Source organism: Notamacropus eugenii, chromosome 3, assembly GCF_028372415.1.
Source record: "Notamacropus eugenii isolate mMacEug1 chromosome 3, mMacEug1.pri_v2, whole genome shotgun sequence".
In the NCBI taxonomy this organism is placed as follows: domain Eukaryota; kingdom Metazoa; phylum Chordata; class Mammalia; order Diprotodontia; family Macropodidae; genus Notamacropus; species Notamacropus eugenii.
Genome location: NC_092874.1, coordinates 200,284,658 through 200,404,164, shown reverse-complemented (window position 1 = coordinate 200,404,164; position 119,507 = coordinate 200,284,658). Strand labels below are relative to the sequence as shown.

The window sequence follows — 119,507 nt, the reverse complement described above, 5'->3', positions numbered from 1 at the left end:
CATGATTTGAACTCAGGTCTTCCTGACTCCAAGTCTAATACACTGTCCACTATTTCATCTAGTGTAGGAAATTGTAGGCCATGTGGGGAGGATCTTAGGAAATACAAGAGTGTCCTCCTAGGATGCAGTGAAAGCAGTTCTTAGAGGAAGTTTTGTATCTCTGAATGGTTACATGAATAAAATAGAGAAAGAAGAGATCAATGAATTGGGTATGCAACCGAAAAAGCTAGGAAAAGAACAAATGGAAAATCCCCAATTAAATACCAAATTAGAAATATTGAAAACCAAGGGAGAGATTAATAAAATTGAACTTAAGAAAACTATTGAACTAATAAATAAAACTGAGCTGGTTTTAAGAAAAAAACCAATAAACTCAATAAACCTTTGATTAATTTGATTTAAAAAAGAAAGAAGAAAACAGTGAAGAGGAAATTAAAACAACAATTAGGAATTATTTTGCCCAATTGTATGCCAATAAATTTGACAATCTTAGTGAAATGGATGAATATTTAAAAAATATAAATTGCCCAGATTGACAGAAGAGGAAGTAAAATACTTAAAATAACCTCATCTCAGAAAAAGAAATTGAACAAGCCATCAATGAACTCCCTAGGAAAAAGTCTCCAAGATCATACGGATTTACAAGGAAATTCTATCAAGCATTTAAAGAATAATTAATTCTAATATAGACTTTTGGGGAAATTGGTGAAGAAGGAGTCTTACGGAATTCTTTTTATGATACAAATATGGTACTAATACCTAAACCGGCAAGAGCCAAAACAGAGAAAGAAAATTATAAACCGATTTCCCTAGGGAATATAAATGTAAAAATTTAAATAAAATATTAGCAAAAATATTATAGCAACTTATCACGAGAATAATACACTTTCATCAGGTAGGATTTATACTAGGAATGCCGGGCTGGTTCAATGTTAGGAAAACTATTGGCATAATTGATCATTTCAACAACAAAACTAACAGAAACCATATAATTATCTCAATAGATGCAGAAAAAGCTTTTGACAAAATACAACACTCATTCCTATTGAAAACACTGGAGAGTATAAGAATAAATGGAGCCTTCCTTTAAATGACAAGTAGTATCTACCTAAAACCACCAGCAAGTGTTATATGTAATGGGGATAAGCTAGATATATTTCCAATAAGATTGAGGGTGAAACAAGGATGCCCATTATCATCAGCTATTCAATATTGTATTAGAAATGTTAGCTTTAGCAATAAGAGAAGAAGGAATTAGAATAGGTAAAGAAGAAACTAAGTTATCACTCTTTGCAGATGATATGATAATATACTTAGAGAATCCTAGAGAATCAAGTAAAAAACTACTTGAAATAATAAATAACTTTAGCAAAGTTGCAGGATATAAAATAAACCCATATAAATCATCTACATTTCTATATATTACTAACAAAGCCCACAGCAAGAGATAGAAAGAGAAATTCCATTTAAAGTTACTGTAGACATTATAAAATATTTGGGATTTTACTGACCAAAACAAACCCAGAATACTGTATGAACACAATTACAAAATGCTTTTCACGCAATTAAATTCAGATCTAAGTAACTGGAAAAATATCAGTTGCTCATGAGGCTGAGCTAATGTAATGAAAATGACAATTCTATCTAAATTAATTTACTTATTCAGTGCCATACCAAACAAACCACCAAAAATTATTTTACAGAGCTAGAAAAAAACATCAAAATTCATCTGAAAGAACAAAAGGTCCAGAATATCAAGGGAATTAATGAAAAGAAATGCTAGGGAAAGGGACCTAGCCATATCAGATCTTAAATTGTATTAGGAAGTAGCAAACATCAAAACTACTTGGTACTGGCTAAGAAATAGAGGGGTAGATCAGTGGAATAGATTAGGTATACAAGACATGGTAGCCAATAATTATAGCAATCTACTATTTGATAAACCTAAAGACCCCAGCTTCTGGGATAAGAACTCATTGTTTGACAAAAACTGTTCAGAAAATTGGAAAATAGTATGGCAGAAACTGGGAATAGACCAATGCCTGACACCGTAAACCAGAAAAAGTTCCAAATGGGTACATGATCTAGGTATAAAGATTGATACTAAAAATAAATCAGGGGAGCAAAGAATAGTTTATCTGTCATATTTATAGAGAATGGAGGAATTCATGATCAAACTAGAGATAGAGAACATTATGAAATGCAAAAAGGATATTTTTGATTACATTAAATTGAAAAGTTTTTACAAGCAAAACCAAATGCAACCAAGATTAGGAGGGAAGCAGAAAACTGAGAAAGAATTTTTACAATTAGTTCTTAAGGCCTCAATTCTAAAATATTTAGAGAACTGAGTCAAATGTACAAGAATACAAGTCATTCCCCCATTGGTAAATGGTCAAAGGATATGAACAGGCAGTTTTCAGAGGAAGAAATTAAAGCTATCTATAATCATATAGAAAAATTTTCTAAATTACTATTAATTGGAGAGATGTAAATCAAAACAATTCAGGTACCACATCACACCTCTCAGACTGGCTAACATGACAAAACAGGAAGACAATAAGTGTTGAAAAGATGTGGGAGAGTTGGGACACTAATTCATTGTAGGTAGAACTGAGCTGTTTGGAACTATGTCCAAAGCACTATAAAAATGTGCATACCCTTTGACCCAGCATCGCTTCTAGTCATAAAAATGGGAAAAGATCTCATATGTACAAAAATATTTATAGCAGCTCTTTTTGTGGTGGCCAAGAACTGAAAATCAGTTGGGAAATGGCTGAGCAAGTACTTGTATATGAACGTAATGGAAAGCTATTGTGCTATAAGAAGTGATGAGCAGACAGACTTTGGAACAACCTAGAAAGACTTATATTGGAATAACTTGGTCCTTGGTGATTTGATTTATTCCATTTAATATCTTATCATTTGAAAGCAGTACAAACACTGTTGGAGTAAATTTGTTAGTATCTAGATCGTGTACAATGCACGAAGATTGATTGATTGTCCTGGAGTTCTAGTTATATATTTAGGTTACAAAAGATTATATTGCGTTCTTTCCACAAGATCTTTAGCATTTCCTTTAACATCAAGTGTGGCTTTCAAGTTGAAATTGTGTGTATGTGTGTTTGTTTGTGTGTATGTGTATCCTTATATAACTGTATTGGATTTAAATATCTCATCTCCTTTTAATAAAGTTTTGTAGCATTCCTTTGAAATACTCACCCAGTCAATCAGCCAATAAATCAGTAAAAATTTACCAAATACTAACTATGTGCCAGATAGCCCTCAGACCTTTTGAAATCCAAAAGGTTACTGCCAGTCATGGACATATTCATCACAGCATGTTCGTTCATACAAGATTATGAAAGAATAAGCACACACACATAGATAGAGTGGGGCAAATTAGAGGTAGGGTAGTGGGTCATCCCTTTTGTATTGTCATGAGTAAGAATTTAACAAAAGGGTAAACTGAGGCAGCAAGCTAACATTTATCAGCAGGGGCATGCTACCAGTCAATAAATGAATCCATGGCTTGTCTTTATTAATGCCAAAGACCCTGGACAAGAGGACATTTTCCCTTCTACAGGGTTTGAGGGAGCACAGAATAAAAAAAAGAGCAGGGTAATGACATCATGGAATTAAAGACAACATGATTGGTTATAGCGCTGAGACACATGGAGCAATATGATTGGTTGGAAGTTTAGTAATGGGGACTAACAATGACTCCTCACCTCCTCTCTAAGAAACACTCTTTGAGTCCAGGTGAGAAATAGTAACCCAGCTATTTTGGACAGCAAACTGGACATCCTTAAAGAACACCTTGGTGGCATAAAAATATCAAGGCCAAACTTCCTTTCTGCTCACACACACTCTCCAACATCAGTTAAATTCCTTGAGGTAAGAAACTTGGATTTCTAAACTTAACCCATTACATACAGCGAAGTCCAGAGACAAAGAATAATGACTTAATCAGTTACAGAACAAAAACAGTTATAGGACAAAATCAATTACTTGTAAATAGGATAAAAAGTGATGCACGTTCAATTTTAATTTTCTCAGTATATTCACTGAGTTCTGACTAAGCAAGCAATTAGGAAAGCTTCCTCAGGATTGCCAGAAATGGCGGTTTGATCATTCTCAAGGTGGGGCTACGGTATTATAGGAGGGAAATCGCCTGTTATAAAATTATTGTGAAAACTGGTCTGCTAGTGTTTTTTAGCTCTCACATTAAATTACCCTGATATAATTATGACTGATCTAATGTACAAGAATACATGTCATTCCCCAATTGATAAATGGTCAAAGAATATGAACAGGCAGTTTTCAGAGGAAGAAATTAAAGCTATCTATAGTTATATGAAAAAATGCTCTAAATCACTATTGATTAGAGAGACACAAATCCAAACAACTCTGAGATACCACATCACATCTATCAGACTGGCTAACATGACAGAATAGGAAGATGATAAATGCTGGAAAAGATGTGGGAGAATTGAAACACTAATTCATTGTTGGTGGGACTGTGAGCTGATCCAGCCATTCTGGAGAACAATTTGGAACTATGCCCAAAGGGCTACAAAAATGTGCATATCCTTTGATCCAGAAATACCACTTCTAGAACTGTATCCCCAAGAGATCATAAAAATGGGAAGGGGTCTCACATGTACAAAAATATTTATAGCAGCTCTCTTTGTGGTGGTCAAAAACTGGAAATCAATTGGGAAGTGGCTGGAAAGTACTGGTATATGAACGTAATAGAAAACTATTGTGCTATCAATTAGGGAATGACTGAATAAATTGTCGTATATGGGTATAATGGAATACAATTATGCTATAAGAAATGATGAACAGGAAGACTTCAGAAAGGTCTGGAAAGACTTATATGAACTGATGCTGAGTGAAAGGAGCAGAACCAGGAGAACTTTGTACACAACAACAAACACAGTGTGCAAGAGTTTTTTCTGGTAGGCTTAGTTCTTCATTGCAATGCAAGGACGTAAAAAATTTCCAGTGGTCCCTTAAGGCAAAATGCTTTCCACGTCCGGAGAAAGAACTATGGAATTCAATTGCAGGATGTAGCAGATCATTTTCTTTTGTATTACGTTTTGGTTTGGTTTATGATTTCTCCCATTCATTTTAATTCTCCTATTCAACATGACTAAGGTGAAGATGCATTTAATGGGAATGTATATGTAGAACCTATATAAAAATTGTATGCCATTTCAGAGAGGGAGGGGGAAGGGAGGGAAGAAGGAGCGGAGGGAGGAGAAAAAGTCTAAGTTATATGGAAGTGATTATAGAACACTGAAAACAAATAAAATAATAAAAAATTTTTAAAAATGAAAAAAAAATTATGACTGATCTGTTTTTCTCCACCAACACATGTTCAAAGTAGGATAAAAGGAAGTCTCCTTTCTCCAAAATGAATACTCATTATGAAGCAATCAGATGGAAAAAAAATGACTTTTGTCATTTTGTACATTGATCCCCATGACTGATTGCATGGGACACAATTTGATCTCACCCTAGAATACAGTGATCTCAATAACAAAGCATGAAGAAATGTCTGTTCCAGAAAAACAATGAGCCAGCATCATGAAAAAAAACCCAAAGTACAAGCAAACTGGGCTTTCCACATTTCTCCCAGGCTCTTATGAAATAGGAGTTTTATGATCTTAGGGGCTGAACATTGTTAATGGGAAAATCTCTCTCTCTCTGTCCCTTGATCTGTCCCTGCATTTCTGTTTGGCTGCTGTCTTTGTCGATCTCTGTTTCTGTCTCTGTCTCTCTTGATTTCTCTGTTTCGGTCTCTACTCAGTTACGTAAAGGAGAATTATAATAATCATATTTTCTGAACCTGTCAGAACCTGACCTGACAAAGGACATACATTTTGCAAAGCCTCATTAAAATAATACCTTCCTTCTTTGAAATGAGGGGTCATATGGTTGTTGTAAGTTTTATGTTTTCTGTGGTAGATAAGACAAGTTCATTTAGTTCTAGTATTTTACCTCTAGGGGTGGGGGATTTAGTTCTCTGAGAAAGAACTTAAATCTCCACAACTGAATATTCTTATAATTCTTCCAATTTTGGGAATATGATACAAAGGTAGGAAAAGAAAAATGAAAGAAAAAAGGTGCTGTTGGATGAGGGAACTTCTCAGAGTTCCCTGCAGAGACAGGGAACTTCTGACTTGTCTTATAGATCCGTAAACTGAGCCAGATGTGAAAGTAAATATTAAAAATTAAGGGAATCAATTTGCAGATGATGCCAGTTCTAGGAGGGTAGGGAACACGCCTTTCTAATCTAATCAATACACATGTAGTTATCACATTTCAAGTGTGTATTTTGAATTATGTACTCAGGCTGAATAGAAAAAAAAGTAAACACAGTAGGATTTGTTTTTGAATATGATTTTGAATGTGTGTGGACCCATAAAATACCTTGAATCTGAGTTAACTTTTCTTGGGCTCAGTATGAGAGTGCAGATGCCCCAGATGCTGCATTGTCATACACAGATTAGTTTAGCTTAGTTGCAATTTCCCAAAAGCAATTCAGCTTGTTTCCCCTTCCTTTGCAACTCTGTGCCCTGTTTGTTGTCAATCTGTATTGTCTGCTTCAGATATAAACAATGTTGGGCAGAATCTCTGTAAAGTTTCCATCTGGATCCATATTGAATTGGTCAATAGACATTAGTCTTTTGACTCATCCTGTGTAGATGAACAGAATCATTCCTTTCCACCATCACCCTCAAAGAAATAAGTTGTTTTACTTGTGTTTAATACACAGATGGACACTGGTCCCTTCATTCTGTCTTTACATCAGATGGTGGGGCAGCTAGGTGGTGCAGTGGATAGAGCACCAGTGCAGAAGTCAGGAGTACCTGAGTTCAAATCTCACCTCAGACACTTGACACTCATTAGCTGTATGACCTTGGGCAAGTCATTTAGTCCCAACTGCCTTATCCTGGGTCATCTCCAGTCATCCTGGTTACTGAATTCAGCTGGCTCTGGAGAAGTGAGGCTGGTGACCTGCATGGCCCTCACTCACTCAAAACCAAGTCAAGTGCAAGTCATGTCATTTTTCTGATGGCATGGTCTTCTTTGGCAATGAAGGATGAACACACAGTCATAACTATGCTAGGTGCTGGGAGTAGATACAAAAGAGACTTGTATTCATCTTTTATTTTCAAAGAAGACCATGACATCAGAGAAATGATGACTTGTACTTGACTTTGTTTTGAGTGAGGGAGGGCTATGTAAAGTCACCAGCCTCACTTTCTCCTACTGAGCCTAATCCTTGGATGCTGGGGTGGGGGGCACAGTACAACATACTCATAGAAGGATAAATACGGGGTATTAAAAAACCATAGTGATTGGGGAAATGAATTGATAGCTAGATGGCTCAATGAATACAATGCTGGGCCTAGAGTCAGGAAGATCTAAAATCAAATCCAGCCTCATACACTGACTAGCTGTGTGACCCTGGACAAGTTACTTAATCTCTGCTTGCCTTAATCCACTAGAGAAGAAAATGATAAACCACTCCAGTGTCTTTGCCAAGAAAGTTCCATGGACAGTATGGTCCATGGGTTCATGAAGAGTCAGACACATTGTAACAACACACCCTGGAAAAGTGACCCTTGAACTGAGCTTTATAAAGAGATAAAGTTTCCAAGAGGTGAAGGTTAAGACCAGGGCAGGGGAGGTGGGGTGTGGACCATCCCATGCAAGAAGAACAGCCTGGGTAAAGATACACCTGCGAGATATATGGGAATGTATAATAATGTATAATTAGCCTGTATATTGACATATTTTCTTAGTTTAGAGCCTAAAGATTTTCCCCAACTTTTTGATATGAAACAGAAAATTCTGGCTTAAGTATCAGCAAAAATCCTCACTTGTTCCCTCAGAGACTTGGTTATTCATGTCACTCCAATGGAAGATTCTGAGCCTCTGCTGCCAAGTTCTTTAGAACAATGAATAGCATGGCACAAGTAAGATAGAGTAGCATTTTGCTTCTCTGGAAATGGTCCCTCTTCAGAGAATCACCAGGTTGGAGGGGCTTACATTCCATGTGGGTGGACCTTTTAATCCCTTAGGTGAACAGGAATCTGTGTTAAAGGAGACAGGGCCAATTAAGTCCCATGGAAAACTTTGTTGACTTTTAGGGAAAACTAATCTTTACTGAGAGAAAATAGGGCAATCCAAGTTCACATGGAGAAAGATGAAAATACCGTTCTTGCTCTCAAACAATTCATGTTCAAATCATGGAGACAACATTTAAATAACTAGATATATCCAAGCTATATACAGAGCAAATGGAAAGTAATCTATGAAAAAAAGGCAATTAGGTGGTACAGTAGATAGAGTGCTGGATCTGAAGTCAAGACTCATCTTCCTAAGTTCAAATCCAGTCTCAGACACTCATTAGCTCAATGTCCTTAGGTATGTCACTTAACCCTGTTTGCCTCAGTTTCCTCATCTGTAAAATGAGCCAGAGAAGGAAACAGGGTAAACTGCTCCAGTATCTTTTTCAAGAAAACCCCTAAAGAGGTCCCAAAGGGTCAGACTCCACTGAAAACATGATTACGCAACAACAACAGTCTCTGAAGGGAGACACTAACAGTAGATGAAAGCTTTAGGGGACAGAAATTGAGCTTGATTTTAGACATGTTGAGTTTATGATGTCTCTATGATGTCCAAATATCCAATAGGGAATTGGAGATTCAGCACTAAAGCTCAATGGAGTGACTGGGACTAGACAGATAGATCTAGCAGTCTTCTTCAAAGAAGTGATAGTTAAATCTGTGGGAGCTAATGAGATTTCCAAGAAATAGCACATAGAGGGAGAAAAGAAGGTCCAAGACAGAAGCTTGAGGAATACCCACAGTTAGTGTACATCATCTAAATGATGAACCAGCAAAGAACTAGAATATAGGGGAGTACTCATTGCTTGGGGAATGACTGAACAAATTGTGGTATAGGAGCATAATGGAATATTATTTTTCCAAAAGAAATAATGAAAGAGGCTATTTCAGGGAATCCTAAGTAATATGAATAGATGTACAATTAAGTGATTACAACTAATAGAATAATTTGTACAAGGACAAGAACATTGTAAACAAACCAAAAAGAACAACAACAACCAAACCTCTCAAAGACTCTGATCAATGCAATGAGAAATCATGTCTCTAGAGGTTTTGTGATGAAGCATGTTACCCAGAACAGAGAGGTGAAGGACTCAAGGTTCGGAAAAAGACTGAAATTTTGAACAAGACCGCATTTTGCTTGCCTATGTTTGTTATGAATAGTTTAAAAATTTTTTTTGCTCTTTTTAATAGAGGGAGTGTTAGGGTAGGCCAGAAGAGAGGAAGAATGAGCAATAATGATGCCAAAAAAAAGAGGGTCATTGAAACATTCTTAAAAATATACAGATGAGAAAAAAAGGAGTTAAAAAAGAAGCACAGATAAGTACATGGTTTTGAAAGTAACATGTTAAATTTATTATATATATACACATACATATATGTGTGTGTGTATAGTATGTGGCATGAAATGGAGAGTCATACTTTCATATATAATCCTTTTATGTTCAGTTATGTAAAATAATACTAATAACAATTAACATTATACAATGACTACTATGTGCTAGGCACTGTGCTAAATACATTACAAATTTGATCTCATTTGACCCTAATAAAATCCCTGGGAGGCAGTTGCTATTTTGTAGATAAGGAAACAGAACAAAACAGAGGCTAAATGACTTACTCAAGATCAAATAGCTAGCAAGAATTTGAGACAAGATTTGAATTCAGGTCTTTCTGACTCCAGGCCCTCTGGAGTACTCTGTCTAATGAAACACCTAGCTGCCTATATACTAAAATGTTCTTGGGGGATGGGGTACAGAGAGCTGACCTTAAGTTCAGATTTTTAAAAATTTAGAAGGACTGAAGCAAAAAAGAAAGAAGAGATGTATGAAGTGTTTCACTTGAAAATGGGGACTTGAAGCAGGTCATACAAGTTTGATTTATCTTATTTCATAGATAAGTAATTAAGGCTCAGAGAGGTTAATTGATGACTGCTCCATGGTCACACAGTCAGTATCAGAGCCAGAACTCAAAACTGTCTTAAAAAAATACAAAGATTTACAAGTAAATGTTCTAAACTTAAAACAAATATGAAAATTTAAGTTTGAGGCTGGTGTTTGTGAAGAGAGAGCAACAATTAATTCTGCTTATTAAGGATGCCTTGCAGAACTGTCTGCCAGTTATGTACTCAAGATGTAAAATTCATTGATCCTGACCTAGCAGTGTCTGGGAAATAGTTTATTAAAACAAAAACAAACTGAACTCTCTCTCTCCTCCAACATATTCTCAAAGTAAAATAAAAGGAAGCCTCCCTCCCTTCCCCAAGGTGAAATCTCATAACCAAACCATCAGTTTAATAGGAGTTTTTACCCCTGTGTGTGTGTGTATATGTGTGTGTGATGGACCCCTTGGGCAAGTTGGGGAAGCCTGTGTAGTACTTCTCAAAATAATGTTTTTAAATGCTGAAGATAAAACTCATCATACAATTTTTAAATTATATAAAATGCAGTTATAAAATATTAAAAAAATAAGCTCAAAGATCTCAGTTCAAGAATTCCTCCTGCTCCAGTCACACAGATTTTCACAGTGTATAATGCACCATTTGCTCTCCCACTGAGAACATGTTATCCCACAATGAGCACAAAGTGCACAGTGTTCTCAGTGACAAAAACATTAAGCAGTTGCTTTTTTTTCAAGAAAGCAATGAACCAGCAAGGGCCATGAGGAATGCAAACAAGTCAGACCTTCAGTATCCTTCCCCATCCTATCCAGTCTTTACCCATAAAATTATTTCTGGAATCTACTGAAATCTATATTCTTTCCACTAAGGGTATCCAGAGCTAATGAACAACATCTTTATTCCCCACTCCCCCAAATGAGCATTCATCCCAGATCTTGGCCCCCAAGGAGAAAGATGGCAGAGAATGGAAAGTGATTAAAATTCTTGTTGACTTCTGTAACTGTCCTAGTTTACAAATTAATAACCTGGGTTGCTTGTAGAAGCAAATACTTATCACTGTGTGTGTGTGTGTGTGTGTGTGTATGTGTGTGTAGTTTTCCACCAGAATATGCCAGATACAGAATTCTACCTAAATTGCTTGGACTGTGATTCTAGAAAGTTCTGTGAAATCTCAGTCTGCATAAGCATGCCATTCCTCAAGGGCAGCGAAATTGACTTTTAAATTGACTGTGGAAAGTCCTGGGCAACCAATAAACCAGTTTTCTGCTTGGAAATAATAAGACATTGCCTTGAGGTAGTTCAGAACAAAACAAAGCAAGAAAGCAGGAGATGATTCATTTTTACTTTGGTTGTTCAACTTTTTAGGTGTTCTCCAGACTTCTGCCAAGCTTCATTCAGGGTAAGGCAAGAGAAACTTCTGCACCTTGTACTTGTACTCAGATGTTCATGAATGCAAGAAAAGGAAAAGGGAAAGTGAGAATAGCAGCCTGAGTAGATCAGGAACATTTTTTTTTTTTTGTGGTGGGGTGGGAGAAAAAGGACACAATAATTGTGCTAGACCAGAGAATTTTGAATACAAGGTAATAAAATTGGTCCTGTAGGCAATAATATGGAGCCTTCAACATAACGAATAAGAGGTTTTGTGACTAACCCTTAGTATGGGAATATTAAGTGTGAGGCATGAAGAGGTATGGGGTCAAGTAGGCCAGACTTGTGATTGGCCCCTGGGTATATTTATAACAAATTGAGGATTCTCTCTATTAGATACTACTTCTCTTCCACAATTGTGCAGTGAAATGGTAAAGATTAAGAGCATGTCAAAGAGGAACAATTTTTAATAATCTTCTGCAAGTTTATCCTTTAGCTGGTCATCCTCTATTTATCCCCATTGACTCCAGGTAGGAGAGATTCCAAGGAATGGGGCACATGTTCCTGTCATCTCCCTGGGAGAATCAGCAAGGGGAGTTCTTTTTTTAGATCCTTTGCTTTCTCTGTCCCTTCTCCACTACCTACACCACCACTATGTCCACAATACCCACACCTGACATTCCCCGATAGAGATACACTGATATATGTATGCCTTCATTAGAAGGGTTAAAAAAACTTCAATTAATCAATCGTGAAGCCATTCCCTTGGGTACAAATTAATTTATTTCCCAAAGGCCTGAAAGTTTTAATTGACTGACTTATAAACATTTACAAGTCTGTCCCAGCATATTCTAAAAGCTTAGCACTACCCATAGGAAAAGCTGAACTGTATCAGACAACTCTTTGAACAGGAAACACTTGTCTCTTCAGGGCATCATTGTGCTGTACCTGATAAGTCAAGATCATTGTGGAAACTTCCCTGGGGATGATCCTCATCTCTTCCTGAACTCTCCCCAAAGGACCATAGAAGTGTACCAGTAGGAGCAAATGGGCAGAAGATGTTGCTAAGAATAAGGTTCCCAAGGACTTTTTCCAAAAGGCTAATTCTGGTCTTGGTCATCCAAGTTGTTCTGGTAATTTTTATCAAGGGAATCCTCCACAAAGTAAAGGTAAAGAGATATCATGGAGAGCAGGATGCCTTGTCTCTTTCCTTACAGGATCATACAACAAATTGGTCTTTCAGGGAGATGAGTGGGGAGATGACTGCTTATGATCTAGGTAAGATTACATATGGACTCCTTGGAATCATAATCTGTGGGGAAAGGCTTCAGAGACCAAACCTTGGAATTGATATGGGGAACTTCCCATATGCACATAAAGATGTACATTTATGCTTCAGTTGTACAATAAAAATCATTATTCAAATGTCCCCAGATCTGAAGAAGTCAGGATCTTAGCTAATTGGTGACCATGAACCTATCTAAAGTCTGTCAGTCTATATCACATATACACAACAAATCTGCACATGATGAAATGCAAGAGGATGGACAAAAAAAGTGTTAAAATGGTCAGGAGAGGGTATTGGAGGTTTCATTCAAGTGACTTAAAAATGGCAGTTGAGATTAGGAGATTAACTCAAATTTAGTGCAGCAGACAGCAGGAAAAAAAATGCCCATTAAAAATAAAATGTGCAGTGAATGCTTAGGTCACTATTAGTAGTTCTGACAATTACTAGACCATGAGCTCCATATGGGCAGAGTGGTCCCTTATTTACTTTTTGTATCTTCTCCATCACTTAGCATAGCATTCAACACATCATGGGGGCTTATTCAATTTTTACTGAGGTTGTTTAAGAAAAAATGAGGAAAATGGGAGATGGTGACATATAGATGAGAGGCAATGTGTTCCAAAGTATAAAGAGTTGGCCTTGCAGTAAGGAAGACCTGGGTTCAAGTCCACATTTTGTGGCCCTGAACAAGGTACTCAACTTCCTAGTTCCCTAGGAAACTCCTTAAAAATTTAAATTATACATGTATTTCTTCCCTCGCACCATTCCTTGTACCAGTAAAATGTCAGGTCTAGCTCAAACATATGAAAATGAAGTGGAATATCCGTCCATTCCACAGTAGTAGAGAGGAGGAAAACCCTGAGGGTAGAAGAGTAGTAGTTGGTAGAATTGGTATGACCATGGTGGGGCTGGTGTGGGAGACAACAGGAGAGCGGCAGCATCAACAAAAACAAAAGCAAAGCAAAACATTAAGAGATAAAACAAAACAAAAAGTGGAGCAGGAGTCAATGGCTTTTCTTATAGATAAGGTTATCTTTTGATAGAATGTAAACTCCTTTAGGGTAGACACTTGTATTCTTGTCTTTGTATGCCCAGAATGTAGTATAGTGACTAAAATGCAGTGAGTGCTTGATGAATGCTTATTGATTGACTATAAAAACATAGGATTTCAGGGTTGGAGGGACCTTAGATTTAGTCTAATGTATGATTTTTAATTCTGCTTGTGCTCTTCCCAGATGGTCTGTCTCTTGTTGACTCTCCAGACTTGCTTTGTGTCCTGGGGCTGTCATCTAACTCTGGGAGTAGACAGCATAGATAACGTACAGAATGTGACCAATTGGGTCAGTTTCTCTAGTGCTCTTGTGGAGTCCATTTCCAAGTAGGTCTAATAGATAGTAATGGTCCCTGAAAAGGCTCTACACAAATGTTTTCCCTAATAGCCTGGCCTAATGCCAAAAATTTCCAACATTAGACATTTATTTCTTTGGGTTAAACTATGCTATCACCAGAATTTCTCCTTAAAATTCAAACATCCAGGGGTATGAAAACATACTGAGTCTTCCACTGGCATCAATAACTTAGTGTGAATTTGATAAACTGGTCAGAACCAGTCAGGTAGTACACAAGTCCTGAAATTACGGGACAAGTAATGTTTAATGGAGGCAGTGGGAATAGTTTCCCTAGAGCATGGATACTGTGCAGCAGGTATCTCTGAGGGTCCAGCTAGCCCACTCTGCTACAGTATTTTATATTCTCTGAGACCAATCCCAGAAGTAAGAGAATCTTCGAGAAATTGGGTTGGATAGACAGAGGTGTACAGATGATTGGAATTTGCCTGAAGTATTCTCTTTGTATTTCCTTACATTTAGATAATTTCACAAGACACTCCATGACACAACAGGAGAAGAAGCAAGCAGAAGCTATCATCAGGCAACCAATAATACTGCAGGATGGAGGGAATCACTTCGAGTCGTTGGAACCCAAGGCTGGAAAGAAGGCACGCCTCAAGGTCCTGAGCGAACTCTACCCAGACTCAGAGCTTTTCCGTCACTGGGGTGAAGGCCTGTCAGAGTCTGAGCAAACCGAGGCTCAGAGCCTCTTCATGAAGTTTGGTTATAATGTTTACCTGAGTGACCAGTTGCCTCTCAATCGCTCTTTCAAAGATGGTCGCAATCCCAGGTGAAGTTGGATTAGCATAAGTCTATTTATCCTGAAAGACCTTCCATTTAAGATTGTGGGATTTTGAGAATGCAGACCTAGGGGAAGATGGAGAGGGAGAAAATGGTATAAAGAATGAAGTGAGGGAAGTCAAGGCTGGAAGGAAGGCATTATAATAGCATAATGAAATCTAGAAAGAGAAGTAGTATTTTCCTCTCTATTTTACATGTGGGGAAACTAAGTCTTGGAAGGATTAAATGACCATAAAAATACAGAGCAAGTTTGCACTGGATAGAGAATTCATAGACCTCTAGTATTATTAGAATTGAAATGGACCTTAGATGTTATCTATTCCAACTCCTTTATTTTACACATGAGGAAATAGAGATAACATTAAGTGAATTTCCTAAAGTAACATAGTACCCTGATAACCTGACAGCCAACTCAAATTTCTCAAATTCTTTTTCCAGGTCCCCTTTGACCTATGACTAAATTTGAAGAATGCTCTTTTCTTTCCTCCCCTTCCTTTACCTTCAGAATCCCTCTGTCCTGTCCACATTTTTCTCCTAAAAATAATTACTGGTAATTCTTTTATGTGCCCAGTTCTATAAGACATAATGGAAAATACAAAAGATCTTACAAAGTGCAGAAACAAAATGAAATAATTGCATAAAACTATAAACTGAGTGATTTACAATTTGTTTGAAAAGTTGTTTTCATTAACTTTAATGAAATAACAAAACATTTTATTTCCTTCCGTATTCTCATTTTTGTGTGTCTCTTTTCAGATATTTTATTATTTTTTCAAAAATTTTTTTTACATAATTGTAAATTGTTCTAATATACTCTCTACCTGGGCATGATTTCCTGTCCTCCTTTATTTCTAAGTATTCTTCATAGGGGCATCGAGGTGGCACAAAGGCTAGGGTGCTGGACCTGTAATCTGGAAGACCATAGTTCAAATTTGGCCTCAGACATTTACTAGCTTTGTAAATTCAAGCAAGTCACTTAGCCTCTCTTTGCATCAGTTTCCTCATCTGTAAAATAGAGATAATAATAGCACCTCCCTCCCAGGGTTATTGTGAAGAATCAAACATGATAATAATACACACACACACACACACACATCGTAGTTATTGGTGTTCCCTTGGTCACTTTTTATATTTTTAATTGTGTCCAAGACTTTTTATTCTTTTTGTTATTATCCCTACCTTCTGAAACTGCATAAACGTACATACACATGTGTAAGCCTACCTATATACATACATATACATTGCCTATAGACATGTCTATTCCTTTGAGTCAGAAAGACATGGACACAAGTCCTGCTTCTGAAATGCATTGATTGTGTGACCCTAACATGACAGATAGATAGATCAATAGATAGATAAAGAGTTCTGAATATAAATGTTGTGAAGTAAATAAATTTGTATAGGGATTTTCCTCAGAGGTAATTTCCTGTAACTGTGAAAGTAGATATTTGAAATACACACACACACACACACACACACACACACACACACACACACACACACACATGCACACACACCCATGCCAGAGCATAAGTTCAGAATACAATGAGCTTTCTCGTATTATATATAATTGAGACTATTTGATCTTTATTAATTCCCTGCCTTTTACTAGATAGTGATTGTTTCTCTTTTACCCAGGAACCCTGAGGGTCTTCTTCTCCCAGTATGATTTTTTTTTTTATTACAGGAGCCATCCCTTGAGCAACTACTTAAAGAAGCCTATTCATTGAATGGGTGTATCTCACTCAAAGTGAGAATGCTATAAGACCTTAGCCAAAAGGGCCAGGGTCTCACATTGCATCCTGGGCCATCTTCAGTCATCCTGATGAATATCAGGTCACTGGATCCAGATGGCTCAGGAGAAGAAGGTGAGGTTGGTGACCTTGCACAGCCCTCCCTCACTCAAATCAAGTCAACTGCAAGTCATATCATTATCTTGATGTCATGGTCCTCTTTGAGAAGTTTATTATTCTGTTTTCCTTTAGTTTTTAAAATAGTTTTGAAAAATATGTGCATGTCATTGAGTGGTCATAGTATATGAAAAAGGAACAAGACAGAAAATTATTCTAAATTTTACTGTCATCTGTGAGAATTGGAGAATGGTAGAGCCACTGATCAAAACACGGATATTGTGAATGGTAGCTGGTGTGTAGGCTGAAGAAAAGGAATTTATTTGGGGATAGATATGATGAATTTGAGAAGGTAGAATGACATTCAAATGGAAATGTTCACTGAAGGCCAAACCAAAGGATGCTGATATTGATTCCAGCAGGAGTTTAGTCATATTGGAAGTTGTCTTGGTTGTCCTTGGGACAACTTCTAGAATATGTTCTTCTAAAGAACTAGGGCTACAATAGGCACTGATCTGTCTGGGGTGATTAAGGCATTCTAGACAGAGAGATATGCTAAGTGACTTTGGGGTATATGTCCTAAACCATGCAATAATAATGCACTGATCATCATTATTGATAACTTGTTCTCATAAAGATGCCTTGAAAAGATGTATCCCCACCAACTTCCAACTGTCAGTGTCATCCTAACAATTATGAATGAAGCCATGTCAGTTATACAACGGGCCATCAACAGCATCATCCATCGGACACCTGCCCATCTGCTGAAGGAACTCATCCTGGTAGATGACTTTAGTTCAAATGGTAAGTTGAATACCAGGAAGGGATTTTGTTTCTGTTTTGGAAGTTATACAAGTCTTACAGAGGGATTTACTAATTTTTTTGTCTAAACCAGTTTGATTTGCATAGAGAGACTAAAGAGGGTATAGAAAAGAGCCAGATATAGGACAAAGAGGAGAACGTGATTTATGAGGAAAGAGTCAAAGAACAAAGGAAATGCGAGAGAATATAAATTGATAAGAATCTGCTGACAATTTTCAAGGATTCTGACTCAGGATAATCTGCCCAGTTGTCTAGCTCCACCGGGGACAAAGCAAGCTCTCCCTTTAGGCTGGGGATAAGGATTTTTTGACAGGGAGAGATGTTAAACACTGGAGTGTATGTGTGTGGGAGGCTGTCCAATCTGAGATTACCTAATCCCATTCCCAACCTGTTCCTCTAATATTGTAAATATGTTTTTATCTTTGGCATGAGAATGTTGAGAATAGGGAATGATGAATTGTTGCTGAAGGACATAATCTGACACAGAAGCTCCTGCTTGACCCATCAGTCTCTGTGACTAGGGATCAGTGCTCCTTGCAGAAGACAAGGTACTCCAAATTTCTTTAGTGGACCCCTGCAAAACCATAGGGCAATTCAAATGGAGGTCCATATCCCCCCAAAATAGGGTGAATAGGTTAGCTTTAAAAGAAATCAAACAAATTCAGATGAACCTCAAACACAAAAGGGGATTGAACAGTTGCAGTTGAGGTAAATTGGAATCAAACTCTAAGGTCCCAGTTAAGCCCTTCAGATATCATATGCACTCCTGGGGAACCCCCTGGAAGCTCTGACTCTGGTTTAAGTGGAGGCCAGATTTATCCTAGAGCGACATGACTGGAAAGAAAGAAATCAGGCCATCTCTCTCTCTGTCTCTGTCTCTGTGTCTCTATCTGTGTATGTGTGTGTGTGTGTGTGTGTGTGTTTTATTTTTCCTCACAACAGAGGAAATTTCTAAAACAAAGCTTAGGTATGGCACATTTCTAGAGTATTCCCTAAAAGGGATTAAAAGATTTCCTTCTAGAAAGTAATGTACAAAGTCAATAACAGGAATAAGACAGTTATTTTCATTCTTCCACCGCAAATACAATATTCACAATCCAAGAACTCCTAAGCATACCTTAATATTTAAAAGCTAAAATAATAACCTAGCATATGTATTATAATCTCCTGGGAGATACAGAAAACTTTGGAGACAGCTGGACAGATGTTTCACATTCATATCATATCTATACTTTCTGAGCTATTTATAACTCCAGATCTTCTGGTTAGCCAGAAATAGCTCTTTAGTTCCTTCAAGTTCTGCATGATCCTATTACAGTGTCATTTTTCCCCTGAAAACAGCGGTGTAATTGTCAGAAACATCTCCTGTTAGTCAGATGTCACCAGTGCAGGAACCCAGAGACTCTTGAACTCACATAACCATTTTTCAGGATGACTGTTCGGTGACTTATACTCAAAGAGAAGAACAGAAGAGCAAGCCAAGGACTTGATGTTCAGTTGCAGGCTCACCTGGGCAAGATGTTCTTGTTTCCATGATTGTTGGGGGTGGGAAGGGTAGATAATCTTTCCCCCTATCTTTAGAAGCCCAAGGAGGGGTTGGAAAAGTCCCAAGTAATACTTTCAAAAAGAAGAGTCCTTCCCCTTCTCTTTCCCTTGATCCTTTTATAGACTAGTAAGAAGGCTACCTTCCTTTCTCAGTGACCAATAATCTTTTTTTCTTTTTTAAATATTCAGAATAATATTTTATTTTTCCAAATTACATGTGAAAACAATTTTTAACATTCATTTTTAAAAAATTTTGAGTATCAGATTCTTTCCCTTCCTCCATTTTCCCCTCCCTGAAACAGTAAGCAATTTGATATAGGTCATGCATGTGCAATCATACAAGACATACTTCCATATTAGTCAAATTGTGAGAGAAAACACAGATCAAAAAAGAATCCACAAAAAATAAAGTGAAAGATATCATGCTTTGATCTGCATTCATATTCCATCAATTCTTTCTCTGAAGGTAGATAGCAGTTCGCATCATGTGTCCTTTGGACTTTTCTAGGATCATTAATATTGCTGAGAGTAGCCAAGTCACTCGCAGTTGATCATCATACAATATTGCTGTTGCTGTGTACAATGTTCCCTGGTTCTGCTCACTTCACTTTGTATCAGTTTATGTAAGTCTTTCCAGGTTCTTCTGAAACTATCCTGCTCATCATTTCTTAATAGCACAACAGTATTCAATTATAATCATACACCACAACTTGTTCATCCATTCCCCAATTGTTACACATCCCTTCAATTTCCAATTCTTTGACAGTGGCTAGTAATCTTCAATATAAACACTATGTTATGTGACACGCAAGGTTCATGGACTTGCTTTTATGAATAAACTCATTTTGTCCTTACAATTTCCCACATTTATTTTCTTGATAAAACATTGCTCCTTTAAACAACTCAGAGGACTTTATTACATTAATTTTTTTCCACTTCTTAAAATGGTTTTGAAAAATTAGAGCTTATCATTTTGTTTTATGTGTACATCTAACTACATGAAATAGGCTATTGTTATTTTGATTAGAATTCCTTTAAATCTATGAATTAATATGTAAAGTAGTGACAATTTTATTAGGGGTCATGATAGTTTAGTTCCAAATATCTCAGGGTTTTGTAGGGCAGTTATACTTCTCAGGTGGGTCGAATGGTTTCTTACCACTGAAGTGACAGTCAGAGAAGAATCAGTTAGTTTAAAAACAAGAAATTTCCAGCCTCAAAGCTTCCATGTATAATAAATTCAGAAATGGGTAAATTTAAGTAAGGGGATACAGGTAGGGCCAATGAACATGACTAGAGGACAAAAGGTTCTTAGAGAAAAACTAGGCTAGAAAAAAGCAAAAGGGTTTTTTTGAGAATATAATATGTATGTTGAAGGTTGATGTGCCAACAACAAATAAAGGTGATGCCTGGTAAATTTTCTTTGAGAAGTGGGCCTGAAATTGAGGGGAAAGGTTAAGGATAGTGAAGGTACAGATCTGGGAGTCATCCAAAGAGATGCTAGTTGAAGCTATGCTAAATAAATTATATTATCAAGGGAGGACCCATAGAGATGAAAAGGAAGAAGGATAAAATCAGAAAACTGAGTGATTCTTACAAGGAGAAGAGGTGCTAGAGAAAGAGAAAGTGAAAGTCTGGCCAGAGAGGTAGAAGGATAATCATGTGTGTGCAGCATTATCAAAGCAAAGAGAGGAGATAGCATTAAGTGACTATTGTCAGTGGTGTCACATGTTGCAAAGAGATCAAAGTAAATGAGTAAAGACCTTTGGATTTGACAATTAGTAGATTATTGAATTCAACAGAATAGTAGGAATGAGAACCACATAGCAAAGGGTTAAGGAGTGAGTAGGTGATGAGTGAAATAAGACCATGGGAACAGACTGATCTATGAAGCATAGGAGAATAGAAAATGGAATAGTAGCTCCAAGGCACAAGGTTTAGAAAAGGTGGCAGAACAATAAAGTGAATGTGTAGATGGAGAATTAGAAGTGTGCGAGCTCCCATTCCCAGCCATTGGAGTAGGGCAATATAGAAGAAGAAATAGCCATAGTTGGAGAGATTCTCCAAGGCTGGGTGTTATCAGAGAAAAGGTAGATTTCCATTAGTTTGTAAAAATGTTTTATTAATCATTTTTAAAATAATTCAGTTAATGCCCAATATTCATTCCTACAACTCTCATAATAAAGAGGTACAGTTAAGCAATACCAATGTACATATTGGCATTTTATGAGGTGTTCTTCATTTCCTATCTCTAATTCACCTTAGTTCTCTGGAATCAAGACTGGTTATTGTGTGGTAAGAATTAATTTCATTTGGGGAATGTGGAATATGGTTAAAGGGAGTAAATCAAGGTTGAAATTGAACTATTTATGTAAGTATGAGAATTATAGAGAACACAGTAGAAGGCGGACTCTGTTTGGTAAAAGTGGATTTGGGAAATGCTAGGACTGAGCTAGAAAGAGATGAAGCAGTTGTCAAAAGAGAGAGTTTTGTGCCCAAATTGGTAATTAAGAATAACAGAGATTAGGGGAAAAGAAAATTCAGAAATAGGAAACTATGTTGACAACAGATGTGAAGGGGTGCCAAATATACAGAAACAGCAAATGAAGATGAGATGGCTGTGAAGATGGAAAAAAGAAGAGAAGGAAAAATGATATGATGATCATGTTTCTACAGCCTAGGCTCTCCCTCAAATTGAATTACCTTGACTTGCTAGCCTGGACCCCCTACTCAACTGATTGTACAATGCATAGTGTTTGTTTTGGTGCCTCTTCTCTACACTGGGCTCTCTCTGAGTCTTAACATATTTGGACAAAAGAAATTTACCTGTAATACAAATTATGTATACCGTTACACCAAAAATTATTTCCTGAAACTTTGAGAATCTGTAATTGATATAGGTATTTCCTCAACCAATGCAATACAAAACAAAAAATGGTCTTCAAGAGCTGCTGTGATTGAAAAATCTCTATGCTGATGTTTCTCAAAATCTCTTCATTCAACCCAATTTTTTTCTGATGACCTCCAGTTTTAAATCTCCAGTTGCCTATTTGACTTCTCAAACTGAATGTCCTGTAGACATCTTAAATGCAACATGCTTGAAACTGAATTCATTGTTTTTCCTCCCAAACACCCTGCCCCTTCCAAACTTCTTTATTATTGTCAAGGATACCACAACCCTCCCAGCTGCACAGGTTTGAAATCTAGATGTCAACCTCAACTCCTCACTCTTTCTCAACCCCATCCCATATTGAGTTAGTTGCCAAGTCCAGTTGATTCTACCTTTCCAACATATCTCATATGTGTTCTTTTCCTCTCCGCTGACACTGCCACCAGCCTGACACTGCCACCAGCCTGGCTCAGTCCCTTATCACCTCACACCTGGGTTATCCTAATAGCCTGCTGGTTGGTCTCTCTGCCTGATTCTCCCTGAGAGGAGGACTTCATCCTCCTCTCAGCTGTCAAATTGGTCTTCCTAAAGTGTAGATCTGACTGTGTCACAGATCCTTGTCAATAAATTCAGGTTACCTATCTCCTCCAAGATCAAATATAAAATCCTGTTTGGCATTCAAAGCTTTTCATAACCATACCCCACTCCCACCTTACTAGTCTTCTTTTACCTTACACCTCCCCATGGGCTCTTTAATCCAGTGGTACTCTCCTCTTTTCTGTTTCAGGAATAGAACACTCCATCTTCATGTACTGACTCCACAGTTAATATATGTCCTAGGTAGAAATTGAGCACAAAGCTCCCTGGCTTAAAGGACATCTCTATAACTCAGCCCTTGCCTTTCCCAAATCTAGTCTCACCTAAGAGAGGTCCCTTCTACTAGGTTCTTCCACTGTGCTCTCTGGAATTCTCATTCCCAGAAAAATATTCCGCTTTCAATCTTGATATATTCTCTTTGACAAATTATCTCTATCCATTATATGGATTGGCAGAAGGAATAAGAGATTCCGTCCCCTCCATGACAGGTACCCTTCAGGCATTGTAAACAAAGGTTTATCCTGTATAATCTCATAGAGTTGATTGGGGGGCTCATCAGATTGATGAGAGTCTCTCCTGATCAACTCCTTTGACAATGGTGTTGTTTCACCAGCTATCCCTTAGACTGAATTCACTGACTACCATGTGTGGATCTGTCCTGCTTCTGAAATATAAGCCAGAAAACAATGTACACCTGAGTCCAAATCCTTTCAGATATACTTAAGCACAAATGGGCCAAATGGAAGGAAGTGTGGGTTATATGTATACACATAGTTTTGAAAGAATCTAGAGGTTTCTAGCCTGGAGGAGTGCCCCTTGGTTAAGGTGGATGTGGAGGTAGAAACGACAACATGGGAGATTCACCTTATGAATTAATATCCTGGGAATTTATTGAACATTCAATAAGAATATCTCTATCCATATTTACAAAATACATATTACTTGTCATTTTTCAGTGATGTTGAACTCTTCATGACCCCATTTGGGGTTTTCTTGGCAAAGATACTGGAGTGGTTTGCCATTTCCTTCTCCAGCTCATTTTACATATGAGGAACTCAGGCAAACTGGGTGCTCAGAATCACACAGCTAGTATGTGTCTGAGGCCAGATTTGAATTCAGGAAGATGAGTCTTTCTGACTCCAGGCCCAGAACTCTATCTGTTGTGACACCTAGCTGCTACACCAAGTTGAATACCATATCAGTAAAGATTGTGCTTTGTTGCTAGATGAACTAAAGGAAAACTTGGGTAATCAGATCCAGCTTTACAACTTCAAGTATCCCAAGTTGCTGAAACTGATCCGTCACACCAAGAGGAAGGGGCTCACCCAGGCCCGTATCTCCGGCTGCAAAGCTGCTAAAGCAGATGTGGTTATTGTCTTAGACTCTCATGTTGAAGTGAATGTTGGCTGGTAAGACTCTATGAATTGGTTATATATTGGGGAGAAGGGGAATAAGAAAATGATGCATTTTTCCATGGGTCCCCAGAGAGGTAGGCTAGAGATGGGCAAAAGCAGCACCAAATCTTGGACAAGGGGAAGCCCAAAGGGAAGAGCATCCTCTTATCTCTGGGAGTAGATATAGCATAATGCAAGGCCTTCCTAATATTTCTGGTGTACACCCCCTTCTTTCCTTTGATTTCACCACCACAGGCCCTCACCACCTGACTCCTAGACTATTTCAATAGCCTGTTATCTTGCTTCAAGTTCCTCCCAATTCCAGTCCATCTTTCACTCAGCTGTTAAATTAATTTACCTAAAGTGATCTTGTGATCTTCCCCCACCCCCAGCATTATTCAATAAACTTCAGTGACTCCCTGTCACCTAGGATCCAAATCTGACCTCTTTTGACCCATTTAAGCTGTGTGTGTGTGAAAATATATATATATATATACATATATATATATTTTCACACACATATGTATACATAGTTGGTTTTATGTTATCTTCCCACATTAGTCTGTGAGCTCCTTGAGAGTAGGATTGGTTTTTGTTTTCCTTTGTATCACTAGGACCTAGCACAGTGCCCAGTACAGAGTAGGCACTGAATCAATGCTTATAGACTGATTTCCTAGAATATTCTAATAATTCAGATTGAAATAGAGGGGAAAAGGACAAAATTCATGTCACAAAACTTGAGATTTATTAAAGGTAGCTAGATGGCCCAGTGAACTTGGGTCACTGAACTTTGAAATCTTGAATTAGAATCCCACCTTGGACGCTTACTAGCCATGTGTCAATGGACAGCTCAGTTAACTTCTATCAGTATCAGTTTCTTTCTCTATAAGATGAGGGTGACAATGGCAACCACATCCCAGAACAGATATCTGATTTTGTTTCTACCACCATAGTTCAGGTCCTATCCCTTCTCCCTATCACAATTTTTAAAATTGCTCTCCCTGCCTCAAGGTTTTCCCTGCTTGAAATCTGTCCTCTTTAGCTTCTGAAATGATTTTCCTAAATCATAGGTTTAATTATGTCCTTCCCTACTCAGTAAAATCCAGCTATTCAATCACCTCTAGGATCTAACTAAACTCCTCTGTGAGGAGAAGTCCTGTTCCCCAATTATTTTGCTGTTTATACGCTTCTCCATCTGACCTTCCTAGTGTTATTATACATTCACGCATTCTGTGGTCCAACCAAATTGGTCTTACTGTTCTATATATATATATATATATACTGCTCCTTTCCTGTTTCCATGCTCTGATTGTATCTCCTGCTTAGCACATACCCCATTCTCACCTCTCTATCTTTGAATCTGTAGCTTTCTAAAAGACCCAGCTTAAGTGCTATCTTCCACATGAAACCTTTCTTGATTCCCCCATCTGTTAATATCTTTCTGTAATTTATACTGCATGTATATATTGCTACTTTCCCAAATTCGACTCAGATTGGCCAGCTAGGTCCTTTGAGAGCGATGACCACTTCTCACCTCAGGATTCTATAATCAAGCAACTTTGAAGATTTTAGGGGTTCTAATGCTATCCCTTATGCACCTACATTGTTGTGTTCCTAATTGGTTATCAGCCACAGTAAATTAAATTTTAGAAATCTTATTTACCAAGAAAGTATAGAAGGGACAGGTACAAAAAGAATCCTCCCCAAACTCTGGAGCATACTCTTCCACAGATACATACAGGATAATAATACTAATTAACAATAATTGCATCATTATCATCATCATAACAATTATAGCTATATATAATTCGTAATGATGGTGATGCCGATGTAGTTATTACGTTACACTTTAAGATTGTAAAATGCTTTAGAAATATTATTATGTCATTTTTCTTCCCAGCAACACTAGGAGGTAGGTACTACAATGACTGCCCATTTTACAGATGAGGAAACTGAAGCAGATAGAAGTTAAGTGACTTGCTTCGGATCACACAGCTAATAAAAGTATGAGGCTAGATTTAAATTGAGGTATTCAAACCCCAGTGCTGTATTCACTGTCCCACCAAGCTGCTCCAAATGCAAAGAGTGGTCACAAGCTTAATTAGTACAATGATACTGAGGCATGGTGTAGAGAACATATGTATGGCCAAAGCATAAATGCATAACTAAGGATTACTGGAAGTCCTTTGTAGAGTTCCCAAATGGTATTTTGTTTACAAATGCAAGGGGATTTTGCTCTTGTCTTTATTAAGTCTCCCTCTGCTCCTGGCTAGATGCATTATTTGTTACTGGTCCAATTTCTGATGACATGATCATGAGAGGGATTTTATCCCAGGTTATTAAATAGAATTGATGGTCTTAACATTATTAATTAACATTCTTTTATTCTCAGTACTGAATTAAATGAGAAACTTACACCCAAGAATGACTCAGAACTCCTTGGGTTGTCTTTAAATCAATCTGCTTTCCTGATCCCCTGGAACAGAATCTTAGGTCTGAGGGATGTTTAATTTTGGAGTAGAGGAATTTCCAACTACAAACTGGTATTGATATAAATCCATCATTCTGTCCTAGTCATTCTGAATGTTTTAGAGTCACTCTAAAGTTTGAACTGTTGTATCTCACTATCCCGTAGAACTAAAACTAGTATTTTGGTACTCTGAATCTATTCTCAAGGAAAATTTTAACGATAAGTTTAGCTGGGTGGAGAGACCCTAAGAAATGTAGCCTGTAGATGGGGAAAGACAGTGAGATACAACAAATTTGTTGCTGGAAAAGACACACTGTGTTTGAGAGAAACAAGGGCCAACCTGGGGAGAAATTCTCCTGGGGTGTGGTTGCTGGAGAGAGGAATTATGTTATCTGGTGGCTTTTTATTTTACCTAGTTAGTCTTGCTAATAAGGTGCTTAGCTGATTTGTTTCTATATTATTGAAGCAGTGTGAGTTATGTTTGCACTCTCTGAATTTTGGTGCCTTGGGCTAAAGTTCCAATCATCTCATCCTAGTTAAATCTCTGTTCAGCATTATATGGTGGGAAAAAGTAGAAAAGTTGGTGGTAAAGGGAAATATTTGGTACAGATTACCCTGGATATCACTGATATTGCCTAAACACAGTCTGGGACTCTTATGATATCATTCTAGGGTGGAACCCATCTTAGCAAGGATCCAGGAAGACCGCACTGTGGTTGTGTCTCCCATGTTTGGCAAAATTCATTTTGACACCTTGGAAGTGGAACATTATCCATTAGCCTCTATTGGATTTGACTGGGCCCTCTGGTGCCTCTATGACTCTGTGCCAGAAAGCTGGTTTAAATTGAAGGATGATACTGCACCACTGAAGTAAGTCTAGAGAGCTTGCAACTATCACTTAGAGTACAGTACAAAGTCCCACTGACTTTGATTTTGGCAACTTGGAAACAAGTAAGGCTGTTTCTAAGTTGTAAGAATCAGCTAAGGCTTTTCTTCTGCCTTAGATAAAAGTTTTGGAGTTGACACAATATGGGACACAGTACACTTTTTAGCAATCCATATAATAAACAAAAACATCACAGGATCCAATGAACCATAAGAGACTAATTAGAGTTCTTCTCCCAGGCTCTGGGGAAAATTGACCCTAAATTGATGTATTCCTCTTTAAAGGTCTTCGTGAAGACTAAGCTGAGAGGACACCTTTAGAAAAAATGGTCCTTAGCTCTTGGCCTCATCCATTCCTGCCACCCAATTATTTTGCTTTTGGCGATTAACAAACATTTATGTCCTGTCCCTTGTACGTTGCTCTCCTCCAATGAGAAAACAAACAAACAAACACCAAATAAAACAAACTTCTGGAACAAATAAGCAGAGACAAAAGTCCCTATATTAGCCATGTCAAAAACAAAAGTAAAAACCTGTCCCATTTTGCATTCTGAGTCCATCACTTCTCCATAATGACTTTTGAGGCATAGATAAAAATGGCAGCAAGGCACTATTGTGTCTATTTTTCTTTCTTTTCATCCTCATCCTTCTCCTTCTCCTCCTTGTCTTTTTCCTCTTTTTTCTCTTCCTCCTCCTTTTCTTTCTCTTTTTTCTCTTCCTCCTCTTCCTCTTCTACATCCACCCCCTTTAACCCTATATCCATACTCTTCCACTTCTCGCTTTTTGTTGTGTGTTTCTACAGAAGTCCTTCCATCATGGGCATCTTTGCTGCAGACAGACAGTTCTTGGAAGAGATTGGGTCCCTTGATAAAGGAATGCAAGTCTATGGAGGAGAAAATGTGGAATTAGGCCTGAGGGTAAATTTCTGGTCTTTTTCCTGTCCAAGCCATGAGTAGAAACAGGTAGGACAGTTTTGGAATGGTTGTGCACCACTGGATCTCTTTTGCTTATGGCTAAGAATCATAAATGCTCAAATTGTGAGGTGGCTGAGAAGAGCTGAGAAGAGAAGTTGGCTGGAAAGAGTAGGAAACAACTCCTTGGGTGAGGTTTTCATGGAAGATAACATTCTAACTATCACTGAATGCTGGGGAATGCCATTTTGTTCCTCTACCTCTCTCGCACCAAGAAAAGTGTAGATTCTATAAGATACACTGAGAATTTTCCAAAAAGACCTATGATCTGCCACCAATTAAACCTGGAAGACCCAAAGTAATGACACCTGACAATACTGAAGTCTACTTAGAGAAAAAAAGTTGAAATAAAGAGGACTCAGGAAAACATAGGAAGATTGGTTATATTTTAATATGTATAACAGTTGATCTGTCTCTTATTTTTCTAGTTGTAAACAGATTTTTATTGATATCTAACATAGTATGGGAAATTCCCAGGAATGGGAGTGAGGGGACCAGATTTTAGTGCTTGACTCTTACACCAACTAGCTATACAACAGCGACATTTCCCCACCAAAGAGTGGTTTCCTTTCTCCCACCTTGTGCATGGTATACAGTCAGGTCAAAAGCATGCAGTTCTTTCTATGAAGCACAAACTTGGGGTGTGGATACAGTTTGGATAAAACACAGCTATATTTCAATTGCTCAGGTGTCCTGCACAGGTTTCAGGCATTAGGAACTCCTCTAGGATGTCTCTTTTGTTAGTTCCATTTTCAACTTCACAGGTATCTTTTCTAAGTCATAACCCTTGGGATTTTTGTTGTTGCTAATCTACACTGCTTCTGTATTCCATTTACAACTAAGCTATTGCTTTTAATATGCTATAGAAAAAGAGCACTGGTCAGGAAAAACACTGGCTTTGTTATGATGTAAGAAATGTTAAGACAGCACTTTATATATAAAATAAAAGACTTGGACTAGGGGATTTCTGAGGCTGCTTTCAAGTCTAATATTCTCTGATGTTCTATATTTTCAATGAAACTCTATATTTAGCCTCCTTGTAGTCTCTCAAAGAACAAGGTCTTGTCCTATCTGGTGCCCACGTTCTTTCCATTTGGCATCAGATGGAAAATATTCTTTTGGCAGTCTTATGCCCTCATCAGATTAGGGCCACACACTTGACCTTTAATTTACAAATGCACCATGGTCCTTTATTGAGTATACCTATCAATTCATAATGAAAGTATTGGGAAAGAAGTATTTCTTCTTACTCTTTCCTGATGTATGAAATGGGAAAGTCATATTTGATCTTCCTTCCTCACAAAGAGGTGTATGGGAATAAAACAGGAAGTGTCTTTTTAAGTGAATTCCAAATGTTATTGTCATTACTATTGCATGAGGAAGACTAGTGTCAATTTCATGATTTTCTTTAGGTTAGGAAAGAGGGGAGAAATGATCACAGGATCATAAGACAAGATGTCAATATTACATAATTCAAGGAATCTTTAACAATTTTGACACATACAGGGGAAACACTTTATTGGAGCAGATGTATTAAATGATGTTTTGCTCTACCAAATCAAAAATTATTTGTAGTCAACCAGGAACACAGTTAAGATCTTGCATCCTCTCTACCTTTCAATTAGTTTTGTGATTGTGAATACGGAATGCTGCTTGAGAAAGTTTGCCTCTTTACTTCTAATACTGTTATTAAGGATACCCTCAATGTGTGTATAAATTATTCTATCCTTCTACAAATTTTAAGTATAATGGAAGGTAGGCAAAGAAGTCATTAGTTGATGGTATTCTCTTGGTTGTCTCTTTTTTTCTTTCTAGTAAAACAAAACTATATATATTTTTTTATTTGTCATTCATAAGGACAGTGGTGAAAACCAGAAAAGTATAGATGAAATTCAAAAGATGCTATATATTCTAAATCGTATTTTATAAAGTAGAGAGTATCTATCTTTTGAAGAGTTTCATTCATTTTTTAACCTTCAGAGTATAATGATCCATATTTGCCATTTTATGTCCCACATAAATACAAAGTTAAAGTTAATTTTGAGAATTTAACATGGACTACACTATTTTTAACATTTAAAAAGTAAAAACTGATAAGAAATGTTTTTGAAAAGGTGCAAAATATATTTATGACTGCAACCTGGATTCCACATGTTGATAATGACTGACAGGGCATATTCTTAAAGTGTGGCACAAAGTTTATTGGTAATTCTCATAAGTTTTACATGTCTAGATGCAAGAAATGATTTTCTAAAAATTTAACACCATTCCTATGAAGCAAGAAGCTATGTATAGTACAGGTCTTTATTTTTTAGCAGAACTTAAATAAACTCCTAAAGGAAAAAATCTTTATTACTTACTAAAAAGACATCTACATCTAACAAGATTGCTTTTTTAAAGGGTTATCTCAAAATGAAACTGATATAATTTTAAATGATTTTCAAAAAATTAATACAGTTCAAAAATAATTTTCAAAAAATTAAAAATGGTTGTCTTTTTCATAGAAAAAAAGTCATAGATTTTTCTACTTTGTTTGTATCTTTACCTCTTTTAGATGTCTTGCAAATTGATCTTTCAATATCTTCAGAATTACATTGACTCCAGGATAGAATTCTGCTGTATACACTGTTATTTTCACATTGTCTTATAAGAACATCTAGGGATGTGATGTTAGAATCTAAATGTGTTGCCTTTTTTTTGCTTAGTCATTTTTTCAGTTGTGTCTGATTCTTTGTGACCCCAGCTGGGGTTTCCTTGGCAGAGATACTGGAGTGGTTGCCATATTTTCCTTAATGGTGAAAAATTTGTTACAAAAATCAGTACATATTTTCTTTTGCCTGTTTTTGCCTTGCTAGTTTTATTCTTAAATACTCCTTGAATGATATTGCTGAGTTTGGTCTCTTGCCAAGCTTTCTTCATACTGATTTTTCTTCTACTGTTTCTTCCATTAAATGAGAACACATATACAATGTAATATAATCTTCCACCGTTCTCATAATCTTCTGCTATACAATTTATGAGGAAACTGGGTGATTCTAATGAATTGTAATCAGTTTGCATGATTTGCCATTTTCTTCTTGTGGGTTGAAAATTTTCTCTAATTTGATTTTGTATGAAACATTGAAATTGGAATCAAGAACTTAAGATGCTTTTTTTCCCCTGGAGCAACAAATAGCCTTATTGTATAATCTGTATTCAGTGATCTACTTGAATATGTCCATTGACAGAGAACTCATTAATCCTTGAATAGAGCTCTAAATTCCACTTGTGAACCACTCTAAGTGTTAATAAGTTTTTACTTAAGTTGAGTTAAAATATGTGTTTCTAAGCAAGTCTAATCCCTTTTCCAAAAAACAATTCCTCAAATAGTTGAGTGAAATCCTGCTATCACGTGCCCCCTGCCATTATTCCAGTCTTTGTCTTTCAAGGCCATATATTTTCAATTAAATTTAACTAAAAGAAATGATTAAGCACCAATTACATGCAAGGGAGTGTGCTAGGTCATGGTCAAAATACAAAAAGAAAACATTCAATGACTTTATATTGTAGATCAATTACCTATAAGCATTCGTTAGTTGCCTATCATGTGCCAGGCACTATGCTGCATACAGAGAATACAAAGACAAAGATGAAATAGTGCTTGCCCTAAAGATGTGTACATTGCAACCTAGGTGGCATAGGCACTGGCTCTGGAGTTGGGAGGACCTGAGGGCAAATTTGGCCTCAGACACTTACTAACTGTATAACCCTGGGCAACTCATTTAACCTCAGCTGCCTCCCCCCCTACCCCCTCAAAGTATACTTTTCAAAGGTAGAGATAGATAGCTTTGTCTTAAAGCCTCTTGTTTTCCCTAAGGGCCCATCCTCTAGACATAGTATGGTTTGTAAATTTCCTTCCTAATATTTGGCATTCAGAACTCATCCAGATGTGAGCTTGCTGAGAGATTATTAACTCTTGTTCTGATCACTCAATGTATATTAATATAGGGGATTTTTTTGGCTGTCATCATATTTCTTGATATATTGAGCTGTCCCCTATGGACTTGTGAAGTTGATTTTTTAAAGTCAAAATGGAGGAATTTATATTTATGTTTTAAAAATGTAGTCTTATTAAATTTAGCTCATTGCTCAAATCCAATGAAATATTTTTGATCTTGATTTTGTCAGCCAATGTATTCACTATTATGCTAAGCTTTGAATTATCTGCAAATTTTAAAAGCATTCTTTTAGTAAGTTCAAAGCACCTTGTAAACCTTAAAGTGTTATCTGTGCATTAATTATTATCACTCATAAAAGTAATTGATCAAAATGATGGGGCAAAGGACAGATTCCTGCAAAAGTCCCCTCAACCTTTCCCCTGCCTTATATTTTAGAGAAAAAAAAAATGAGGCCATTTTCAGAGTTTCTTCTTGTCCTCTCCTCATAGAGACAGTTAGATTAAAGCGCTGAGACTGGAAGAATTCAAATCACCTCAGTCACTTACTAGCTATGTGACCTGGGGTCAAGTCATTTGACCTTGTCAATAGCATCTATCTCCCAGGTTTGTTGTAAGTATCAAATGAGATAGTATCTGTGAAGTGTTTAGCATAGTACCTGGCACATAGTAGGCTCTTAATAGACATTTATTTTCTTCCTTCCTCCCCCTCTCACATCACTTCACCCCTTCTCCTTGCCAAGTCCAAGTCCTCTGCATGGACTAGTGATACCATTGCACCTCATTTTCTCCAGCAGATTGCCCCCTCTATCATTCCTACTTTCTCATTAATCTTCAATCTCTTCATATCTATGTACTGCTTTCCTACTGCCTAAAAACTCCTCCCTCCTCAAAAAAACAAAAACAAAAACCTCAATTAGTCCCTGTATCCCTTTATCTAAACTTTTTGTGTCAAAACTCCTTGAGAAGACCTTCTGTAATTGGTGCCTCCACTTCCTTTCCTCTCACTCTTTTTTCATTTCCCTATAGTCTGAATCATTCAACTGAAACTGCTCTCTTCAAAGTTATAAACCTGACATATAGTAGGCACCTGTTGACTGACTCCATGATAACCATCCTTCCAAATAGAGGTTGACTCATTAATGACTGCTTTTGGAGACTAGTCATTCAACCAGTTCTCGAAATCCACCTTACTGTACTGTCATCCAGCTCCCACCTCTCTACCTTGTTCCCAAGATGGTAGGTGAGAGACTTTCTCAAAAGCTGTGCTGAAATTTTAAGTAAGTTTTGTCTTCCTAATTCCCTTGATCTACCCTTAATCTACTAAGTTACCCTAATAATCCTGCCAAGAAAGGAATTGAAGTTAGGCAGTTCAGTAGGCTTTTGCAATGGACATCAGAGCAAGATGGAGAAAGTCATGTGTTTTTTTAATGGTACTGAAATGAAGCAATGATTCATTATACGACAAATTTTTGTATATGTATATATATATATATACACAAATACATATATAGAGAGAGATGTAGATATAGATACATGTATATACATCTTTTTCTTTAATGTGTGTGTATATATCTATATCTACCTTTATCTATATATCTTCTTTAATGCAGGTGTGGCAGTGTGGAGGAAAGATTGAGATCCTTCCCTGTTCTCGGATTGTTCATCTGGAGAGAGCCTTCAAACCCTATGCTTGGAATCTAGGGCAATTCATGAGACGCAATGCTCTTCGTGTGGCTGAAGTCTGGTTGGATAATTACAAATCCATGGTTTATTATTACTGGAATCTGCCTGTGGAGGTTTGTCACAAACTGCAAGGTAGAAAAGGAAAAAAAGAAGGGTGGTAATAGAAGGAAAAAGATAAAAATGTAGCAACTCAGTCCCAGGTCAAAGTCACTTCCCCATAGATACCCAAACCTCCAACCCTAATCAAGAACACCACGGGAGAAGTCAGGGATTCTTTTATCTGAGCAAATGCAGGCAGACATGAAACTCAAATGACAATGGGTATTTTTCATCCTTAATATATCCTGTATCCCTAAAACCTTGAAAGGTACAACAAAAACAAAACGAAACAAAATTAACCATGAAAAGCAACAGCAATGAAAAGCTACATTCAGGGTTGATGCAAGCCCGATATGAAAAGGAAACACATTCTACATTCAGACTTATATAGAGCTCATGCACAATAGAAGCCTGGTGCCAGCATGCACACTTGAAACTGCTATCATCAAGGATGACTGGCTTTAACCATGGGTGTCATGTTCAGTGACAATAGAATTTTGGAGTAAGCCTAGACTAGAGAAGATGGAAGTAAGTGTAGATAGGGAGCTAGAAACCAAGCTAAATAGGTGGGAAAGTGTAGGTGGCTAGTGTGTACGTGTGTGTGTGTGTGTGTGTGTGTGTGTGTGTGTGTAGTAGTAGTAGTAGTAGTGGTAGTGATGATGATAAAATGCTCAAAAAGAATTGGGCTTTTCTTCAGATGGATTTTTTTTTCCTTACTAGCCTACTGTTTACTATGTAATAATTAGCACATGTTGTTTGCAATTTATGGCTTTATAATCAGCTGAAGGGCTATAGTCTTTCATGAAATGTGAGGACAGCATGGGATAACCTCTGTTAAGGAGGCCTAACAAGGGACCATGATGCTGGTTGTTTAGGCAGCCATTCAGATTAGGGGGCCCCGAACACTGCTACTCATTCCTCTCAGTAAAACCAAAGGCTATGAAGATTACCCATAGGACACCATTTGCTTATCCAACTTATCATGGAGCAGTGGAGCAGTTATCATGTGAACTACCTTAGGCTGGAGACAAGGGAGCTATGCATTTTGAGATTTGATGTTCTGAAAAAAGAGATGATTCCTTTGCAGAACCATGGCATAGATTATGGAGATGTGTCTTCCAGAAAGGAACTCAGGAAGAAACTGAATTGTCGAAGTTTTGACTGGTACCTCAAAAATGTTTATCCATCTCTGAAGCCTATTCGAAACATTGTCGGTTATGGAACAGTAAGTGCCATACTTATGGATTCTCTGAGACACATAAAAATAAGCTCAGTTCTCCCTCCAAGGGGCCTATATCAGCTAGTTCAGTTTTTTTTCTGAAATTCCTTATGGTCAGGATGTCTATTTCCAGCCAATGCTACTCACCTGGTTTCCATTTCTGCATTTCCCAGGTTCCCATTCACAGGTAAATGTGAAATAGACGTGGAGACAGGGTGAACTGAGTTTCAATTTTGTCTAAGTAGTGAGAGCCTGGGCAAGTCACTCACCTCTCTCAGGTTCTGTTTCTTCCTCTGCAAAATAGGAATTATAATAAAGCCAACCTCAAAGGGTTATTGTGAGCATGAAATGAGGTAGCATAGGGAAAATGTTTTGTCAGCCTTTACAGTACTATGCAAATGATAATTTCTCCTTTAATTTTACATGCTTCTTGATCCACAGTACTTGTTTTCTTTCCTTTATAAAGAAGCTAGTCCCTTCGCTTTCCCTCATGTTTGCTAGACCATTAACAGATTTCTAGAACCAGTGCTATCAGTCTCAATAAATTTAAGAAAGTGGTTTCAAGCATACACACCTTCTCAGAAACTACGTTAAGTTCCTTTAGGAGGCAAGTAGGTGTCTCCAAAAGATTCCAGTTGTCTTGCCCTCTGGAATATTTGTCTCATTCCCGGTACTTGGAAAATAATTGGCAGCCCCCAAATCTTTTCTTCCTTTTAGCTGAAGCGTGGTGTCAGTACTAAATATAAAGTCTAAGGAACAACTTTTCTATTTACCAAGCTATGCAATATTAAAGCACGTCACTAAACTTCCCCAGGCCTCTGAAAAATGAAGCAATAGCACATTATAATCTGTCAAGTCCCTTCCAAGGCTAAATCCATCATCCTTTAAGATAAGAATGCATATTAACAATAAGAAGTCAAATCCTGGTGAGGTATGGATGATGGGCCTACTTCCTGGTCTACCTTTACCAGTGTGTTTGCTCTTCCAGATGAAAAATACTGTGGATGAGATGATATGTCTTGACCAGGGACCTGTCTCAGGAAAAATTCCAGTCATGCATATTTGCCATGGGTATGAAACACAGGTATGGTCTGAAAGGATACATTTCCAACTTGCCACTTCCAACCTCTCATATCCAAAATAAACCTTAGAATGGCTTGGCCCCTTATAACTTTGTTAGATTTTTTATTCAAGATAACTAATGGAGAGTTGGGGGAAGCTGGTTGGGGGAATGGAGGGAAATGAGTGAGAGTCAGCACCAGAACTTGGAACAAATCTCTTCCTTACTTTTACTCTGGACCTGGCCATTGTAGGTTCTTTCTCTGATTCACAGAGTAAAGAGTTTAGGGACAGGATTATATGGGAGGGAGATTAGGGATTCAGGGAATAATACTGAGACAAACTCAAGAAGCCAGGTAGATCAGCTGTTTAGCCAGATGTCTTCCAGTTGCCTCCAACTTAAAATTTACAGAACTTAAGGTCTTGTTAATGCTACTTCCCTCCACAACCAATAAACTTGTATTTCTTTTATAGAAATTATGTGCCATATGACTAGAAAGTGGAACTGAACGTAAAAAGAAAAAATATATGAACATATAATAGAGAGAAGTCCAGGAAGACTTGGGTTCAAGTCCTGTCTCAGATCCATGTTGGCTGTGTGGCCCTGAGCAGGTTACTTGATCTTTCTGTGATCTAGGCAATTCTTTGAGGCTCTAATTGCATATCTGCAGAGATGGAGGGAGTTTTTTAGTGCCAGATTTTCCCTAGAACAATGAGATGACAGTCCCTATGCCATTCCCCTCTTATAGTAGATATGGGATATGTTTTCATTAATACAGTTGCTGTCTATTTGTTCTCAAAGAGGACCAAAAAGTTGGGGTCAAGATACAGTGTGTCTAATTGTGACTGATCAGACCAGTATGAGCTTTGAAAGCTCTACCACAGATCAGGCACAAATAGTCCCTATGAACATTGATTGATATAAGAAATTCCTGGAAGATGAAACTCCTCTTACCAGAGCAAGCCAGTATCTTCTCTTTAAGTTACAGAGTTGCCCAAAGCAATGAAAGGTTAAATGATTCTCCCATTGTCCCACAGCAAGTAGGAGTCAAAGGCAGGACTTGCTCCAAGGCCAGGACAGCAATGCCTCTCTATATTAGTTATATATTTTACATAGTCTATATATGTTCCACACCCCCTCTCCACTCCCACAAATGTCAGTTCCTTAAAGGCAGTTATTGATTCATTTTTTCCTTTAGTATCTTCAGTGCCTAGGTCATACTTGACACATAGTAGGTACTTAATAAATGTTTGTTGACCGATTGAATGATTGATAGAAGACGCCATGGTAGAGACAAAGGAGAACTAGGCAAAGTGAGGAGGAAGAATTGGCATTAATGTTAGACCTTGTAGGAGGGAAGGACTTTATGAAAGGGAAATGAGTGAACCTCTTCCAAAGAGGCAGGACAGAGTGAGTAAAGGTGAGGAGAAGAAAAGAGAAGAATAAGAACATGATTCTTACTGTCTACAAAATTAACTGTGATCTTATAATCAACCAAATCAGATAACCATTTCTCAGTCATCATCTCTCGTTGTCTTTGGAGCTTTTGACATGATGTCCTCCCAGAGAATCTCTTCTCCCTGGGTTTTTTTTTGGATAGTGCTTTCTTGGTTCTTCTCCTACTGTCTCAGTCTCCTTTCTTGAGGACTGTAGTAGGTCACCTAACTGTAGGTGTTCCCCAAGATTCCATACTGCACCCCCCCTCCTCTTCTCTTTCTATACTCTCTCAGTGACCTCTTCAGTTGCCATGAATCTAATTACCATCTCTATGCAGAAGACTCTTGATTTTATGTAATTAGTCCTAGTTTCTCCCCAGATTTCTAATCCTGCATCACCAGCTTCCTATTACATATTTCAAAATTGCATGTCCTTAGTCATTTCAGACTCAACATGTCCAAAATAAGACCCATTGTTTATCTCCCCATAACCATACCTTTCTTCCTAACCTCTCTGTTTCTGTAGAGGTCAATTTCATCCTTCTAGGACCTAGGCTTACACCCTGAGAGCCATCTTTGGTTCCTTACTCTACTTTGCTCAATATATTCAATCAATTAGGAATGAATAAATGAAAAAAAGGATTTTTAAGGACTTACTATGTGCCAAGCATTGAGATAAGTTCTAGAGGTACAAATTAAAAAGCAGTACGGTTCCTGTTCTCACATACTTTACATTCTGTGTGGGAGACATCACATATAAGAGAGTGGTCACCAAAAAGAGTGAAGTCTACAAGAATGATATATAGCCACAAGATATTTGATTGTTGCTGCACCTTTATAGAAATAGTGGTAGTCTTTTTTCCTTTTTAAAAAATATTTGGTTTTTCCCAAATTAAACATTAAGCAATTAAAACAAATTTTTTTTTTCATTTTTCATTCCATCCCTTTTTGAATTCTAGCCTTCCCTTCTTTCCCTCTCCCTGAGATAGTGGCAATCTGATATAGGTTATAACATGTGCAATCATGTAAAACAAGAAATAGTGATGGTCTTGAAGTCTTTTCAGTTCTACTTTTCTACATCTCTCATCTATCCCTTTCTCTCTAATCAGTCATCACTCTAATTTAAGCCCTTATCACCTCTTTCCTGGATTATTACCATCAACTCCTAATTTTTCTCCCTGCTTCAAGTCTCTCTCTTCTTTGATTCATCTACCACACCATTGCCAGTGATTTTCCTAAAGCACAAGTCTGACACACAACAAACAGTGAAACCCACTGTTTCCCTTGTTACCTCTAAGATAAAATATATATTCCTCTATGTATGGCTTAAAGTCCAGGAGATTTTTCTTCTAATAGAGGAGTGATATGATCATAGAAGCATATTACAAATATCATTGAGGGAGTGGTATGGAGGATGGAATGGAAAGAGTATAAACTGATGGTAGCTAAGAGCCTTATCTACATAAAAAACAAGGATCTGGACTACAATGATACAGGGCTAATGGAAAAGAGGAACAAGTATTCTAATCAAGACAATATCCAAGACACCCAGGATGAGAAATACTACCTACCTCTAGAGAGAGAGAACTGATGAACCCTGAGTGCAAATTGAAGTATACTTCTTTCACTTTCTTTGTTTTTCTTGCTTTTTTGCATCATGGCTAATATGCAAATATTTTTTATGTTACTTCACATGTATAATTGACATTTATATAGTTTGCCCTCTCAAGGGGTAGGGGAAGGGCAGGAGAGAAGGAGAGAATTTGGAACTCAAGATTTTTTAAAAAATATATGTTAAAAATAAGTTAATTAAAGAAGAAAACAAAGAGGGACAAGATTTGAGATAGATATTCCAGAGGTAGAAATGACAGACCCTGGGTGTCTAGGGGTTAGAAGAGGACAATCTTGGATATCATTATAAGAAATACAGAAAGTTAGAGAGGATGGTTTTAAGAGAGAAAGATGAGTTTTGTTTTACTGAAGTGCCTTCTTTCTTTTAGTTATTTCCTATTTACCCTACATATAGTTTGTACATATTTGCTTGCTTGTTGTCTCCCCCATTAGCTCCTTAAGGCAAGGGATGTCTTTTGCCTCTATTTGTATCCCTAGTTCTTGGCATATTTTAGGCTCTGATGTTTATTGACTGACTGAACTGCTGGCATGACATCAATGGAGAAGTATCCAACAGGCAATTGGAAATCCAGACAAGGTTGAAAATGACGATTTAAACTTTCACATTCTCTACACAGAGATAACTAAAGATCATTGGAACAGATGAAACCATTAAAGAAGAGAGCTTAGGACAAAATCTTTAAGAATGCTACAAAGATTTCTCTTTTTCAGGTTGAACATTCCCTCCTAAAAATGTGACATTCAGAAATAAACCTGACTTACCAGAAGAAGTATGACCAAGGAAAGAGGGGAATGATTTACCTCCTTCATTCTGGATACTTCTCCTAATTCAGGCTAAGATTCCATAGGCTTTTTTAGATGCCAAGCTCAATATGAGACTGTTGGTTCACATTGAGCTTGTTTTCCACTAAACTCTTTTTCCAAGGAACTCTTGTCTAGTCAGGTTTCTCCCATATTTTTAAAAGACAAGTGCAAGTACAAATCTTATTAAATTCCATCTTTTTCATTTAACCAAACTTTTTAGTCTTGAGATGTTTGGATTCTTACTATCCTCCAAAGTGGTATTTCTCCCTCTTAATTTGTTTCCATCACACATTTGATAAGCATGATAAACATCCCAGGGTCAGGCAGAAATTCTTAGAATACTCCACCAGAGACTTCTTTGCAATTTGCCATCAACTTATTAATAAGTTCTCTTTTCTTATGGTCAAAGAAAGAGTGAGAAATGGAGTGTGAATATAAAGATGCCTGGACAATGGGATAAGAACTAGAAAATACATGGACAGATTAATTTTAGAGGCAAGTAGGAGATATGTTTTTCTCCCCTGAGACCATGTTTGAAATCATGTATTTGGAACTCACATTCAGGGTCCCTAGGTTTTCCAGTCACCTAGGCTGACAACGAGATGTCATCCTCAGCTCCTCAACTCTCTCTCTCTCTCTCTCTCTCTCTCTCTCTCTCTCTCTCTCTCTCTCTCTCTCTCTCTCTCTCTCTCTCTCTCTCTCTCTCTCTCTCTCATTGTCTAGAGCTGATCTGCTGCTAAGTGCTATTTCTTTTCCTTTGTAACTTCTCTAGTATATGCCCCCATATCCCCTCTGACACTGCTACCTCCCTGGTACAGACCCTTATCATTTCATGTCTGGATGATTGCAAAAACCTACTAATTGGTCTGCCTGCTTCCAGTCTCTCCCCCACTCCAGTCCAACCTCTACTCAACTGCCAAATTAATCTTCCTAAAGTGCAAATCTGACCATGCCAAGTCCCTATTCAATAAACTACAGTGTCTCTCCCTAGGGTCACCTCTGGGATCAAATATAAAATCTGTTTGCCATTCAAAATCCTTTACAGTCTGGCCTCTCCTGCCTTTCCAGGCTTCTTATACTTTGTCTCCCACCCCCCCACACACACATACAGACACACATCCACACATCCACACACACATATCCACACCCACACCTACACACACTGCCCCCACCCTCACCCCCACCCCTCCCCTTGCCAAGTGCTCTGTGATTGAGTGATATTTTCACTGACTTCCACATGCCTGGAATGTTCTTTGTTCCCACCTTCATCTCCTGGTTTCCTTGGCTTCCCTCAAGTTCCTGCTAAAATAGTGTCTTCTACATGACATCTTTCCTGGTTCCTTCTTATTTTTAATGCTTTCTCTCTATTGATTCTATCTAATTTCTCCTGAATATTAGAAGCAGTTAAGTGGATAGAGTACTGGGCCTGGAGTCAAGAAAATCAGAGTCCACAATCTAGCCTCAGATACCTACTAGCTGGGTGACCCTGGCCAAGTCACTTAACTGTTTGCCTAGATTTCTCTAGTTATAAAAGAGGAATAATAAGATAGAACTTACCTTCCAGCATTGTTGTGAGGATCAAATGAGGTCATTGTAAAGCACTTAGGATGGTATCTAGCAAACAGTAGGCACTACATAAATGCTTCTGATTACTATTATTTGTTTATAGTTGTTTCTATTATGTTTCCTCCATTAGACTGTGAGACCCTTGACGGCAGTGACTATGTTTTGTCTCTGTATCCCCATTGCTTAGACGTTGTGCTTGGCAAGTAGAAAGGGCTCCAAAATGGTTACTGACTTACTGACTATATGCCCTTCCTGCCATGTCGCTGCTCAAGTTCAGGCAGTGACAAAAACAATGTGGAACCCCTTCCATAGATAGTCTCAGCTGGGATTTAGTGGAGCAGGAGTGAATAAGGGGAGACCCCTGCTTCTCCAAAATAAGATGAGCAAACAGCAATTTCCCCACGTCCTGAGAGCAATGTGTTGGCTTTGCCTGAGTTAGGGGTTTACCCTCAATGACTCTGTATCACTTTGTTCCTTTTCAGGCTGTGTTCTACTTTGAGACTGGAGAGTTATACCTGGGACTGTTATATGATGACCGGTTCTCCAAAAATCGGTGCCTTGTGGATCCTGGCCAAGGATCTGAACCAGAAATAGTAACATGCTCTAATGTGACACGTAAAGGAGTGCATACACATTGGGATTTTAAACAGGCAAGTTAATGAGGATTTTGGATTCTTGACTTGAATGCCAGATGCTATGTTAAGATCTTTTTATAAATATTATATCATTTGATACTCACAACAACCCTGGGAGTTAGATACTAATATTATCCCCACTTTACAGTTGAGAAACTGAGGCAAAGAGAGACTAAGTGACTTGTCCAGGATCACACAAGTATCTGAGGCTGGATTTGAACTTAGGTCTTCTTGACTGTAGGCTAAGTGCTATATTCACTGCATCACCTAGATATCCCAGAAAATATTCTGGGCCTGGTGGTACAGGGACATAGAGCCACCTGTAGGTACATTGGATAGAATGTTGGACCTGGAGTCATCAAGAGCTGAGTTCAGATGTGGGCTCATACACTTGGTAGTTGTGTGACTCTGGGCAAGTCACTCAGCCTCTATTAGCCTCAGTTTCCTCAACTGTAAAATGAGGATAATAATAGTATCTGCTTCCTGAGGTTGTGGTGAGATCAAATGATAAAATATTTATAAAAAGAGCTTAAGTGCCTAGCCCACAGTAAGGACTATATAAATGCTTATTCCTCCTTCCTGCTCACCTGTCTTCCTTGTCCCTCCTTTCCAGCATTCCTTCAGAGCAGGCTGAGGCTAGTAGATCATTTGAGCTCAAGAGTTCTGAACTTCATTAAGACTAAAGTGGATAGATAGGATGTCTGCACTGTCTGGCACCAATCTGGTGATCTTCCAGGAGCTGAAGGCTACTTTGCCTAAGTAAACAGACTAATCTCCTCTCAGCTGGTCAAGAAAATTTACAAATCTTTGTCATCTTTAGTTATTGGGCAGTTTCAAAGAACCCCTGATAACTGCTGCTCCCTCCCCACACAACATAAAAATAGGGGATGTTTAGGTTACCCCATAAGGTATGGGATAGATTGCCCATTGCCCAGTGGCTTTCCTTATTCCAGGGATCAGTGTCCAGCAGTGTACTAACACTGTTCAGGGATGTGGGAATTAGTTCACTTTCACCAGATGACTTCTCAATGGATAAAAAGAGTGAGGGACAGATGACTTTGATTTTGGAAGAATCAAGGACAGTCCATTATTTATCTGGTATTTATGAACCAGGAAGACCTGAAGCATGTAAAGTCAGCTTTTCCTCTTCCTGTTTTCACAGTTTCAATTAACCACATAAATCAATTAATCAAGAAGCATTCATTAAGTCTCAACTATACTGTACCAAGTTCTGTGGATACAAAATCAAAAATAAACCAGTCTCTGACTTTGAGGAACTTTCATTCTACTGGGGGAAGTCACATGTACACATGTGGGTAAATCTTGGCAATCTGGTTCACATGTTTTTTTAATCCTACTTTCCTTGTAAGTGGGAATTGAAGATTCCTTCACATAACATAGTCCACAGCAGACAGCAAAGATTGAGCAGGGAGAACAGGGGTTTGGGACAGAAAGACTAGTCTGGCAGGACATTTCATTGAAATCACTCCCTGCTCTTTTCCCATTTAGGGGGCAGCTATCATCAACAAGGACACCAAGAGGTGCCTGGAAATCCAGCAAGATGACACCAGATCCTATACTCTCATCCTCCAGGAGTGTACAGGGCAAGTGTGGAATATCCAACATATTGTCCAGGACTGGAAGAACTCTCAGTACCGAGGCTAGCAAGTGACCTGACCCAAGAGTGCCTAAATTGGTGGTACTAGCTCTTGCAGTTAGAGGGACCATGTCAGGTCCTGACAATATTCAGCGCAGGGTGTTCGTCATGACTATAAACAGGGACAATTTTTGAATACCCAAGTGATAGGAGATGAATGTCATAAATTCAAATAGGTTATGCATGCAACCTGGGATATCCAATTTAGGAAGAAGTGGGGTTTTTCAAGGTCCAGGGGAAAGGACAAGCTATTTCCACTTGCTCCCAGGAGTAGAATCCACCTTGTAGGTATCACTGTTTGAAACTTCTAAAATAAACATTACTTGATTGCAAGGTGTTTGTGTCTGTTGATGGAAGGATAGGACAAGGATGATGATATAGACATTTAGGATTGGGTCCTGTACCTGTCTTATTTCTTCATTTCCTCCATAACTTCCTTTTCTCATCTTCTCAGAAAGGAATCCAGTTCACCTGGTGTTTTTCTGTCCCATTTGGGAAATTCTATTCCCAGAGAATCAGGAGAAAGTGTATGCAGGTGACACCTTGAAGTCAAATAGTCAAAAGGAGTTGTTCTCTTCCATTTCCTTCTCTTTTTTATATTTGAAATTGTTGTAGACAGAAGTATGCCACTTAGATATTGCAGAAAAGAAGAACTTTGAAAGGATCAGTCAGATCTGTCCAGGGTGGAATTCTTAAAGTATACCATAGGGTGAGAATTAGCCTATACAGTTTGGGTCTTCTAATCACCCCTTCTCCTCTATTCAGACTCTTTTCTAACCACTCTCTGGTAAAGGCAAAAATATCATGGCATTGTGGGTCGAGTGTTAGGCAGAAAAACAAGAAGATCTAGATTGAGTACTAGTTTGCTTTCATTTCTATGTGCCTTAAGCTAGGGCTTATCTCTGAAGTGATAGGCTCATCTGAAATCTGTACTGGTGGAGAGCGTTTCCACGCAAGGAATTGCCCACCATAATGAAACTACAGATCTTTTGAGTACTTTTATTTTCTGGTTGGAGTGTGGGGAAATATCTCACCTTTGTATCTCTGGTGACTAGCACAGTGCCTGGCACATAGAAGGCACTTAATAATTGTTTCCTGGTTCAATTGCTTTATTGACTAATGTGTAGTTGCTAAAATTGTGGATAACTATGGCAGAGGGTATGTTGATTATGTGTTTACTACCATGTAGATCTGTACCATATGGGGACAGGAAATAGTTTCTGTTGTTGAGTCTCAAAACCATTTTCAAGAGGCTTTTTATACTCTTCAACTGCTGGGGACAGCTAGGTGGTGCAGTGGATAGAGCACCAGTGCAAGAGTCAGGAGGACCTGAGTTCAAATCTCACCTCATACACTTGACACTCACTAGTTGTGTGACCTTAGGCATGTCACTTAACTCCAATTGCCTCATCCTCGGTCATCTCCAGTCATCCTGATGAATATCTGGTCACTGGATCCAGATGGCTCTGGGGGAGAAGTGAGGCTGGTGACCTGCACAGCCCTCCCTCACTCAAAACCAAGTCAAGTGCAAGTCATGTCATTATTTGTCTGATGGCTTGATCTTCTTTGGCAATGAAGGATGAACACACACACACACTCTTCAACTGCTACCAGCATCCCTAAATTTAACCCACAAACCAGTCCCAATACAGGTATCATCTTGACTTTCAACAGTCAGATGCATGGGAGACCTTAATTACCTTAATTAAATTTCACATAAAGTTAAGGATTTAAAAGCTTGTTAAGGAATTAAGGGAAGACAAATTGAAGTACAACAGATGGAAGCAAAAATAAATAAAAAGGTCACAGAACCACTGACCTGAATAAAAGAACTCAGCCTGCCTTAACCCTGGTATATCAGCACACTGAAGTTAAAGATAACTATTGGCTAACCCTGAAGAAATGAACCCAGAAGCTGATAGCAAGGAGAAATACCCATCCTATCAGACCAGGAGAGATAACAAAGCCCAACAGTCACTAGAAGGAATGATCAGAATACTCTCTAGGACTAGGAATCACCTTGAGATCTCTCCTTTCATTCTACCTCACATACATTTGCATGCTAAGCCAGAGAAGATCTTGGGAATGGCTAATTCTTAAGTTAGGTAGCTAGTTGTCTATACCAGAGGACTATGATTTCTCCCTGGATATAAGGGGTATAGCAGAGCCCCTCAGAGTGATAATGTTCTCAGTGGTTACATCACACTCAAAGGGAGTAGGTCATTCTGTTTGCCTCAGTGTCCTCAACTATAAAATAGGGATAATAACAACACCTATCTCCCAAAGCTATTGTGAGGATCAAATGAGACAATAATTATCAAGTGCTTAGCACAGTGCCTGGCACATAGTAAGCACTACATAAATGCTAATTATTTTTGTATTGTTGCTGGGATATGTATGCCCATTCTCCTGATAGATAGTATATGAATTTCCAACAGAATGTACTCAGGGTTAATGGAAGAATTGTTCATTGTGACTTTTTAATTCTATTTCAGTGCATCTTTATTTTGAATTAATTATGTACTCTTGACTGAATAGAAAAAAAGTAAACACAACAGAATTTGTTTTTGAATGTGGTTTTGAATGTGTGTGGACCCACAGAATACCTTGAATCTGAGTTAATTTTCTAGGGGGGGGGCGGGGGTGGTAGTGGGGCAGATGCCCCAGATGCTGCATTGTCATACACAGATTAGTTTGCCCTTAGTTGCAATTTCACAAAAGCGGTTCACCTTGTTTCCCCTTCCTTTGCAACTCTGTGCCCTGTCTGTTGTCAATCTGTATTGTCTGCTTCAGATATAAACAGTGTTGGGTAAACTCTCTGTAAAGTGTCCATCTGGATCCATATCGAATTGGCCAATAGACACTGGTCTTTTGACTCATCCTGTGTAGATGAACAGAATCATCCCTTTCCACCATCACCCTCAAAGAAATAAGTTAAGTTTTACTTGTGTTTAGTATACAGGTGGACACTGGTCCCTTCATTCTGTCTATACATCAGAAGGTCCTGTGTCATGTTCAGACAAAAGGGATCCTAAAGAAAGAATAAGAGTTCTACAGTATGGAATGATTGATGTGATGTTCTTACTCATTTGATCATTTTCAGGGTATTGTACAGTATTGCAGTTTATGTGTGTCCAATTAAATAGCTTTACAGATTTATTGTCTCATTTTAAAAGAAGTAACCTTCACAAAATAGACTAGTGGCTTAAAAAGATTCCTGTGAAGAAGCCATGTTTTACAGATAAATAATTGGAGCACAAAGTCAGCCAGAAAATGGCAATGCTTATGTTTCTTCTATTTTCAGCGTAAGCTGTTTGTCATCCACTTCACAAGGTGCTATCAAAACCAATAACAATTCAATCAGATATGAAAAAGATCAGTCAAAAAGATTGAAAAATGTCAAAATTATTATTTGAAATAAGATTTGTATTCAGTATCTTTAATAATGAACTTGACTCTAACTTTATACTGTGTCTTAAGGTTATTCTTAATGAGAGCAATTCATTTAAAAATTCAGCTTTTGTTTCTGAAATGACCCAACTCCAAAAGTTGCTGAGGATAAATTGATATTTTTAAAGTACTTTGCCAACTTTAAGGAATTATATAAATGTCAATTATTATTAAATTATTCGATAAGGATCCATCCAATGGGTTAGAGGTTTTCCTCTAGAAATGTATTGTTTCTTGGATCGTGTTCCCATGGGACAATTCTATGTTTCTGTTATCCTTCACTTCCCCCACTTTCAGTTCAATCCAGCAAAACTTCATTAGGTACCTATTGTAAACAACATTCTGTCCTAGGTGCTGAAAATAGAAAGACAAAATACAATATGGTCTTTGCCCTCAATGAACCTACGTTCTCCTGGGGGAAACAACGTGGATATGAGTAAATAAATACAAATCATATACAAATAGTATCCCATCTTCTCCAACCTTATATTTCTTCAGTAATGGCCCTCTGAATTTTATTTGAGTAGTAGAAAACTTTTTGCACTTTCTATTTTTTAAAAATTATGTTAAAGCACAATGATGCACATGAGTAATATGAATAAACTTCATTATTCTTGAAAATCGTGATTTAATATTTTATGATGCAGCCATTTGTAGATCTGGTTCTAAGTTCAATTAATTCAAATATTTGATTTTGATGACCATTGTAGCTAGAAGAGGTATGTAATAAAGGTAGATATCCAAAAAGAAGTATATTATGATTTCAATTATTACATCATGATATTAGTTTTAAATCCTAACCACCCATTATGGAAAGGGTGTTTTTTTTTTAAATTTGGCTAGTAAATGTCCATATTTCCTGATGTCAGTTGATTTTCTTTGCAAACCTTTCAGAAGACTTTATATTTTTAATAAATGGATTCAAAACTCACTGAAATGCTTCATTTGGAAGATCTTTGAATAGATTCCAAGCAGTATTTGAACAACTCTATGATCTCCTTAATATGGTAATAGGAATAAATACCCTCCATCAGTACAAATTGCAATCCATTCATGGCCCCTCACTATCTGTTATCCCACATATACAGCCATTTGCTAAATCTTGCCACTGCTATCTCCACAATGATCCTCTCTACCTCCAAAGACACATATAAACTACCTTAATTCAGGGCCTTGTCACTTCTTGATTCATCTGTTGCAATGACTTAATAATCTTCCCAGTCTCAAGTCTCTTCCCACTCCAACATATTTCTCCAGGAAGTTGCCAAAATGATTTTCCTTAAACACAGGTCTGACCATCACTCCCTATTACCAGAGCCTCCCTATTACCATTAGGATCAAACATAAATTCCTTTGTAGCCTTTATAATCTGGCTCCAAACTGTTCTCAGCATGAATACATTACTTCTTTCCAACCAGCCAAACTAGTCTTCTTGCTGTTCTTCATACGTGACACTTCATTGATCTTCTGTCTCCTTGCATTTTTACTAGCTGGCCCTTCTGCCTGGGATGCACTCCCCTTATCAGCTCTGCCTTTGAGAATCTTTTATTTCCTTCATGATTCGGTCCCAAGCATCATCTTGTACGTGAAGACCTTCCTAAGCTTCCCAACTGCTAGTTCCTCTCTTTCATTTCCAGTTACTTTGTATTTATTTTGTATCTCTTTATTATGTGCTAGTTTCCCTGTGAAAATACGTTTACTGAGAGTAGAGACTTTATTTTAGAGATCTCTGGAATCCTCTTCTCCACAAATCATGCTGTATTTCCCTATCTATGTATTTAAAGCCAGGTAGAATATATGATCATTGAAGGCAATAATTATTTTAATTATTTATATTTGCATTATATTTGCCAAATCCTGTGCTTTGAACCTAGGGTATGTTTAGTATACGTGTGCTGAACTGAACTGAATATTGGCATATTCCAGCTTAGATGCTGTTTTAACACAGGAACCATAAGAAGTGACTCTGTGGAGATGGGACCTGAGAAAGTTACTTGTCTGGGCACACATCAGCTATAAAGATGTTTTTTTGAACTATAAAGCCACTCAAGTACAGACAGTTGTTCTTTCCATGGTTACCTGGTCATGCTGGGAAAATCCCAGTGTGAAGAACTTGGAGAAGTGTCAGTGGTTGTTCTGGTCTTCACTGTTCAGATTCATAGACATGGCGCTACTCAAACTGGTGTTGTGAGAAATTGGGGCAGGTGTCATGGCACATTACGGTTTGGTGTAAGGTAGATGAATCAAGGAACACAAGTCCCTGAGAACTAAATGCTTCACAAAGACATATTTATACCATGAGTGTTCAAGTTGAGGGGAAAAGGCAAGGGAAATGAAGGAAAAATTTAGAGCGACCCAGATGGTGAAAGTTATCCCAGAAGTGTGGGTTTGGTGTGTTCATACCTAGCTAACAGAGGAAGTAAGGACAAAACCAAGAGTTCTAAATTAGAAAGAACTGGGTCCTAAGCATTAGGATGATGGAGAATGCAGTGTGGCTCACAACATTCAGCCCCTCACCAGACAGCAATGGTCATCAACTCACTTTTGATCTAAGGTAGAGGGGGGGGGGGCAACTACTTGCAATCTGTACCTTGTTTTGGGACATTTATATAAAATAGAATAGAAATTAATATCAGAAATATTCTCTCTCATTTTGCTTGGGAACCTCCACACAGGATGAAGTCCTGAAAATTTTAAATAAACAGAGGATCAGAACCATTGTATATCTGGTGTGCTTCAGTGATGTTTATTTTCCATGATCTGCTTGTCATAAAATTATCTTTATAACCACAAGCACCAGGTCTCATGGTCCCTGATCTTGATGGCACTGGTACACTTAATTCTAAATTCATTTAGCTCAAGAGAAGAACATAATTTAGTGGGAAGAACATTGGATATGGAGTCAGAAGACATGGAGTTTAGATCCTGGCTCTGCAATTTGCCATCTGTGGGCACATGGTCAAATTATTTCATCTCTATAAGCCTCAGTTTTCTACTACTTAAAGTAGATGATTTCATACTACATGATTTCTAAGGTCTACTAAAATAGTAACATTCTATGATCCTCTAAGTCATTTGCTGGACATAATGTTAACCAAAGGTTTCTGGGATTCCTGAGTTTCTAACAATATATTGAATGTTCCATGATTGCCCAGTGCACTCCTGGAAGACTATGATATAGGATTCTGAAGGACCTTTCTTGACTTCCATACATCTCTTGGTGTTTCTGTTGATTATGGCTTCCCCCTGAATAGAAAAAGAGCATATTTATTATGGCTGAAATACCCTGACTTCCCAGTCTTCTTCCTGTCCCACACTCCATCTTTCATACTAAATAGTTGATCTTTCTGTTCTCCCTTGTGCAGAAGTCCATTTCAATTTGGCTAAAAGGAGATTACTGATGATCTTCCAGAGAAATTTCAGTAGGGTGCTAGGGAAAAGAAGAGAGGTGAACAGGGAGGGGGTTAAGTTGTTCATTTGAGAAGTTTGAAAATATGTGAAGATTGAAGAGAAGTCAGAAAAGGGGGAGTGACTGAAGATATCAGAGGAGAGAATGAGTCTGAAAGGCAGATCCCTCACAAGTCATGATAGGATGAGACTGAAAGCACAGCTTTAGATTTTTAAAAATATATCTTTCTTTAAGAATGTAGAGGGAAATGAAGGCAGAGAGATTACATTAGAGTTGGGTTTGAACCTACCTCTTCAAGGATTATAAATAGGACTAAGACTAATATCTTTCCCTCCCCAATTTTACTCCCAGCCCCATTAAAACATGACTGCAACTGGGAGGAATACTGTCAGGATCACTTACCTTTGAGTGCTTCTTTGATCTACTAATCCAAATGAAATCTCTTCTTCCCTTTATATCTGATCAACTGATATTGACTCCTCTCTGGATTTTGGATCTCTGGCTAGCAATCTAGCTTGGTAGAATTCTCCCTTCAAAATATTTCTCCTCATCCTTCCTTTCTTCCTATATTTCTCAAGATCCTTTAATGTTTGCAAAGTGATTTACATATACTACACGACTTGAGCTTTACAACGATCTTGTGAGGTAGACATTATCTCCTGTTTTTGTCTCCTTATCCCCATTTTACAGAGAAGTAAACTGAGATTCAGAAGAGCGAGGTGACCTGTTCATGGCTATATAGCCTTGAACATATTAAAGCTAGTTTAGCCAAGCCTTCCTGACTTCAAGTCTAGTAAGTCCACTTGCTGACAATCTCATCGTCGTCTGAGAGACAGTCTGGGATGTAGTTTAAAGATAATAATTGGGAATCCAAAGAACTAAGTTCAAATCTTATTTCTGCCCCTTCTGAGTGGTATGATCTTGGGTAAGTTACATGACCTCTCTGAGCCTCAGATTCCATATCTACAAAATGGAGACAATGGCACTTTCTCTAATACTCTCACAGGGGTATTGAGAAGAAAGTACGTTGTAAACCTGAAAGCATTTTTTTAAATATGTGAGCTATAATTGTCACTTTGTGGCTAGATTATTGCATTCTGATTAAGCTTTCTAAGGCATATTTCATATCACCACCACTAAAATTTTCCCAGCACACCACTTCCCTCGTCAGAAACTGTCAATGCCTGGGCAAAAAGGAAGTTAAGTCTTATCACATTAAATCTAAACTCCTCAATCTGACATCCACAAAAATAAATCAGAAAAAAAAAAACAACTCAGTAGTTGATACTCACCTGTTTAAAATCCCAAAATATGTGCGACCCATTTTTAGCTGCTTCGGAACATGGTAGTAATTTTGGCCTCTCCCCTTCCCCAAGATCTGCCAGGCATTGGAAATACGCACTCCACCTATCATACATCTTCCCCACATACAGCTGCCCCGTCAAAGAGTAAAATAAAATCTAAATGGGAGCAGAAGAACCTGTCAGAGATAGAGTTCTCAATGACCCAATTCCAGTCAAACAAAGACTATTTCTTTTACAGAGCTCCAATCCTATTTTTCTCTCTCCAGTGTGTTAAATTGCTAAATATCAGTATGTCAAGAATTTCTAAATGTGCAGGATAATCAACAAAGGAATTTAACTATGCTACAACATGCCACAAAAGTCCTATTCTACTTCCTCATTGTGGCATATAATTATTTTTAAATAAATTTTATTTATGTGTTTTGTTTTTATGTTACAATAATTTCTATTTTTTCAATTTATTTATTTTTAGTTTTCAACATTCATTTATTCAAGATTTTGAGTTTCAAATTTTCTTCTCTCCCCTCCTCCCACCTCAGGACAGTGTACATTCTGATTATCCCTTCTGCCAATCTGCCTTCTCTTCTATCACCCCCTCATCTTTTCCTATCCCCTTCCCCTTCTATTTTCCTGTAGGGCAAGATAGATTTCTGTACCCCATTGCCTGTGTATCTTATTTCCCAGTTGCATGTGAAAACGATTTTAAACATTCATTTTTAAAACTTTGAATTCCAAACTCTCTTTCTTCCTCCCTCCCTACCCACCTATATTGAGAGAGCAAGCAATCCAATGTAGGTTATACACATGTAGTCATGCAAAACCCTTCCATAACAGTCATGTTGTGAAAGACTCACTATATTTTCTTCCAGTCTATCCCATCCCCCTATTCTCTCCTTTGACCCTGTCCCTCCTCAAAAGTGTTTGCTTCTGATTACCCCATCCCCCAATCTGCCCTCCCTTCTATTACCCCACTCACTCTCTTATACCCTTCCTCCCTAGTTTCCTGTAGGGTAATATATATTTCCATATCCAATTGAGTGTGTATATTATTCCCTCCCTACGCCAGATTCGATGAGAGTAAGGTTCCCTCATTCCCTCTCACTTCCACCCTCTTCCCTTCCACTGTAAATTCTTTTTCTTACTTTTTTAGGTGAGATAATTTACCCCATTCTACCTCTCCTTTTCTTCTTCTTACCAGTATATTCCTCTCTGACCCCTTAATTTTATTTTTTAGATATCATCTCTTCATATTCAACTCACCCTGTGTGCTCTCCCTCTCCCTCTCCCTCTCTATCTCTATCTATCTATCTATCTATCTATCTATCTATCTATCTATCTATCTATCTATCTATCTGTTCACCAACTACTCTAATACTGAGAAAGGTCTCAGGAGTTACAAATGTCATCTTTCCATGTAGGAATATAAACAGTTCAACTTGAATAAGTCCCTTATCATTTTTCTTTCCTGTTTACCTTTTCATGCTTCTCTTGAGTCTTGTATTTGAAGGTCAATTTTTCTATGTAGCTCTGGCTTCTCAAGAATATATTAAATTCCTCTACCTCATTTAATGTCAATTCCTCCCCCCCCCCCATTGATTACACTCACTTTTTCTTAGTAGGTCATTCTTGGTTTTAATCCTAGTTGCTTTGAACTCTAGAATATCATTTTCTAAGCCCTCTAATCCCTTAATGTAGAAGTTGCTAAATCTTGTGTTATCCTGATTGTGTTTCTTTAATACTTGAATTGTTTCTTTCTGACTGCTTGCAATATTTTCTTCTTGACCTGGGGTCTCTGAATTTGTCTATAATGTTCCTGGGAGTTTTCCTTTTGAGATCTCTTTCAGGAAGTAATCAGTGGATTCTTTCCATTTCTGTTTTACCTTCTGTTTCTCAAATATCAGGGCAGACTTCCTTGATAATTTCTTGAAAGATGATGTCTAAGCTCTATTTTTGATCATGGCTTTCAAGTAGTCCATAATTTTTTAGTTTATCTCTCTTGGATCTATTTTCCAGGTCATTTGTTTTTTCCAATGAGATATTTCACATTGTCTTCTATTTTTTTCATTCTTTTGGTTTTGTTTTATTATTTATTTATTTCTCATAGAGTCATTAGCTTCCATTTGCTCCATTCTAATTTTTAAAGAATTATTTTCTTCATTTTTGGACCTTGTTTTCCATTTGATCAATTCTGTTTTTTTAAGGCATTCCTCTCCTCATTGCCTTTTTGGACCTCTTTTGCCATTTGGTCTAGTCTATTTTTAAAGTTACTTTTTTTCTGCATTTTTGAGGGGTCCCCTTAGGAAGCTGTTGACTCATTTTTTATGATTTTCTTGCATCACTCTCATTTCTCTACCCAAATTATCCTTTATTTCTCTTACTTGACTTTCAAAATCCTTGAGCTCTTCCATGGTCTGAGATCAATTCATATTTTTCTTGGAGGTTTGGATATAGGATGTAGGAGCTTTGACTCTGTTGTCTTCTTCAGATTGCATATTTTGATTTTCCTTGTCACCAAAGTAAGATTCTGTGGTCTGAGTTTTTTCCCACTGTTTGCTTATTTCCCCAGCTTTTAACTGTTGGTTAAGGTAGGGCTCTGCTTCCAGTGTGGAGAGCATACTGTTCCAAGCTTCAGAGGTTTTATACAAATGTTTTCAGGGATACTTCTAGGGACCTGTAAGTTTTCACTTTTTCCACAGTTGTATGATCTAAGAGAGGTATCTACTCTCCTGACCTGTGCTCTGGTCAGCAAATGACCACAAGAACTCTTTTCTACCCTGGAACTGTGAGGAGGCTTCCTTCTCCATTTCTGCCACAAGTTCTCCTATGTCAGTGCTCCTCCTCACTCCAGGACTACAACCCAGAACTGCAACCCAGATCCAAATATGGGCAAAGCAAAAGAATCCTGCCTCAGTGGCAACAAAGAGATCTCTGTGATCTCCTTCTGATCACTTGTTTAATCCTCTTACCATCTGTGGGCTGAGAGCCCTGGAAGCAGCCACTGCAGCTGCCACTACTGCCACTGCCACTCTGTGGTTGCTTTAGCACCCAGGTCTGACCAACCTTTCCTATTGACCTTCTAAATTGTCTTTGGAATTTGTGGGTTGAGAAGTCTGAAAACCACCATAGCTACCACTGATTGAGTCCCTTAAGGCCTGCTTCGGGTTTGCTAGGTCCTGGTCTATGCCAGTGCAGCCCATGCTGCACTGTGCTCCTCTCTCATCCTGGTGCAATAGACCTTTCCTGTCAACTTTCCAAGTTTTTTTGGACTGGAAATTTGTTTTACTCTGTCTTTTTGTGGGTTCTCCTGCTCTAGAATTTGTTCAGGGTCATTTTTTACAGATATTTGGAGGGCTTTGGGGAAGAGATCAAACAAGTCCCTGCTTTTACTCCACCTTCTGTAATCTGAGAACCATTGCAGTAGTATTATGGGGAGGCACCTCACTGATAAGTTTGTTACTAGGTGATAAATTCTTTGGCTCTGACAACCCATGAAACAAACAAACAAACAAACAAAAAACACAAAACACCCCTCTTCCCTATGAAGCTCATTTCCCCTTCGTGATGAAAGTATCAGAATGACAAGAAAGGAGCACAGTGTTTTAGATTCTCTATAAACATTAATTTATCAACTGGCATTCTGTATGTGAGTTCTTTGTTCAATGACCCATAACCTACCATTCTACTAAAGCAGCTAAACCATATCGATAAAGATGTCCTTGCCATGACTGAAACAAGAAGAAATAAAGAATTTTACGGAACTCTTGGTTATCTCCTCTTGTAGAACTCATGATGGAACAAATTCAAAACAGACTACTAGGGGGATAATTGCAGTTTACACACACCCAGAGCATGATAGGGTAGCATAATTCTATGAATAACTTGACAGGACACTCTAAAATAAGTCATTATACACATTGATACTATCTTCAATACAGAAGTGGGCCAAAGGGGAAAGTGGTGGAAGATTAATGTTGGAAAAGAAATGTAATACATAAGCTCTGAGCTCAAGCTCTCAAACCTTACTTGAACTAGCAAGGCAGATACTAAGGACAGACTACTACTTCTCCTTTCAAGGATAATCTTGAGGGCATGAGGTTATTTCCTAATACTCTCACTCACTGGTCCCCATCAGGTGTCCCCTCCAGTATCAAAAAATGAATTATTAAAGACATAGCAACAGTTACAGTACAAAGCCCTTCCACACTGGGAGCACTCTTCCTTCCTCACACCCACTTAGTTCCTTGGAAATGTGGACTCAGATAAAGTGGTGGTTGCAAAATGCATGGTCACTTCTGGAGCTGGCCTTTTTGGTGGATGAGTTGCTGGTCCCTTTATTGTAGCACACTCTATCCCTTACAATACCTATTTGGTCTGGAGAGAGAGGATCCAAATTTAAAGTAGTTGTTATAAAATATTCCACTCTTCCAACATGAGAGACACTTGAGATTCTCCTGGCCTAGGGAGTTATTTTTTCTCCTCAAAGTTCCCACAATGTTCACTTCTAGGTGTGGTGTAATTGACAGAAGTATCACTTCCTTGTTTCCAGGACATGGCGTTTTAGCTGCTGGGCCAACTCACAGCTAGGCTGTGTGAAGTGAGGCACTCCTCAAGGATAGTACCTCACCAAGTTTGACAGCTACCAACAGATGCTGTAACTTCTGGTACTTTGCCTCTGATAGTTCTTCTGACCTTTCAAAGCTTACAGATTAGTAACTTACTTCCATTTATGGTACTCAGTCCCCTCAGAGCAGGAGAGAAGAAACACAACAGAGATGGAAGAAATAGTAGTGTCATGCATTCATGACCACATGGTGATCCCTCTTCCTACCCAATTGCTTACATCAGTTCTTGCCTAAGTTACTATCAAGGAAGAGAGAAATTTTGTTTATTCCAGACTTTTGTATGCACTAGCAAATATAACTCAACAACCAATTAAAAGGCTTTTTTTTCCATTACACAGAAAGTCAGGAAAGAGTAATTACCTGCACATGCTCTGCATCAAGAAAGGAAAGGGAGCCTCAGTCATGAATTTTCAGAAGCAATCTCACTCAGCCTCCACATGAATTGGCAAGAGATGGAGCATGCTCTAAAGACTGTGCCTTCATTGGCTTATCCTCTTGTTAAATTAAGAATCAGAATTAAAAGATATTCAAGGATTGTACATTTCTCAGAAATCTCAGGACAATATATTATGAATGCATGGATCAGAGTACAAATGGAAATAGTAAGCATGGGATATCATGCTAAAAAATGAGTTTTTTATCTTTGTTGTTTTTTTTTTGAAACAGCACATCAGTCATTTTTTTTTCTGAGAGATAACAAATTTTTATTGCCTCATTGAAATCTAGTTTTAAGGTTGACAGCTTTTTTTAAAATAGAAGTTGCAAGTGTGCTTCAAATTTCAGTTTTTAAAAATTTTGTTGTAAAAATTTCTTTTTGCATTGCTGAATTTCTGTATTTTTTCTGCCATTATCTTTTTTAGAATATCTACTATTTTATTAAAATTCTCCACTTTCTGTCCTAAGTCATCAATTTACTTCTTAAATCTTCTTTAAGAGCTTTAATTTAAATTATACTTCCTTTATCAAACTTATCAAGTACTTTCAGTTTTATTTTACTTTGGTTTTGGATCAGACTTTTGATTTCATAGGTACAAGGAAATCCTGCTGAGGAAATGCCTTTTACTAATGCAAGCTGAAATTTACAATGAAACTTACAGTCTTAATGAATTAGTTGCCCAAGTACTGGAAGGTAAAAACATTCCTTCAGAATCACATGGCCAGTTTGTGTTAGACATAGTGCTTGAAGTCAGGCCTTCTTCATTCTGAGACTGGTGGTCTAGCTGCCATATTTCTGGGTTGATTGCTGTTGCTCCAATCTCATTTCTGAGGACTCAGCTGTAGTTGCTGCAGTAGTTTTAGCTTCTGGAGCTTCTTTTTTGATTTGATTTTAGCTTCTTTTTTGATTCTTTTAAGTCATAGTATTTCTTCCTATTTTTAGGGGAGTGGGGGAGTAGGATGCTGATTGGTCAGATTTGTGGCTATTTTTTCTTCAGGGTTTTTCATTCTAGTGATGCTTTCCTTTTTGTTGTGCTTTAGCTTTATTTGGAACAAATGTAGCTGTCTTTATGTGATGATTTGTAACTGGACTTAGACACAATGACTCAGTCAGCCATCTTCCTAAATCTATATCTTAATTCATCATACAGGATGTCTCAAAAGTCTTAGTGCTGTTTTAAGTATTTAAAATGACACCAAGAAGACTTTTGAGACATGCTGTGTATCTTAAACACTGGTAATCAATGTGGTATCAATTGCACACAAACCAACTATTTGTGTTCAATCAAGTCATCAATTTGTTATATCAATGATCAAAATCACTACAAAACTAGAATGACAAGAATAAGAAGATATTAAGTATAGTTAAAGTAACTCCTGTTTGACCTATTTACTATTCAAAAACATATTGGTGCTGTAAAATGGAAACTATAGAGAGAAAAAGTGTCGGCATCATCACCATTTTTACCACAAATAGTATAGCTGATTTAGCAGCTCTCATACAAAACAGGTTGCAAAAATCTCAGAATTCACATCAGTTAGCAAACATTTGACCCTTTCAGCAAACACTTGACCCTTCGCCCCACCCCTGATAAGCAAAGAAACACAATGATGAAGGATAGCAATTTATAGTATAAACTGAGAAGCGATGGAATTGGATGTTCCATAGACATCTTAAGCTCAGTATGTAACTCAAACTTAAAACTATAAACTATACTCATTATCTTCCCCGCCCCCATATGTTTCCTTCTTCCAACTTTCTCTCTTACTATTGAGGGTATCACTAACCTTCCAAACTCATATATCAGAAAGAAAAGAACAGACCAAGTACATACACACAATAGTTGTGTTCTGGAGAAGATATACTTCTGACATCACTAAGAAATTAACTTTTAAGATACCTAAAAAAGAAAAATCACACACAAGTGGAGAAATTATGGAGATGATTATCAAAGTAAAGCAATTGAAAGGACATATTGTCTCCATAAAGTTTTAGGAGAATGAGCTATAACCGTGTCTAGGGCATCTGGTGAAAATATGAGAAGGGGATGGGTTTTCAGAAGATATTTTCTACAGTATATCTCATTTTAGATTATACAAGTGATTGAAAAGTACAGGGAATACCTGACCCTAGATTCATTAATAACTTATTATTTGTTGATTATAAACAGGTATTTCACTTTGTGGATCAAAACAGAGCCCTGAAGAGTCTCCTATAACAAATGACTACCATGAATAGCATGAGATTACAAAAGATTGCTTGATGGGTGCAACTGTAGTGATAATTTTGTTGAACGATTATCTGATGATTAATATCGTGAGGCACAACATAGTTAACTATCTTGTAAAGTTTGGGCAGAAAGATTCCCAATGTTTAAGGCCTCCAGGTGTTCTTGGTTGTGATAATATAATTGTGATTGCTTTAATTAGTAAATACCCATCAAGAATGTATGTACTAAATAGTCAGTGTTGGAGGAATTATGGGACGATGCATTTTTGGTGGATCACCGCCAGTTTGGAAAGTAACTTGGGATTAAATGACTAAAATGTCCAAACCTTTTGTTATGGAGATTCCATTAGTTGGTCCTGACTCTTGTCCTGCCACGAGACTTTGATGACTCAGGAAGTAAGTGAGGCAGACAACTTTGTGCAATTCTACCTCACTTAAATTCAATTTACACATAAGTCAAGACATCACCCCATGTTGCCATTGGTTCTCTTCAAAAACAAAGGACAAATAACATCTGACTACAGAGCTCACAGACACTGTGGGTAAACAATGAAATGGGCCCCAAACTGTATACAGCAAAGAGAGGATGCAAGATTATAGTTGGGAGGTTGCGTGGGGCTTTCAGTGATCCCAAGCTGTCCCTGACTCATCTTTTTAACATTCATTCTGCTCTTGTTATGTGACAGAAAATCATAGAAAAGCAATCTCTGAAGAATTCATATTGAGAGTGATCCAAAAGACTGATAGGTTACAACATATAGGTTGCAAATGGCTTGTAATGTATTTCCAAGGATGACATACTCCAAAGTGGTATAAAAGGTATTATCCAGGAAACATGTTTGCAAAATAAGGAGCTGTTATCCCACTCAAGATAGAGATATCAGAGGGCTAGCCTGAGTATTGAACTGATGATTGAACTGATTGAACTGAGTATTGAGTAGATACAAGACCTAGAAGAAAGGGTCTATTATGTTGCCAAGTAATCTATGGTGGATTTGTCGGAGGGCAAGGAGAAGTATCTCCCTGGATGATAAAGCACAGTTGGGTTTTCAGTCTGTATATAGATCCACTGAATATTCAGATATATTTTGAGGACCGGAAAATATGTCAGAGGCTAGGATCCACTGCTTGATCTAGAAGAAACAATAGAATACATGCTGGAAAGAATATAGGTGGTATGGTATAATGGAAAGGTCATTGCATTTGATGTAAGGATACAGGTTGAAATGTTCCCTTATTTATTGAATGGCTTGCCAAGGACAAGTCACTTGGAAGACATCCAGTCTTTTCATCTGCTGAATGAAAATAGTGTCTGTGATATGTAACTCGCTTTGTTCATAGGATCATAGATTTAGAGCTAGAAGTTATCCTTTGTAAATCTTGAAGTACCATGTAAATATGAATTTTTTTAAAAATGACTCAGCTCCAATTTTGCTTACCAACAGGGAATGAAACTCAAGGTAAGTAATGAGATAGGAAAATAGAATCTAGTTATTCATAATGAATTCAGGGCACCTATGTTAGACAAGTTCTCTCATCTCCTCACATGTCCTCTCCTCACATATCTGATCTATTGCCAAATCTTTCCAGTTTTTATCTTTATCCCCTTCTTCCCACTCACACAGCCACCATCCTATTTAAGGCTTTCCTCACCTGGACTATTGCCTTTGCGTTTTAATTGGTCTCTCTGCCTCTAGTTTCAGCATAGCTGTCTAGTCTCTCAGCATAAGTGATCAATATATTGAAAAAATCTGAAAGTATATGGAAAGTATAACATGTGGGGACCTCCTACCTCTGCAAGGGGTGGATTAGGAGTATCTTCTCTCTTCTTTCGAGTTATGCTTGTTCTTTACAATTTTACAACATTCACTTTTGATTTTTTTTGTAGTTGTTCTTTCCATTTGTATTGTTAGTCATAGTTCGTATTGTTTCCTTTGCTCTGCTTAACTGTACTCTACACTCCAAATCTATACTCCAAACCAATTTCCATAGTACTACAAAAGTGATTTTTCTAAAGTGCAAATTGGATGATGTTACTCAATAGAATGATAGCGACTCCCTATTCACCCAAATATGATTTCATATTTGCCTCCCCATAGTAATTTCTATTCTTGTGTTTTATAATGTATATAATTACTAGGAGAGTAGTTTCTTGTTTAGGTATTCAATCATGTCTAACTCTTCATGATTCCATGGACCAAAGTTTACCAATATTGTCCATGGTTCAACAGGTGGCTCTTATAGCTTGTCTTGACCACACTCCTTGGCTTCTCTGCTCTAACTAGTCTTTGAGTCACTTTCCTACCCACACCTCTTTTTCCTCTTGCTGTACTGTGAATGTGAAAGGGAACGCTTCAGCCAGGCTGGTTCCAGAGTTTAGCTGAGAAGGGGTTTTTGTAAAAGTATTGACTTCATCCTGAATATCTCCTCTTGGTCTCCCAATCTCCCAGCTCTTCCTTTATGGCAATGAGAACAAAGGTTACAAAAGGTGGAGGTAGAACAGACTTTGTCTTTTAAGAAGATATCTACCCAAAGAGAATACCTGTGTTTCAGATCCATGACAGTAAAACATGATTGGACTGGCATCTTTGGGAGGTCCTTGGTCAATGCAGAAGTTCTCATTCAAAGAATTTCTCAACTATTGGAGCAAAACACATAGCAATTTTTGTTAAAGGAGAGAAAGGAAGAGAGATGATTTCTGCTCAAGGTTTATCTTCTCATATTGGTAACCTATATATGTGAGTGCCAGCTAAAAATAAAGAAATTTGGTGTCTTGGGTAGCAATTATTTAATTACATGTAGAAATTTCATGGTGATGCTGCTGAGAATTCCCTGTATCCTGGTAAGAATACTGCCATTAGCTCTAGACCCTAAAATTGGTTCTGTGAAGATGTGAAGGTTTAAATTTTCTTTCATAGTTTGGTGAGCTAAGATGGATGTGGAAAGAGAGGGTGAGAAAGGAAGAGGAATTTTTAAAGCCATCTAGAGATCATGTGAGGGGAAAGATACTTGGGATATGAGGCAAGAAGGAGAGGAAATTTAGGGAAGCATTATGAAAAAGGGACCTGGGAAATGACTTTCCATGTCAGAACAGAATCCTGGCCAGAAAGAATTTCAGGTATATCAAAAATAAGGCATGGGTGTTCCTTGAACATGCTACACTATGGAACCATACAGCCTGCTTTCTTTTCATGGCAACAATGAAGATGGTACATACCACTCCATAGGCAACAATGTTGGGAATAGGTTTCAGAGATGGGTAAACATTTTTGAGATACCAGTCAAAGCTTTTGCATTTAAGTTTCTTTCGAAGCTTTTTTCTGGAAGACACATCTCCATAGTCAATTCCATGGTTCTGGAAAAAAAAAACAGATTTTCTTTCAGATTCAAACACCTCAGAATCTGCAATTTCTTTGTTTAGTGCCAGGTTGGGTCACTTGAGAAGGCAACCAGGTATGTGCCTCATGCCTTCTGAGTAATCTTTACATTTTGCCATTTTCCTGAAAGAGGCAGATTAGTCTTTAGAGGCAGGTCTTTAAACTTGGAATTTGTACCCACCAATTTAGCATAGCAGACATGGGTCAGGTATGGAGGTCATTCTACACAGCCCTAACCATTCATTAAACTTCATGGTTTCTGGGCATTACCTCAGTCAAACTGAGACCTGTTAAAGGCCTTAGCTTAAAAAGGCCAAGGTCTCCCACTGCATCCAGGGCTATCTCCAGTTGTACTGGTCTCTATCTCATCCCTGGAGTCAGAAGGCTCCAGAGGAGAAAGTGAGACTGGTGACTTTGCATAGTCCTCCCTTACTTAAATCCAATTCTTTTGCATGTCATACTGTCACTTCCCTGATATCATGGTTCTCTTTGAGAATGAAGGACAAACAACAATCCTCAACTGATGAGAAAGACTGCTTCCCAACAGGTCACAGAGAAAGAAAATGGGGAAAATTAAGTAAGACTAAAATCTATGTTGCCCAAACACTTTCAAAAACCCAAGATATTTATCCAGCAACATTACTAAATCAATTTAGCTTGTTTATGACATCACAAAGAGGTAGAATAGAATGTCTCTGTAGAGAAGGGAGGTAGGGGGAGGTGGGTAGTCCAGTAGATAGAGCACTGGGCCTGAAGTTATAAAGACCTGAGTTCAAATCCCACCTTAAGACACTTACTAGTTGTGTGACCCTGGGCAAGTCATTTAACCTCTATATGCCTTAGTTTCCTCAACTGCTAAATGGGGATAATAGCAGCACCTACCTCCCAGGGATGTTTTGAAGATAAAATTAAATAATATTTGTAAAGCACTTGTACAGTGCCCAGTAGATAATAAATGCTATTTAAATGCTAGCTATTAATATGGGATGAAAGCAAGAGATTTCCTGGGTAAAGAGAATCTCTTCATATTGTCCTATTGCATGCTGGAGTAAAAGAAGAGTTTACATTCTCACATTAAAATCATAGTAAATTGGTAATTGCTCAGGTTAGCCAAAGATCCCTTTCCTGCTTAATACCTTGGAAAGACTAGCAAAACCCAGCTCCTTGCAGACACTATATTATAAATAGTCTCCCCCATACCTGAATGTAGCAGCAAGCACCCTGACACATCCAGGATGGACTGCTAGCATAGGCTCTTAGATCTGCCTTTTTAAAAAGAAAACAACTTTTGAGGGGTCAACAATCTTCTTTAATCACATATACTAACAGAGAAAATACAAGCAGAGAAATAAAGACCAACAGACAGGGCTTCCAACTGTCTGATCATAAGCAGCACATATGTCAAGATCAATAGACTGTCTGACCATTACATTCATACATAGTTACCAGAGAGAGAGGAACTACATCTGGGTTTTCAAAGCTGGAGGACTCCTTAATGGCTATTCAGAGTCTCATCTGGCATGTGAACCTTCTTCCTAAGTCTAAGCCCTAAAGCAAACCTCACCTCAGAGCACAGATACACTTTTCAGAACCAGAGGACATCATGACCCTTGTGACCCAGTGCCTCATTACAAAATTAATGAAAGGTGTGGGCCTTCATGTAAAATAAGCCTTTCCTAATCAATCTTCCCTTCATGGGCTCCACCTGAGGCCTATTAATGGTAGGGAAGATCTTTAACTCCCATTATTACACCCAATCACATGTTAACCTATCATCTAGTTCCCATCTAATTCCTAGAACTTTAATCACACCTCCAGGTTCTATCTTCCACATTTATGCCACTGTCTCTGCTTCTGTATAAGGATCTGCATTCTCTACTACCCTTCCATGTTACTTTTCTTTACAAAGAAACCTTAACAAGCAGGTTTCCATGGGTGGTATTTGTACCCAAGCATAAGGTAACTCATTTTAGTAACAGCTTCAGAAACAAATCTTACTCCTATGATATATTTTTCAACTTAAGTTTGTCACTGTCAGAAATATGTGACTGAATCACCACCATCCTTGACAAACAGCTTGTCATGGCTCTTTGTACCATGCTCAGAACATGGAATCCTTAACTGCTTCCATGAGACTGATCAACAGTTGGGGGAGGAAAGACATTAATGGTGGAGGAAACTTTCCTAGTAACCCTGTGGCTGGGTTTACATCTCCCCCTTTGTCCTTCTATTTCCTCTTCCCTTCTGTTTTTTCCTTGCCTAGCTTGAGGTCCCTGACAGATTACCTCCAGAGGCAAATTCCAAGACAAGTAGACCATGTATTTGTATTCATCCATCCAGACTTCGGCCACCCGGAGAGCATTGCGTTTCATGAGTAACTTCAGGTTTGGGGCGTAGGGCTTGGTGGCTCGCTGTAAGTGAGCAATCCGGGAACAGGGTAAGATTTCAATCTTCCCCCCACACTGCCACACCTGCATCCAAGAGAAAACCACACATGTGTGCTAACAAATTTCATCCTATTGATTCACAGGCTACATTTTAGCATTACTTTTGGAAAATGTAAATTTAGTTATCCCACCTTCTGCCTTCTCCCCCTGAAGCTACCTTCACTATTCATAAAGTTTCTGAAATCATAGCTTTTCCATAAAGTTTTCTCTTACTGCTCAGAAGAAACATTGCTGCTTCCCCTCTGTGCTTTGAGCAAAAGTACATAGGAAACGATTTTCTCCCACAATGCTAAGATTGAGGATTGGTTGGAATAAAAGGGAAAAGTGTTTTCTCGATGCCATATACCTCTGGACCACTATCCCTGTTCTGGGGACCTTCACCATTCCTCCGTAACACCATCTTCCCCTACCCTAATATGCAAGGTCCTCTACCTATGATGCATTTCTCCTTCTGGAAGTCATCAACCTTGACCAGTCAGTCAATTAACATTTATTAAGTGCATACTATATAGCAGACTCTTTGTAAGTACTAGACTATTTGTACGAGAACTCAATAAAGGATCCTCTGCTTTGAATCTGCCCCAGAAGTCAACATTTCTAGGTTTTATCTTTGTCCTGAAGAGAAGGCCAAACCATAGAGAACTGTCATCATTGAGATTCCTTCAACTTCAGTACTTATACCTCCTCGGCACAGCTAGTTGCTTCTGCTCCTCTGATAGGATGTCTAGAGAGGAATCATAAAACTACTCCCAAAGCCTCCCTTTACTGAGGGTTAAGAATCCCAGACATCTCTTCATATTGCTTTTCAACTCCACCACCATCTTCATTCCAGATCCTCTCTGGGTCCCCATTCCTTTTTGGCTTCTTTTTAAGTATTCTCTTTCCCCATTACATTGTAACCTTCTTGAGGCAAGGACAGTATTTCTTTTCCTTATTGATATCCCCAGTGCTTAGAAATGTTTCTGCCACATAGTAGGTACTTAAAAAATGTTTGTTGCATTGCAGTCCTCTGCAATGAAGACAGAGATGATAGACCATAGAGAAATACCCCTTTGGCAAGAGAGGCAGAAATATCTACAGAAGAAAAGCCCTTCATGTAAATTGAATTGAGACAAAGAGTCAAAGGGGGAGGGAGGGACTTGATATATAAAATCTAAGTTAAATCTTTTCTTTTTGTTTTGTTTTGTCGTTGATCAGTTTTTCAGTTGTATCCAACTCTTCATGACTCCATTTGGGGTTTTCTTGGCAAAGATTTTGCTGTTCAGAGCCATTTTATTTAGTTTTTATTTACTGTATTATCCAAACATATCCCAGTCTCATGCTTGCATAGATAAGAATGGAAAAAGTGTTAAACTCAAATGCTTCATTGGATTATGTTATAACTCAATAAAAGCTTATTCACACCTCCTCACCAGCAAGTCACACAACCAACACCTCTCAACATGAAACCTGACTTGTATTCACCTCAGTTTTCTCTGTTTGACTAGTATGACATGGTGGTTAGAGGCTTGCACTAAGATTAAAGCATGCCTGGTTTCAAATGTTGTCTGTGATACTTACTTGAAAGACTGTGAACAAGTCACTTAATCTCTCTGAATTTCAGCTACTTCATCTGTAAAATGGGGTTCATAATATCTGTAGAGTTCACCTTATAGGATTGTTGTAAGACTTAAATAAGATACTGTGTGTAAAACACCTCATAAACCTGAATAAATTTCAGCTATTATTATCATTATTTTTAAGCAAGCTGTCAGACTTGTGTTTTCTAGCTGAAGGTCCCCAAATCAGGTGTAGAGTACTCTAGACCCTAGATAACTTGAAAGCAAATATTCAGGGAGTACTGTGAAGCCTATGCTTTTTTTTCAGGGAGAAGAGGTGGAAAAACAAGATAGAAATCTCAACTCCCTCTCTACCATGTGGGATTATAATGCTAGATTTCACTAATCCATGAAAACTTTGCACACCCACACTCAAAAAAAAGTCCTGACTATTTCCCAGAGTTCCATCTAGTGGCCTAGCAACATGGGCATTTGAGCCTCATCCTGGACAGAAGTCCAACCCAACTCTATGATTTCCATCGCTTAAACTGGAAAGGTAATATCAATCTACCCTGAAGGACAGCTCCACATTCTCTCCCCCGTAGATCATCATTCCAGCATCCAGGGACCCAATCTTTCTCAAGAACAACCTGTTTGCAGCAAAGATGCCCATGACAGAAGGACTCCTGTAAAAAGATACAACAGAGAGGTCACGGCCTCCTCTGCTGAGGAGTAGAAAGGGATGGGGTTTGAGAGTAGAAATAGGGAACAGACATAGGACCCTAAAAATGTGGAGCGTTGGTAAAGAAGGTTTGGTCTGAAGAGACATTCCAGAGATCTTTAAAAACAGATTTAACTGATTTTAAAAAAATAGAGATGTGAGAGATAGTGTTCCAAATATGAGCTGTTTACATCCACTTTCAAAGGGGGTTACTGTGTTTTTAATTTTAGTTAAATATTTTATTTTGCTTTACTCTTTTACAAGAGACCTTTCATGTAGGAGAAATCATTTGTAATTTTTTTATAATGTAAAATAAAATAAATCAATAAAATTAAAAGTAGTTTTAAAAAATCTTTTTAAAAAAGAGGATATGAGTTCCAGGCACTCTATAATGCCTAATAAAAAAAATAGACATATTTAGATTACTTGAGTAGATCATTAAAAAGTAGATCATTTAACAGGTTTGAAAACTATAGTGATTCAACATGACTAATACAGAAATATATTTTGCATGATTGTACATGTATAACATAAACTGTTTCCCATCTCAGAAAAGGGGGATTAGATGGAGGGAAGGAGAGAATTTGAAACTCAGAAATTTTAAGAATGAACGTTAAAAATTGCCTTTACATGTAATTTGAAAAAGTAACAGAATATTTTAAAAAATCTTTTAAAAAACTTTTGCTAAAAAATCCTACAAAATAAGTCAATAAAACTTTTTTTTAAAAAAATAGAAGCATTTAAGTCCTGCTTCAAGTCAGAAAAACAGACTTTTAAAAACTTCTAAAGTCCTCTTGTAAGCTGAAGAACCATTGATTTTCGGTTCAGACTGGACTTCATATATGGGGTCTCTAATACTGAGTAAATTCTGACGAGAAAGAGGGGGAAAAACTCTCACTGATCATTTCTACCTCTCCTTTGCAAGAATTCAAGTTTCTGAGGGCAGTTTTTCCTTTTCCAAGTTTTCCAAACTTACTTCACAGGTGCACTTTCATCATTTAGGAAATACCAGTCCATTGGCATGTAATCAATGAGGCACCAGAGTTTCCAGTCAAAACCAATGGGAAATGTGGGATATTGAATTACTTTGAAGGTATCGTAAGAAATTCCATCCAACGTTGGTGATATAATTACAGTGTGGTCTTCCTGGATCCGAGCTAAGATGGGTTCTGCCCTAGAACAGTGAGAGGCGGCGGGGAGGGGGGGAGGGGAGGGATAGGGGAGGAAGAGGAAGAGACAAAGAGACAGTGAGAGAGAATATAGAACTATCAATGAAGTCCAGAGAAAGATGAACTGAACACCTTCCACATTCACTCTCACCTTTTGTGTCTTTTCCCCACAGTGAGTTAAAGAAAGGACATATTGACCAGTTCACAACTACATGTCTAGATAGCTCAGGAATTTTGGGGGCAAAACCAATAGTCTGGGTCAGAAATAGGGTATGCCTAGAAAGTCTTTTTCAATACTGGGGGTCAGCAATCTCAGGATGAATATTGCTCCAGAGAATCCAGAGGGATACGTGATAGTGTTAGCTAACATATACATGTGTGCATATATGGATGTGTATATGTGTACAGATATAGATCCTTTCCTCCCGTGGGCAGGGTTGCTATAAAATATTTCAGTCTGAAAGAATCTTAGAGAAAATTTCCCTCAACCCTTTTATTTAACAAGTGAGAAAAAATGATTTCCAGAAAAGTTAAGTGACTCCTAAGGCCACAAGAATGGGTAGTAGCAGATTTAGTAATAAAATTAAGGTCTCACTTTAAGCCCAGGGCTTTCTGCACAGCACCATGCTATCTATTTTAGATGATCAAAATCCAGAAACAAGGGCTCTCTTCTCCTTTGACTTTTTCATCTCTGCTCCTCATTTCTTGGATTGTGAAGGGTACAACAACTCACTGCCTTTTTCCAGGTGGATAACATTTCAATGGAACCTTACCATCCTGTGGTCACTTCTACATGTGCATCCAGGATGGCAACCACATCTGCTGTGGCAGCTTGATAGCCAGAGAGGCGGGCCTGAGTAAGCCCCCTCCTCTTGGTATGACGTATTAGTTTCAATAGCTTGGGGTACTTCTTTTTGTAAAGTTGTATCTGTTTGTCCAAATTCCTCTTGAGCTCCTCTGCCAATAAAGCACAATTTTTGCTGAATTTCTAGGACTAGTATTTGATGTGATACAGAAATTTCCAAGTTATCAAGTAACTTTAGATAGATTTCCAAAGTGTAGAGGGTATGTACTCATGATATTAACCCATTAGACACTTTCTACTGTTACACCACGTCTATCTTGACAACGGGACAACTGTGTTATTGTACTCTGGAGTAATTTACTCCTGCATTCAGTTTTTTGGCCCTGAACATGTCTGAATGGGTTCAAGTAATATTATGTTCCTCCTGCCAAAATATTCTCATTCATTCTTGCTTCAAATGGAGGAAAATGTGTCCAAGTAGCGTATTAGGGATTTAGACAGGGGGACCGGTTATGAGTTGACTTCAGAAACTGGAAATGTAGGATCATAGATAAAATCATAGGGTCTTGTTTAGTGGCCCCTGTCAGGCTCAGGTTCAAATCAGGGAATATTACTGGTAAATCAACTATTTGACTTTTTTGACCCAGGACAAATCTCTTGACCTCTCTAAGTCTCAGTTCCCTCATTTATAAAATTGGGAAAATAGTAGCAGTGTAAAAATACTTTGTAAAATTTAATGTACTCACAAATGCTAGCTATTATTATTAACTATGACAGGTGAAATCTGAAATAACTAAAGAAAAAGATTCGAGCTTCTAAGCATATCACTTTATTAAACAATGCATGCCAATTGAATCACAAGTTGGGACCAGGCTTCCTCAGCTTGGCACTGGACCACAAAGACAAGGGGAGACAGATTTTTATGGATTTGAAGCAAATAATTAACAGAATATAAACAAGATACAAGATTGTTACTGTTCATTTGCTTCAGTTGTGTTTTACTCCTCTGGGTTTTTCTTGGCAAAGATGCTGCAAGTGGTTTGCCATTTTCCTCTCCAATTCATTTGAGGAAACTGAGAGAAACAGGGTTAAGTGACTTGCCCAGGATCACACACTAGTGTCTGATGTCAGATTTGAACTCAGGGAGATGAGTCTTCCTGACTTCAGGCCTGGCACTCTATTTACTGCATCACCTAGCTGTCCATAAGATTAGGTATTCTGATTTTTAATTAGCTGAAAGATTAGGGACTTTCCAAGTTAAGAGGGGAGAAAGTGAGCAGGTGAATTCTCTTAGATGGAAAACAGGATGTCACTCAGTTCCCACAATTAGCAAGCAGGTGAAATTTATAAGAAAATGAAACTTGGGTCTCAAAATGGAATCAGTTTTACAAGACAAAATCAGTTCACACAATTCATTTTCCCTCTTTGATTCATGAGGGGAGAGACCAGCCTTCTTCCCCTATGGATCATTTAATTATAAGTCAAATTTATGAGGTTTTTAATGTGCTTATGCTCTTCCTCCACATTACGTACCAAGAAAAGACCAATGGGAAGCTTAGAACAACAGCTAACATTAGAGTCTAAGAACAGTAATGATAACATTCGAACCTTGCTAAATAGACTCTATAGATGAACTAAGTCAGGCTTCAGATCAAACTTAGAGCTCACAATGGACTACTTTTGAGAGGGAAGATTTACATATTGCCAACATAACCAAGAAAACTCAGCATACATAAACACTGTGAATCTTAAGGTCAAAGAAATACAATTATGATCATCAATATTAAATGACATAAAGCCTCCTCATATCCTAGTAACCCACTCCCAATGTCCATTAAATCATTTCATCTTGAGACCCAGATGCCCCAAGTGGTCATCTGGTCCCTATATCTTCTCTTGAACACTCTGAAAAAGGTTTCATTCTTAGGACAACTCTGAAGGGAGATCTGCTTCCTGGTTCCAAATCACTTGTAAAGATTCCTAGATAATTCTGTTAAAATCTTGCAGTAACAAGACAATGCAATTTGGTATAATCTCTTAAATTTGGTCTTCTAAACCTGAAACTTCAGAGAACTTCAGTATTTATAATCCACTTACTGTGACATATCTTTACCTAAACCCTGTACCTGATAAAAGGATCTTAAACAAACAAACAGAAAGCAATTCATGAGGGTCTAACTTGTAAAATGAATCCTTCTGTCTTTTAAAACAACCAGACAGATACTTTAAAATGGGAAAATAATTTTCTTTACAATGATCAAAGCAATTGTATGAGTAAAATCTTCAATCTAATTTTGAGAACTTATTAAAACACACAGTCTACTTAGATACATTTGGAATTCAATCATATTCCTATGTATATAGTTCTTAGAGCAAACAATCTAATCATGTTGCTTTCTCAAAATTTGCTATTCCATTTAATTAGAAAACTTTTACCTTACATCTCTGTCTCGTTGGTTTGTCTAATTCCCCACTTAACAAGATATCATTTCTATATTGCAATTTGACCATAAATACCAATTAAAATTGTAAAAATTTTTTCCATGCTTGCATCCTATTACAATAACTCAGGGATGAAGACAGTTGTGGGAATTGTGTAAACCAAACAGATTACATTTTGTAAAACTGACTCCATTTTGTTTCATTTTCTTGTAAATAAACTTCTAATATTTCCTCCAGTTAGAAAACAGATCACATAATCTTGCATCCTGCTTTATAACCAATAATTGTTTGCTTTCAATACATAAAAATCTGTCTCTCCTTATATTTGAGGTCTAGTATTAAGTTGAGGAGGCCTGGATCCTATTATGCAATTGGCATGCATTACTTGATAAATCAATATGCTCAGAAGCTCAAATCTTTGCTTCCTCAGTTATTTCAAATTTCACCCATCTCATAACATTATTATTATTGTTTTACAAAGGTATATTTACTTTGACAATATAGTGAGAATGGAAGTTGCAAAGCATTTTCCTTTCATTCCAATACCTGAGGGAATATGTTCTCTTATGCCACCTCATTCCTTAGGAAGAATGAGCTAAAATCACTTAAAAATCACTTTCTACATAACATTTATACTGTCAAGTTCATTTGTGAATTTGGCATAGCTAGTGCATGAATTGCTCTGTCTCCCTCTTGGCTGCCTTTGATCTATGCTTGGTAAAAATAAGTTTGGAGTTTCTTTCCTCATTATCTAGCTTGTGGAAAATCCTGGCATAGACTCCACCTCAGTTCCTAACCATCACATTACTTAGTCACCTCTAGGTTCATGGTGCACCATTCTGTCACTTTCATCCTGAAGAGGTGGGAACTGAGGCTTCCTGGAAGAGGGAAAGGAACTCAACAGCATTGCTCCTAATCTGGTCCCCGGAAGAGTAAAGGAGCAATAGCTCTAATCCTTATCCTCATGAAGATATCAGGAAGTAGGAAGTTGCATTTTCAGCACATATAGGGAAGAGATTCAAAATTAGGAAAATAAGAGCCATCCCCCAACTGATGAATTGTGATAATCTCAGGCCCTCCCTAAAGACTTTCTTCATTTTGGGATAGAACTTTAACGAATGAGCTACTTGGAACTTTTTATATGGCGTTTAGGAAATCCTTAATGACTATGTTACATGGTTTTTGCTGACATTTTTCAGTGCAAGGATTTAGGGTGGCCCTTGAAAATAAAATACTTGAGCCTCCCCAGAAGCTCAAAGACATTTCCAGAATTGGAGATACAGATGAAATGTGCCAAAGTAACCTAAGTTAAGTTGCTGAGAAGAGTAATGGGGGTAGTGAGCAATGGGACAGTACGTCACTATAAAAGGAAAGACAATGTTTGTTCTTGATCCAAAACCATAATTCCTTTGGGACACCAGAAGAGTAGATGCTAGTGCAGACCCCTGTTTCACTTCCAAGTCCTAGCAGAAATGATAACTGCTCATACATGGCAACTAACGATATCTACTGTCCGAGAAGAGTTTTTGGTCCCCTCTTCTGCTCTGTTTGTTTTACTCTCTGTGTAGGTGAGAGAACAGCAATCTCGAGATAGGTGTTATTATTTTGTTGGCAGTGACCATGGATCCCAACATAGGTGTCAGCAACAATGATCAGGTACCAGGGGAAGCAAAGTGAGCTGTAGCCACTGATGAAGTGGGTAGTGTCCAGGATGACGGTGGAATAAGTCCTTTGCAGGGCACAGAGATGTGGCAGTAGGTCATGGAAGGCCCTGAGTAGCCCTTTGCTAATTGTGATCTAGAACTTATTGCTGCTGGTAGAGAACCCGGTGATCAACAGACAGCCCCTTCTCAAGAAGACTTGGAAGATCAAGGGGTAGAATTACTAGGGAGATTAAACTGGCTGTTCAGTCCTCTTGGAAGAAGGCGAGAGTTCTTCAGTAGCAGCTTCTAAAGAAAAAAAAAATATTTGATATGCCTACCTCCTTTTCATGGGAGTCCTTGAAAGCATTAAAATTGCTGTGACCAACTTTGGCCCCAAAGAAGAACAAATGAGAAATCATTTCCTGTGCTGCCTTTACGAATACAGAGGTATGCTCCATATAATGTCAGATTTTTTTTTTTTACTGTATTGATTAGTTTTGCTGAACTGTGTTTTTACCCTCTTTGTTTTTCTTTTTTTTGTCATGTTTTTGTCTTGTGTAGTTATTTCAATTGTGTCTGAGTCTTCATGACCCCATTTGGGTTTCTTTTTTTGGCAAAGATACTGGAGAAGTTTGTCAGTTTCTTCTCTAGCACATTTTACAGATGAGGAAACTGAGGCAAGCATGGTTAAGTGACTTGCCCAGGGACACACAGCTAGTAAGTGTCTGAAGCTAAATTCAAACTCAGGTCTTCCTGACACCAGGCCCAGAATTCTATCTACTGAGCCACCTAGCTTATAGGAATGTAGCTGATATAAATGGGAATGTGATTGATGTAAAAACAAAATATATTGACATATATATTTTTGACAGCCATTTGAAAATTTTTATCAACCTTTTACTCTTCAACATTTTCCCTTCTCCAGGCCAAATTAGCCCAGTTTCTCTATACCTTCCTCATTGACCATATTTCCCATCTCTTTCATCACATGTGAGATTCTTCTCTGGATCCTCTCCATGTTCTCTATTTCCCCTGCGGAGGCTAAAAGTTGTAAATCCCGTTGTAAATCCCATTGTAAGGCTGTTTCAAATGCTATCCCAGAACCAAAACCCCTTTCCAGCATTCATTTGGATACCTTCACCAAGCTACTTACCATTTGAACTAAAGTCATCTACTAGGATAAGCTCTTTAAGCAAGTGAGAAGGGGTCCTATTGATAATACTGATGATGGCTCTGTGTATAACAGACATGGCTTCATTCATCAACGTAAGAACGACACTGAGGGTTGGGAGGTGCTGGGGATATTGCTTCTGAAGACACCTATGAAAATTACATTATTATTATTTTTATTATTAATTAACCCTTCACACTTACCTAGCCCAGCCCCTTGCCTCTAGGCATGACTTTGCAATACCTTATTTGGACTGGGGTGGCTTCCTACCCCAAATCCAAGCTCATCAGAGGGCAGAGAAATCATCATTTATTCCAATGACCGTCATGGAGTTTTTCTATTTACCTAGTTTAAATCCCTTCTGCTACAATAAAATCCTCTTCCATTTGTATTATCTTAGGGGGATATTTTCTTTTAGGTGTCACACACATTCCTCAAACTCTATAAGACCACGTCTCTACTGCACTGTACCCCTCCCTCAAACTGCTTGCTCCCCCTGCAACAAAAGTTGGCTCCCTTTCTCAGCTTCTGCAATCAAAGGCCTTGCCATTCTCCCATGTCCTAGATTTGAAATCTTACTGCTATTTCTGTTCCTTGCCATTACTTTATCCCATATAACCAGTCAATAAATCCAGACCATTTTTTCTTCAATCTGTCCTTTCCACATCCTTCCTGTTCAACTTTAGTCAAGGCCTTCATTACTTCATACCTAGGTAGCTCAAGGGTTTGTACTTTGGGCCTGGAGTCAGGAAGACTCATCTTCCTGAGCTTAAATCTAGCCTCAGACACTTACTAGCTGTGTAACCCTGGGCAAGTCACTTAACCCACTTGGCCTCAGTTTCCACATCTATAAAATGAGCTGGAGTAGGAACAGGCAAACCACTCCAGTATCTTGGCCAAGAAAACCCCAAATAGGGTCACAAAGAGCCAGACATGACTAAAGAAAGGACTGAATAACAACTTCATACCTAGAGTCCTGAAATGATTGCCTCAGGTCTCTTAATCACTTTCAAGGTCCATTGCTTTCTTATGTTACCTCACTGATCAAAGGTCCATTCAAGCTACCTACTGCTCTGAAGACCATATCGAAAATCCACAGACTGGAAAGTGAAGACTGTATGTCCCTATTTTATCCAAATGTAACTCCTAAAATTCTTTTGAATCAATGTATTCTTGGCCCAATAAGACCCATCTTATTATTTACTGTGCCTCTCTGCCTGTCCCTGAACATTTGTCCAAACTAATATGTCTGTATCGAATGTCCCTTCCTTTTCTTCCCTTGCTTGTCACACTTCATCAGATTCAACAAAGATCAGAGAAATCCCTAACCCTGCATGAAGCCTTGCTCCACTCACACTGATCTCTTTCTTCTCTAGTCTGCTACTGCACTTATGTCTATGCAATGAAACTTGAACATTTTATCATAACATTACCTAACATGCGATCCAATCTTAAAGTTTGGAAAGTGCTGTACAAGTACCCTGACCCCAGTCCTGAGGCGTAGATGCTAAGGGAGCCAGAGGTTAAGGGGCTTGTTCAGCATCATACACCTAAGGTGGAGTTAGAACACAGGTCTCATTGTCTCTGGGCACTGTGGCAGGCTATTTCTCTCATTTGCCATTTTCTACGCTGATCATATTATTTCTGGTTGTATTTTTTTTCTTCAGTCTTTTGCAACTCTGAGAAGGTTGGTAATGTTCCTTATGCTTCTTTGATATTCCCTAAGGGCCTATAAAAGTTCTGAGTAAAAATGGACATCAATTGATGCCTGATGAATTGCATTAAGATGAAGAATAGCCTATTGCCATGCTGCTTAATGACATTCAACACTAGAGGGGTCCTTCTTCAGCATTTTTCTCTTGAGGCTGTCAGCTAAAAAGATTTGGACTCTTTTTCCTTATTTTTGTTCTGGACTAGTTTCAAAATAGTTTTTTTTTTTTAAATCCCCTTTCCATCTTCTCCTGTCTACCCTCTTCTCTTTTGGTTTGTATGACCCTAAGGTTTTTTGTGAATAGGAATTTACTCTTTATATTGGTATCCCTGGTGCTGGCACATGGTAGTTAGTTAATAAATTCTTGTTAATTGACTGACTGATGGATGAATTCTTATCCTTGTGTGACTGCTCCTCAGTTCTGTTGGTTGGTTCATGATCCAAGTTCCAATCTTCTTACTGTGGCTATATCCCCTCAGCTCCATCCTGGACCTTCTCTTTTCTCCATAGAACTCCCTAACATGTGGTCTTATCCACTCCCATGAATTCAGTTATCAACTTAACATAGAAAACTCCCAGATTTCTCCTGATGTAGAGTCCAGCATTTCCTGAAAATATTTATTATTCATTTTAATCTGGATGCCATCTAGAACTCTCAATCTCAATACAGTAATCAATGCCTTTCCTCATCACCTCATACACTGGGATTTCTTTTTCCTCTCACTACCTCTAATTTATTTTTTCTATATTTTGTATACATTTATATTTTAAGGGCTCTTTCCCCCAGTACAATGAAGCCTCTTTAAGGCTAGAGGCCATTTTCATTTTATTTTTCTATTCCTCATGCCTAAAATAAAATTTGATGAATATTGTTGGTTGATTGCATACCTTTAAAACTTATACAATCTGCAAATATATTTCATTTTTCTCAGTAGCTAAACTGTAAGTTTCTTGAGGATTATTTTAAAATCTTTCAATTGTGAGGGACTAGAATAGTGCCTTAAAAGTAATCATTTAATAAAGGTTTGCTATATTTAATTGAATGATCTATATTCTATTTTTTAAAAATACATGTGAATACATTTGTTGGGCATGGTTAATGTGGGATTTTTTTTTTGCTTACTTGTCACAAGAGTTTTGTTTTCTTTTTCTTTTTTTTCCCTTTGAAGGAGCAGTAGGAAGAAGATAAATTTTTTGTTCATTAAAAAAAAATTTGAAAAGTGAAATATATTCAAGGAATACTTTATTATGAAAAAACTTAATCAGTTTCTTTTTTTATTTATATGATTTATTTTTTATTATTATTTATTTTATTATTTATATTTGCTTGATTTTTTTTCTCTGTGTGTGGATCAGAGAGAAAAAACATAACCTTCCCTTACAGGGTTGGACCTGGAGTACGGAAACCTTGGGTTAAAATATGGCCTGTGATACTTATTAGCTGTGTGATCCTGTGTAATAATAATTTAAATGAGAAGATCTTTTCCATTCATTAATAGGCCCATATGACTTGATTAAATGACATGGAAGCCTAAGTCACATGTGGTAGGAGGAGCTTTCTGAAAGTGTGGAACAGGAAGGGTAGAACAGAGCCAGGAGGAAGTTGGTGAGAGCAATTAGAGCAGAGGAGAGAGGACACAGGGAGGCAGCTAGTCTTGTGACTGTTTGCTTTTGGGAAGGCCCCAGGGTTGGGGGATGGGGGAAAAGTTTGAGAATGGCTTTGTCCTCTACAATGCTAATGTGTATTGACTTCTTGGTTACTATGATGGATTGGCTTTCTGGTGAGGGGATTTGGCTTTCTGATGTCTGAATAAATGTTTTTCATCTGTCTTCTATATGAAAAGTTTGTTATACTTTACAATTCAGAACTACATTAGCATATTCATTATTGCCCTTGGTGCTATGAATATTGCCTTGATGATACACCCTGGACAAGTCACTTAAGTTTTATCTGCTTCAGTTTCCTCAGCTGTAAAATGGGAATGTCTTAGTGCCTACCTCCCAGGGATATTTTTAGTATCAAATGAGATAATATTTGTAAAGCACTAAGAAGAGTGCCTGTCAGATAGTCAGTACTTAATAAATGTTCATTTTCTTCTTTCCTTAAAAAGAGCTTCAGATACTTTCAGGAAGCAATAGGCAGTCAGGTCATAGATATCTGAAAATGGCAGAAGACAGGAGATCTTCTTTTTCTTTTGAAACCCCTACAATCTTTCTTGTAACATCATATTATCCTAAAGGACAGATGCAAAGGCACAGAGGAGAAATAAAGAAGAGTAGAAATATTGTAGAGATTATATGTAACACACACAAAATTACCTATACCTATCTGATTTCTTAGAGGAGAATGTATTAGTGGTCCTATGTCATCTTCAAAGACTGCCTAGTAGTCTGCCATCTTTAAAATCTGCCTAATCTATTATCTGTAGTTCCTCCAAGATTAGGCCTGAATTACCTATGCTAGTTTCATCATCTGTCATCACCATGATCATCATCTTCATCAAATTTCCATAGCAATTTTTAGTTTGCAAAGTGCTTTCCTCATGATAACCTTGTGAGACACATAGCCAAGTGTTATTAATCATATTTTACAGATAAGACTGCTGAAATGCAAAGTAAATGATGATAGTCATACAACTAGTAAGTGAGAGAGTAAAGCCTCTCCGTACTAGATCCTGGGTATCCTGGTGCTCTCCAAGCACCATACTAGATCCTGGGTATACAAATATAATAACGAGACAGAGCCAACCTTTAAGGAGCTGACATTCTACCAGGTGATGGAATATATTCACAGATAAGTGAATGCAGGATATATATCTATATATATATCTATATATATACACATATATATGTGTATATATATACACACACACACATACACACACATATGTATATAAACATACATACATATACACACATACGTATTAGTAGTCAGAGGTGTGTGTGTGTGTGTGTGTGTGTGTGTGTGTGTGTGTGTGTGTGTGTAAAATTAACAGTCAGGAAGAAGGGGACCAAGAAGGCCTTTTGAAGGAGTTAACACATGTTAAGTCAAGTCCTGAAGGCACCTAGGAGTTCCAAGAGTCAGAAGTGAGGAGGGAGAACATTCAAGATAAAATGTAGGGAGCCAAGATGATGGAGTAAAGGGGGTATTCTTGCTAAATTCTCCCAACATTCCCTTCTAAACAACTTTAAAATAATGCATCAAATAGAATTCTAAAGCAGAATAACCAAAAAAAGATGAATCATATTTCTAGCTCTGGACAACTTAGGACAGAGGAAAGATCTCTGGCACTGCGGGGGAGGTGGGGAGACAGGGCTGGCCATGAACATAGCAGGGCTGCAACACCAGCTATAGGCCTTGGAGACCGTAGCAGCAGTAGCAGCAGCAGAACTAAGAGCCTTCACTGCCCAGAGATGGTAAGGGGATTGAACACCTGAGAAGAAAGAGATTCCAGGGGACCCCTGGAATGAGTGAGTCAGAGAACAAATCACAGAAATAATCAATAATTTCATTCAAGGTAATGACAATGAGACAATACACCAAAATTTGTGAGACGATGCCTAAAAAGAACTTAAGAAAAAATTCGTGTCTCTCAGTGCTTATATCAATAAAAGTGAGAAACAGTAGATCATTGAATTGGGCACTGAACAACAACAAAACTAGGGGGGAAATTTAAATTCCCAATTAAACACCAAAATAGAAATTCTGAAAATCAGAGAAGAGATTAATAAAATTGAAAAGTTAAAAAAAATCAAACCGCTGAATTAACAAATAAAAGAACACACAACTAAATAAAATTCACAACCATGAATTAATTTGATTTTTTAAAAAAAGAAAGAAAAAAACCAATGACAAGTATCAAAAATTAAAAGTGTGAATGCACCACCGATGAAAATGAAATTAAACAAACTATTAGCCAATCATATGCCAATAAAACTGACAATCTAAATGAAATAGGTGAATATTGACAAATATATAGATTCCCCAGAATAACAGAAGAATAAATGGAATATTACATAACTCTATCTTAGAAAAAGTAATTGGATAAGCCATAAATGAACTCCCTAAGGGGAAAAAAATCCCCAGAACTAGATGGATTTATAAATGAATTTTACCAAAAATTTAGAAAACAATTCCAATAATATTTAAATTATTTGAAAAAATAGGCAAAGAAGGAGTCCCACTAAATTCTTTCTATGATCCAAATTTGGTTTTGAAACATAAACCAGGGAAAGCTGAGAGGCGCAGAGAGAGAGAGAGAGAGAGAGAGAGAGAGAGAGAGAGAGAGAGAGCTCTATAGACCAATTTCCTTATAGAATATTTATGTAAAAAAACTGAATACTAGCAAATAATATTATGAAAATACTATGACCAGGTGAGATGTATACCAGGAATTGAGGGCTGGTTCAATATTAGGAAAGCTATAAGCAAAGGTGAATATATCAATAACAAAAACAACAAAAATCATATAATGATAGCAATAGATGCAGAATATTTTGAAAAAAACTTAAAATCCATTCCTATTAAAAAAGTACTGGAAAGCATAAGACCAAAAGGAGCTTTTCTTAAAATGATAGGTAGTATCTATATAAAACCATCAGCAAACATCTGTAATGGGGATAAGCTAGAAGCCTTCCCAATAAGATCAGAAGTGAAACTGCCAATTATCATCACTATTATTCAGTATTGTACTAGGAATTCTAGTTATAGCAATAAGAGAAGAAAAAGAAATCAAAGGAATAATAATACAATGAGGAAACAAGCTATCCTTCTTTGTAGACAATGTGATGGTATACTTAGAGAACCCTAGAGAATCAACTAAAATAACAGACAACTTTAGCAAAGCTGTAGGACATAAAATAAACCCTTACAAATCATCAACAATTTTGTGTGTGTGTGTGTGTGTGTGTGTGTGTGTGTGTGTGTGTTACCAACAAAATCCAGCGGGAAGAGATAGAAAGAAGAATTCCATTTAAAATAATTGCAAACAAGTCTACTGGCCAAGACAAGGCTAGAGACTATGTGAGTACAATTACAAAACACTTTTCACACAAATAAAGGAGATCTCTGGGACTTTACACAGGTTGCCCAGTATGCTAGAGTGTTATTCTCATCTCCACTTTGAATCTGAAGCTTCTTTCAAAGTTCAGTTCAATTGCTACATCCTATTTGAGGCCTTCTGTGATCTACAGCTGCCTTCCCTAATTACTTCCCTCACCCTCAAATTACTTTATTATATTTTGTATTTACTTACATGTGTGCACATTTTTGTTCCCTAATGAATATAAGTTCTTTGAGGTCAGAATCTATTTCATTTTTATCTTTCTGTCTCCAGCACTTAATGTAATACTTGGCACATAGTAGATACTTCATAATTGATTGGTTGTCAAAAGTTTTGAGTTCCCACACCACATTAGTGGGACAAAAGATTTCACCGCTAATACTGAAAAGCTTTGAAGCAAATTCAAGGGATGCTGGATAATGCCCCTGATTGTTTGAGGCATATTTCTGGCTTTCACTAGTCTGACCCTATGAAACATTTTATTTGTTCTTCTGACTGGGGAAAATGAAAAGCATGCGTAGTGCTTATAAATTCAGTTTGTATCACTTACTATTTACTTGTTTGTGTCTTCCCTTGACAAGATTTCCTCTTTTGCCTGGTGCTTCCCTAATTCAGCCATAAAGTCTTTGAGGTCAAAGTGTTTCTCATGTGTCTTGCATAGTGCAACTAAGACCAGTGTAGAGTAAAGTTTATGAATTGAAGAAAGGAGGGAAATGAAGAAAGCTCAGAGGGAAGGAAATAAAAAAGAATAAAGGGCAAATACAGAGATATTTTGATGGTGGATTTGGGAGAGAATAGTATATAATCTGAGTCCTGAGTGACCTCCAATAATTTAGTGTTCAGTGCCAGTTGTCTCTTCCACAAAATGAGAGGGTTGGAAGAAGGAATTACTGGATTCCATTTTGAGAGATCTAAGGATCTACAAATCTTCTGTCCAGCTTCCCTTTGCTATGTACTCAACAGTAACCTTGTAACCACTCTGCATCAGTTTCATAACCTGGGAAATGAAGAGAAATTCTACTTTGCCTTCCTTAGTCCACTGTCCAGCCCTACAAAACAATTTTTCACTATTTTTTCCTCTTCTCCTTTCATTCCCTTTAGCATTTTCTCAAAGGTACAACTCTTAATCAAATAAAAAACTCCTCTGGACTTCTTGACATCTTAAACTACTTAACCTCTTTGTTAAAACAATCCCAATTCTATAGTACCTGGGGCCTCGAAATTCTTCAATAGAGCGATTGAGAGGCAACCGGTCACTTAGGTATACATTGTAGCCAAACTGCATGAAGAGGTCATAGGCCAGAGTCTGTTGGGATTCAGTCAAATCTTCACCCCAACGACGGAAAAGAAGTGAGCCTGGGAAAAGTTCTCTTGGTGACTTGTGCTCTGGTTCCTTCTTAGTTCTGTTTTCCAGTGTTATAGGGGCCTGTTTCCCTTCATCTTCTGGTCTTCTTGATGCCTTGGTAACAGCCCATGCTTGCTTCATCTCTTTTTGCATCCTGGTGTACTTCATGGAATCCTCTGTACACAGGTTGTAGAGGGGAATAGGGAAAGAAGGAGGGTGGGAAAAAGGGGAAAATATACACATATTATAAACAACTCTGATCACACAGACATTTCTATAAGTGCAAATTTTTCTGAGGCTCCCATGAGTTCAGGATTAGGTGATCTGGGTGCCAGAAGATGTGAAATGGTTTATACAAGCCTTCTTTCTCTGGACAAAACATGTGATCTGGGAGCATCACTTTCCTTGGGGCAGGATGATAAGTAGGGGTCCAAAGGTGACCTCTCCATCCCTCCAATATACAAGAAGTTCCTAGAGATACTTTAGAAAGCTTGTGAATTTGGGGGGGGATTAAATTTTTAAATATAATTGGCTTTCTTTGTAATTATGATTTTTATTTTATATGGTTTAAAAATTAATTTGTGCAATCCATAGGCAAAACAGGTATATAGGCAGCTAGATGGTATAGAGGATAGAATGCTAGGTCCAAAGTGAGTCCAAGAAGTTGTTGTTCAATCATTTCAATCATGTCCAACCTTTTCTTCCCTCATTTGGGGTTTTTTTGGGCAAAGATACTGGAGTGGCTCTCCATTTCCTGCTCATTTTACAGATAAAGAAACTGAGGCAAATAGACTTAAGTGATTTGCCAAGGGTCGCACAACTAAGACCAGATTTGAACTTAGGTCCTCTTCACTCCAAGGACAACACTGTATCCACAGTGCCACCTAAAACCCCAAAAGACTTGAGTTCAAATCCATCCTCCGACACTTACTAGCTGTGTGATCCTTGGTGGATCACTTAAGCTCTATCTGCCTCATTTTTCTAAGCCATAAAATGGTGATTACAATAACATCTACTTTCCAGACTTGTTATGAGGCTCCAATGAGATAATATTTGTAAAGTGCTCACCTGGTACCTAGTAGGTGCTTATTAAATATTTATTCCCTTCCCCAAAGAACCCCCTCTTCTAAGGTCATTAAATGTTATCTGTCCTGTGTCCCATTCTTTTATTTGTTTATTTATTTTTAGTTCTCAGCACTCATTTCCACAAGATTTTGAGTTCCAAATTTTCTCCCCATCTCTTCCCTCCCCCACCCCAAAACACCATGCATTCTGAATACCCCTTCCCCCAATCTGCCCTCAATTCTATCACACCCCTCCCTTCCCTATTCCCATCTTCTCTCTTTTCTTTTAGAGCAAGATAGACTTCTATACCGCATTACCTGTATTTCTTATTTCCCAGTTGTATGCAAAAACAATTCTCAACATTTGTTCCTAAAACTTTGAGTTCCAATTTCTCTCCCTTCCTTCTTCCCCACGCATCCCACTCAGAAGGTAAGAAATTCAATATAGACTATATATGTGTAGTTTTGCAAAAGACTTCCATAGTGGTCAGGTTGTGAAAGACTAACATTATTTCCCTCCATCCTACCCTGATCCCCATTTTTTCTGTTCTCTCTTTTGACCATGTCCCTCCCCTAAAATGTTTACTTCTAATTACTCCCTCATCCCATTTGCTCTCCTTTCTATCTTCCCCCTCACTCCACTTATCCCCTTCTCCCCGACTTTCCTGTAGTATAGGATAGATTTTCATGCCAAATTGAGTGTGCATGTTATTCCCTCCTTAAGTCAAATGTAATGAAAGCTTCACTTTTTCCCTCTCACCTCCCCCCTTTTCTCCTCCATTGAAAAAACTTTTTTCTGTCTCTTTTATGAGAGATAATTTGCCCCATTCCATTTTGCCCTTTTTTTCCCCAATATATTCCTTTCTCACCCCTTAATTTTATTTTTTTAGATATCATCCCTTCCTATCCAACTCACCCTGTACCCTCTGTTCATATATATGTATATATATATATACATATATATATATATACGTGTGTGTGTATGTGTGTGTGTATAATCCCTCCAACTACCCAAATACTGAGAAAAGTTTCAAGAGTTACAAATATTATCTTTCCATGTAGGAATGTAAACAATTCAACTTTAGTAGGTCCCTTATGATTTCTCTTTCCTGTTTACCTTTTCATGTTTCTCTTGATTCTTGTGTTTGAAAGTCAAATTTTCTATTCAGCTCTGGTCTTTTCATCAAGAATGCTTGAAAGTCCTCTATTTCATTAAATGACAACTTTTCCCCAGAAGTATTATACACAGTTTTTCTGAGTAGGTGATTCTTGCTTTTAATCCTAGTTCCTTTGACTTCTGTAATATCATATTCCACTCTCTTTGATCCCTTAGTGTAGAAGTTGCTAAATCTTGTGTTATCCTAATTTTATTTCCACCATACTCGAATTGTTTCTTTCTGGCTGCTTGCAATATTTTCTCCTTGATCTGGGAACTCTGGAATTTGGCTACAATATTCCTAGGAGTTTTCATTTGGGGATCTCTTTCAGGAAGTGATCTGTGAATTCTTTTAATATTTATTTTGCCTTCTGATTCTAGAATATCATGGCAGTTTTCCTCGATAATTTCATGAAAGATGATGTCTAGGCTCTTTTTTGGATCATGTTTTTCAGGTTGTCCTATAATTTTTAGATTGTCTCTCCTGGATCTATTTTCCAGGTCACTTGTTTATCCAGTGAGATATTTCATACTTTCTCACTGTTTTTCATTCTTTTGGTTTTGTTTTGTAATTTCTTGGTTTCTCATAAAGTCATTAGCTTCCATCTGTTCCGTTCTAATTTTTAAAGAACTATTTTCTTCAGTGAGCTTTTGAACCTCCTTTTCCATTTGGTTAATTCTGCTTTTTAAAGCATTCTTGTCCTCATTGATTTTTTGGACTTCTTTTGCCATTTGAGTTAGTATATTTTTAAGGGTGTTATTTTCTTCAGCATTTTTGGGTCTCCTTTAGCAAGCTGTTGACTCGTTTTTCATGTTTTTCTTCCATCACTCTCATTTCTTGTCGCAATTTTTTCCCACCTCTCTTATTGATTTTCAAAAACCTTTTTGAGCACTTCCATGACCTGAGACCACTGCATATTTATTTTGGAGGTTTTGGTTGCAGAAGCCTTGATTTTTATGTCTTCCTCTGATAGTATGCATCATTCTTCCTCACTCGAAAGTACGGAATAAAATACCTGTTCACCAAGAAAGTAACATCCTTCTATAGTCTCATTTTTTCCCTTTTCTGGGCATTTTTCCATCCAGTTACTTGACTTTTGAGTCCTTTGTCAAGTGGAGGGTATACTACCCTAGACTTCAGAGGTTTTGTGCAACTGTTCTCTGAAATATTTGCGGTGGACCTATAAGTTCTCATTTCCTCCAAGGTGGCATAATCAAGGGAGAGCAGCTTACTCCTCTCCTGGCCTGTACTCTGATCTGGGACCAACCAACAAACTTTTCTGCCCAGGATCTGCAAGTAGAATTCCCTCTCCAAAGTCTCCAGCAGCTCCACCACACCAGTGCTCCTCCTCACCCCAGGGTTACCACTCATGTCTGAGATTCAGATCAGCTGCTCAATTCCCCCAGGGTTTTCAACCCAAGGGCTCCAAAAATGGAAGCTGCCACAGCAGTGGCTACTGCTGCCCTGGGGCTGGGACTGGATCCCATTCCCTTCTCACCCAGGTGAAAGTGCTTTCTCACTGACCTTTGATTCTGTCTTTGGCATTTGTGGGGTGAAAAATCTGGGAACCACAGCTGCTGCTCATGATTCTGCACCCTGAAGCCTACTCCAGTCATATCTGTGCCATGCTGCATGATGAAGGCTGGATTGTTCTCTGCTCTGAGCCCACTTTGATAGAACTTTCCTATCAGCCTTCCAGGATATCTTGGGCTGGAAATCTCTTTCACTCTGTCGTTTTGTGGCTTCTGCTACTCTAGAATTTGTTTAAAATAATTTTTTACAGATATCTTTATGGACTGTGGGGGGAGAGCTTCTACAGGTCTGTCCTTCTACCCCAGCATCTTGGCTCCACCCCTCTGTGTCCTATTCTTTCAACGTCTGTATAGGTAATCAGCTCTGTTACAACATTGAATGGGTATATTTCACTCAAAGTGAGAATCTGATAAGACCTTAGCTTAAAATGGCCAAGGTCCTGCATTGCATTCTGGACCATCTTCAGTCATCTTGATGAATATCAGGCCACTGGACCCAAATGGCTCTGGAGAAGAAAGTGATGTTGGTGACCTTACATAGCCCTTTCTCACTCAAATCAAAGTCAACTGCAAGTCATGTCATCATCTTGACGTCATGGTCGTCTTTGAGAATGAAGTACAAACACAACAACAACAACTTTTTTAAAGCTTACTATATTTCCCTTTCTACTGCCTTGTTGTTGTTGTTTAGTTGTTTTTCAGTTGTGTCTGATATGTTATGACCCTCTTTGGAATTTTCTTGGCAAAGATACTGAGGGGGTTTGCATTTCATTCTCTAGCTCATTTTACTGATGAGGAAACTGAGGCAAGCAAGGTTGAGTGACTTGCCTAAGGTCACATAACTAGTAAGTGTCTGAGGCCACATTTGAACTCAGGAAGATGAGTCTTCCTGACTCCAGGCCTAGCACTCCAACTACTGTTCAACCTAACTGTCCTTTCAACTGCTATTTCTTATTTTATCTGGAATGTCAATTCGATTCATTTACACAAATTTTCATTAGATACCTACCCAATGCCATGAATGTACTGTGTCAGAGGCTGGAGATACAAAGGTGAAAAATGATGCCTTCCTGGCCCTCAAAGCACTTACATTCTAATAGGAAGATAGAACGTGGGTACAGAGAATTATACTATTAAGAAAGACAGCGTGGTATAGCAGAGGGTATTTTGGACTCAGAATTTGTAAAGACATGGCTTCAAATACAACCTCTAACATTAAATAGCAGTAATGCCATGAGTAAGCCATTTAAACTGTAAACCTTGGTAACCTCATCTAGGAAATAGCAATAAAAATTCCCATAGGACTTATCTCATAGCATTATGTGGATCAAAGAAGATAATGTGTAAAACAACAATAACAAAACTCCATTAACATTAAAGTGCTATAGAAATGTCAGTCAGCTATTACTGGGGAGTCGTGTGTTGTAGTGGAGAGTGCTGAACTTGCAATCAGGAAGATCCAGTTTCAAATCCTGCATTTGGCATGTACTAGTTGTGTGACCACAGAACTGAATGGAAAAACAAAACAAAACCTTTATTATGTATTTACTATGTATAAAGCACTGCATTAAGCCCTGTCAAGTGATTTTCTTTTGCCCTAGAGACAGTCCCTAATCTCAAGGAGCTCATATTCTAATTGGAGACAACACATGGGGAGAGGGGAAGGGGCATCATATTCATGGTTGGTTTGTTGTTGTCACTTACAAAGAACCGCTAATCTACAGACTATGTATTGATGGATCTCACTGATATAATTACTCATCTAGTCCCTTAGCTTCACAAAATAAAATATTACTACTATTATTTTACAAGTTATAAAATTATTATGTGTACAAAAGAAGTCAAATAAACCGGTATTTGTAGCTGAGAGGGGGAGGAACTGCCTATATTTTGGTCAGTCAAGGAAAGAACCTCTTAATTGGATCTCCAAGGAAGAGAAAAATTTCAGTGGATAGAAATGGGAGTGGATTCTGTACCTGTTTAGCAATTGGGACATTTGCAAAATCACCTAGCCAGAAGAGCAAAGTGTAAGATCAGGAGACAGTAGACATGATTCTAAGCACAGAACCCTAGTATCAAGGGAAGCCTGAGGCTCTGGAAAGTCTGGGCAAGGAAAAGCATTGGGTATAAGTCTGATAATTAGTAAGATTATATAGGCAGTAGTGCAAAGATTAGATTAACATCAAGAGACAACTCTGAAGATGGTATGGTTTAACCAAAAGGAATGGATCTCTGATGGCTATATTGAAAATAAAATAAAAATATTTTTTTAAAAAAAGAATACTAGAAATGTTAGTTATCATTATCTACATCATTATCATCATGATTTTTAGGCAGGAGCACCATTGGTAGCTACCTAGAGAGATGTTTTTTAGATGGGGGTGAAGATGGAGGACAAATTTATGTTTGTCTTTGCAGCACTCGTAGTTTAATGTGTATTAAACCTATAATCAGGGGCATCCAAGCCTATAGAGAGTTAGTGAACTGGAAATAACCATTACCCAGGCCATGACCCTGTTCTTCTTTCTGCCATTATTGCCAACATCTCATGCTCATTGAAGGTAAAGAGGAATCATGAAATCATTATCAACAGATGGCAATCTAGAAAGAGACAAAACATATGCCAGCAGTAGTGCAAAGAGAAAGAGTAAAAAGGGTTCTAGATGGGGTGATCCTTCTAGGCCTAACATTTTGCAGATACTGCAATTCCTATTCCCAGCGCTGCTATCTTTTATCTCAGCCTCCACTTCTCAGACTCCAGCTTTGCCCAAGTTCTGCTGTTCTCAGTCTGTACCCCAATGCTAACTCCCTCCCCTCTGCCTTGGGGATGATGAAACTTTAACGTGACTGATACGTTACTATCTCCCCTTTCCTTCATTTAAGAACCTGTTGCTCATAGGAGAAATAAGAACACTAAATACACAAGAATTTTTGTGGTAAAATTTTAAGCTGACTGGTTCTTATTGCCTTCTACTCCTTCCTGGTCTGGGGTCATCTGTTATACTCTCAAGCCCAAATGCCACTGGAAACTCTTGATCCAAGCCTTAAATGTCCTCATTCACTTTTGGCACATTTTGCTCCATGTGCCATTTCCTGAAACTTTAGGATTCACCTGTATATTTGTCTGTGGTACATATGTGTAGGAAAGGGCTGGTACATGTTTGCTACAGACAAAAGATCACCTCCAGGCTACAAGGAAGGTAAATATCCCACCTTCCCTGTTTGGGCCTCAGGACATTTAAAATGCTTCTAATTTAAAAAATGAGGAGTGAAAATGCATCTTTGAACACATTTTTTTCAGAGTACTCATTTCTCCAATTCTTCATTTCCTTGAATTTGAACCATAACTGTAGACACATTGAAAATACCTTTACATAGCCCTTTCACATGTATTGTGCTCCTAAAAAGATCAGGTGATATAAACTTACCAGGATTGTGTGAAGTCATTTTCCGAGGAGATTGATATTCTCTTCCTCCATTGTCTGATGCAGAAGGAAACAAAATATTCTCTTGTTGGAATCTTTCAATAATGACCTTTTGGATACCAATGATAAAAAGCACCAGGATGACCAAGAAGGCAAAGAGTAAAACCGTCCCTTTGGAGAAAGCCATTGGGATCCTTCTGCCTTGCACCATCCTTTCACCTCTTCTGGTCTAAATCTCTAATCCTTTAGACAGGGAGCAGAAAGCACTATGAGTCATGCCAAGGTACACTTCAGCAAAGAATCTAATGCCACTTGCTTTACAATGAAATCTGAAGAAGTTAGGTGTTTCCTGCTTAAGAAAGCTCTCTGAGATAGCCTAGCTTTTCCTAGGGGCCATGTGAAATTTTTAGAACATTATGGGGAAGATTTCCAAGCACTGTTGTGTCAGTCAGGTATTCTGTGCAGGGCTTTACAAATCAGATTAATAAAAGTAGATAGCTTCATGGCTGATTGGTTGAAATTTTCTTTGCCTTTGGCAAGAAAGTATAAAGTACAACACCAGAAGGGTATATCAGGTCTGGTTTCTGTGGGTAAAAAGTGGGAAAGTAGAGTAAGAAAAGCATCTCCCAGGAGTCACTCCATAGGTGCCTGTCACCTGGCCCACATCCTTTCTACCTAAAGTTATCAGGAATGAAACCAAGTTTGGCCCACCAAAGGATGCTTATGGGGAAGGCGGTTGCTTATACTTCCAGAGAATTTCTTTTACTTGGCAGTGTCTCTCAGTACACTCTTTACCTTTACCATAACTGATGAAATGTGGTATAGTATTATCTAAAGCACAGGAGGTTGGATTCTAGGGGGAAACTCCTGAGTTGTAGTTTGAGTTTAGAGCTATCATTCCCTACTTCTTTTTCTCTCACATTTTCCTCACACTTCATATGTGGCTTTGGGCAAGTTCTTGAACCTCTTGGTGTCATCACAGAAGTTTCTTTTCCTCACAGCAAAAACTCATAACTATTCTTCACTGAGTATAACAAAAATCTTTAGCCTGGCATTTGAAACTCTCTGTTGCCCTAAAATTCATAATGAACCTGCCTGGTTTGACCAAATTCTTCTTGTCATGTCCCATTCTTGACTGTCAGTGACATCTTGATATAATGTTACTGTTTTATAGCATCAAAAAACCAAATATGATCCTGGGGTACACTAAGAGAAGTGCAGCTTCCATGACTAAAATGACGATTGTCCCTTTGTACTTTGCCAGGCTCATGTTAGACCTCATTTGGAATATTGTGTTAATTTCTGGACAAAACAGCTTCAGAAGGACATTGGAGAATGTCCAGAAGAGATAAAATACGATGGTTAAGAAATTTGAACTCATAACATATGAGAATTTCTTGAAGGAACTAGACATATTTGTCTTGGAGAAAAGAAATCTTAGGGTGGATATGATAGCTGTCCTTAAGTATTTTAAAGGCCGTAATGTGGGAGAGAGATTAGACTTCTCCTAGAGGGCAGAACAATGAGGCATGAGTATAAGTTGCAAAGAGAAAATTTACACTTAAATTTAAGGAAAATTTTCTGATAATTAGATCTATTCCAAAGCAGAATAGACTCCTTTAGGAGGTGGTATTTAGGGATTATCTAAGTAAAGGAGGGAAGACCTCCTTCAAAGTCTTCAAGTAGAAAATGGATGATCATTCCTTGGGTATGTTATTAGTGGTGATTCCTTTTATATGTAAGGAAATTGACTGAGCAAATTTTTCAAGCCACCTCACCTCACTTAAAGTAAGTTTTAGGTTGCTAAGTCTTGATAACTTCACTGAGAACAATTGAATCAATCAATCAGTCTTAGGTGTGTACAAGGTCTGGACATCCTTTGAATCAATCCAAGACTTTTCTGCTGTCTGTGGCTGGATGTATGTTCTCAGTGGTTGAGAAACTTGGTAATGACTTGTTGGCCCTATATAAAACCATAGAACTAGTTGGATCCTGATACTTAGAGTGCTTGGTAATAGAGAGGAGGGAGGGTTACATTTAAATACTGGAGAAAGAATGGGGCATCAGGGAGAGGAATAGAACCCCAGATCTAAGAACTTTTGCTCTTAATCTCCTTCCCCTGAATTGACTAGAGGAGAACCTAATGAATTTAGGAGTTATGGAGGATTTTGGACTTCCCATCTTCCAACTGATGTTCCAGAAGTGTCCTTGGAACAACTGACAGAAAAATCTATGTTGGGAATCAAGATTCAATATTATATGAAGAATTCAGCAAATGAAACCTAGACCATATCCAAATGGAACATCTTGAGGACTTCAGCAAAAGGACTTCCAAGAGCTGTGAGTTATCCTTTACCATATGTATTAGGGTTAAATTTACTTTCGCTTGCATTCTCCAAGCACTAGTGAGAGAGTATGTGGTAGGTTTTTTATTTCTGGAAGAGGGAGGATGTTTTGTACTAATTGTTCTATCGCTTTCTAAAAGCTGATTGACTCTCACCAGTCATTGGGATAAGCAGACCGATAGGGGCTCATGAGATATGCTGTATTAGAAAAACAACTGGCTCAGATTCAATCCAGCTCAGATTCTGTCCAGCTGAGATTGTGTCTGGCCTGCTTGTGAATACAAGCAGCACAAATGCTTAGGCTCCTTAAGAGGCAACCCAATTAGGCAAATCCTTAATAAACTTTGTTTTCTTTGGCTTTAAGAAGGCTTGAGTCAAATTCATTTGAGCACGACCCAGACTGTTGGTATTCTGGGGTCCCCTATCACCCCTTAACCTCTTCATTTATGGTTCCCTGACTGGGAAGCTGCTAATCTCAAGTTCTTCTGCTCAGACTGAAAGGTATGTAAGCCTCCCCCTCTCTCTATCCCCTACTTGCTCTCCAAGCACCTTGGAAGTGGTTTTTCGGACCTGGCTTCAGGTCCTAGTATCAGACAAAGTCTCTGAACTTTCTGGGCGCTAGAAAGTTAGAGACTCAGATTGTTGGTCCATTGGTTAGGCAGTGGACCTGGGAATTCTCTGGATTTCCTGGGCGCAAGGAAATTGGGGAAAACTTGGTTATTTTTCTTGTGTGTGCCTAAGTCTCTGAACTTTCTGGGCGCTAGAGAGTTAGAGACTCAGGTTGTTGGTCCAGAGGCTGTGTTTGAGGTTATGGACCTGGGCATACCCTCCAAAGCACAATTCTCTGAACTTTCTGGGTGCTAGAAGGTTAGAGAAACATCAGTTAAGGGGGTGCCCAATTCTCTGGATTTCCTGGGCGCAAGGAAATCAGGGAAAGCTCAGTTATTTTTTGTCCTCTTGTTTTTTTTTTCTCAAGGCTTACTTCCACGTCCTCCTTTAAGGGGGGGGGGGGAGACTTCTAGTCCCAAAGGAAAAAAAAAATGGGTCAAAATTCATCAATTCCAAGGAATTCGCCTTTGGGCTGTCTTTTACAAAACTGGAAAAAATTTAACTTCTCTAAAGACCTTAAAAAGAAAAAGTTGGTATTCTTTTGCAACACACTTTGGCCTCAGTATCACCTGAAGGACAACGAAGTGTGGCCCTTGTTTGGGACCTTACAATGTAATATCCTTTTACAATTACAATTATATTGCCTCCAAAAGGGAAAATGGATAGAAATACCTTACATAGAAAAACAACTACCTGATCCCTCAAGGCTATACTTAGGGCTTTGAGGGGATGTAGGAGATCATCTGTCAGTTCATCAGTGTGATTGGAAATTGAGATAGCTCTAGGGTATGTACTATATAAATATGGTTCAAACTAGATAGTTGCCAAAGTCTGTTCCAAATCTCAAATTCTGTGATTCTTTAAAGTGCTTTGTAGTCAACATGTAGAAGACATAGTGAAACTGGAGGAACAAAATATAAAGAATTGAACTGTTTTTTGTTTGTTTGTTTTCCAAATGTAGGTCTTTCTGGGTAATTTTCTGACATTCAGTGAAGAGTTGGATTAAAGCTACATGGTCTCAAAGAACTCACATTTTCTGCCACCACTAGTTTTAGAACACTTATTCTCATAACAATATGGCCAGTTGAAGGGGAAAGAAAAATGTCTCCTACCATTTGGCCTACTTTACAGATTTGTAAGCAAAGCCAAAAGTTTATGGATTAATGGCCAGCAAATAAGTTCTATTATTTTTCCATTTCTTACCTTCTTCTTTCTTTCCCCTGGGCTGATAAGAGGAAAGAGTATTTAATTAAATTATGTTTATACATTTTTTGTTTATCCCTAGTGTTTAGCATAATGCTTGTATTGTGTTGTGTGAAGTTGCAGGTTCTTGGTAAACGTTTATTAGATTGGAATGGATTGTTTTAAAAGTGTTGCTGACAAACATGATGTGCCCTTGGAGAAAAAATACTGAAAGTAGATATAGAGATATTTTTTCTGGCATGGAAAACAGCAGGTTTGGAATGCTGCTGGTAAATAAGAGATCTGTCCATTTCCTGTCTCCCTTCTCCCCAAGTTTATGTTCACAAGTTACATATGATTTTGGTACTCAAGGCCTAGCATTAAAAGGGGCCCAAAGGCTTGACTTGCTTGTGTTTCCCATTTTGCTGGTTCATTAGTTTTTTTAGGATACCAGTTTTTTATTACTTTGTCACTGACTGCACTACTAACTCTGTTCTCAGTGTGGGTTATGTGTTCTTAGGTTCAGAGCAAACTGTGCTTGTACAAAGTCAGTCATGTGGACCTGTGTGACAACACTGGGTTATTTATTTACTTTGTCTGGCAGATTAGTAATGAGCATTTACCTTGGTGGGGATTGCTTCATTTTAGAACCTGACCCAGTACAGGAGATGAAAAATTTAGGGTGTTCTCATTGTGCTTTTTCACTGTTTAGTTTGTGTTACAGCAGACTAATTTCTCCTATAATGTGCTTTAGATTCAAATATAGACGCTCTAGATTCAAATATATTGACTCTGATGCCAGTAATGGGCAAATCACATTACTTAATGTGCAAACTTAATGCTCCTTAATCGGTAGACTGGAGATAATAAAGGCTCTATTATAGTCATGATGACTACAGGATTAAAGTGTTTTAGACTGAAAACAAAGTCATGTGAATTGAGCAAAAAGGATGGGTGCAAAGAATCTTATGGATGTAGAATCAGTAGGACTTGCGAGTGTTTGATTATAGGAAGTGAAGGAGAGGGAAGAGTGAAGAATGACTGGAGTTTCTTAATCTGGGTGATAAGAAGGATGCTGGTAGGGAAATTAAGAAGAGGGATGGATTTGGGGGCAAAAGATAATGAGCTCTGCTTGGGAGTATGTTGAGCTTGAAATATGTATATCCAGTTGAAAACAAACAATAGACCACTGATGATGCAAGGCATTTATAGATCTGGAAGTCATCAGATTAGAGATAACAACTAAGTTCCTAAATATTGATGAAGTCACTAAGAAAGAAAATGGTGAAAGATGAAAACAGTGTTTGGGAGTCACGGCTAGCAGGTGTGGTTCCCAGATTTCTCAACTCACAAACACAAAGAGAGCTTCAAAGGTTGGAAGGCTCTTCACCTGGGTGAAAAGGGAACCCAGTCTGGCCCCAGCTCTGGCCCCAGGGCAGCAGCAGCCACTGTGGCAGCAGTGTTCATTTTGGAGCCCTCAGCCTAAAGGTGGTGGGGAAATCGAGTGGCAGATTTGAGTCTCAGTCCTGAGTGGTGGTCCTGGAGTAAGAAGGAGCACTGGCATAGTGCAGCTGGTGGAGACTCTGGACAGGGAATGCTACTCACAGACCAGAGTGTAGGCCAGGAGAGGCATAAACTCCTCTCTCTTGATTGTGCCACCTTTGAGGAACTGAGAACTTACAGGTCCCTAAAGTACACCCTCTACTTGAGAAAGGAATCAAAAGTCAAGTAAGTGTCTGGGAAAATGCCCCCAAAAGGGGGAAAAAGTAACACAAGGTTACTTTCTTGGTGAACAGGTATTTTCTTCCACCCTGTTGGGTGAGGAAGAACAAAGCATACCACAACTGGAAGACATAAAAGTCAAGGCTTCGACATCTGAAACCTACATAATAAATATGTGATGGTCTCAGGCCATGAAAGAGCTCAAAAAGGTTTTTGAAAATCAAGTAAGAGAGGTGGAGGAAAAATTGAAAAGAGAAATGAGAACAATGTAATGGTAGGATCAAGAAGTTTTTTTCTTGAGAGAACTGGGTATGTTTGTGGGAGGCAAAGGTATGAGCCTGTAGATAAGAAAAGCTCAAAGACAGCCAGAACTGAAAGGAGGGGAGGTAAGGTGATTTCAGGGGCCAGCCTGTCAGAGAGACCAGGGAGGACTGGATTAAGGGTGGAAGTAGAAGGGTTGAACTAAAAAGAAAGGTGTGGATGCATAGTGAACTCATCAAATAAATTACATTCTAAAGATATGTAGAGAGGATGGGAAAAAGTTCAGGTAACAGTGAGTAGGTATAAAAGTATTACTTAGCTCTGTAAGAGTATCTTCAGGATCACAGAATGGCAGAATATCAGAGTTGGAAGAGACCTCAGGTGCCATCTGGATCAACCCATGCCTGAAACAAAAAGTCTTTTAACATATCTAAGAATTGGTCATTGAGCCTTTGAGCCAGAAGTCTCCAATGAGAGGCAGTCAGCCACCTCCTAAAAAATTCCATTCTACTCACATTTGGTTGGTTCTAATTTTGGGAAGTTTTCTTCTGACATCAAACCTAAATCCCCTTCTTCTCAACATCTACCCATGATTCCTAGTTCTACCTTCTGGGACCAAGCAAATAAATCTAAATATCCCTTCCATTTGATGCTTTCAAATACTTAAAAATTGCTATCATGCCTCCCCTATCCCCCAGTCTTCTGTTTAACTAAACTTTGTATTGATTGAATTCAAGATACTCATTGTTTTGGTTGTCCTCTTCTAGATGCACTATAGTTTATCAATTTTCTTCTTAAAATGTGGCACCCAGAACTGAGAAAAATAATCTAGATGAGGTATAACTAGGGCAGAGTACAGTGGAACTACCACCACATGATTCCCAATAATCCGTGCCTTTCTTGTGAAGCTGGAAATGGCCTTTGCTTTCTTGGATATCACATTACTAAATAAAGCTTAAAATGAGTTACAGATGGCAGGGAATTCTAAGGTTAACAACATAAAAAAAACTTTTGTTGAAAAAATGTTATAGTTTAAAAGAAAAATTTTTGATGGTTTAAATAAATTTATTTGAGGGGGGAAAAGAATATTTGAACACCAAGTATATTCTGATCCACATTGATCCAGCAATACTTCATAATTCATCTTAAACATATAACTAAGCAAACAGTTTGTGAAAGAAACTGTATGTTGCAGCTGGTAAATGTTGATCAAAATTCGCAAAGCAATCTAACCTGAGTTTTACACAATATATAATGACCATGATATAGTAAGAAATACACAATTTCAAATACTCCCTACTCAGTGAGTTTCCATCTAGGATAGGATAAGATAGGATAGAATGTAATGTAATATAATATATAATAACAATTGCTCCTTTTGTTTAATATTCAGAGAAAAGGTATCAAAAAAAAAGTTCCAATCTAACTATAAGCCCATGTGGGAAAGGGAAAAAGGGGAAAAAATCAATGAGCAGATCTTTTCTTTACCAATAGGATTCCAGCTGTACAATCCCAGAATTTAAAAGTTTCAATGTCACTTGGAGGTCATTGAGTCCAACATGACCTTTGCTTAAAGTCCTCTAACATGGAGTGACCCTACCTCCCAAGACATCTAATTTTGACTTATTAGGAGGTTGTTTCTTACCTCAAGACTAAATTTGTGCTGCCACAAATATTATCCATCATTCATAGTTCTATGTTCTGGGGTCATGAAAAATTAGTCATTCTTCCCAATCCAAGTATCCTTCCAATACCTGAAGATATTTGCCACATGTTCCTCAAGTATTCTCCTTTCTGAGCCAAACTTCCCTACTTCCTTTAATTCATATTTTTTTAATGGCAAGAGCATTAGACAACTTATCATATGAAGTTTCCTGCTGTAGGTATGTTTCACCTTTCAATGTCTTCCCTAAGAAGTGATGTTCCAAATTAAATAGCACTCCAAATGTGATTAGATTAATAGGACCAGGGAGCTATTGTCTTCATTTTTCTGAACCCCATGTTTCTTTTCATAGTGCTGGCTTCTACAACGCTAGTCTTTTTAGCTGCTATATTGGGGGGGAGATTAAGCAATCAAAAGATCATCAGTAACTGCTGGTCCATGTGCCTGCTTTCGCAATTCTATAAATTTTTTGGAGGTAGGAATGAAGATTGGACCTGTTATTCCACTGAGAGCTTCTGGGGAAGGAAACTCCCTCTAGTAGCGTAGTTTGGTACTTTTTAGTAACTTGCCATCTTGGATAGTTAGAGGTTAAGTAACTCACCCAGAGTCATTCTACTAATATGTTTCAGAGGCAGTACTAGGTCTTTCTTTCTATTTTTTTAGCCACTTTGGTACACTGTTTCATAGAAATCCTTTATGAAGACCTGAAAATAAAGTGGTAGGCTTTCTCAAATGATATTCCATAGCAAATAATATCTTTGTAGTCATATAACTGACTAAAAGGCATAGAGAACATAAGATTCAATCTCTTCAGATTCAACTGTTTTTGACTATAAAAAAGATTTTATCTGTAATGCAATATGTTATCTTAAAACAAGTATTTTTACCTTTTCTGTGTCATAGATCTCTTTGGCAGGGGAAGGATGGGAGAGAGAGTATTTGGAACTAATTTTAAAAAGGAAAGGATATTAAAAATGAATGAAATCATGCAAAACATATTTCCATACTAGCATATGTGTGTGTGTGTGTGTGTGTGTGTGTGTGTGTGTGTGTGTGTGTGTGTGTACAAACAGAAAGAGAGAGAATTATACTTCAATTGGCACTCTGAGTTCTGTCTCTGGAGGTGGACAGCATTTTTTGTTCTTGAGTCCTTTGGAATTGTCTTGAATCATATTGATCAGAGTAGCTAAGTCTTTTACAATTAATCATCATTATAACATTGCAGTTATGGTGCACAATGATCTCTTGGTTTTTCTCACTTCATTTTTCATAAGTTCATATAGATCTTGCCATGATGTTTTTTTTTCCTGAAAGAACCTCCATCATCATTTCTTATAGCTCAGTAGTACTCTACCACAATCATATGTCACAGTCTGTTCAGCCATTCCTCAACGAATGAGTATCCTCTCAATTTCCAATTCTTTTCCATCACAAAAAAAAGCATGCACCTATACACACAAACATGTATATGCATGTGTTTCCTTTTTCTTTGGTCTCTTTGGGATACGGACCTGGTATGAGGTCAAAAAATATGGCACAGTTTGATAGCCCTTTGGGAACAGTTCCAAATTGTTGTTCAGAATGGTTGGACCAGTTTATAACTCCACCAATAATTTATTAGCATAATTATTTTCCTCATCCTCTTCAGCACTTGCCATTTCTGATAGGTGTGAGGTGGTACTTTAGAGTTGTTTTGATTTCCCTTTCTCTAAGCAATAGTGATTTAAAATATTTTTGTGTGTGTGTGAGTACAGATAGCTTTGATTTCTTTTCTAAACACTGTTTATATCCTTTGACCATTCATCAATTAGGGAATGGCTCTTATTTTTATAAGTTTGGTTCAGTTTTCCATATGTTTGAGAAATGACATCTTTATCAGAGAAATGTCATAAAAGTTTTGGATATTATTTCATTGTCTATTGCACATTTTAGCAAAATATAGTTTTCCTGATTATCTTTTTAAGTTAGATCTATTTTTTATTTTGTTTTGTCTGAGATCATGATTGCTATCCTTGCTTTTTTAAATTTAGCTGAATAATATGTTCTGCTCCAGCCCTTTATTTTACCTCTGTGTTTATTTTTCTGTTTTAATATGTCTCATAAACATATTAGTTGGATTCTGATTTCTTATCCATTCTGATATCTACTTCAGTTTTTAAGAGTAAGCTCATCCCATTCACATTCAAAATTTTGATTACTGTGTATTTTCCTTCATTCTATTTCCTTTTGTTTGTCCTTCTCTCTCTTTTTATCCTATCTCTCCTCCAAAAATCTGTTTTATTCCCTTCATCCATTCTCCTTTTTATCATTCCCCCACCAACCCATATCTCTTATCTCCTTCCCCTCCTGTTTCATTATTGGATAAAATAGATTTCCTGCAATTTAGTCTGTGTGTGTATACATATACACATGTATATATGTATGTATCTCCTCTTTGGAGCAATTCTGATGAGAGTGAGGTTCAGGTATTGCCCATCATCTTCCTTCTCCCCTCTACCATAAAAGCTCTTCCTTGTCAACCTCTTTAAAGTGAAAAAAATTTTCCCTATTCTACTACTCCTTTCCTCCTTCTCCCAGTGTGTCCCTCTTTCTCAGATCCACCCCCTTTTCCTTTTTCTTTTGAAGATCATCCCAACATAATTGACTCACACTCATGCCCTCTGTCTACATAGACTTCTTGTAATTGCCCTAATCATGATAAGATTCTTAGGAACTACATGTATCATCTTGCCATATAGAAATGTAAATAGTTTAACTTTATTTAGTCTCTTTGATTACTCTTTTATGTTTAGCTTTTTTGCTTCTCTCAAGTCTTGTGTTTGAATATCAAAATTTCTTTTCAACTCTGGTTTTTTCATCAGGAATTCTTGAAAGTTCTTAACTTCATTAAATATCCTTTTCCTCCCTAAAGGATTATACTCAGTTTTGCTGGGTAGGTTGTGCTTGGTTGTAATCCTAGCTCCTTTACCTTTTAGAATATCAAATTTAGAGTCCCTATTCCTTTAACATGGAAGTTGCTTAATCTTACAATCCTGACTGTTGGTCCATAATATTTGTATGTTTTCTTTCTGGCTGCTTCCAAAAATTTCTACTTGACCTTGGAATTGTGGCATTTGACTATAATATTCCTGGGAGTTTTCCTTTTGGGATCTCTTTAAGGAAGTGATCTGTGGATTTTTCAATTGCTATTTTACTCTCTGGATTGAAGATATCAAAGTACTTTTCCTTTTTTCTTGAAATGTGATATCTTGACTCTTTTTTTAACCATGGTTTTTCAGGTAGTCTAATAATTCTTAAACTATCTCTACTCAATCTATTTTCCAGGTCAGTTGTTTTTCCAATGAGAAATTTCACATTTGCCCTTTATTTTTTTTTCATTTTTTATTTCTTGATTTCTCACAGAGTCATTAGCTTCCACTTGTCTGATTCTGATTTTTAAAGAATTATTTTCTCCAGCATGTTTTTCCATTTGGTCACTTGTTCTTTTTAAAGAATTCTTTTTTTCCATTCCATTTGGCCTGTTCTACTTTTTAAGGAGTTTTTTTCCAGTGAACTTTTGTACCTTTTTTAACATTAGGACAATTCTGTTTTTAAGGTGTTATTTTCTTCTGTATTTTTTGTGTCTCTTTACCAAGCTATTAATTCTTTTTTCCTAATTTTCTTGAATCACTCTTATTTCTTTTCCCAATTTTTCCTTTGCTACTCTTATATCTTTCATTAACTTTTCCAGGAATTCTTGTTGGGCTTGTGTCCAATTTGCATTTTTCTTTGAGGCTTTGTTTGTAGATGTTTTCACGTTGTTGTCTTTTTCTGACTGTATGTCTTGGTCTTCTCTGTCTCCATAGTAAATTTTGTTTTTGTTGTTTGCTCATTTTCCTAACCTATTTCTTGACTTTAAGTTTTGTGCTAAAGTTGGGCTCTGTTCACTTGGGGAGGCACTGTCCCAAGTGTCAGGCTTTTTCATGCTGCTGTTTTCAGAGCTAGTTCCAGAGGTCTACAAGTTTGGGGTTCTTCCAAGGTAGTGTGATCCAGGGAGAGGTGTGGTCACTTCTCTCTTTGCATAGGCTCTGGTCTTTACCAAGGAAGGACTTCTTCTCCCTACCCCAAGTGCTATTATTCCTCATGGCCCTGCAACTTTAACCAGATCCCCTGGTCTCCCACAGTTTCAAGTATTAGTACTATGTTTTACCTTGGAATTTCAACTAAGACTCCTGCTCCTTTGCCACTGCCCATAAGCACTTCTCTCCACCCTGGAACTGTGACCTAGAACTGCTTATGGGCAATAGAGTTGCCAATCACAGCCAGCAGCACCCAGTGACAGCAATTCCTATAATCTCTTTCTGACCAATTGTCTGACCCCCTTCCTATCTCTGAGCTGAGAGCTTTTAAAATTACTGCTATCAAAACTTCCTCCAAGGTCCACCATAGTGCTGGTCCTGCATGTGCTCTGGACAGGCCGCTAGCCCAGTATCACAGATCTCTTCTGCTGACCTCCTAAGTTGTCTTAGCCTGGAAAAATGTCTCCCTCTGACCTTTTGTTGACTCTGCCACTCCAAAATTTGCTTTAAGAGGTTATTTTAAAGCTTTTTGGAAGCCAGTGTTGGGAGAGTTCAGCAAGTTGGCTACCTGTACTCTGCCATCTTGGCTTTTCAAGTGAAGAGTTTTTTTGATCCCATTTTATGCAATAGAACAAATCACTTCCTTATAGGCTCTTTTACAACAAATTTTTCATCCATACATCAAAATCATTTAAGATTCATTGAAAGATAATATTTTTTAAAACTCCATAAAAAACTAATTAGTGTCTGATAATGTGTTTAATAAATGCCCAGAAAGCCATAAAATGAACATATATATGCCTGCCAAAGGCTTTTGCTACTGTGATGGAGGATATCTGGTGTAGAGTCCAGGTTGAAGAGAAATTCCTGTGGATAGTAAGGTCTTCCAGATGTTCCTAATTGTGCCTGACATGGTACTCATAGCCTCACATCCCAGCACTTCCCCAAAGAGATCTATAATGAATCAAAGGACTTTGGAGTATTTGTCTACACAGAAAAGTCCAGATGGATGAATAATTCCTATTGCTCAGATTTCAAAATGGGTCTAGGAACTCTCTGGAGCTTTTTCATAAGTATGTGAGACAAAGAGCACAGATGATAGGTTGATTCCAGAGTTAAACGGGAGGGAGAGAAGAGACCCAAAATGCCTTTGGGAATTTTCAAAGCCCTTTTACTGACCCCTACTTTCCCATTAAAACAAAGTCCCATATTTTTAATACTAGTGTTCTGACTGTGCTGCTATATGATATTGAGCCAAACACCACTAAAGAACTAAAAAGGACAGAATAGAGTGCAATGAAGAGATTTGGGTGTAATCAGGTTGTACCATTGAAGAACAGGAATAAAGGAATTATAACAGGGAGAATGATGGGCTGGTCATATTGCAAGAACAAAGGATGATAGGTGCATAGCCAGAATACTCCCCTACTATCCTCACGATGTCAGAAGAAAGGATAAGAATTCCCCCATTATGTTGGGTAGAAACCCTGTAGCAAACTTTGACACTCCTGGATATTCTCCCCTCTCTAAGTTTTCATAACTCTCCTCTATTCTGGTTCTCCTCTTCTTTGTCTGATCACTCCATCTTAGTCTGCTTTATTGGATCTTCATCCATATCATATCCACTAACTATGAGTGTCCCCCAATGCTCTTATCTGAGTGCTTCTCTTTTTCCTCCATATTATCTTGTTTCATGATTTCAATAGCTCTCATTGATTTATTACCTATATATTCACTCCTAGTCTCATTCCTGAGTTCCAATTCCATATTACTGTGTTTTAGACTTCTTGAACTAAATATTCCATATGTATTTCAAGCTGAGAATGTTGAAAACAGAACTCGTTATACTCCCCCAAAACCTTTCCTCCTTCCCCACTTTCCTACTTCTGTCAAGGGTACCACCAATCTGCCTAGTCACTCAGGCTCTCAATCTTAGTGTCATCCTTGGAGTATATCTATCTATCTATATCTTTATCTCTCTCTCCATGTGTGTGTATATGTATATATGTGTACATGTATATATATATGTTGTGTATCTATATACGTGTGTGTATGTATATATATTGGAGAGTCAGATGCTAAACACAATAAAAAAGGTTACTCCTAATCACAAGGTTGATGGAACAGAATCAGTTATAAAATGTCTACATATGCTCAAGTCTCTTCAAGGCATTTTCATAATACATAAACAAAAATTTCTTAGAAGCAGTCTCCTTAGCCTGTGTGTGTGTTTGTCCTTCATTGCCAAAGAAGACCATGCCATCAGAGAAATAATGAAATGAATTGCACTTGACTTTGTTTTGAGTGAGGGAGGGCTGTGCATGCCACCAGCCTCACTTTTCCTCCAGAGCCATCTGAATCCAGTGACCAAATATTCATCAGGATGACTGGAGATGACCCAGGATGAGGCAGTTTGGATTAAGTGACTTGCTCAAGGTCACACAGCTAGTGAGTATCAAGTGTCTGAGGTGAGATTTGAACTCAGGTCCTCCTGACTCTTGCACTGGTGCTCTATCCACTGTACCACCTAGCTGCCCCCTTATCCTGTATATGTAGGAAGGAATGTATTGTTCAGGGAGAACTAGCACCTCTGGTGTGAAGACTTGCCAAGTCCTTTTCATGGATGCTCGTTCACTATTTTTCACCCAACTCTCACCTGTGGCTCCAAGAAGCTGTAACATGTGCATTGGCCATTCCCCAGTAAACTGTCCTGTCAAACAGACTAAACTGGGTTGAGGGTAACTGATGGACCTCAAACAAATTACTGAGTTAGGGATATATCTACCCCAGGCATATGAAGACTTCCCTGAGGAGAATGGGTAGATGAGAACAATTTGTTCCATGGCTCCGAAAGTGGTTGCAGCAGGTGCTGTGGAGTGCCTAGAGCTTGGTTAGATGCTAAGGTCATCCACTTCATCCTGGGTCATTGCCAGTAGTTGTGTTTTTTGTCCTGCTACTGAACTTTGATGACTAAGGAAGAGAGAGTGAGGATGATGACTTTGTGAACTCTGCCTTACTTAAATCCAATTCATACGCATGTCAAGACATCACCCATGATTGTATTGGTCCTCTTTGAGAATGAAGGAGAAACAGCAACATGTAGGGAGATGCCATCAGAGGTACTCTGTGAATATGCCAGTCTTTGTTATAAAGGGATCATAGATTATAACACATTGTTAATACATTAGACTTCATCACATGTGACTACATTCTGTGATTATATCAATGGAGTGGAGTGGAAGGGAGTCACATTACTCTTTCTTTCTACTGATATGAGTCTCTGGAATGAAAAGTAGGACTCACCCATAGAACATGGGTCCAGAATGCCAGCACTCCCAACCCATGCTCCATGCACGTTGTGTACTTACCAGAATGTTAGGAAAGTTGCCCCCCAAGTTAATTTACCTTCTAAAGGAAGTCCAAACCACAAACTAATAATATGAATATGGAGAACCCTGGGCAAATAAGAGAATTGGCAAAGAGGGAATATGATAGGATCACAGACCTACAGCCAAAGGAACCTTAGAGATTATCTAATCCACCCTTTATAGAGACCAAAGAGATTTTGTGAAATGTCTAAGATCACCATAGGGAGTAAGTGGTAGATAATTGTGCTGAATCTTTTGTGGTTTTTCTACACATTTATTGGATCCTATGGGTTCTCTATGGTTTTTGTGGGATGAAATAAATGTTTTATTCAAATCTATGGAGATATAGGTATGGACTATATTTGGAGATTTTGAAAAGGTAACTCTGGGTTAGAACAATGCAAGGCAAAGAAACATGATAGGAGAGGAGGATGGCTTCAGTATTGGATCCTGTCTATGTGAGCCTAGAACTTGGGGTTCTGGCTCATAGGATCTGTTTCTAAATTCTTAGCTTTCTCCTAAGTTATTCATCTTCTCAACTAGTAATACTTGGTTATATATTCCTGCCAAAAAGGCCAGAAGAGGGGAACCTCAATTAACTAGGTATGGGGCTATAGAATTGAGTTAGAATTAATTTGATTTCTGAAACCTGAAAAGCATGCCTGACTGACCCACCCACCAATCCTTGAAAGTCTGTCCCAAGATATTCTATATACTTCATACTATTCCAGGAAAAGCTAGACTATTTCAGACAGTCCTGGACAAGAAATACCTAGCTCCAGGATGTCATAACTCAGCACCTGACAAGACACAGTCTTTCCTGAGGCTCCACTGGTATTATGTCCCTTCCTTATCATCACTCCAAAGGAACTGGGAATCAAGCCAGTGGGAATAAAGGAGTAGAAGATGATTCAAAAGAAAAAAACCCCAAGAGTCTTTTCCATAGGCTTGGTACTGATCTGCATATTTTACATCCTCTTTGTACTTTGCACCAAGAAAATTATCCAGAAGTTGAAGACAGAAAGATTCCATCAGGGGAAGAAACCCTTTCTTCCTTTTACCAGGGATGCTGCTGCAATGAAACACCTATGTTTCCAGGAGATGACTTTCAATGTTCTAAGTAAATTTATGATCTTTGGGCAGCTTGGGAGGAAAGTCAATGTGGCAGACTATGCAAAGAGTGTAACCAGTGTGATCATAGCTCCAGGGCAGATGCAGGGGTTGGGAGACATGGAGCTTTAAAAATGTGTACAGAGATATGTGTTTATCCTTGAACTGCTCGCTTAAAAATAATTTTAGCTTAAAAAACAATTTTAAAACAATATTTCCCCAGACTCAAAGTGGAGCTAAGCACTGAAAAATAATGCATTTAGCAGAAAATACTAGAGGAAGGATTCAAGAATAAGCCCATGGCATCTTAGGGATACTTAGGCCCAGCCCTGCTTGAGGGCTAGAACATAGCAGGAATACATGGTAGAAACAAGAGATCTAGTCTTCCTTCCATCTGTGACAGCTAAAGGCATAGGCCCTAGCCCTCTCTCTTAATCCTTTTCTCCATCCTCCCTCAAAAAGGAATTAGATCTAGGATATGTTTCTTGTCTAGAATTCAGTATACAGTGCTCTGAGCTCTATTCCTAGCTTTGGTTCAATGTACAATTCTTTGAAGAGAATAGTTCTTTGATCTTGATCTTCGGTCTCTTTTCTCAAGAGAATCTCATTTCCCTCTTTTTCTTCCAGGAGTGATATGAAATTGTGTTTGAGTCTAAGGTGAGAGGGACAGAGTTAATATTATTGTGACTACATAATAAGTGGAAATTAAATTGTGAGACAGTGAGATAGAGAAGAGGAAATTGGAGAGAAGAGAAAGAAAGAGGATTAGGAAAGAAAGAAAACCAGAGAAAGGGGAAAAAGGAAACAGGAGGAGAAAAAAGAGAATTGGAATACATAAAGGAGAGGGGGAGTAAGGAGGAAAATGAAAAAAGTGAGAGGGAAGTTGAACAGAAAGGGAAAGGAAAGAGGAGACAGGGTGGAAGAGAAGGAATCGGGGGGGAGGGAGAGGGAAAAAGACAGACAGAGAGATAGACACGGAAAGACACAGAGAGAGACAGAAAGAGACAGACAGAAAGACAGAGAGACAGAGAGATAGAGTAAGGAAGACAGACAGACAGAGAACAAGGCAGAGAGAAGAAGGGAGAACAGAGAGAATGATACAGTGTGATCAACTGAGAGAAGAAAATAGAAGAATAAGATCTTTAAAGCTGATGCCACAGTAATCAGTACCTTAGGTGGGAAACATCACAGAAGAATGGTTTATTATTACAGAAAACAGATACATAGAAAGTTTGCTGTTGAATAGAGTCCAAGAAAATAATACAGAAACAATCTACAAAGATTCTCAAAATAAGAAGAATAGTTTAGAATTGGAAGGAATTGTTAGAATCATCATTTCTCTGGGGAATGTCTTCATTCCCAATAAGAGAATAGATGAACACTTGTCATTGTAATTCTGAGAAACTTCCATTCATTCATTCATTTATTCATTTATTGAAGAAATAATTTTGAGACTCAATTCTAATCAAGCCCTTTTCATGCTTGGTTAATATTTTTACTTGGCTTTGAGGTCTGAAAGTTTACAGACTTTCTGTTGAAGAAAATGGTGGTTTGCAGGAGTGTCAGGGCTGGAGGAGGCTTGAACAAAGGAGAGGAGTTAGGTCAGGTAAATTGGTTGTGGGGGGATGGGTTGTGATGGTGACTGTGAAGGGAATATTTATTCAATAGAACAAAGGAGGAAGTTAAGGGGATGGTAATGATAGTTTTTAGGGAAGATAGGATGCTTCCATAGTGTCCATCTAAAGTTTTATTTGTGTGATACCTGCAGAAGAGCTCCTTCTCAATTTCCACATAAAATCAGGCATATAGATCCTTAATTACAAAATTCCATTAAAATGAAAACATCCCAGCCTTTATTAGAATTAATCTTAGTGTGTAATTGTGTAAGAATTGTATAATTGAATGATAAACAGAGTACGTCCCTAGGGAATGTAAGGCTGGAAGACGAAGGGAAGCAGGCCTCAGAAGCACCAGACTCTAGGACCAAGAAGAGGATACAACCTTTCCTGCAATGGAGCCAAGGCCTGACCAAGGCCCAACAGAAACAGGTCCAGTTCGTCTTCCTCAAGTTTGGTTACAGTGCGTACCTCAGCAATGGAATTTCTTGGAATCGATCCATCCCAGACACTCAGAGTGCCAGGGGAAACCAGAAGAGTTCCTTTTCCTAGGACTAAAAGGGTGACTGTTGTTAGAAGATTGAACATTTGAGGGAGAAACAACTTGGAATGGAGGGGGGAAGTTTGAACAGAAGACAGCATAAAGAAGGAAGTGGAACAGAAAATTAGCTTGGGGGATTGGTCATTGTTTTCTCTCTCCAGTTTACCTGAACAAACTGAATCTCAGAAAATTTAGAGTCAGGTGATTGTTTCAAAGTTACAGTTGGAGTCAGAGAAATCGTAGACTTTTCTGAGCTAGAATGTACCTTATGGAACACTGAGTTCACCATTCTCATTTTTAAAAGATAAAGAAAATGACACACACTACATTAAGTAAATTGACAAGTGTCATCCCAAACCCAGTCTACTTGTCTCCACCTGAGAAGATCATGCAAAGAAGATGGAAACAAAGACAAGTTAACAGAAGAGAAAGTGGTTTATTAGAAAGGGTACTGGATTTTCAACTGGATTCCTGAGCTTGAACCCTATTTCTTTTACCTATATGATCCTGGCAAGTCCTTAACCTCACCTCATTTTCCTTATCTGTAAAAAGAAAGGGTTGGACTAAATAATCCCCGAGGTCCCTTCTAGCTCTGAATCTCTGATGCTATGAATATAAAAGTGGAGCATGGTACTGTCAGTATAGCAGAACATGCTGAGTCTGGTAATAAACAGTAACGACAAAAGCAAAATGGCTTTTAGCTGTGTGGGGGGAAAAGTTAAATCTAAGAAGAGATATCAACAAATTAACCAAAACACTTATATCAGTGATTTGAAGGAAAGTAGAGCTGGCAAACATCAAATTTGTAGATGACATAAAACTGGGAAGATAGTTAATGTAATGGATGATAGTCAAGATTCAAGACACTGATAAATTAGACTGATGGACTATATTTTAAGAAGATGAAATTTAATATAGATAAATGTAAAATCAGAGACTTGGCTTCCAAGTGCAAGACGGGGGAAACATTTCTAGACAGAAGCTAATCTGGCAAAGATTTTTATGGTTTGGTGGACTTCAAACTCCATATTAGCCTATCATGTGACATGAGTTGAAAACTCTGTCTTAGACTGCATTAAGAGAGACTCAGTGTCCCAAAAGGGGAAGCTGCCATGCTATTAGCATTGGACTAAGATAACATTCCTTAGGAATAAATGCAAAATCTTACACTTGGACATAAAAAATGAATTTCATAAGTACAAGATTGGGTAGACATGTTCAGACAGCATACACAGTTGTTCTGAAGAAAGATATGGGGGTTTTAATGGACAGTAAGTTCAAGATGAGTAAACAATATGATGTGGCAGCCAAAAAAATGCTAGTGAAAATATTGGACTATATTTGAAAAGATATAGATGCCAGGTATAGTTGAATGATGGTCCCATTGTATTCTGACCTCATCAGACCTCCTCTGGAGTACTGTGTTCAGTTCTAGGTACAACAGTTTGAGAAAATTAATGTTTGAGAATGTACAATGGAGGACAATCAGGATGAAAATGCTTTGAGTCCATGCTCTATGGGGATCAGTTGAAAGAACTGGGCATTTTTTTTTGCCTAGAAAAAGACTCAGGAAAGAAATGATGGTCAAGTTCAAGTTTTTGATGTGGAAGAAAAGTTAGACTTTGTTCAGCCACAAAGTGACAAACTAAAAGTGATGGTTGGAAGTTGAGAAAATGAAAATTTAAGCTTACTGTTAGAAAAAATTTCCTAGTAATTAGAGCAGTCCAGAAGTGGAGTGGGCTACCTCAGGAAGTGGGTTTCCGCTTCTTTAGAGGTCTTCAAGTAGAGGCTTGATGACCAGATTCTGTTGTCCAGCATATTATAAATAATAGTAGTAGCCAGCATTCATATAGTACTATGTTCATCTACGCATTGTGCTCAACCGTAATTGTAATCTAATTTGATCATCACAGAAACCCCTGGAGATAGGCGCTATTATTATCTCCATTTTACTGATGAGGAAAACAAGGCAAATAGTGGTTAAACGACTTGCCCAGGATCACATAGCTAGTAAGTGTCTGAGATGGATTTGAATTCAGGTCTTCCTGACTCTAGGATCAACACTTTATCCACTATACCACCTAGAACAGCAACTACCTTGTTTTGAGTACAAGGAGGACAACCTTGTTTAGATACAGGATGAGCTAGATGGTTCCTGGGCAGCTGGGTGGCACAGTGGATAAAGTGTTGGAAGACTGTTGGAAGACTCATCATCCTGAGTTCATATGCAGTCTCAGACACTAGCTATGTGACCTTGGGCAAGTCGCTTAATCTTCTTTGTCTCATATTTCTCATCTATAAAATGAGTTGGAGAAGAAAATGGCAAACTACTCCAGTATCTCTGTCAAGAAAATCTAAATTGGGGTCTTGAAGAGTTGGACATGATTGAAAACACAGCTGAAAAAGATGATCCTTAAGCTTCCTCCCAACTCTGAGATGTTGTGATTTCATGACTTTACATTTGCCACATCTAAACTTCATATTATGAGATTTAGTTTATTGTTGGAGCCTATGGAGAGACTTTTGGATTCTGATTCTGTCATCCAATGAGTTATCCAGTGTTGTGTGATCTGTAAGTTTGGTAAGCATGCCATTTGCTTTCACTTTCAACTCTGATAAAAATGTCAAAAATAGCATTAAAAGGGGAAATCCCTGGACAAGGAGATGAGAGTCCAAGTTCAATCAATTAGCCAAGCACGTATTTAGCACCTACTAAGTTAAGGGTCAATCACCTTGCTAACTGCTAGGACTTCAAAGACAAAAGCAAAAAACAAAATAAAAAGATCCTTCTCTTGAGAATTTTACATTCTATTGAGCCAATTTACCAGTACCTAAACAAACATGTGCACAAAATATGTAAAGTAAAGCAAAGTAATATCACAGTAGAGGGGAGGTACTAGTACCTAGGGGGAATTAGGAAAGACCTCATGAATGAGGTGGCATTTGAGTTGGATTTGAAGGAAACTAGAAATTGTAAGAGGAAGGGATAGAAAAGGAAGGGAATATGTTACAAACATGGGGCCAGCCTGTGGAAAGACTCAGAAGAAGTGATGGAGTTGTGGCAAGGACTACTACAAAGAGAGTCCATGATATTGTAACAGAAAAAAAGCACATCTTAGAGACAGAGATGAAGCACAAGACAAAGTGGAAGGTCCAGGAGAAAGGAGAAACTGAAAATCGACATCACCTTAAATGGTGTTTGCCATTGAGAATCCACCCCTTCTGAAAGAATCTTAAAGGGGAAAATTACTCCATGAGTGTCAACAACCTTTTTAAGATCATCTCTGTAGAAAGATCAAGACTGACATGATTCGTGTATTATAAATAACTTATTAGTTCAAAGTCATTCTTAAAACACTATTGCTGTTACTGTATATAATATTCTCTTGGATCTGCTAATTTTGCTCTTCATTACTTCATGCAAGTCTTTCTATGTTTTTCTAAAATCAATGAGTTCATCATTTTTTATAGCATAGAATTAGTATTCCATCACAACTGTACACCAGAATTTGTTCAGCTATGCCCCAATTCATGGGCATCCCTGCAATTTGCAGTTTTTTGCCACCACAAAAAAAATTGCTATAACACTTTAGAACATATAAGTTCTTTTCCTTTTTTCCTAATTATCTTCAGAAATAGACTGGTATTGCTGGGTCATAATTCCAAATTCCTCTCCAAAATGGTTGGATCAATTCACAATTCTACCAACAATGAATTACAGTCCCAATTTTTCCACATCCTCTCCAATATTTGTTGCTTTACCGTTCTGTCATTTTAGCCAATCTGGTAGGTGTAAAATAATACCTCAAGGTTGTTTTAATCTTTATTTCTTTAACCAATGATGATTTAGAGCATTTTTCATATGCTTATAAACTGTTTTGATTTCTTCATTGGAAAACTGCCGTTGATATCCTTTGACAATTTATCAATTGAGGAATGGCTTGCATTCTTATAGATTTAACAAAGTTCTTTCTATATTTTTGATGTGAGACCTTTATCTAATAAATTGTCTACAAAATATTCCCCCCATTTTCTGCTTTCTTTCTGATCTTGGCTACATTTGTTTTATTTGTACAAAACGTTTTTCATTTAATGTAATCAAAATTATCCATTTTACAGCTAACTTTGCTCTTTATCACTGGTTTATAAAATAATATGTTCCATGTTCTAATTTTCTTGTAAAATCTTTCCTTCTATTTAGGCCATGTATGTATTTGCCCTAGTGTTTGTAAATAATGTAAGATATCGATCTATGCCTATTTTCTTCTATATTGCTTTTCAGTTTTTCCAACAATTTTTTTTTTTACCAAATAATGAATTGTTATCTCAAAATCTTAAGCGCTTACACTTATGTTCGTTTGCTGCTGTAAATTGTACGTCTGCTCTATTCCTTTGATCTGCTTTTCTATTTCTTAGTCAGTGTCAAATAGTTTAAATAATTACTGCCTTAAAGTATGTATAGTTTAAGATCTGGTACTGGCTAACCCTCCTTCTTTTCCATTTTTTTTCATTATTTTCTTTGATATTTTTGACTTTTTGTTTTTCTAAATTAATTTTTTTTCTAATTCAGTAAAAATTTTTTGTAATTTAAATGTGATGGCATTTAATGTATAAATTAGTTTGGATAAAATTGTCATTTTTATTATATTGGCCCTGCCTACACACGAACTATTAATATTTCTTCAATTATTTAAATCTGATTTTATCTGTATCAAAAGTTTTTTTTATAATTTTGTTTATATAGTTCCTGAGTTTCTTTTGGCAGGTGCGCTCCCAGATATTTTATACTGTCCAGAGTTATTTTAAATGGGGTGTTTTTTACTATCTCTTCTTGCAGACTTTTGTTTGTAACATATAGGAATGCTGATGATTTATGTGGATTTATTTTATATCCTGCTACTTTGCTAAAATTATTAATTGTTGCAACATTTTAGTTGAGTCTTTGGGGTTTTCAAAGTATATCATCAAATTGTCTGCAAAAAGAGATAATTTTATTAACTCTTTCCCTATTCTGGTTACTTCTATTTCTTTTTCTTCTCTTGTTGCTCTTGCTAGAATTTCCAATACAATACTGGATAATACTGATGACAATGGACATCCTTGTTTCGCATCTGATCTTGAAAAGTGTTTAGTCTATCCCCATTACAAACAATGCTTTCTGTTGGTTTTAGATAAATGCTTTCTATCAATTTAAGGAAAAATCCATTCATATCAATACTTTCAGGCATTTTTAATAAAAAATAAATCAAAAAGTTTTTCTGTATCTATTGATAAAATCATATGATTTTCTTTTTACATTTATTATTGTTGTAATCAATTTTGCTAATAGTTTTACTAATGTAAATCATCCCTGCATTCCTGGTATAAATCCCACTTGATCATAATGTATAATTTTTGCAATATATTGTTGCAATCTTTTAGTTAGTATTTTATTTAGGATTTTGCATCCATATTCATTAGTGAAATTGGTCTGTAATTTTATTTTTCCCTCTTTGCTCTTCCTGGTTTAAATATCAGTATCATATTCACTTCATAAAAGAAATTTGGTAGGATTCCTTTTTTACCTAGTATTCCAAATAATTTATTTAATATTAGAATTAGTTGATCTTTAAATGTTTGATAGAATTCACTTGTAAATCTATCTAGTCCTAGTGCTTTTCTCTTGCTCTTTCCTTTCATCCAATTCAGTTTCCCAACATTAACCTCATCCCTCACCCCGACTCTAATCATTTATCACAGGAGAGGGGGTGATGTCCCACCGTCTTTGTTTTCCTACCGGAGTCCTTCCATCTTTGGCATCCTTGCTGCAAACAGATTGTTCTTGGGAGAGATTGGGCTGCTGGATGAAGGAATGCAGATCTATGGCGGAGAATATGTGGACCTCAGTCAGGGTACATTTATCGTTTGTGAGCTTGTTCTAGTTTAAGCCAAAGGTGGAAAAAGAGATGAGAGGGAGTTCTGAAATTCCCTGGGCAAGATTGGGCTTCCTCTGCTTAGGAAAGTCAGGTCTTCATTTTGCTTCTAACAAAGCAGAACATAGAGAGATGGAGAAGAGAAAGGACACTTTGGACAGGGCTTCTGGGATTGCTTTTCTCTAACTAGTTCCCAACTCAGGGACCACAGCGATTCCACTAGGAACTTTGCTGCTAGCAACACTAGGGGGCATGGTTCATAGCAGCTGCTAGTCATGCTACATTTATACCAGCCACCAGGCGGTGCTCAAAGCTTGCTGTGCCAACTCACAAATTTTGCACAAGTGCAGAAAGTCCCAGTGTCTCCCTAGCTTTCCCATCCTATTGTTTCCTGGGGGTATAGAAAGTGCAATAAACATAAGATCATAGACTTTATCTGTAAGGGACCCTAGAGGTCATCTCCTCCCACCTTTTCATTTTATAAATAGGAAACTGAAGTCCAGAAAACTTAAGTGATTTATCCAAGATCATGTGGGGGAAGTTAGGGAAGATAATAAGCATATATGTGTGAAAGTATATGTGTGGGTATATTTATATACACCCACATATACATATATACATTTATATGTATACATACAGGTATCTAAAATATGTATGTGTATTTACGTGTGCATGTTGGTATATGTATATACACGTATGCATGTGTACATGCTTATTCCCTATTCCCTTCCCCTTTGCACCTTGTATGATTTTGGATAAATCACTTAAATTTTCTGGGCTATAGTTTCTATATATGCCTATATAGCTATAAATATATATAATATTATGGATTACATTGCAAATAATTATATATCTAAGTGTGTTGTGTATATACATATGTTTGTGTGTGTGTATACACACATATGCATATGTGAATAGAGAGAGAAAGAGACAGAGAGAAAGACTGAGAGAGAAGAAAGTAAAATGTGGAGCTCAGCTTGAGGATACATTGATGAGGGTATAAATATATTATGTGTATGTGTGTGTGTTACTGAGGACACGGAGGCAAACCGAGACTAACTGACTTGCCCGGAGTCACACAGATGGTAAATGTTTGAGGAGTAAGTGACAAAATAGTGAGTGGCAAAGCTGAGACTTTAACTTAGGTCCTCTGACTCCAGATCCAGTGTCTTTACCACGGTGCAGTCAAAATTCACAACTCTTTTGAAGCTTGTCTGCCCACTCATTTAGATCTCAGTTTCCTTACCTGTCTATTTAGCAAATCTCCAAAGAACTCACTCAAATGGTACATGGGCTAAAATAAAATTAAAATGACTGGATAATATAACAGTAAGCTACAAAGGAGTTGAGGAAATCTTTTTCCTTATAAATTTTACTTTCAATTCACCTGCTCCTTCTGTGGCAATCTACTTTGCCCTTACAGGACAGGGGGATACATAAAGTACCCAAAGGCCTTTGTAGGTGCTTTCAAGCCTTCCCAATCTCCAAGTCACAAGAGAAAAGGAAAATCATCTCACAGCATGCCAGCTTACTCTGTCTTGCTGCTTTGGTAGACATTACACTTAACCTTCACATGGTGCCCAGATATATCTGCTGCTTTGCTTGGTGACCACAAGAAACTGTCATACATCTACAGGTTTGGACACATTTCTTGTTGGTAGGTCAATTTTCAGTCATATCCAAGTCTTTGTGACCCCATTGGGGTTTTCTTGGCAAAGATACTGGAGTGATTTGTCATTTCCTCTTGTACCTCATTTCAAAGATGAGGAAACTGAGACAAAGAGGATTAAGTGACTTGCCCAGGGTCACACAGCAAGTAAGTGTCTAAGGACAGATTTTAACTCAGGAAAATGAGTCTTCCTGACTTTAGGCCTGGCATTCTATCCACTCTACCAACTAACTGCACTTGGACATACTGCATCATTGTCCTCCTGGGCCTCTGATGTGTCCATCTTCTTTCTTTTCATCTCCTTCTGATATGTAGCCAAATAGTTAGAAGTCTGAGTAAAAATCAGCTGCTCATCACTGTAGTGGTTATCAACAAGCCTTTATAAGGTTCTTAGCATATGCCAGGCTTTGTGCTAAGTTCTGGGAATACAAAGAAAGGCAAAAACACTCTGTCTCAGGGAGCATACATTCTAATGGGGATGACAGCCTGTGAAAAACTATGTAGGAGTTAATTTCATAGTGGAGACAGAAAAAAAGCCTCTTGAAGAAGGTAGGATTTGAGCTGTCTCCAAAAAATCCAGTAAAACTGGAAAACAGAGGTGAGGAGAGAGAGTGTTCCAGATATAGAGGGGATAGTCAATGAAAAGACACAGAGAGGAAGAAGATGGAGGGCTGTTCATAAAGAAAAGCAAGAAATCTCAGGTCACTGGATCAAAAAGCACTGGAAGAGGATTAACTCCATGTAAGAAGAATGGAAAGGTGAGAAAGGGACAGGTTGTGAAGGGTTTGGCTTCAATGTCAAAGACAGGATTTGATGCTAGAGGTAATAGGGAATCATGGAATTTATTGAGTAGGGGAGTAGGGATGAGAGTGCTGAGCACTTCCATAGATTGGCCCTGGATTTCTTTCTGTGCTCAGTCAGATTCCTGCATCTTATTCTGTTGGCACAGTCACATGGGGAAATAGAGGGAACAAGCATTTAAGTGCCTACCATGTGCCAGGCATTTAACAAACATTATCTCATTTGATCTGATCCTTACAACAACCTTGGGAAACAGATACAATTATGATGCACATTTTACAATTGAGGAAACTGAGGCAAACCAAGATTAACTGATTTGCTCAGGGTCACATAGCTAGTGTGGCTAGATGGCTCAGTGGATAGAGCACTGGACCTGGAATCAAGAAGATCTAAATTCAAATCTGGCCTCAAACGCTTACTAGCTGTGTCACCTTGGGCAAGTCACTTAACTTCTGTTTGCTTTAATCTACTAGAAAAGGAAATGGCAAAGCACAATAGTATTTTTGCCAGAAAACCCCAAGGACAATGTGGTACACTCAAAGAGTCAGATATGAATGCACAATTGAATAACAACACAGCTTTTGTCTGAGGCTGGATTTGAACTCAGATCTTTTTGCCTTCAGAACTAGCGGTCTATGCACTTTACCTCAAAAAAGAAAGAAAGGAGGGAAAGAAGGAAGGAAGGAAAAAAGGAAAGAAGGAAGGATGAAAATACTAGATTGAAGCCCAGAAGACTGTGAGCTGAAAAATGCTGCATTTGCACTTTTAAAGGTCCCACCAGCGACCTCTTTCAGCTATCCTTTATAGGAGTCCCACCAACTCTTTGTCACCTAAAAAACCAGTCCAATACAGGGGGAAAATGAGCACAATTGTGGGGCAACAAAATGGTTTGGTAGGACAGGATCTGAGACTTCATTGATAGAAGGAATTCTCAGGTGAAGAAATTCCCTGTTCAAAGCAATTCCTCTCCTTCACTGCAATCTATGGTTTTAGAACATTGCCTGGGGCACTGCAAGGTTAAATCACACAGGCAGCATGTCTAGGCAGGACTTGAACCAGTTCTTGCTGGTTTCAAGGCTAGCTCTCTGTCCATTATGCCCAACTACCTCTTGATCATTGAATGAAAGGAGAAGGGGGGAAGAGTTGTTACATTATGTTAACTGGAGCTGAGTTAAAAATCAACAGCTGGATTCCATTGCATTCTTCTGCCTCTTTCCCCACCTACAATGTATTTGCATGCTCCAAAGGATACAGGATGTTTAATGAAAGTACAGAATAGTCCAACTGTACTTCAAGGCACCATAAAACAGAAGTATTATTACCTCTTACTTATATGGTCTGTCATATAGTGTTCTTTTTCTATCAGGGGAGCATTGGGTCCCCAGAAACTTTGCCTTCTCTGATTTGCAGAAGTATTAAGCCTAGAACTAAGAATTTACTCTAGATCATGCCTGTCTCCATCATTTATAATCTCTCCTTTGAGATTTGTTTCTCCTATCTAATAGCACCCCATTCACATCGTTAAAGTCCACAGAGCCAAAATGGAACTGAGAGTATTCTGCCACAAATTCATCCGTTTCTTAAATTTCTCTCTTCTTAAAAGCAACATTGAAGCCATATTTCAGTCAGAGGGATCTGAGCTTTTTCTCCATCAGACTTGTCATCCTTCTACAGTGCAGAAACAAGAAAGCCTAACCCCTAAGGAGCAAGCATAGACAAAATGAGAAACTTCCAGATGGCAAACTAGAGTGAAATCCTTCACCCAAACGCCATCCTAGTTCCATCCCCTCATCCCACCCATGTGCATAAGGGTAGGTACATGCTATTTGCCCCAGCGGTAGTTGGTAGTATTTGTCCTGTATGCAAAACATTTCCAATTATGATTTTGGGCACTAATATGATTCCAGTTATGCAGGTTCATAGGCTCTGAGTCATCTTTGACTTTTCCCCCTTCTTTCACTCTCCACAGCCATCAGTTCCCAAGATATGTACTATCTTGACAACAATTCTCATTTTTGTCTCCTTTATACTTAGATGACTCTACTCCAAATGTTCATATGGACTTTTTGTACCTGACCCATGATAATCGTCCAAGCTTGTATTGGTCGGATCAGCCACAGTGGGACACATTATACCTTGACCCAAACATAAGTGATGTCATTTTGGTCCTCTTCAAGATCAAAGGACAGCAACCAACCAACCAAATACCAATGGATGGCTACCATCCTTATTCAGATCCACACTGACTCTTGCTTAGACTATTGCAATTGATCTGCTTGCATCTATGCTAAATTCCCTTTCTAATCTACCCTCCACAAAATTGACAAAACAATCTTCCTATATCACAGGTCTGACTATATATCATCGTTCTGCTTAAAACCTCTAAGTGTCTCCCTAATGTCTCCAGAATAAGATATAAGCTCCATAGCCTGGAACTTAAGGCCCTCAACAATCCAGCATCAAAGCACATTTTTATCCTTAATTTAATATTACCCCTCTTCATACATAAAACTTTCTAGTCAAATTGAGTTACTAGACATTCTGCA

At 37.9% G+C, this 119,507-nt stretch overlaps 2 protein-coding genes across 2 annotated transcripts; one reads left to right on the top strand and one right to left on the bottom strand.

Annotated features, from left to right (window-relative positions):
• The first annotated feature begins 14,576 nt into the window (after nt 1-14,576).
• LOC140531347 (probable polypeptide N-acetylgalactosaminyltransferase 8) lies at nt 14,577-44,297 on the top strand. Its single transcript, XM_072650328.1, has 10 exons — nt 14,577-14,881; nt 17,380-17,546; nt 23,822-24,005; nt 27,133-27,330; nt 28,148-28,262; nt 33,864-34,049; nt 35,123-35,260; nt 36,243-36,338; nt 42,235-42,402; nt 43,897-44,297. The coding sequence occupies exons 1-10, from the start codon at nt 14,592-14,594 to the stop codon at nt 44,050-44,052; spliced, it is 1,698 nt and encodes a 565-aa protein (XP_072506429.1). The 5' UTR covers nt 14,577-14,591; the 3' UTR covers nt 44,053-44,297.
• A 6,287-nt stretch (nt 44,298-50,584) lies between these two features.
• LOC140531946 (probable polypeptide N-acetylgalactosaminyltransferase 8) lies at nt 50,585-83,079 on the bottom strand. The gene is made up of 10 exons (XM_072650562.1): nt 82,790-83,079; nt 74,790-74,956; nt 69,520-69,703; nt 68,554-68,751; nt 67,428-67,542; nt 65,157-65,342; nt 62,712-62,849; nt 62,037-62,132; nt 52,196-52,363; nt 50,585-50,740 (listed from the first exon to the last, which is right to left on the bottom strand). Exons 1-10 carry the CDS (start codon nt 83,077-83,079, stop codon nt 50,585-50,587), a joined length of 1,698 nt encoding a protein of 565 aa, XP_072506663.1.
• Nucleotides 83,080-119,507: the final 36,428 nt, after the last annotated feature.

Coding starts and splice junctions, on each gene's coding strand:
- LOC140531946 (XM_072650562.1), bottom strand. CDS start 83,079: ATGCAAAAAGAGATGAAGCAAGCATGGGCTGTTACCAAGGCATCAAGA. Junction 69,704..74,789: donor AGATGACTTTAGTTCAAATG/GTAAGTAGCTTG, acceptor CTTTATTGGCAG/AGGAGCTCAAGAGGAATTTG. Junction 68,752..69,519: donor GTAGAAGTGACCACAGGATG/GTAAGGTTCCAT, acceptor TCACTGTTCTAG/GGCAGAACCCATCTTAGCTC.
- LOC140531347 (XM_072650328.1), top strand. CDS start 14,592: ATGACACAACAGGAGAAGAAGCAAGCAGAAGCTATCATCAGGCAACCA. Junction 14,882..17,379: donor AAAGATGGTCGCAATCCCAG/GTGAAGTTGGAT, acceptor GTTCTCATAAAG/ATGCCTTGAAAAGATGTATC. Junction 36,339..42,234: donor GCCATGGGTATGAAACACAG/GTATGGTCTGAA, acceptor GTTCCTTTTCAG/GCTGTGTTCTACTTTGAGAC.